The following is a 144,179-nucleotide window of genomic DNA, read 5'->3' as shown; positions in this document are numbered from 1 at the left end:
AGGAAATACTCAGCAATGGTGTTGACTTATGAATTTACACATGATGTGTCTTAAAGCGTATTAAAAACACCACATAGACATAAACAACATTAAAAACTTGATTTTTACCACAGGGGGACTGTAAAAATGGGGGAAAATGTAAAAATCTTAATAGCTGAATCCAAAATCGCCCCCTATACCCTCAAATGGGGTATTATCTAAGGGGACAGCCATTTGTAGTGATGTCCAAAATCATAGTGGACGTTATTGAGTACACTCATTCAATCCCATATTGCACCGCAATAACGAGTGAATAGCCGATGTACGTTCAACGGCTGTCCAAATTCGCTCACTTGTTTTCATTCACTCCTTCAAGTGAACTGTATTAGTGGACTTGCGTAGGGAATAGTGGGGGGCTATTATTGAATAGGGGGCAATTTCAGATTCAGCCATTGTATTTGTAGTATGTCTTCCACATCTCGTCTTTAATCATGTCTCTCCGTGTCTCTGTAGCAGGCGTAGCGCCCCCTGGAGGTGGGGATCAGTGATATCAAACATGCTCCACCATGGCCATCATCACAGGTGTCGAGCCATCGTGGAGGAGCCAGAGAACGATAGAGAGGAGAGGATTCTGGCAATCCTGGGGATTATCGGCACCGTGCTCAACCTGCTGGTAGTCATCTTCGTCTACATCTACACCACCTTTTAAGATCTCAAGCTACAGGATGCCCTCATTCGACGGAACGGCAATAACGCGAAGAAGAACAGAGGCAGGAAAAGACTGGCATCTTTTTTCTTCACCAAAAACCATCAAGCAGTGCCTGACCTATTCAATCAGTCTCGAACATCCAAGCATTAAGTTCAAAGCTACACCGAGACCTTTTATTTTCAGTTAGTGTGAGAGATAGCTTACACGTCTTTAAGTATTTGTATATCTGTTCATTATTCATTTTGTATAGTCTTGATTATAATTGCATGTTCTCTGATTTCTTGCGTACACTAAGTATTATATACGCTATTCCAGATGTGTGTGACTTTCACAGAGCAGATTATGAGGCGCTAAAATCAGTTTTTGAACATGCAGAGATAAGATAAAGGTTATTGTATGAGTTGTTTTATCTTGAATTGTCTCTATATAAAGGACAAAGGAGCAGAATGCCACAACAATGTCTTGTTCTCAGGTGTTCAGCAGGGTGAGTGGGAATGTTTACTTGAAAAGTGAAGGCAGTCGGTCTCGATGTTGAATATGAGACTGATCTCAACGAACACTTTCTATGTGCTTTTTGCAACCAAAAACTTCAACCTGACGAAAACAGTGTTGTAATAGTTTTGTACAGTGGTTTGAGTCGGAGTAAATGATATAATAGAAAGATGGGGCTGGAAACATGCTTTTAAAACATCATAAAAAATGGTTTTGACTGTTGAAATGGGCTTTTAGCTTCTTCCGCAATGTTTTGAAAGAAAATATTAAACTTTAATAAACCTAAAAAGAAGATGCATCCAATGTTTTTTATAATTAAAGGGACAGTTCACCCAGAAATGACAAAACTGTCATCATATATGACTTTCTTTCTTCCTTGGAGCTCAAAATGAGATGTTAGGCAGAATGACAGACTCACTCACTTTTTACTCTTATTGTATATATAAAAGATGCAACAGAAATGAATGGTGACTGACTTCTATTTCACTTAACATCTACTTTTGTCTTCCACTGAAGAAAGAAAGTCAAACAACATTAAGGTTGAAGGATGACAGAATTTTCACTTTGGGGAGAATCTTTCCTTTAAAATGACCATGAAATTAAAATGAACAATTCCATTTTTGGAATTCCATGGAATATTGCAGTATTTATCATAAATTATTTATTTAGTATCACTGAGATACTATTATAGTTTTTATTAATATGTTGAGTCAGTTTTTATTTTTATGTTTTCCCATTTCAATTTCATTTAATTTCAGTTTTAGTTCTTTTGTTGTGTTTTTTTTTGAAGTTTTTAATATAGTTTTTGTTAATTTTTATTTTCGTTTTAGTTAGTACAAGTAAAACTACATTCAAATGAGAAATGTTGCTACTTTATATATAATTTATTTTATTTCAGTTAACTGTATTCCAGCTAGCCTATACTATATATTTTATTTCTGAGCAAGTAACAACTTTTTTTCCTTTAGTTATAGTTTAAGTCCCCCTGTAGTAAATAAATGAATCCCTTAAAACCCATATTTGATCACTAAAATTACATATTTAAAAGGTTTTTTCCTCTTCTTGCCTTAAAATAGCTTGAATGTAACTCCACACCCTTGCCTCATTTAGTATGTGCGCTTCTATGAATATGCAAATGAGCCCCGCCTCCACTCACTCAGCTCAGAGATCCACTGGTTGACGATCACACGTTGATCTGATTGGTTACAAGGTAGTTTGTGACGTCAGAAACACCAGCGATTTCAAAGCGTGTTTTTGAGAGTGTCTTTGGTTCACTGCAGTTTTAAGGAGGAAATACTCAGCAATGCTGTCGACTTATGAATTTACACATGATGTGTCTTAAAGCGTATTAAAAACACCATAGACATGTAAACACCATTAAAAGCTTGTTAACCACAGGGGAACTTTAACTATAATGTAGCCACAACTACACATGTAGCAAAGAAAAGATTATCAGAACTTCTGTTTCGCATGGCTTTAGTGATTTATTTCAACAGTACAAACTCCATCTGAACCAACAGTGTTTATTATAAGGGAATTCCTAGAAATTTCAGCTGTTTTCAGCAGTAACAAAAGCTCTTAATTAAGACCCCTGGCATATTCTGCTGCTCTCTGATACCACAGTAAAAATCATACTAATACATCGCCAAAATGATGGCATAAAAAAGAGATTCCCTGTTTCCCTATTTGCTCATTTGGATGGGAAGATGATGGAGAGAAACAGTACAATAAGTGGAGGTGGAGAGCGAGTGAGTGGCACCACTGGGAGCTGAACGCCTGCAGTGAAACACATGCCATCTGCTCTCTTCATGGACAGGCAGTGGCGTTTGCCTACGCATGTCATCTTATAGTGCGTGTAGGAGGCTGGAGCCACACTCATCTTATATCCGGGCAGTGCCTCCTCAAGGAAATAACCCACATAACAACAAATATATCAACGCAAATATTACAAAACGGGACAAAGTGTTTACATTTTTTCACATCAGTTGATATTACTTTTAAATATTATTTCGACATTTCAGTTCAAGATTCTTATGTTTTTGAGCACAAATAAATGAAATAGAAATTAGTTAACTATCAATTAATCAATCAATCAATCAATCAGTCAGTTTGTCTGTCAATCTATCTTTTGTAATCTATTTGTGGAAAGTGTGTGCTTTATTCACTTTATTTTTTCAGTTTTGAGTTTTACTGAAATAGGCTGTGGATGTTTAAGGGTTCGAAATGAATATTCTCATATTCTTTTAAAGCTGTTGAACATCTGTCAGCTACAGATCTAAATCTTTAAAGTATAAAGGCATGTATAAATATTTCAGCATGGCCTTTGTCATTTCGAGACAGAATGTTGGCTGTCCTTTCCACGAACTCTCAAGAAAACCAAAGGGGTTTGTACTGTAGTAAGAGTGGATCCATGGGACGAGAGGGGACTCGTGTTTATCTGTTTTTAATGGAGCGTCTTGCTGCTGTATCAGCCCAAACCACAGCAGACACAGTGTTGTAGACGTGTGTACCAGCGCAGGTACAGCAGGGCACAGAGAAGCTCCTCACAGCGACGGTGTGACGATCCTGTTGTGTTTACAGGGCTCTCGCTCCTGAATTATTGATACTCCTTTCAGTTTGGATCTTTTTAAAGGAATTGTATGTATGGATACGGCTATAGAAACACATAACAGCTTTAGAGAGGACCTATTATGCCCTTTTTTCAAAGTCTTGATTTTGTTTTTGGGCTCCACGAGTTTTTCATGCTTAAATGTTGATTATTTTCCTCATATTTTCCATTGTTGCGGCTCCTCTCTTCCCAGTCTGTCAGTAACGCTCTGTTTACTTCCTGTCTCTATGAAGCCCCTCCTGATGAAAAGCACACTGTGCTCTGATTGGTCGGCTGGATCAGTGTGTTGTGATTGGTCGAGCGCTTCGAGTGTGTTTGGGAAATGTCCCGTCCCTTACCAGAACCGCCAGTTTAACACACTACTAACTCCCCGCCCCTTTATTCTGCACATTAATTATTTAAATGAGGAATATTGTGATGTGTTTGTTCCTGGAAGAAACTCAAGACTACAATGGAGGCGTTTCAGGAGTTCAGAAACACTGACACTGATATAGAGAAGAACTCCCGCTGGAGGGACTTTGCTCAAACAGCAACATTACACAATAAAGAAAGATGAACATGGGGAAAAAAGTAGAATAGGTGCTCTTTAAGTTTTCAAAATACACAAGAGTAAAAAAATCTGTTCTCTCCAAAAAAAAAAAAATCTAGAATGAATCTTTTATACTGATGTGAGACACAAGCACAACAGAAAATCTTTACTTTGACAAGGAGCAAACTATTAGTATTGCTTTTTTTAAAGCTGCAGTCCGTAGTTTTTCCTCTTTTCTCAAATTGTTAATGTTAACAACATCAGCATTGCGTGACTATATTTAATATGAAGGTAAAAGAGTAGCAAAACTCGAGAGCACGTAGATGTGAATTAAATGCAAATATATATTACAAGTTTGTGTCTGTCATTGTATTTCTGTGAATGATATTTTACACATTTGTGTCTACTTGTCTGCAGCTTGAAATTCAGAATACAGGTTTGTGACTATTGTCTGCAAGTGCAAATTTCAACATTCAGATTTTTATTTTATAGGTTTTCACATTGGAGCTGTGAGTAAATGTTCACGTACAAGTACGAATATTTATTGTACAAGTTCTCAAATTCACATCTACGTTCTCTCGAGGTTTGCTACTCTTTTATTTTCATAATTGAATGCCCTTCCGATATTATCCTTGTTTTCGCATGCGGCCGGTTGCAGTCTCTTTTGTTCTGTAGCCGATCCGAAGTCCGAAGTCTTTCGCGTTTTACAGCGGGTGAATCTCCAGCTGGTGATTGTCGTTTGAACCTTTCTGGATCTGCCATCAAATTGATAAGTTTAATTATATCAAGTGCTGTGAGAAAAGGCTATAAATCTCCAGCATCCTCACACTCATCGCCGACTAGCCGAGACTCTTCTTTATGTGGACAGATGTGACGTAATGACGCAAAGACATGCTCGAATTTCCCGCGGAAATCCACCAGTACCACTGGAATTAAAAACATTATTACAAGCTAAGGCAACACTGGCTGGTTATGCATTTGCTCAAAAATGAATTTTGGATAATTTTTGACCTAAAAAAGTAACGAACTGCGGCTTTAAATAAAATAACCCTGATGTCACACTAAGGATATCGTTTTTGTACATTTGTCACTTTCTCTTATATTCTCTCTAAAACAGCCTATGATTTCCACATCCTTAACTAATGACATGACAACCCTTTACAACACAAGGGCACCCTAACAACACTAGGGTTGCAAAGGGGCGGAAAATTTCCAGAAAATTTCCGGAAAGTTTCCGGTAAATTTCCTTGGGAAGTTAAGCTGGGGAATTTTGGAAATATTCATTACCACGGCAACCGCTTACGCGTCCACTCTGAAAGTAACTGTACACATAAGAGACGGATAGATACATTATTTAAGGTTATTTCTATTCGTTAGAATATTGATATATGAACTTGTTGTCATGTAAGCCCCGTTGCAAGCATGTGCGTCTCTCTAAACTTTCAGTGTGCTGCACTGCTCTAGTTGACTTCTGCGCCTTCCCCCCCGAAAATATCACGTTCATTTTGAAAACGTAATTCCTTTTGTGGATCCTCTTGGTCATTCTTCATGTTTCCTCGACAAATATCAGTGTCTCAGTCTCACGCACGCTGCACGTGAGTTAACCACGCCTACTTATTTACATGTCGCGGTATACACGGAATAAAAAAATCTGTTACGGTTGACATTTTCTTCCGCGGTAACAGTATATACCGTCATACCGCCCAGCCCTACTTATGTGGTAAATAAAGTTATGCTAGCTTATTTAGCATCTAACTTATCAGCTTGCTATCTACTAGATCAGAGGTCGGGAACCTATGGCTCGCGAGCCACATCTGGCTCTTTGGCAAAAATCATGTGGCTCGCGAGGTCTCTAACCCTTTACCAATAAACCATCGATGAAAAACAATTAAAACACATCAACAGAGATCGGCTCTCTGCAGAAAAAGCAACCAATTACAATTCCCTTGTTGTAGTACAGCCTACTGAAGTTAATGAAAAGTTTATGATAATAATAATATTAAAGTTGTACCGGCAAAAGTGCGTGTTCAGTGCTGTTCGCGAGTGTCACGAGTCACCACAGCAATCAACTAACCGCTTACGTTTCTGTGGTAACCTACAGCTCCTGCACTGGGATTCAAGCTGGCGAAAACCATTCTAGAACAGCAGCAAAAATGTAAAAGTAGACTTTATAAACTTTAATATAACATTTTATTGAAACGGGTGCTTTGCTGCGCATAGAGACATTTCACCCGCTGGTAGGCTACTTTCACTTTTGCCGCAGAGACCCTTTATGTAAATGTGTCGTATTTTTGATAATCCGCGCAGATTTCAGTTGACGAATCTGTTTAAAGTTATTAAAAACAAAACATGAATGAATGAGAAAGAAAAGAACAGGATGTGCTTTATATTGAAAAGAAATATTAAAAGCGCGATAAGTCGCGAAAGAGAACTGACAGGATACTGTGCGCGCGCTCCGAGCGCAACACGGACAAGCAGCCTTTGTCTTGGGTTGCGCGCCTAAACGGCCAAATAAACACAGAAATATATCAAAATGCTAAGTCGAGTATTCACGTAAACACAGCAGATAGTATTGTGTGCATTCATTCTCTCTCACACGCACACAAAATGGTATATGCTCATCACTTGGTACTCAACCTCACAGTGAAAGCCCTGCAGAATTAATTCCATATTCCAACTTATTTATTGTTTGCTGAATATTTGTTAATAATATTAATAATTAAATAATATTAATAATAATTACTACGGTTGAATTTTTTATTGAAAAAAGCACGTCTTTAATATTAACTTTAATAATATATATATATATATATAGGCAATTTTTTTTCCTACTGTGGCTCTTTTGGAAAAATGCATTATCCAAAAATGAAAACATGGCTCTTTGGTCAAAAAAGGTTCCTGTTGTGTTCTCTCAATGGGGTTTAATAATGCATTGAGTTAGTGTTCAGTAATGCATAGAGTTCGATTGTGCTGAATCATTCTGTTATGCCTGACGAATGTATGCGTTCATTTACTTGGGTCTGAAAAGACAATGAGATGGTAGTAAAAGTTATGATAAGTTGATGCTACTCCCTGTGTCCGTGTGATCCTTACCCAAACATAACATTGGCGACGAGGATGGCTGATATCGCACTACCACCTCCTGCTCCTTTCCTCGCTCTACCTGGCGAGCCTCCAATTCCCTGGACTCGCTGGTTACAGTCCTTCGAAACTTTCATCTTGGCAGTGGGGCTGACTGACGTGAGCACAGCCCGCAAAAAGGCGCTGTTACTGCATTGCTTGGGAGCCGAGGGTCAGCGGGTGCTGGGAACACTTGAGTCAGGTGCCACAAGCGATTATGACACAGCCGTGGAACTACTGACCGCGCACTTTGCGGCCCCACAGAGTGCGCTCTTGCGCCGGTTTCTGTTCCGCCAAAGACAACAGCTGCCCGGTGAGTCAGTGCAACAGTACGTAGCCAACTTGCGTGGATTGGCCAGCACATGCAAGTTCGGTGCGTTGCAGGACGAAATGATTCGCGACCAGTTAATTGAACATACCAACAACGCGAAAGTACGTGAAACTCTGCTATTAGAACCGGATGATCTATCACTATCCCGAGCAATCACGATTGCATTACAAATAGAGAGTGCAGCTGCATGTGCGTCGGCGCTGACTAAACAGCAAACAATCACGGATTACCCAGCCCCTTCCCCCGTGCCTCCATCAATATTACAGCCCGGCCAGAACGACACATTGGCGGCAGCAGACTCCTCTGCAGTTATGCTACTGAGACGCCCGCTGCCGCAGCGGTCTCGGCCACGCCCACAAACACTAGCGTCACGGCCCTGTGATAACTGTGGATCTTCATCTCATCCGTCTAGAGCACAGAACTGCCCAGCCCGTGGCCAAACATGTCGCAATTGTGGCAAACGCAACCATTTTGCTTCAGTCTGTCGCTCGGCTCCAGCTGAGTCACCCACTATAATTCACAATGTCTACTCTGGACCAGTCTCATTTAAAGCATGCTCAGTGCGCCTAAATGATGTGTGCATCCCACTGCTTTTGGACACAGGTGCCAGTGTGTCTCTCTTGAACATGCACACATACAGATTTTTTTTCAGGTCGCTGCCACTTTCGCCACCCTCTGCTTCACTCTGTGGCTATGGCGACTCAAAAATTGACCTAGTGGGTGCCCTGCAAGTAACTGTTGGGTATGGCAACAAATTGGTACCCAACTTTACCTTCCATGTTGCCCGTCACGGGGCCAATTTGATGGGTCTGGATTTGTTCTCGGCTCTGGGATTCTCCCTAGTGGACACAAAGGGAGCCGCGATCTTGACAGTCTCCACGCCTTGGCAGCAAAAATGGCCGTCCCTGTTTGAAGGCTTGGGTTGCCTCACTGCTTTTGCCCACCAACCTCTCCTGAACCCCGCCATTAAACCAGTCATTCAACCACTTCGCCGCATTCCTCTGGCTTTCCGTGATGGTGTCTCAGCTGAACTTAAGCAGCTGCTGGACGCTGGCATTATCGAACCAGTGGATGCATCGCCCTGGGTTTCAAACCTGGTGGTAGCTCAGAAGAAATCAGGGGCCCTACGGGTGTGTGTCGACCTGCGAGCAGTGAATAAGGCAGTGATCCCGGACAGGTTCCCACTGCCTACCTCTGAAGAGCTCACTGCTCAGTTCCATGGCTCAACTGTGTTCTCTAAACTGGATCTCAGACAGGGCTACCTACAAGTGCCGCTTCACCCCAGCAGCAGAAACCTCACAGCCTTTGTGACCCATGCAGGTGTGTTTCGTTATACACGCATGCCGTTTGGGCTTAGCTCCGCCCCCAGCTGCTTTCAAAAAATCATGGTGTCGGTGTTGGCTGGTATACCGGGGGTGGCCATTTACCTGGATGATGTGGTTATCCATGGGCCTTCCCCTGCGAGTCATGATGAACGCCTCAGCAGAGTTTTTGCAGCCCTAGCTGAACACAAACTAACCGTCAATGCTGAAAAATGTGTTTTCTCTGCACCGACCATTGAGTATGTGGGTTTCCGACTGTCGGCGGATGGCATCACACCACTTCAGTCAAATGTAGATGCTATACTGGCAATTCCTGAACCCAGCTCGGCTGCACAGGTCGCCTCCTTCTTGGGCATGACGGGCTACTATCTGAAGTTCCTCCCACATTATTCTGCTACCACTGCCCCATTACGACGTCTGCTGCGTAAGGATGAGCCTTGGATATGGTCACAGGCATGCTCTGAGGCAGTGCGGGCACTCAAGGTGCAGCTAACCACAGCTCCAGTGTTGGCTCACTTCGATATCTCTAGCCCCACCTTGGTGACCTGCGATGCGTCGGCTACAGCCATAGGAGCAGTATTGTCACAGACTCAGCGGGGCGTGGAGAAGCCCATCGCCTTTGCGTCGAGGGCCCTCAATCAGACGGAGCAACGGTACTCGGTGGGGGAACGTGAAGCATTAGCCTGCATCTGGGCCTGCGAGAGGTGGCACTTGTATCTCTATGGCCGCTCCTTCACCCTGAGGACAGATCACCAGGCCCTGACCGCACTGCTTTCTACGTCTGGGACAGGCCACAGACCACTGCGGCTACACCGCTGGTCCGACCGTCTTCGCCAGTATAACTTTGACCTGAAGTTCACCCCTGGCAGGGACAACGTTGTGGCTGACCTACTGTCCCGCGCTACTCCACCCCACCCTGCCATACACACACACACCGACACGGACCAGGTGGAACGGGACATTGTCCAGATGTTACACACACCCCTACAGGCCGTCGTATCATTACAAGAACTGAAGGACGCATCTGAACAGGACCCAATTCTTTCTCAGCTCCGTGTCTATATTCTGAATGGCTGGCCTCAGGAGATATCGGAGGGGCTGGCAGCATTTTCCAGAATAAAGCAGGAGCTGTCCTGCTGGAACGACACCTGTGTGGCACGCGGCCTCTGCACAGTCATCCCCAGCACCCTACGTGCACGTGTCTTGGCAATGGCTCATGAGGGCCACCTGGGTATTGTGAAGTTGAAACAACGCTGCAGAGACCGGGTTTGGTGGCCAGGGATAGATAAAGACATTGAGGCCTTGGTGAAAGACTGTGCCGCCTGTCTCTTGAGCGGTAAGACGGGTCACCAGGCCCCCCCACCCTTACAACCTCTTGCTTGGCCATCACAGCCCTGGGATCACCTGCAGCTGGACATATGTGGTGAAATACAGGGAGTTCCTCATCACCAACGCTTCCTAGTGGTTGTCTATGACCTGCACTCGAAATGGCCCGAACTCATTGCCACCGGCTCTGTGACCTCTCTGGTCATAATCAACTTTCTGGACTCTCTGTTCTCCCGCTGGGGCCTCCCAAATACTATCACTACTGACAATGGCCCGCAGCTGATCTCAGCTGAGTTCACCTCATACCTCAAAAACAAGGGTATTCGCCACATCCGCACGGCATACTATCATCCCCAAGCTAACGGGGGCGTCGAACGCTTCCACCAGTCGCTGAAAAACAGTCTCAGAGCACACCTGTTCCAGGGATGGACCTTCTCAAAGGCCATCCGTCACACACTGCTGCACTACAGGGCCACCCAACACTCTACAACGGAGGTCTCTCCAGCTTTCCTTATGCTTGGCCGTGAGCTCCACCTTCCCCTTGACAGGCTCAGCCCAGCACTGCCTCAGGGACCACTACCAAGGGTCAAGGCCTCTGTTGAACGCCAGCAGAGGCGGATGAAGCAGAAATTCGATCTCTCAGCACACGCAAAGGACCCTGACATACAGGCCGCAGATTGGGTCAGGGTTCGCAGGCCCCACAGAGACCATAAACTTGCTTCGTATTGGTCTTCCCCTCTCCAAGTTAGTCATCAGCTGGGCCCAGCCACTTTCTTGCTCAGTGACGGCACGCGGTGGCATGCAAGCCGTCTCCGTAAAGTACCGGCCCCGGCACATACAACAGGTGTCACATCTCAAGCCACACCCTCAGCTTGGCAGGACAACACAGCGAGTCAGCCAACACCTCAGATAGTGCCTGCACAGGCTCCAGATATTCCTATCAACCTGCCAGCTGAGATGTGTGCTTGCCCATCACAGTCTGCCCAGCCTCATCCTAGTCTTTCACCGCGGCCTGTTCGCACTCGTTCCCGTCCGGGGCACTTACAGGACTTTGTGTCAACATTTCATGTTTGAAAACCCGTAGGAGGGGGGGAAATGTTGTGTTCTCTCAATGGGGTTTAATAATGCATTGAGTTAGTGTTCAGTAATGCATAGAGTTCGATTGTGCTGAATCATTCTGTTATGCCTGACGAATGTATGCGTTCATTTACTTGGGTCTGAAAAGACAATGAGATGGTAGTAAAAGTTATGATAAGTTGATGCTACTCCCTGTGTCCGTGTGATCCTTACCCAAACATAACAGTTCCCGACCCCTGTACTAGATGAATACATTTGTATGTGATATTTGCAATTTAAACATTTAATAAATATATTTCCCCATAATATCATCAAAACTTACTTCACTTTGTTTAGTCCACAGGCTCAAATGTGTGCCTTCAATAGTCTTGTGCTTTGGGCTTCTGTACATGTGATGGAGGCATGCACAGTGCCAGTAGGGGGTGTGGTCTCAATAGCCATGCAGTAAGCAGTGTGCTATGTGCATGTGATTGAGGAATGGCATGGATATTCAAGTGTATTTGAATGGCATCTGTTTGTTTTAGTCAAGATTATGCTAAAATATACTTTCCTCAACTATATTTAAGTTCCCTATGAAGAGCCAACCTTCAAATTTGAAAATTCCCAGTTTATTCCCGTTTATTCCCATAAATTCCTGCTAATTCCCTTAAATTCCCATTAATTCCCATGGAAAATTTCCATCTTTGAAAATTCCCAGAATTTTGCAACCCTAAACAACACACACACACACACACACACACACACACACACACACACACACACACACACACTATAGCACATGCATCTTTCACTGCCTAAAATAACTGCAAGTCCTTTTCCTTCATTACAGAAGCAAGAAATTCCCTGAAGCTAAATGTGAAAAGCACATTAAGGAAAATACGATTCCTGGATCTCTGAGTGTTTGTTTGAGCAAGCAACACACACATTTTCTGCATGAAATTGAAACTGTAATTTCCATAATGAGATTGTGCTGTTATGTAATTCAACAGTATAATGCACACGCATTATGTTTAATCCAATTTCACACACACACACACACACACACACACACACACACACACACACACACACACACACACACACACACACACACACACACACACATGTAACTAACCTCATGTCAGAAGTAGCAATGACTGCTTGGACAGTTTCTGACAACAAGGACACAGAATGATATTGCGTGTTCTGCTGTTGTGTATTCCATCTGAAGTTTTATTTATTATCTGAAATGTTACTTAATGTGATAATCAATATTAAATTAAATGTTACTCAATAGTAACTTGTTTATTGAACTTTCGTAAAAAAAAGCTGTCTCTGTGTTTCGTTCTTCAATGATTCAGTGTTAGAAACAAATTGGTAGAGCAAATAATTCAATGACTCGATATACAATGATATAAAATAACTAATCATATAAACTTGGAATTGTCCAATAATTGTCCTTTGTTGGTGAATGCAAATACAGTTATTTCAACTTATTATTGTGGTGCTCTGACTATTTTTACAGTAACAATTTCAGATTATCAATCTTCCTTTTTTTTTTTTTTTTGTAATTCAAGTTTTTATTATTTTCATCCAGTACATGACAATACATGTATCAATACTGCTTGCAAGGCCAGAATATTACAGTGGTTGAACTTAACAGAAGTAGATGTATTAAAAAATGGTCAAAGAAAATAAATATAATAATAATTATTGTTTCACATGTAAAGACAGCGTCACAAAGGACCAAAAATCTTCCCAAACTGGAATATCCACCGGGACCCCTGCTTTGTTCTTATTATGTATTTTGCAAAGCAAGCGTTCGTATGAGGCTGTCTTGGTCATTATGTTGACCCATTCTTTCAACTCTGGGGTTTCTGGAGTTTTCCAGTGTTTCAGGATGACTCTAGCCGTCACCGAGACCCCCACCATAATTACTGCAAACTCTCCCTTTGAAGTATTTGGCATCTGTTCCCTATCTCCTAATAGACACAACCTTGGTAATAACGGTATTGTTGTTCCAAGCCATTTGCTCAAAGTATTTAAGGTTTTTTGCCATAAAGGTTGAATAATTGGACATTCCCAGATACAATGAATAAAAGTACCTCTGTCCTTTTGACATTTCCAACAAACATCATTATCTGTCAGACCCATTCTATTGAGTCTAAAGGCCCTTTCACACTGGACGCGATTTTGACGCACGAATAATTCGCGCGATGGGTTTATTTTTTGATCAGCTGTTTGTGTAATGAGTGCTTTCACACCGAACGCGAATGTGCTGCGGCGAAAAAACGACTTTTATTTTTTTCGCTTCAATGTCGATTTTTTTTTTACTTTTGCGGCGACAGAATAGGCTTCAGCCAATCACACACTATAAGGACAACGATTTGAAAGACAATGTGTGGCGTAGCATTGCCAACCAACTCGGTTATCTTGACTGTGAGTATGTTGTGTGATAGTTTTAGTCGTTGTATAGTCCTGTGCAGTGTAGGCTAGCAGTCCAAACTACATTTTGGATAGAAAGCTAACACTATTATCGTCAAAGATATAGAGACAGAGACCGTGTTTACTTTGAACACGTAACAAAATGTAGTGAGACTATTTAGGGCTGCTTTTAGTATACTATTCTTTGTGTGATATCTACAGTTTCTAGTCGAATGATTTTTAACTTACTTACTTTGTGTGTTAAGTGTAATGTGTAGTTACATTACAAAACGCACTGTGTTTAGTTGAAGACGCAAAAAAACTGTGCACATAAGCATACTCCCCTTCAGACTCTCTGTTCTGTAAGATTGGGTGCACCCAAAACCTTCTTTTCTGTCTTTTAAATAAAATGAAAATTTAAACTCTGAACTCGTCTTCACTGCTATGACTATGACTGGATGATGATGATGATGATGATGATGAAGTGTGCATGTTTTCTCAGCTGTCGGCGCGATTCGCGCGAAAGTTTTGGAATGTTGAAGCTCTCTGAACGTCACAGACGTCGCAAATTCGCGTCGCGGCTGATGTGAATGGTTTTGATGCGAACTATTCGCACACGAACTATTCGCTTTTTCGTTTCGCTTTTTCGTTACGCATCCGGTGTGAAAGGGCCTTAAGAGGTGTCAAATAAAACCTATGTATGATTTTATACTGTGTAAATTGTCCTCTAGCCTCTCTTACATATTTGCCTGTGTTTGACACAATTCTTTTCCACTCTTCAGCCCCAATTACAATCCCAATGTCCTTTTCCCATATCGTCTTTAAATTAAAGCAGACATTGCTGAGCACCTGGTTGGTTGTTCTGTAAAATACGGAGGCTTTTTGTTGGGGATGAGGAAGTGTTAGGAAGTCCAAGATATGGTTTCCGTCTGTGTGCTGAATTTTCGTGGAAACACAATTCCTAATTTGTAGATATTTCCAGAAATGATCTTTCCCCTTTAAATTATACTTCTGTACAAGATTATTATAAGACATAAATACACCCTTTTCAAACAAATCTGACACAGTACACAAGCCGTTCATATGCCATTTCTTCCAATATATGGGTGATTTCCCAATACAAATAGTAGAATTATACCATAGGGAAGAGTATGGTTGTTTACATTGTGATAATTTAGACATCTTGTGAATCTTCGCCCAAACCTCTCTTGAGTGCTTCATGATAGGATTTGTAGTTGTATTTAAACACTGAGACAAGTGCTCTATAGGGCTGTATGGCCGTGACAAGGTTTTCTCAATAGTAACCCAGTCTAGTTGAGCATTATTGTTCCAATGCTTGGCCAATTTGGCCATTTCAAAAGATATCTGATAGAGCTGAGGATCTGGTAATCCCAACCCTCCCTTATCACGGGATGCAGATAGTTTGTTAAACTTTATCCTAGGCCTTTTCCCGTTCCATAGAAAACGTTTAACCATTATATCATATTGGTTAAAGATCAGCTGTGGTATTGAAAGCGGCAGCATCATCAGCACATAGTTAATTTGAGAAGAGACCATCATCTTAATTATATTTACTTTTCCCCATAAAGTTAGCTGAATTTTTCCCCATTTATCTAAGTTATTTTTTATGTTTTGTAGGAGTGGTGCCAGATTAAGGGTAGGAATCTCTTCCAACTCCCTACATATCTTTATACCCAAATATTTTATTCCTCTTGGGATCCATTTAAAGCCAAATTTATTTACCATATTTGCGTTGCATATTCCGGATATAGGCGTAGCTTCCGACTTTGACCAATTAATTTTATATCCAGACACTTTGGAATAGGATTGAACTGTTTCCATTAGGTGGGGTAAGGACTTATCTGGATCTTTTACCATGGCCAGAATGTCGTCGGCATATAAAAACAATTTGTGCTCTTTGTTGCCTCCCTGTACGCCTGAAATGTTTGCATTAGCCCTAACAGCAATTGCCAATGGTTCCAGTGTGATATTAAACAATAGTGGCGATAGCGGACACCCCTGCCTTGTCCCCCTAGTGAGGTCAAAAGATGGAGAAATTTTACTATTGGTGATCACGCATGCCTTAGGTGTCTTATATAATGTTTGAATCCACTTTATGAAGCAGGGTGCAAACCCAAAATTGGACAAAGTTGTAAATAGAAATTCCCACTGAACCCGATCGAACGCCTTCTCTGCGTCAAGTGAGAGGGCAACAATTGGGTCAGTCTTTTCTCTGTTTAACCAAATTAGATGGAGTAACCTTCTCATGTTATCCGTTGATGACCTGTTCATCATAAATCCAACTTGATCAGGGTTTATGATGTTGGATAATACCTTTTCTAAATGTGACGCAAGAATTTTGCTCAGAATCTTACAGTCTACATTAATCAAACTTCTTGGACGAAAATTTGAGGGTTCAGTTGGATCCCTATCTTTCTTAGGAATCACTGATATTAGAGCATCGTTAAAAGAAGAGGGAAGAAATCCAGTAGCATATGCCTCATTATATACTTCTGTTAAGGTGGGTGCAAGTAAGTCTATATACTGTTTATAATATTCAACCGGGAACCCATCTAGCCCTGCTGACTTTCCATTCCTCATAATAGATACAGCTTTTTTGACTTCAAGTTCTGTTATTGGGCCTTCTAGCATATTCATTTCTTCTGAGGACAATTTAGGCATTTTGAGTTTGGAGAAAAAACTATTCAATTCTTCTTGTTTAGGACTAATATCAGCTGTATATAAATCTTTGTAAAACTTCTGTAGAACATCATTTATCTCCTTAGTTGACGTTACTACTTTATTTCCTTTCTTAATAGCTGATATCAAATTACATGTATTTTTTTGCTTCAGCTGTCTAGCGAGCAATTTACCAGTTTTCTCCCCTTCCTCATTGAAAGTCGTTCCCAATCTAAATAAGGCATATTCCACCTTTTTATTATAAATTTCCTGGAGCTCAAATTTAAGTTTACAAATATCTTGATATAATTGATTTGAGAAACATTGGGATAATTGTTTTTCATGATTCTTAATTTTGTTGTCTAATTCCCGTATTCTGTCCCGATCCTCCCTTTTCCTTTTAGAAGCATAACCTATTATCTTCCCTCTACCATATGCCTTAGATGCTTCCCATTCAGTTGCTCTTCTATCAGTACTACCAGTGTTAATTTCGAAGAAAGACTGTAAATCTTCTTTTAACGATAAACTAAAGGCCTCATGAGACAACAGTGAGGTGTTTAATCTCCATCTGCCATTTCGCTCTTTGTCACAATTAATATCAATGCCTAATGTCACGGCAGCATGATCTGATAAGGCAATAGCATTTATTTTACAGTGTGTTACATGCTTTGTCATTGTATTTGAGATCAAGAACATATCAATTCTGGAGTGGGATTTATGACAATGTGAATAAAAGGTGTATTCCCTCTCGCGTGGATTCACAAGACGCCAAATATCCACTAATCCATTGTCCTCACTCATCATATGAATTGCTGTTCTGTCTTTAGGATGTGTTTGGTCACTACATTTACTTTTATCTATAAAAGCATCCCACACTTGATTAAAATCTCCAGCTAGTATTATTTGGCCATCCATTTCCCCTAAATTCTTATTTAATTCATAGAAAAAATGAGGATCCCCTATATTTGGAGCGTAAATGTTACATAACACCACAGCAGTACCATTTATCGTGTATACACACCATTCTCCCTTCACCATCCTTGACCTCACCAGTCAGAACAAAATTTAGCTTCTTATTCACTAGTATGGCAACCCCATTCCGCTTACTGGAAAAGGAGCTATGAAACACATGTCCAACCCACCCATACTTCAGTTTTAGAGCCTCCTCCCCTTTAAAGTGTGTTTCCTGAATAAATGCAATATCCACCTTATTATGTTTCAAATATGTCATAACTTTGCCTCTTTTTATAGGACTCCCACAGCCTTTTATGTTCCAAGACATACATATTATATGATTCCTCACCATAGTGCACTATGAAGTATTGACATCAGGAGAAAGGGTAAAGTAAAATAAAATAAAATAAATTCCGACCACAAAGGAACCCACTGTTGTATATTTATCGATCTTCCTGCCAAGCAAATACAATAAAACATTTTTAGTAGTAAACTTTGTCATGACCGAACCTTTTTTCATGGAAATTTTGAAAAAAACATAACGAACACCATTAAGTAACTTAAAATGCTCCCTTAAAACAGAACCTGGGAGCTCTGACCAGTCCCTGGTCTCTAAACCAAAGCCTGAAAACAAAAAAAAATAAAAAAAAGTTGCAAATATAACGCAACAACGAAAAATAACTCCTATTGGTCCGTGGGGTACTCTCCATGCAGCAGGGGCGGCTGGCCAATAGAGGGCGCTAGGGCGCCGCCCCCCCATGAGCCAGACCACAGTTTATGAGCCACACTCATTAAATAAATAAGTAAATATATACATAAATCATACATACAAATTGTCAGTATTTGTGTGTTTGAGATATTAAATACACCCAGTATATGTGAAAAATATGATAGAAATTCAAAATATCTGCTTTTTCAACACGTCTCCTCCACCTGCGTGCACGTCGATCAGCTCTGGGGCGCTGGAGAGAGGCGCCCCAGAGAGGCGGGTCTGTGGATCAGTTTAGCCAATTGCTGATTTAAGTTTGACATGTTTGACATAAACTGTAGCCAATCAGCGAGCTCAAATCTAGTCAGCTATGGGCGCTTCTGTTTAGCGCCCAAAGCTGAGCGAGCCCGAGCCGAGGCACGCCCATCTCTATCAGACAGCGGTCTATCGGGCTAGCTAGCTGGATGCGTCATGCTAATGCCTTGTTTTGCTTTCCGTGATTACTTTTTAAAACAACAGCGATAGATCCAGCATGGACAGTTACCGGAGCGAGGGACCTGTCTGAGAAAGTAACTACTGTTTTAATTAAATTTCAAATGCAAATGGAAAGTTTGAGCAATTTGTTTGTTTTTTTTGTGTAAGAATGCCTCAGCCTTGTAATATGGCATTAAATAATTACTGACTTTTTGACAGAGCACTGGTATCGTGCAGTTTGTGTTAATACTAATAATTATTTGTAATATTATTATTATTCGCTTTACAAAGATATGTAAAGGCAGTGGTTCTCAAACTGGGTTGTGGTGGTTCTCAAACCGTGAGGTGACAGAAGGTGGTGCGGGAACAAAATGCTGAATTTTGCCGTTCCTTTAATACTACCTCATCTTAAAATACGATTTAAACTGAGCATGCATTTCTCTCAGGTTAAATGCTGTAAATACATGACATCCGATCAAATTACCTCATCTTTTGCGGTCAAAACTGTCTGCATTTAAGCAGCGTGTAGTGGGCTGCTATATGACAGGTCTCGTGCAGATTACTGTCTCGGCAAATCGCGCTATATTGCCATTCTCGACCATGTGCGTTAGCGATTGCAAATGTCACATTGATTTTATACAACAGTTCAACAAACGAAATATTAATATTAAGTGATGTTCATTTTCAACACAGTTGTCATTATTTTTACAATAAAATAATAGCTCCAGAGCCACAGCAGAACTGCAGCACACAGCAGTGTTTGAGAACGAATCTGCGACTTTGAACGAATCATTAGAGTCAATGATTCAATGATTAATTCATAAATACTACCACTTGCTTCATTTCTGAATGACTCGATGACTCACCACCTACTGGCGGTTTTAATTTAATATTTAAAAGCATCACTTCGTTTTTACCATCATTGCATATTTATCTATTTAACTTTTTTTTAAAGCATTATTTATTTTATAAAGGTATGTGTAAAGGTAAAAATGCACTTGAAAAAATCGATTTAAGGGGGCAAATATTGTCCCTTGGTGTGACGAGTGTGGGTACGCAGAAGGACATTAAGCCTCTTGGGGTACAACTCTAAAAAGTTTGAGAACCACTGGGAGTGGGTTAAGGAATAGAACAAAATAAACATCAAACACAATACACATACCAAGGGCAGAAAGTAGGCCTAATAGCCTACTCCCATGGTTTGAATATGACACAGCCCCACCTAAGATATTTTTCACCAGCCGCCACTGCCATGCAGCTCATTATGTCACTGTCCAGCTGCACGTTGCTCGGGCAGCATACCGTAAAGCTCAAAACCCACTCGTGTTTAATTTCCACCCATGGTTGACTTTTATCTTCATCGTCCAAACGCACGACTGTCTTATAAGGGCGTACAGCGTAACGATACCTGTTTATGACTCATCATTGCGTAAGGTGCTGATGAAACGCTCCGCTTCCTCCGTGCTGGTGAAACTACGGTTTCTACCTTTCCAAGTAAATCTCAAGGTAGCAGGGAAAGCAAGCGTGTATCTCACGTTTAGCTGTTGAAGCGATTTCTTGGCAGGCAAAAAGGTCTTTCTTTTTTCAGCCAGCTCCTTCGTCATGTCGGGAAACACGGATAACTTAACATCCTCCCACTCGATTCCCCGGTGCTCCCGCGCGGCTCGAAGTACCTTTTCCCGCGCTGACTGCCTCAGAAACCTGATCAGCACCGGTCTCGGCGGTTGATCCTCACTCGGCATGGGAGCCAGTATTCGATGGGCTCTCTCAATTTCGAATTCGCCCTCCACGTCGATCCCCAGGCCTTCGCTCAAAACTTTCTTCACACATCTTTCCAAGGTGCCGTTCGTTCCGTACTTCTCTTTCAGCCCCACAAGTCTTACATTATTCCTCTTACTATGGTTTTCAAGCATTTGAACACGATCCCACAGAACGTTTATCTTCTTTTCTTTAGCATCTTTATCTGTCGCCAACCTCTCTGTCACATCCTCCATTTGTGAGATACGGCCCTCCGCTTCCTCCATTCGAACTTGCAGCCCGTTCACGGTATCTTTTAGCTCCGTCATCGTCTCTTTAATGGCGATTGTGTCCGCTGCCACTGACTGAAGGGTCTTACTCATTTTAGTAACTTAAAACTTTCTCTAGGCTCACTTTAGCGTCAGTCTGCTTTTCGGGGGGACTCGAAGCTGCCTTAGTGTCCGTTAAAGGTGGGGTATGCCTGGTCGCCATGCGGTTTGCTTCTTTGAAATATTTGGATGTTGTAGTCATCGTGATACAATCAAAAACGTGATTAAGTTCTTAGCATCCGGATCATAAACGTTTTCAAAGTTTTTTTTTAAACACAATGTCAACTACTTCGACATAAATTATCTAATTATTACCGAGTGGGTAGGAGCTTATCTAGATAGCCGCCATCTCGCTTGAGGTACACACGTGACTCCCAATCTTCCTTTTTTTAAAGGGACAGTGAACATTAATCAACAATCATGAATGCAAATGTACCCAAATTTAGACCTAAAAACTAGTGTGTGTGTATGTGTGTGTGTGTGTGTGTGTGTGTGTGTGTGTGTGTGTGTGTGTGTATTGGTTCTCTGGAAAAAATGCATTAAAAAAGGTGTAGTTGCAGCATTTGAGTTTAATTTTTCCTTATGGTCTACCTCCATCTGTCTTCGTCCTGTCCTCTACTGAACCCTGGGTTATATAACACTGACCTCTGACCTCTAATTACTTCCCAAGTGCTCATTAGGACCGTGTCCAGGTAAGTGCAAAGCGGCAACTCTACTGTAATTGCCCATTATAACATTTCAGACCTATTTGGCGCCTCGCTCCTTTTCTCCCCGGCTCTCTGAGGCGTTGTGCAATTATTTCTGTGTCAGGCTTTATCAGAGGAAAGTCTCCTGTGTTGAAGAACAGCCTGGTCTACAGGGCTCAAGCTTTCTGCACTGGAAGCAGGAATTAAACTCTCCTTCAGAAGTCCCGAAGGTCTGAGAGAGCAGATGGTGTAACGAGGGGTCTCGGGGCCAGAAAACACCCGGCCCTTGTGGAAATCAAGTGTGCTTAATTGTGCTGTATGTGCACTTGCAGTGAACTTCAAATCTGAACGGTTTATTAAAAAAAAAACGTTACTTGCTTAATTAATGAAATAAAAAGTGCACTTAAAGAGATACACTCTCATGATTATAATAGCACACTTAAGCACATTATGTAATAATGTAAAATCAAAAGTTTTAAAGTACATTTTAAAACATGTTATAATCTTCTTTTGTCGTGCTTTAAAGAAGTACACTTACTATTCTGATGTGTTGACTAACATACTAAAGCACATGTGAAGTACTTGAATATAATTTGAACTGCAGTGTGTTTTTGATTATATGATTTGTATTACAATTAAAGTTAATATATTGTAAATGTACTGAATTGCAACTTTATCATTACAAATATGTAATAACATTAGAAGTTTTAATAGAAATAATATTTAGTTTACCATAAATACTTATAGATAGACACTAAGTAACACTTGAGTATATTCTTCTAAAGTAAATATAAGTTGGAAAATGGACACTTAAAGGATTAGTTCACTTTCAAAAAAATGTTTGCTGATAATTTACTCACCCCGATGTCATCCAAGATATCCATGTCTTTCTTTCTTCAGTCGAAAAGAAATGAAGGTTTTTGAGGAAAACATTCCAGGATTTTTCTCCACAGAATGGACTTCAGTGGCAACCAACTATACCAATGTTCAAAGAAGGTTCAAATGTCCGTCTCAATGCAGCTTCAAAGTCTCGACACGATCCCAGTCCAGAAATAAGAGTCTTATCCAGCGAAACGATAGGTCATTTTCTAAAAAAAAAAAAAAAATATATATATATATATATATATATATATATATATATATCGTCACCTTCCTAAAATAATTGCCCAAGTCATTTTTTCAGGTTTCTCAGAAAACACAAAAAACTGAACCTAACTTCAGAGGCCGAGTAGATTTTCATTCTTCTTGATGCAACTGCCATCTTGAAAAGCATGTAAAATTGCCTAAGTCTCATTGTCTTTTGACTTTGGCAAAATAAAACAGCCTAAGTCACACTCTTGACATAGGCCATTATACTACAGGGGTAGAATTGCATGATGTTCAACTGAGGATGTGGGCGATTTTACCAGTGGTGGCCAGCATCTTGAGAAGATGACTTATGCAAAAAAATCATTTTTGTCAAAAAATGACTTAGGCAATTATTTTAGGAAGGTGACGATATACTTTTTAACCACAAATGCTCGTTGTGTACCATCTCTGAGGTGCGCAACGCATTACGTCATCACGTTGGAAAGGTCACGCGTCATGTCATCTATCTAAGTAATTTGTCTGTGTTCTCCGGTTCAGAAAGATAGGGAAGAGCGAAAAATGTCATCTCATTTTCTCCTCCAACTTCAAAATTGTTCGACATCTTTGTTTTAATTTATTATTAATTTATTATCTCAGAGATGGTACAAGACTTTGTGGTTAAAAAGTATTTTATTTTTATTTTATTTTTTTCAGGAAATGACCGATCGTTTCGCTGGATAAGACTTATTTCTGGACTGGGATCGTGTCGAGACTTTGAAGCTGCATTTGAACCTTCTTTGTACACTGTAAAAAGTTTAACTATTATTTACTCAATTTTATTGGTGAAACATTTTTACACTCAAAAAAATTGAGTAAATTTTAAAGCTGTGAAATCAATGAAATATACTGTATGAATTGAGTAAATGCAAGTAAAAAAATTAATTAAATCTGAGTAACTGCATCTGGTACATTAACAAATAAAATTGAGTAGAAATAATTTAACATTTAAACATTAAAAAACAATATTTATGAGTAATATTAACTGTTTTTATTAATGAGTAATATTAACGTTTTTATTTTCTCTAAACCTTTGTAAAATAGTACTCCAGACAACCACCATTATACATTACATTGACCTTTATTTTCAATGAGTACAGCAATACAGCACATTTTAGACTGTTTTTTCATGTATACAATATTGCCTGCATTTAAACTTATTTAACAAGTAAAAATGAAATATTTAAACATTCAGGTAGCCTAATTCAAGTGTAATCAACCACTCTGTTATCCAATATCCACCGAATCTGCGCTGGTCCTCGTGCCGGAGACAGACTCGCGCTCTGCGGGTGAACTTTGAACTTCATACCGCCGTCCTGCGTTTCACTCACAGTCACTGTCTGAAGCACAGCCGAAATATACTGCGAGCGACTGACATAACCTGCCAATAAACAAAAAGTGATAGTTCTGAGGACATTTTATCATCCAAATGATAATAAGTATATTCATTATCATTATGAAAGTCATGTGTTTATGCAAAGCGTTTCAATCACGCAAAAAGACAAACGCGGCTCTCGTCTCGTTTAGGTGTCGAATTACGCCTCTGTATGTTGTTTTGCATTAAATATGATTTAAAACACAGTAATGATTTTATAGATAAAATAAAACATACACCAACCTGAATTTCACAGTGAAAATGCACCAAATCTGCGACGCTGAGAAGAGAGCTGTTGTCCTGGAGACTGGAGAGTTCAAACAGCCACGCACTCCAACCGTCGAGTTTTCGTCACGTCAGAGGGTGGGGGAGGGGGGGGGGCATTGTTTTAATTGAGTAAACTTACTCAATTTTAAGAGCGTGTTAAATATATTAATAATATTGATTTGAATTAAGTAATTTTTTGTTTCTTGAAACAGATCAGTTTAATTAAACATTCTCAAATATTTTGATAGAAATTTCACATATTAAGTATATTATAAAGAAATAATTGGTTAGTCAAATACTAAATTATTTTATTGAAAAAAACTTAAATATATCTGTAAATTTTAGATAAAATTAACTGTTGGATTTTTACTCAATTATTTTGGTATGTTTAACTCAAACAATCAAGTAAACGATATACAGAGATTTTATTAAGTTAATAAAGTTAAAAATTTCTGTAATATTTACTAAGCCACAGAATTATTTTTTACAGTGTACATTGGTATAGTTGGTTGCCACTGAAGTCCATTCTGTGTAGAAAAATCCTGGAATGTTTTCCTCAAAAACCTTCATTTCTTTTCGACTGAAGAAAGAAAGACATGGATATCTTGGATGACATCAGGGTGAGTAAATTACCAGCAAACATTTTTTTGAAAGTGAACTAATCCTTTAACCCCCTGAGGTCGGCTGTCGCGCCGGCGCGATAGGCTCGTTTTTTTCGTATGAGTGCAAAAAAAAAAAAAAAAAAAATTAATTTTTATCTTATATGCTTGTGTTATACATCAATCGATCCTGTTTAGTGTGTATTTTTTTTGTGTATGCTCATAATAAAAACAAAGTGTTGTGCTTTTCGCCAAATAAAGAAAAATAAACATGATGCGAGTTCTGCCTACTCTCCGTCAGTGAAGTCAATTCTGAAACGCGTCCGAAAATGAACTGTAACTCAGCGAATACTCAGTCAAACAGGCATACAGTCACACAGGCATGAAGCTTGAATTCTCTTCTTTAAAATGAAGTATTTTTTATAAAAAACAAATATTCACAGTTTATGTAATATGTATGTAAAGAGAGAGATGTCAGTCGTTCTCATCTCAGCTCATTAAGTTTTAATGTGCTCCGCCCACGGAGAGCGCGCGCTATTCAAACGCAAATGTGAGGCGATCCAAACTATAAAGAATTGTTAAGCCCTTAGGGCTAATAAATACCCGGTGGCAACCACTGAAGATTGTCCGATCAGAACAATATATTATGTCCGTTTGTGAGGAGACAGATGCACACACCACTCATAGACCACTCATTTCAAGCATGAACAGAATTTACTTAAGTGTGGTTCTAGAAAGTGAAACAACAATGAAAAGTATAAATATACACAATAATAAACATCAATATGCAATAAATACAATCCGTATTTGCATAACATTAACACGGGAAATATGTCAATACAGCAATCGCATATGATTAACATACAGACACGTGCTACTGAATAGCCTATGTGATAATCAGTTATTTAGACACGATTTTACACACACTCAGTGAAAATACACGGTATACTGATGAAAGATTAACTTACTCTTTGATGCACGCACACATGTGATTACTCAAATCGCGGATGAACTGGCATTATCATCTCGTTTGGTCCGTTCGCGCTTGTAACAACAATAGCGCTCGCACTTCCACTGATATTCGTCAGCACACGGGTCCTACGCATTGTCGGGTCCTAACACTAGGTAAGTGACTGACTGCCTGACTAAAAACAGGAAATTAACTATGACACATATATAATGAACTGTATGGATATAATAATAAATGTAAACATTAATGACTACAAACAATTGACTGGCCCTCATTTTAGTACAGCCGCCCCCAAATGTGTTTGCAGATTTGTATCTCGGGCCAGTACTCCCAGTCATTCAGGAAGTGGAGGGAGCTTAATCAGTCTGACAACAGGTCTGAGGTAGGTTCTGTCTTTGACCTGAATTTCTGCAGCTCTTACTTTATTATCGGCTCCAGCAATGACAGCTTTCACAGTCCCGATAGGCCAGAGTGCTCTGGGGAGTTGTGGATCAGCAATCATGACTACTGTCCCTACAAGCAGATTTTCTTTATCTTGTTGCCACTTCTGGCGAGCCTGGAGTCCGGGCAGGTAGTTCCGCAAGTAACAGCTCCAGAACTGGTCTGCCAGTACTTGGCTGTGTCTCCATCGTTTGCGGCTGAGCAACTCTGATGCAGGGTAAACTACCTGCGGCAAGGCAGAGTCCAGCCGGCCCATTAAGAGTGAGTTGGGGGTTATTGGGTCCGGATCAGCTACATCCGAAGATGCATATCCCAACGGCTTTGAATTTAAGATTCCCTCAATTTCAATTAAGACAGTCCTCAGCACTTCCTCTGTGACAGTTTGAGCACCAATGGTGGTGTACAGTGCAGCTTTAACAGATCTGATTTCTCTTTCCCACGATCCTCCAAAATGTGGGGAGTTTGGTGGATTGTACTGAAAGATGATCTGTTGCTTGGCAAGTTCCTTTTGCAATTGAGGGTGAATATTGTTGAAGGCTTCTTTAAGCTCATGATCTCCACCTTTGAAATTTGTACCCTGATCAGAGCGCAACTCATGAGGTTTTCCCCTACGGGCGATGAATCGACGTAGAGACATGAGAAAAGAGTCCGTGTCGGCTTGAGAGAGAAGATCAATGTACACTGCCCTTGTGGTCAAACATTTATAAATGATACCCCAGCGTTTTTCATTTTGACGCCCGATTTTGATGGTAAATGGGCCGAAATAGTCCATGCGTGTTGAGTAAAAGGCTGGCTGGAAGAGTCTTAAACTAGAAGGGGGTAAGTCAGCCATTTTAGGGATATTGGGCTTGCCACGCCATCTTTGACATTCAGTACAATGATGCTGAATTGAACGAACAGCTTGACGACCTCTCAAGATCCAGAAGCGTCTTCTGATTTCAGCAAAGACCCTTTCAGTACCAGGGTGATGGAGTTGTGCATCATACTGCTGAATCAGTAGCTTAGTTACTGGATGGACTGGGTCTAGGACAATTGGGTGAATAATGTCAGGGCTCAGCAGGTGACATCTTCGGAGTCGTCCACCCACTCTAATCAACTGCATGTCAGAATCAAATTCAGGAGCTAAAGTCTTTAGACGACTGTTTGAGGAGATGAGTTTCCCTGCTTGAAGCTGAGCATATTCGTCAGGAAAACTCTCCATTTGAGACCGTTGGATGATTCTGAGCTCCGCTTTCTTGTATGTTTCATTCGTGACGGTGTCTGTAGGACTGGCCGCCCCGTGAAGGGATCTGGCTGTTGCGTCTATAAGCTCTTGGAAGTTGTCATATTGAGATGCATTGACTGCCTGATGGTCATCGTGAGTTATAAGAAGGTGGAAGGATATTGGTTTGCGCAGTTCAGAGGTGTCAGCTGGCTTTAGGTTGGGCAATTTAGGCCATGTTGATGGAGGTTTCTGCAGGAATTCTGGGCCGTTCTTCCAGCGGGTAGGTATGACTAGCTGAGTCAATGACAGGCCACGAGTAATGTCATCAGCAGGGTTGTCATGTGAGTAGACATAGGACCATGATTGTGAATCAGTTAACTCTTGAATCTCCGCAACTCTAGTTCCTACAAATACTTTGAAGTGACATGAATCTGATTGCAGCCAGTTAAGGACGGTTGTAGAATCGGTCCAGTATTTGAAACTGCTGATGTTTAGTGTGAGTTCCTTTTTCAGAACTGCTGCCAGTTGTGCTCCAGCTAGAGCAGCACATAACTCAAGTCGAGGAATTGTTTGTTGCTTTTTTGGAGCTACTCGTGATCGCGCTGCCAAGAATGACACCTCTATTTGTCCTTTGTTATTTTCAGTGCGGAGATAGGCTACAGCGCCGTACGCTCGCTCTGAGGCATCGCAGAATGTGTGCACACTTCTTGAGCTGTTCAAGGGATTTACCTTTGTAGTGTAGCATCTGGGCAGTGTGACACTGGAAAGTTGTGGAAGCTCGTCTTCCCATGTGAGCCATGCATTTCTGAGGTCTGCAGGCAGTTCAGGGTCATCCCATTCTCTTTTTTTGTCCCAGAGCCTCTGGACTATAATCTTAGCTCTTGTAGTATATGGGGTGATGAATCCCAATGGATCGTACTGGCTGGAAAGGATGCTGTATATGTATCGCATAGTGGGCTCAGTTTTTACGATACGGCCATGTTTATAACCAAGTGTGTCAGATCTGCACTGCCACCTAAGTCCTAACGTGCGCTCCTGAGGATCTGCTCTGTCTGAACTGAACCAAAGCTCATGGCTATCTGACCTGATTTGCTGCGGTAGGTGTTGCAGGAGTTGGGGAGTGTTACTAGCCCATTGCCGCAGATCAAATCCACCCTCAGCCAGGAGCTGGCGCATATCATCCACTAATTTCCTAGCAGTCTCAAGAGAGGGAACACTTTGCAACCAATTGTCAACATAGAAACAATGCTCTATTGATGCTCGTACCTCACTGTCTGGATGACTGTGATCAATGACATGTTTCTTAAGGGCGAAGGTTGCACAGCATGGGCTGCACGTAGTGCCAAAGGGTAACACTGACCATTGGTATACATCAGGTGGGTTAGATGTGTTCAGGTCTCGCCACAGGAATCGCAAGAATGCTTGGTCTTCTGACAGGAGGCGCACCTGATGAAACATCCCTCTTATGTCGCTGCTGATGGCTACTGGGTACTCACGGAAACGGAGAAGTACTCCCAGCAAGGTCGCACCCAGAGTTGGCCCAGGAAGGAGATATTCATTCAGGCTCAGCCCTTGAAATTTGAAGGAACAATTGAATACGATCCTGTCCTTCCCGTTGTGGTGGACCATGTGGTGTGGAATGTACCATCCTTGAGTCTGTACGGCTGTGGATTGAGGGATTTTTTTCACATAGCCTGCTTCTACCAGCTTGCTTATTTCAGACTTGTACACTTGGGATTTCTCAGAACTCTTTGCCAGCTGACTCTCAGTCCTTCGCAACTGAGGCAGTACTGCTTCCTTTGGAGCAGCTAGAGGTGGAGGTCTGGTTTTCCACAGGAGGGGGGTAGCGTATCTTTGCACACCTTCGATGTCAACCCTCATCGTTTTATCTTCAAGCATGCGCACAGCTTCTGCATCTTGCTTTGACCTTGTCACAAGCCGTTCATTTCGGTAGGGCAAGATGTCCATCTGCCACAACCTTTCAACTTGACTGAATAGATCATTAGACGGAAGGCTTACAGATGTGAACAGGCACTGTTGTGTGTGAGGGATGTATTCGAGGAACTTTGCCGGACCTTGGAGTGTCCATCCCAAACGAGTTTTCACAGCTGCTGGACCTCCTGGGGGTCCCAAACGAACTGGTTCAATGGGGGTGACTAATTGTGGGTAATCTGACCCAATGAGCAGTAACGGTCTTGCATGGTCGATTAACTGCAGTGGTAGGACTCTGAGATGGCGATATCTCTTTTGGAGCGTTTCAATTGGGTAAGAATGAGGTGCTAGTCCAAGCTCCACAGCTGTAAAGGCTTTGTTTATTGCAAAGATGCGGTCTGGTTGCGTGACAGGACTCACTGAGAAGGAGACGGTGGAACCATGAATACTGCGAATATCCTGACGCACTGTGCGAAGAGACAGGTCTTCAGGCTTACCACGAAGATGGAGTTGCTGAGCTGCCTCATGGAGAAGTATAGTTCGCTCCGAACCATCGTCTAGCAATGCATATGTATCGAGTGAAAAGTCTCCATTGCGTATGATGACTCTGCACAGTTTCAGTAGTACTCTACTGCCAGTTGGTCGATCAACGTACAGAGTTTCTATTGTAGTGCTGGTAGACTCTGTGATCTCTGCATTTTCTTTAGTAGCATTAGCACTCACTTCGTTATTGGCCTCGTGCAGAATCTCTAGATGCCTCCTGTGACACTTCTTGCATTTCGCCTTAAGAGTACACTGACTGGCTTGGTGATCACGTCCACATTTCCAACATCTACGATTGGACCTGATCCAGGTCACCATCTGCTCTTTGGTTAGCAGCTTGAAGTTTGAACACTGATTGAGATAGTGCTGAGTTGTATTACAAAAGGGACAGTATTTCTTTGGTTTTTCTTGTGATCTCACCTCAGAAACAGCATTTCTGTGAACCGATTCATCTTTGACAACTGACCTTTGCTCACTTCCGTGGAAGATGGCAGTGGGCTTGTGAAATACTTTGGGTACTCTTTGCTGGTCTTTGCGGAAACTCTGCCTCTCGCTGCCAGAATCAACACTGAATTGAGTACCGTCCTCTTGCACCCTCACCTCATACTCCAACCATTCTGCAAACTCAAACAAGGTAGGAATAGGTGTCTTGAGTGGATTGACATACCTCTTAAAGCTTGCGCGGAGATCGTGAGGTAATTTAGAGAGGAGTCGGGTAACGTGAGACCCACAAGTCAGTTCGGTATGTCCAGGTCTTCCCAACTGATCCAGCATTCCGACCAGGGCTCGTACCTTTAGTGCAAAAAGTCTGAATGCTCTGGTGTCACCACTTCTTATGCTGGGTCCATCCATCAGGACGGCTATGCGTTGAAGTGCAAGTTGATGGGGCTGCCCATAGAGTTCTGTTAAAGCCTCCATGGTATGACTGTAAGGGTACCTGCTGTTACTGTAAGAGTCAGCAATGAGCATGGCTTCCTCAAGCTTTAAGTGATCCATCAATATCTGGAACTTAAAGCGCTCTGTTGCGTCGGCGGGCAGGAGATTGTCAAGAGCTACCTTCAACCTGTTGAACTCACGTGGATCCTCTTTCGTGAAGTGAGGAATGGTAGGGGTTGGACCACGATAAGTGTTCTCTTGACTGGGTGGCGATAAGGGACGAAAAGACACGAATGGTCTCTCTGGCCTGACTGTAGGGGTGTAATAGTGCGTGGACGGCTGCCTTAAGGGTTGGTAGCGTTCATCTGCACGCTCATCTCCCTGGGTTCTTGATGCACGTTCTGGTGATGGAGAAGACGGTCTGGATAGTTTAGAACTTGCCTTCATCTTCTGCAGCTCAAGGATCATCTCATCGATTCTGTCCCGTTGACGTTCTGAGTACAACTTATCCTCATTGTGTCTAAATGACTCATTTCGTTCATAACGTTGATCTCTTTGATCTCTTGTGGACGTTACTCTCGAGGTTGACAGTGAGGTGGAGATTTGTTCCTCCTTATCGCACATTGAGTGTCTGGAGAGTTAGCTGCAGAGTGTTCTCTGAGGTCATGTCTGAGTTTGCGGTTCTCCTCTTCCAGATCCTTCAGCCGCTTATGCAGAACTTCAGGAGAGACATGTGAATTTCCCTCGTTGACTGGAACGTGATCAATGCTGGGAGTGGGATGTGGTAATGGACCTCCTGTAGCCCCTATTAGCTGTTCTCCCTCGCTGGAGTGGTCTGAGTGTGTGTGCGCTGATCGGTGCTCTGGCACATAATTCACCTCATAATCTTCGAGGTACTTTGGCATTTGCGTTTGGCGACGAGAGCGAACTGGAACATCACTATTCTCCTCACTAGGTATAGACATTATGTTATCTCAGAAGTTGCCCACTCCGGCTCGAAGGACCATATAAAGAATTGTTAAGCCCTTAGGGCTAATAAATACCCGGTGGCAACCACTGAAGATTGTCCGATCAGAACAATATATTATGTCCGTTTGTGAGGAGACAGATGCACACACCACTCATAGACCACTCATTTCAAGCATGAACAGAATTTACTTAAGTGTGGTTCTAGAAAGTGAAACAACAATGAAAAGTATAAATATACACAATAATAAACATCAATATGCAATAAATACAATCCGTATTTGCATAACATTAACACGGGAAATATGTCAATACAGCAATCGCATATGATTAACATACAGACACGTGCTACTGAATAGCCTATGTGATAATCAGTTATTTAGACACGATTTTACACACACTCAGTGAAAATACACGGTATACTGATGAAAGATTAACTTACTCTTTGATGCACGCACACATGTGATTACTCAAATCGCGGATGAACTGGCATTATCATCTCGTTTGGTCCGTTCGCGCTTGTAACAACAATAGCGCTCGCACTTCCACTGATATTCGTCAGCACACGGGTCCTACGCATTGTCGGGTCCTAACACTAGGTAAGTGACTGACTGCCTGACTAAAAACAGGAAATTAACTATGACACATATATAATGAACTGTATGGATATAATAATAAATGTAAACATTAATGACTACAAACAATTGACTGGCCCTCATTTTAGTACACAAACAAACCTGTGAAACGCCCACATCAGCTGGATAACACACACCGCGAGTTCACTTTCAGACTTATGTACTTTACGATGCTGTGAGGAATAATACTATCTTGATAATAATCCTGCAAAAATTTACCTCAGAAGTTCTGGAAGTATCATTTCGAGGAGCAAACGGATCCCGCTGAGGAATTAGGTCAGTTCTGTTTGCTTTGTTCTAATCTGAATGAATGAACGCAAAGATGCGTGCTGTTGTGGAGCTACTACAGCTGGCAAAAATACTGTTTAAATATTGATCGCTTTTCTGTGTATGAATGAATGACCGAACGAACGCACAGATGCGCGCTGTTGTGGAGCTACTACAGCTGGCAAAAATACTGTTTAAATATGAATCGCGTTTCTATGAATGAATGAAACAGTGCACAGATGCGCGCTGTTGTGGAGCTACTACAGCTGGCAAAAATACTGTTTTAATATGAATCGCAAATACAAAGAAAGATTACACTGGAAATATTGTTACAATTTTAAATGTTGTTGTAATTGTATAACCTTAAAAAAAAAAAAAAAAAAAAACATATATATATATATATATATATATAAGGATAGATGTAAACAAAATCTTAAAAGGTCATTATAAGCCTTCTCTTTAAATAATTGTATTATGCTTTATTAGTGACACATTTGGGAAGAGAATATATTCCAAATCTGAAAATACAGTATGAGAACAATTAACTGCACAATTTCTAGAAATGTTTACCTTGGACATTGTACAATTTGCAAGCAAATTGTCCTTGCATTCTTGTGGCTGAGTCACACACCTGAATGAAAGGCTCATTACGTATGCAGCCTCATTATGCGGGCCCCATTGACTCCACAGGTGTGAATCACGCCCACCCGCATATGGCCTTTCCAAACAAAAAGTGTTTTACAAGATTTAAATCAATGTATTGTGTTATGTGAATGATTAGGCAGGATGATTTTCACATAATTTTGAAGAAAAAATTCTAGGCAACGTCATCCATTAGTCAGAAGTCTTATTTACATATATTTAGAATATGTTTTATGGCCTTATTTCAGAAACTTTAGTTTTTTGTTTTTGAAAAAAACATGCATAAACATTATTCTATCAAAAATGCAAACATGTACATGCAAGTTGTTCACATATTATGGTAGCCCTGTTTGTGCTAAATAGAGTGAATTTACACCTTTACCATTAATATGTTTATAAGCAACTGAAAAAAGCACAAATGTCAGGGCATAAAATTAGATAGTTTTCTTCTAGAAAGACAAAAACGTTCAGGTGGAGAAAAAACTTTTTCTTTACCTTGACATGTTTCGACTGCACCTGCAGTCTTCCTCGTTTTTGTCTTTCTAGAAGAAAACTATCTAATTTTAATTACTAAGAAGACAATATGAAAATCTTTGAACTAATGTCAGGGCATGTCAGAACATCTCAAGGACCCCAATAACCCCTCAGACCCCAGAGGGTTAAAGGGGTCATATAATGCCATTTTTGTACAAGCTAATATGATTCTTTAGGGTCTAAATTAAAAGTTTGTAATATACTTTAATTAAAAATTCTCATTAGTATTGTAAGAAAACACTAATTTTACCTGGTCAAAAACAGCTCTGTTTTCAGCACGCCGTTTCAGTGCATGTGTCTTAAAATGATAATGAGCTTTGCTCACCCCACCCCTCTGTTCTGTGCGTACACCGTTTCTAACACAATAACCACGCATTGTTTATTATAAACGTGGGATTATGAATTATATTGAGAACGTCGTACATAGAAAACATGCCGTAATGTACCCTGAGTGTAAACCTTAGAGATGCATTCATCGTGAAGCCTGCAGCAAGGTTTGCAAATTTCGCAAAGATTAATATAAATACTAATATAAAGGTTAATAAAACATTACACTCACATCTTCTGGAGGTTCAGCAGGAACACGTTGGTACCGATCCGTTTTTTCTCGTTTGTAAAGCTGTCTGGTGTGAAATGATTCGGCAAACATGAAAGCATGGACGTTGATCGTGGGGAATCCCCGCGTCAATCCTTTGGGCATATCGCTTCAAAAACAAAACTCAGCCACTGCATCTTCAACGGCTCGGATTTAGGAACATCCAAATGACTGCTGTGTTCCTTATTACATCTAAGAACAGAACACCACAATCGCTTAGACGCCATTCTGCTCCAGCATATCAACAATGGCGGACTACTATGACGGCTGTCACAGCTCGCTCAGGGCGGGTCTTGTGTTGAAACACGGCTGTCAATCACAATAGCGGGAGGGGCGTTGGATATTATGACGTCACAATATCGAACGGCTTGATTTCAGAGAGGGTCAAACATATAAGGAGATTAAAACAAAACCACTGGATGGATTTTTATCATGATAGGATGGTTGTGTACAGGCACTGCCAACACACATTTCAGTGCAATCAACTTGTAAAAGTGCATGTACCATTATATGACCCCTTTAAGTTCACTTTTATAAAGTCCTTATGTGGGTCAATATGAATTTTAATATGAATGTAAACTATAATACATTTTTCATTTAATTCTAAATGACATGCAATTAAAAAACATTACATTCAGTTCACACTTTAAAGTATATAAAAAGTACACTTCTTTTTCACAAAGAAAGTCTTATAACTGTCATTATGAGCTCTTGAGGACAATTCAATGCTTTTCCAAAGGACAAGAATACAATCGCTCCATCAAACTCGTCCATCGTAATCCTTCTTGCTGTAATGAAGATAAATGACTTTTTCCTCCATCAATTTTCATGTCTGCATTGAGTGAGGAAAGCGTATGGGCCGTTCTGCTCTCTCAGACGGATCTCTCCAGTCCAAAACCAGATCGAGACCAGAGGATGAGTGTGACAGCCTCCATTATCTGAAGTGGGACACTGAGTGTGATCGGATCCTCTCTGAGAGGACTTTGTAAAGAAGAGACATGCAGTCGAGAGTCACTGAAGAAGAAACATGAATGAGACATGCAGTCGAGAGTCACTGAAGAGCGGAAAACACGAAAGAGTGAAACAGATAGGAGAACTATGGGGTCAGGAGGATGTGATTTAGGACAAATAATGTACGTGTGTGTGTGTGTGTCCACTACAAATTGGAGGATAACTCATCTCATCAGGAAACATTTATAACTATTTTATGATGTATTAGCATATTCTTTTACCTATGGATGGGACTGAATTCATTTGAATTCGCCATCAGTTCGTCAAAATGTAAATAGAATTGAGACTGCCATATATATGATTTAAATATATATAGTTTGATTAATGTAATATCAGTAGATTTAAGTCATGTGACAACAATAAAGGATAAGTTCTATTCCATTTTATTATTCTTTTATCATTTCTTTCTTTCTTTCTTTCTTTCTTTCTTTCTTTCTTTCTTTCTTTCTTTCTTTCTTTCTTTCTTTCTTTCTTTCTTTCTTTCTTTCTTTCTTTCTTTCTTTCTTTCTGTCCTGTTCTGTCTAGTGAAACATCTACTTTGATTGTTAGTGCCATCTAGTGAATATGAAGCACAACAGCACACACATAATTGGGGTCTCAAATGAAGAGCTGGAATATTTATCCCAAACATTTATGCACTAAACACAAAAATCTAAGTGTTTGCACGCTAAATTAAAGAATGAATTTATGAATTTTAACAAATATATTATGTAATAAATAAATTTACACTTTGTATATATATATATATATATATATATATATATATATATATATATATATATATATATATATATATATAAGATCCTTCACTCCACTAATTCAAGATAATATAAAACTATTGTTTTAAATGACACAATGAGGGAAAAAATACATTATTGGAGTTTTCAGAGCAGTCAATTCCAAAACTGAATGGAATATTAAATAGACGGATCATTTCATTCTATAATGCTTATGAAACTGAGTCAGAGTTATCTTTTAATAATAAAAGTTATTATTTTCCCTTTGAAAGTTCCATGAAGAACCTTTAAAATCCATGGAACCACTAAAGGTTCTTTAGACTAATCAAATGTTCTTCACACAAAAATGTTCTATTAAGAACTGTCGACTGAAAGGTTCTTTGGGGAACCAAAATGCTTCTTCTGTGGCATCACTGAAAAAACCTTTTATACCCTGTTGGGAAATCCATATGAAGACGGGAATATTTGCTCAGTCACAGGAACAGACGTTCATGAGGTCACAGAGTATATTCTGCATTATTGGGGTCTCTGCTCATCCTCAGTCTTCTAGTGGTGGTGTTGGTGTGTTTACACCCATGTGTGAAGAGAAGTGCATTACACACAACCACTAACTAACCTTCAGACATCTGGACGTCTGACTGCCCTGGACAGTGTGTTTGCTTCGGTGATGATCGTATTTCCCATGGCAGAGCTTTGTGTTTTATTTGCCTTTTTTTTATTAAAGTGTTTGGATGCATAGCTGTGACTGACAAAGTGAATGAAGTTTAGGCTGAGCATAGTGTTTTTGTTTTTTTCTTGGATAGAAATCATATCAGCTATAGATTCCTTTTATGCAAACATAGGAGTGTATTTTAATTTAACAAAGTGAACTTTATCTTCTCAAATTAAATCAGGAAATATTACAGTTGTTTCTTTTTTGTATTTCTTTGTTCCTGTTATTCTAAATAATAACAAGAACAATAACAATTCTAATAATGACATAATTGTCTAGGAAGTGACATCATTTTGGAGGGAAAACAGCACAAACTTGAATTCCGTGATGTAGCCTAAAAGTAGGCTATCTTTATTGTGGACAACCATATAAAGGAATTTATTTTACATAAGCTTTAGAGCATGCAGCATTTGTTCCAGTTTTGTTGTAGGCTAAATGTTTTTTTTTTTAATATATATATAATTGTAAATAAATAATTAAAAGCGTGTTCTAGGATCTTCAATCTATGGAAGCTTGTTTCCGCCACACAATAAAACATTTTAAAAGATAATTGCGACTTTTTATCTCACAATTGGCGAGTTTAGCCTACATCTCGCAATTCTGACTTTATTTCTCACAATTGCGAGATATAAAGTCAGAATTGCGTGAAATAAAGTCGCAATTGCGTGTTATAAAGTAAGAATTGCGAGATATAAAGTCAGTGTGTTCTCGCAATTGTGACTTTATATCACGCAATTCTGACTTTATAACACGCAATTGCGAGTTTATATCTCGCAATTCTGACATCTTTTCTCAGAATGTGAAATATAAGTCCAATTCTAAGGGAATTTTTTTTTTTTTTACCTCAGAATAGTTTATATCTCACAATTCTAATTTTATATCTCGCAATTGCGACTTTATTTCTCAGAATTGCGACTTTATTTCTCACAATTCTGAGAAAAAAAGTCACAATTCTGACTTGATATATCGCAATTGTGAGAAAAAAAGTCAGAATTGTGAGATAAAAATTCACAATTATTATTATTTATTTATTATTCAGTGGCGGAAACAAGCTTCCATATCAATCCCCCCTAAAAATGCCAGTAAGGAAATGTAACGCATGGTTTCTTTTTGACTCTTTTTTTTTTTTTTTTTTACGCATGGTTTGTAAGTGTTTATCTATCTGCACACTCCCGCACTGCTGCTTCAGTCTGAGCTCTGATTGGCTGTGTCTCCTGGCTGCAAGACAGACTTCACTCTGATTGGCCCAAAGTTTGTTCACGCATCTCTTTCATTGATGTGAGTCAGTGTGCGGTCAGCAGCGCGTCTGGATGGAGAGAATCAGTTCAGCTTCACAATGAATGAGGGCCATCAGCGCTGACGGAGCACTGTGCTGGAGTCATTTACTTCCTTTCAGAGCAAAACGAATCAGTTGCAACTCACTAGGTCGGAATAACGATGTCAGAACTATGGAGACTGTCATTTTGCATGTCATTTCTTTCCCTGGCGATCGCAAACTCCTCCTCGGTCAGTCATCAGATCATCAGGTCTCCTCAGATGTCTCATGATCTCATCCATCCTCCACAAAGCAGGAGCAAACCGCAGAGACACCGACATCAGAGCAACTCAACGAGAATACTGATAGATGTAAAAGGGTGAGTGTTTTAACTGAAGTCAACTCGAAAGTCTTGACATGACATGTTTGTGGTGATATTGTGGGTAAATGATTGAATGCATGTGAATATGTGACCTTAAACAACAGTGTGGAAACAAAATAGACCTCTATTAGCCTATAATTAGCATATATATATATATATATATATATATATATATATATATATATATATATATATATATATATATATATATTATTACTTTTAAATGTAAATTCACACTCTTCAAACTAAAGGTTCTTTTTTGGCATCTAATTATTCATTAATGAATAATTTTCAGTTTTGGGTGAACTCGTTAGTGCACCCAAAACTGAAAATTAAAGGGTTAGTTCACCCTAAACTGAAAATTATTCGTTAATTTACTCACCCTCAAGCCATAATGGGACCTAAACCTTTATAATGGGAGTGAATAGAGCCTGAGTTTTGGAAGCTCCATAAAAGCTCATCCATCCATCATAAAAGTAATCCATTAATAAAGTTAATAAAGGCCTTCTGAAGCGAAGCCTTGCATTTTTGCAAGAAAAACATCCATATTTATAACTTTATAAACTGGTAACAGCCATTCGCGAGTCAGAAGAGTGAACTCTGACCCGACGGCGTAAGCTCAGGTGAGAGTAGACGTCTCTCGCGGTTCAAACAAACAGGCAACAAACTCAAGCTCATCCCACATTTCTCTTTAAAAAATCTCGTTGTAGACTTCTAATTCATGACCAGTGTTTTGTTTTTCTCAATCTTTTGCGCCTCCGCGTTCGTCAATACGTCATGCGTCGGGTCAGAGGTCACTCTCCAGCCGGAACTAGACTCGCGTACGGCCGTTACTGGAAACCAGAGATTATAGTATATATAAGTTATAAATATGGATATTTTTCTTATAAAAACGCACCGCTTTGCTTCAGAAGGCTTGTATTATCCACTGGAGTTGTATGGATTACTTTTATGATGGATGGATGCACTTTTTTGGGCTTCAAAATCTAAGGTACCTGAAAGAGCCAGGATATTTTTTAGTATAACTCCGATTGTGTTTGGCTGAAAGAAGAAAGTCATATACACCTAGGAGGATGGCTTGAGGGTGAGTAAATCATGGGATAATTTTAAGTTTTAAGTTTTAAAAAGTTTGTATAGTGAAAAGATTTTTCTTTAAAAAAAGGTTAACCCATTATTTTTAAGAGAGTACAGGTTCAATTATGGTTCAAAGTTCCTATTTTTCGGTAACTGCTAGAATCTGATTCCAAAAGGATTCTTATTTGATCCCATTAGGATTATTTAGGATCGGTTGCAAATAATGATTGGATTTCCATGTCTTTGGTATTGTAAAGATGGGCCATAACTCCAAATAATAAAATACTAATGCACTTGGTATTCAAATAGTAATCAGTCTTTTAGATTGTATTTTCCTCTGTTATACTATTGCTTGTAAAGGAGTAACATGTTGTTTCCCTCACCTCACCCTCATCTTGACCTGGCACTGAGACCGTTGTGGTTTTCTCTATGCCCAGTTTACAGGCCCAGTGAGACACAGCAGAGCACTTTACTTCAATCAAAGCTCTTTATAGAACCAGAATGACATGAAAACACTGGCCTGTCTTTTGTTCACAGTTGTAACAGTCAGTCAGATGTTTCTCGAGACTCACTCCGGAAGTGTTGATCCTTCAAGCAATGAGAGGAATTCCTGATTATCCTGAAAAGTTGGAGACTTAGTGACTGGTCTTTGTAAGCCATAACAGAGCAGGAAATTACTTACCCTTCTATTCATATTCATTTTGAGGGAGCCAAAACGCCACTGAACCTTTGTAAGAGTTCACCAAGGATGCACCACTGCTCTTCTGTAACAATCCCACCTCCTCTGGACTTCATCGTGCTTTCAGGTCAGCCGAGGACATTGACTGTGCAAACACGTCCATCCCGGGGCAATGGGGTTTGGCGGAGGGCGAACATGGTAGCGTTTCTTTCACAGCCCCTGGAAGGAGAACCAGCAAGGAAGCAATAGCCGCCATTTCACCGTCTGGGTTAACTATTGACGCGATATAAGGGGCTTTCTCACCGGGTAGTTCCTCCTAAAGGAGTTCCTACTAGAACTAAAATCGTTCCTAGTTCCTGCGGTGCGAACACGCCAAAATCCAGGATCTTCCACCAATAGTTCTAGGAACTTTGAGAAGGTTAGGTTACCCACCTTTGAGTTACCCACTTCTAGCCAAAATAACCTTGAATTTGGTTACATGTTGTTCTTGTCAAAATAACTTGCGAGATGTGTGATATCCCATCATGTAAGCAAAGTCAACAGTGATTACAAGGCGTTTGGTTTCATTTCTATGACATGTTCAATGTGCGTCTATCCTTGTGCTATGGTTAGATGTCTGTTAAATTTTCAATGACAGCCCAAATTTTGCCTTGTTTTAGCCTATAGACATCAGGGCTGTGTTCGGATGGCTATTAGACGTCTTTTATATGTAAAATTGCTTGCTGGAGAAGGAGGGTGATGTTGTGGAGTAATGCTAACAGGCCGAATGCAGGTTCAACAGTTCAGAGCTCATGAAGGCCAAGCGCAGCAAATGGCTTCATTTCAGAGCGCATCAACAGAGCCTTTCACACCTCGAGATCTCAGAGGGAGACAAAAACATGATTATTTCCTCCTTTTTTGATGGAGGTGCCAAGCAAAGTGGGAGCTTTGTGACAGTCCTGCAGTTAACCCACATGTTTGACCTTGAGGACCGCTGTTGAGCTTTTATTGAAGCTTCTCCATGGCTCTCTGTTACGAGGTGCTGGAAAAAAGAGCCGGGGCCAAGAAGCAAACCATAAACTTTTTTTTTTTTTGTATTGCACAAAAGTAAATAACATTTTTGAAATATAAAAGGTTCATTTGTAATCTTTATTTTACGGCCTGCGCTCCCAGTAGTGTTGGAGGTGCAGAGGTTTGCTCGTTTGGAAGATGTAAAGTTTTGCTCACTGCCTTGTTTCTGACAGAGCTGATGGACGGCCTGTAGGCCGAGGGAATGAGACACATGTGGGTGTAAAGAACAGATGTTTTATTCTTTACATGATATCCAAAAGCCAGCCTAATCCTCCTTCAATATTACTTGATTTTACGTTTTCTCAAAAATGACAGTTCTGTCATCATTTACTCGCCCTCATGGCATTATAAACCTATAAGGCTTCAAGTATCCTATAATGCATTATAAGGATATTCATAATGCATATTATAATAATGCATTATATATTTTTGTATATAATTGTAAAATTAAAATGCATTATAATATTTGCAGATCTGAAATTGGTTGTTTGTCATGCGTTTGCATTATGTTATGTTCAATAAGTGTTATAATGTGGTTACAATTAATCATGAGATCATACAATGTACTGTATAAGGTGCATTATTAATATACTTTTATAATGCATTATATATAAAGGCTTTAAGTGAAGTGTTACCGACTTTTTTTCTACTGTGGAACACAAAAAGAGATATTTAGCAGAATGTCCAAGCTGCTCTTTTCCATACAATGAAAGTGAATGTTGATCACGGTTGTTTCTAGTTCCGATCGATCCACTTTCATTGTGTGCAAAAGAGCAGCTCTGGAACAACATAAGGCAGTAAATAATGACTCTTTTTGGGTGAACAATTCCTTTGACATGTCTAAATTGTTTTGTTTCTTTTTTTAAATATATTAAAAAGTTGTCCGCCGTAGCCATGTGAACAGAATAAACACAGACATCTTTGATCACTATCAGGTCTTGCTGTAATGGGATATTCTTAGCTCTGTAAACATCTCTCACGTCTCATTGGGAATGTGTCGTTTAGGTGTCGACTCCACATTAAAACCCAAACTGGGTACAGAAGTCGATGGCAGCTTTCCATTCGGTCAGTGCAGAAACTGCCCTATTTGGGTCTAATAGGGGCCCAAATGAAGGGTCGAGGCCTTTATTTAGAGATCAGACAGACAGACGGATGGTAAAAGGTCTCAGTGTTATGAGACATCTCAGCACAGCTTCAGTTTAAAGGGATAGTTCAGCCAAAAATCAAAACAGTGTCATCATTTACTCACGTCATGTTGCTCCAAACCAGTATAGCTTTCTCTTTTACAAAGAAGATTGTACTATTTACTCTTTTATACGCCAGAATGAGCACTAGCCTTCATGCGGTTCATTCAACTCGTATTCGTGAGTCATTGAGAATCAGTGAGTCAGTGAGTCGAATCAGTCGATTAATGAAAAAATCATTCTGAACTGAATCTATTGATTCATTGAAAAGATTTGACTCAAAATTATTTGGATGTTATTGCTTATTACATGAACACGCTAAAGACGGGTGGATTCAAGTTTTTAATTGAAAAACATCTTAAAATGTGGTCTGTTCAACACACAAAACTTGGAATACAGCGCTAAAGTCATATTGACTGATACCTATTATTTTTTGCTACTTTTGCATTCTTTTTGATGCTTCAGATCCCTTTCATTGTAAATGCATGCAAAAGCAAACAAACAAACAAACGCCATATGAGTTTTTAATCGACATGGGGCTAATTTTCAATTTTGCATGAACTATCCCTTTGCGGATGCATTTTTTCCTGTTGTCAAGAGAAAGAGAAGTTTTAAAATGTGCCATTTTGTATTTTTTCACAAATTAATTTTGGTATTTCATTCACAAGCAGTAAAAAAAAAAAAAAAAAGTTGCAGCATAATATCAGCAGAGAAGTTTAAAGCTCACATATTGGTCAAAATGGCTTTATTTAGTGATTGTAGTTAAATCTCAAAGTCTGTGTGCGCCGAGTTAGCTTTGATCCCTCTCCGAAGGTTAAAGGTCATCCTGACCTCCACGTATCCGGGATGGCCCATGCCAGCTCTGTCTCAATCGGCTTACGCTGCACATCATCCTGAGTTCCAACAGAAGCCACACAATAAAGGCACACACTGTAACTAATTAGCAAATCCCAGCCGACGCTAGAGAAGGGTCGTGTTTCTGCGCTTTTAAAGCAAGCGTTCAGGATGGGCTTGTGTTAGCGTGCTAATTGCCTTTTCTCGCAAACGCAGCTATATAAACAGATGCGGCCCAGGAGCCCGAAGAAGACTCCTAATCCAGCAAAGTTTACCCACCAGTCGGGACAGCCAACGCCACTGTGGGAAAAACAATATTTCTCATGTGTATGGGCACCGGGAGGACGGAGGCCCGACGAGGGGAGCGTCTATAACAAACTCGCTCCCCCCTTCATTTTTATTCATCGCCGCTATTTGTCCAAGCTGAATACAACACGGGGTGAAGGGTCAGCTTAAACCCAAGGCTATTCACTCAGTCCAATGCATCTTAAGGGGCCCAGGGCCACGGATTGTAAGTCTTTTAAAATCGCGCTTTCAGAAGTGGTTAAAATGTGATTATGCCGGACAGATTGATTTGGCATGGAGCCTGGAAAGGTGAAATGCAAGTGAAAACAATTTTCACTTGTATTTTAAAGACAAGCAGACTCTATGCTTGTGCACTGTGGCATGTGATGATCTTTACTTTTTTATTTTTGTTCTTGTCACTCGTAGAGCTTCACCCTTGATCTCTCCGTCTCTGACACTCTTGATCTCTGTCCGCTTTCCTCCAGGCCCAACGTCTGTGGCACCAGGTGCTGTTATTCATGGCTGGTCAACCCCAAGACCAAGCAGTGCACAAAACGTGAGTATCTTTTCAGGGCCATTCAGAAGCCTTTATACATTTCTATTATGTTCATAGAAAGAGACGCTTATACAGCTGCCAGTTCTGCATCTGGCTCAAATCCTCTTCATTTGTGTGATTCTGAGGCAGTGAACTGAAGTGTCAGCACAGCTGTGAGCCGAACAACTTCATGACCAGAAGCGGAAACATGTACTAAACCACTGATTCTCAAACCCCCCCCGCTGCGCAACACAATATTCATAGGCCCGATATAAAATATTAACACAACTATCTTTAGTTATATAATATATGAACTGTAATACATTACTAAATAAATAAATATCCAAATGTAATATATTATTAAGTTAATTAACCACAAATCTTTTTATGATTCCAGAAGTTTGAAAAACTTAAAAATAGTTATTGAGGGAATTTTTGTTCAGTCTACATCGTTTTTTATGATTTTAATAAAGTCAGATTGTATTAATATATATTTATTTTTAAAATGTACACTTGTAAATAATTACATGATCAATAAGCTGTGACAACATGTGTTTTTACATTGTTTTAACTCATCAAAATAAGTTAAGCAATTTAATTATAAGTTATACAAGGTTTAACTAAATATTTAAGCCAGTTTAAGGTAATTTAAATTGAAATGTTTTAATGATTGTACTATATATATATATATATATATATATATATATATATATATACTGTATATATATACATATATATACTGTATATATTATAAAAACATAAAAATATTATTGTGATAATTTTAACAGAAATATAATAAAACTTTAATACAAATAATGGCGCCATCCTGCGTCCAGACCCCCTGGTTGAGAATCAAAACGAATGAAGTCACAAAACAAAGCTTGCAGTAGATATAAGATTTAACATTGACATTTACAGTCAGCCAATTCTGATTCTGTATTGTTTTAATGGAATATGCTGTTATTATTACGTGTTTTATGTCATGTGTTCAGTCTTGAGCAGATGATTATTGATGAAGACCCCTCAGCGTGCGTTCCCATCTGACAGGCATTTCATGAAACAATTTTGTGTTACTTAATTGAGTCCATATTCAGTTTTCAATTAATGCTCATAAATTCAGGTCGGAGATTAAAATCTGTTCTGAATTTGCACTGTGCACAGTGTTCATCGTTCCAGTGTGTTATTTGAAAAACTGTTTGCGTCTTTCTATGTTTTATTGATCGATTTTATTAGGCTCATGTGGGTTATATAATATGTTAAAGATTTTTATGTATATTAAGTTCATGCATCTTACTTACAGCAGTAAAAATGTACTTTATGTCTGTTTATTTGGATGCCTGAACTTTATAACAATCCTTTCCTGTAAGTAGGCCAAACCTTTGAATGCCATGTTGAGCTCATACGCACAATTAATCCAGTCCCTCAGCTTTCAATTATAATCCACACCTTCCTAATCCTTATGTAGCTAGATTTACCAGCTAATAGCTCACCCCTTGACCCATGGGCCTTTAAAGGGCCAGTGCAACTCAAAATACTTGAACTGGATACGTGTTGTGCCCAAAAAAACAACAGATCCCCAAAGATTTGATCAGGAAAATAATATAGCTTTAAATGCTATGCAAAGTAGTGGAAAACCATTAATAGAATGGAAAAATAGTTTCTTTGTTGTTCTCCCACTAGCAAGATGTCATCCGCGCTGCCATAATAAAGCAGTCTGTCGCCGGGCGAACATCTGTCAGTGTCGTCCGGGCTTCCACGGCCATCGCTGTGAACACGCTAACGACAACCCGACCTCCAGCACCTGGTTTGAGGCACAGCCTGGTCCCATCGAACACTCGTACACCGCCACCACGGCAACAGTTACCATGGCAACGCCTGTATCCACCACCATCCACAGCAACATCTCCACATCTGCCTCCAGCCCAGATGCAAGAAAGACGCACTCATTACGCTGGCAGCCGCCCAGGTGAGTGAACTCTTCAGAAGTGATGTGCTGTACACTGAAGCGGCTTGTAAAGTGGCTATATTAGTCAAAAATTGGGATTTGCCTACAGGAGGCGCTCTAATACTGCAAATACACTGTATGCATGCAGATTGCCCAATTTGAATTTGTCATATTTTATTGAAGATATTTCTTATGCATAACTGGCTCTTCTTAAACAACTGGTGTAACAGTGTTATTGGAAGTTTTTTTCAACTCAGCTAGTCATGTCTGGAGTCTTTCATTTTAAACTTATCAAAATTACTAGGTGCACAATTTTTGTTAAATGGAAAAAATGACATAGTGCGCCTTTAAGTGTTTATAAAACAATCGTTTGAGATTTGCTGCCACAAAGTGGAAAAATTACAGTTAACCGGATGTGTTTTGACTAAAAATACGGATAAAGGTACTGCAATCAAATCACTTTTCCCCCATATCTTACTCAATGTTGAAAGCAAATTAAGTATGCCATTTAAAATATCAAGCACATAACTTATCAAACAGACAAAAAAAATAAAGCAAGAGAAGGATATAATATAGATAGCAAACAGTTGGTCTAAACAACATTTACATTGTAAATGTACTTTTAATTTAAAGAATGTTTTCAAGTGGATTTTTTATTCCGGTTTGTGGACATTCTTTTCACAAAAGAAACAAATTGTGTATGTTACTCGGATTTGCCCACAGGAGGCGCTCTCATACTCCAAATTCATATAGCCATCCGACTCTACTTCACTCACTGCCAGCACAAGACTGTGTGAAGTAACTACTATGAAAAGTAAGTGTAGTAAGTGGGAAGAATACTTCAGTACGTAAATCTTCTTGAAGGATTCTTCTTGTTTACTAAAGGATTGTAAATCCATCCATACGGTAAACAGCTGTTACGTCTTAGGTGTATGCTTTCTTTCTTTATACAGAGACCTTAAGTAACCCTTATCTTCTCACAGCTCGCTCTCCACCCTGAAATGAAAAATAACGCTATCTCTAATCTCACCTAATGTTTTTCCAAGGTGGATAATGTGGAGTAGAAGATGTACTGCTCACTCTCAAACTGACATATGTATTTTAACTGGCTGACCCATAGGCAGATGCTTCTTTTATATTGTATTCAGATGACAGAGGATGCAAAAGAACTAAAGGTTGTGAAGAAAAGTGTTATGATTGGAGAGCCACACCTCATCTGACCTCAGATTGATGGAGCAACGAATGCCATAAAGTTAAGAAGTCTTGCCCTTGTTGGAAGACTCTGATCAGAGCTTTGATATTCAAGATGGAATATATTTACTCACGAAAGTGTATGTGCGGTCATGGTTAAGAAATAGTTTATGACACACCAAGGTATCATCTTGCAACAACTTGATTTAGATGTTTTTATGGTGAATAAAAGACAAGAAAAGTGTTTGGCTTATTGTGTAATGCGAGAGTTTTCACAAGGAGATCCACAGAACAACAACAGTTTGTTGGTGAATTAGCCAAAGTAATAATAAACAAACACACAAAATGTGTTGAACTTTGTGAAGAACAAGTGTTTGAATTGTGTGGGAAATCTTGTGGCGACTTCAGTTTGCATGATAATATTGCCTGTCAGAGAATAATCTACACACCTTACTATTTTAAAACACTAGTTTTCCTCCAATACAGTTAAATTAGAACTTATTTAACTATATAATTACTAGTACCGGAACCTGGAATTTTTCAAGTCCCCCTGTAGTGAAAATCAAGTTTTTAATGTTGTTTATATGTCTACATAGTGTTTTTAATATGCTTAAACCATGTGTAAATTCATAAGTCGACACCATTGCTGAGTATTTTCTCCTTAAAACTGCAGTGAACCAAAGACAGTCTCAAAAACATGCTTTGAAATCGCTGGTGTTTCTGACGTCACAAACTACCTTGTAACCAATCAGATCAACCAGCGGATCTCTGAGCTGAGTGAGTGAGTGGAGGCGGGGCTCATTTGCATATTCAAAAATTTTATAAGGAAAAATATGTCATTTTGGTGATCAAAGATGAGTTTTAAGGGATAAAATTGGGCGATTGGTTGGGCGATGTCCCCTAAATTGGCAGTTGACGATGTTTACAGTAAAACATCGCGATGGACGATGATATCGTCGGGGGGGGGGGGGGGGCGGTGCTGACGATCACGAAGAGACAGGGATAGTGCACATTGTAGCTACTTACATCTACTGTGTTTACGCCACGGGAATACTCGACTTGGCATTTTGAAATATTTCTATGTTTATTTTTTTTATTTTCGCGCAACCGAAGACAAAGACTACTTGACCATGTTGCGCTCGGAGCGCGCGCGCACCATCCTGTCAGTAGAATTCAGTTCTCTTTCGCGACTTATCGTGCTTTTAATATTTCTTTTCAATAGCACATCCTGCTCTTTTCTTTCTCATTCATGTTTTGTTATGAATTTTACATAATCGTCAACTGAAATCTGTGCGGATTATCAACAATACGATACATTTATGACATAAAGGTCTCTGCGGCAAAAGTGAAAGTACCAGCGGCCAACGGGTGAAATGTTTCTCTTTGCACAGCAAAGCACCCGTTTCAATAAAAGGATATATTAAAGTTTATAAAGCCTACTTTTACATTTTCATTGCTGTTTTAAAATGAATTTCGCCATCACCTTAAACAAGCTGTTCTGCTTGAATCCCAGTGCAGGAGCTGTAACTGTTAGGTTACCACAGAAACGTAAGCGTTTGGTTGATTACTGTGGTGACTCGTGACACTCGCGAACAGCACTGAACACACACGTCTTCATTTTTTTTTATCGTTTGTTGGTAAAGGGTGAGAGACCTTGCGAGCCACACGAGCCATAGGTTCCCAACCACTGGTGTACACACGAAAACGAACTGCCGTGAGACTGGGCTGGTCTGACAGGATGGGGGGCGTGGCATCACGATGGTGGCTCTCCATCGTGATGTTGGTCAGCCATCACGGGCACAACCCTACTACAGAGGACTTTAACTTTGGGAAAATCCCTTAATATTATCGGTATCTAATACCATTGCCAATACCACAGGGAAAAAATTGCCACAACATTAAGGACAAAACATTTGAACAGTATCTAAATTCATTTATGTTTGACCATAATCTATTGTCTTAACTAAAACTCTGCTATCTGTGATTATTCAGACCTGATAGCTGAGTGGGATTATATAATAATACTAATAATAATCTCTAAAACAGGAATATATTACTATTGTAAAACAAACTCTGTAAAATAAAAAAAGGAAAATTATTTCAAAATAAGTATGTTAATTGTAAAAATTACTATGCTTTATTGTTTTTACTTTCACTTCAACCCTCAAATTTTTATTTATCAAAAAACCAAAATCTGTATTTTGGCAACATTAAACCAATACAGTTTGGTTTTGTGTCCTAGTTTGAGAGATTTACTGCCTTTTTTGAGGTCGATTAGACCCTCTCAGACTGTTGAGCAAGTCCTCTGGTGAACCTAAGCTTGGGAAGGAAGGGCCTGCCCTGTGGAAACAGTTCTCTCACAATAGACTATTGAAAGACTCCATTATGGGTCAGTTTCAATGATCTACCTGACGGGCCAATGTTGCATACACACTCTGTGCTGACAGCCCTGCAATTTCCCCACCTTTCAACAGTTTTTATATCACATTCAATGTGTGAACTAGATTTGTCAGATAAGTCCTCAGTGTTTGAAAGTCCCGAGGCCTGGCAACTAAACCCAGAACTGGTAAAGCAAGCAAGTTCTGCTTTTATATCCATGGCTTTTCAAGTAAGATATGAATGCTTACATTTGTCCGCTATGAAAGGAATGTGCTCTACATATGTATTTTAGAAACCTCTTTGTCTGAAATGTTGTCTGAAAGGTAGTAAATCATCACAATGGAGTTTATAGGAAATGTCCCAAGTTTGTTAACTGTTTAAGGGATTTTTTATAGCATAAAATAAATTAAAGAATGGAAATATTAGTGCACCACAAAAACAGAAATATGACGTGGTTCTTTTGTTGACAATCCAAAAAGAATATTGCACTTGGATGGATTGATTTCCTTTTTTGATTCAGAGACATTGTCTACATTTGAAAAATAAAGTATGTGACTGATTATCATTACGGTTCAGTTTGCTGGAGCTCAGTGCAAATCTAGGAGTACCACAGGGCTCTGTATTAGGACCTATCCAGTTGTTCTATATCATGGTTTTCTGTGAATGAGTCCTCTCTCAAATCGTCTCCTATGGTGCCAAGGGTGTTTATGCTGAGTGAGTGTGTGTATAACGCATGCAGAGTTGGGAAGGTTGCATGTAAAATGGAAATGGCCATATGCATGTTTTATTGGCTGTTTGCTGTTGACCTAAACTCACGTCAGCTTGTTTTCACTGTAAATTATCTCTGTTTGGGAAAATGAGCTCATGCTCAAAAGTCCATGCCAAAAAGGTTTTCCACATGTGCATCTGCTTGGGCACACAATTGTACAGGAAACCACAGCAAGAATAAATTTGGTAACGTCTCTCTGTTGGCTGTGGAGTTCTTTTCATTATTTTAGTGGACCATTAAGGTCAATTTGAATTCAAATCAGAATTGTCCGCCTACTTGAATGACTAGTTTAAAATGTCTTGAAGGACTTCTTGTGAATGTGAAAACGAAAAATATGAATCAGAATTCTTAAATAAAGTAAAATAGTTGACATTTATACAGCCATACTGTACAAGACACCTCAGTTTGTGAAGCTTGATTATGTTGTTCGCTGGAAATAATTTACATTTACATCAAAAATACATGCTTTGATCTTTAAAAAATATTGCAATATATCCATCTCCATCCATCTTCTTCCGCTTATCCGGGGCCGGGTCGCGGGGGCAGCAGTCTAAGCAGAGATACCCAGACTTCCCTCTCCCTAGACACTTCCTCCAGCTCTTCCAGAGGAATACCGAGGCGTTCCCAGGAAAGCGGGGAGACATAGTCTCTCCAGCGTGTCCTAGGTCTTCCCCAGGGTCTCCTTCCGGTGGGACATGCCCAGAACACCCTCCTGGGAAGGCGTCCAGGATGCATCCGGAATAGATTCCCGAGCCACCTCAACTGACCCCTCTCGATGTGGAGGAGCAGCGGCTCTACTCTGAGCTCCTCCCGAGTGACCAAGTTCCTCATCTGTAGAGGAGCGCCCAGTCACCCTGCGGAGAAAGCTCATTTCGGCCGCCTGTATCCGGGATCTTGTCCTTTCGGTCATGACCCACAGTTCATGACCATAGGTGAGAGTAGGAACGTAGATCGACCGGTAAATCGAGAGCTTCGCCCTGCAGCTCAGCGCCTTCTTCACCACGACAGACCGGTACATCGACTGCATTACTGCAGAAGCTGCACCGATCCGTCTGTCGATCTCCCGTTCCATCCTTCCCTCACTCGTGAACAAGACCCCAAGATACTTGAACTCCTCCACTTGAGGCAGGAACTCCCCACCAACCTGAAGCGGGCAAACCACCCTTTTCCGACTGAGAACCATGGCCTCGGACTTGGAGGTGCTGATTCTCATCCCAGCCGCTTCACACTTGGCTGCAAACCGTCCCAGCGCATGCTGGAGGTCCTGGTCTGATGGGGCCAGCATGACAACATCATCCGCAAAAAGCAGAGGCGAAATCGTGTGATCCCCAAACCGGACACCCTCCGGCCCCTGGCTGCGCCTAGAAATTCTGTCCATAAAAATTATGAACAGAACCGGTGACAAAGGGCAGCCCTGCCAGAGTCCAACATGCACCGGGAACAAGTCTGACTTACATCCGGCAATGCGAACCAAGCTCCTGCTCCGGTCGTACAGGGACCAGACAGCCCCTAACAGAGGGCCCCGGACCCCATACTCCCAGAGCACCCTCCACAATTGCAATATATTTCTTTAAAATATCGATAACTGTCTTTTCCTGGCAGGAACTGTAAAAAATTACAATCTTATTCTAGTTTGTGCAGAGAGTGTTTTACTAGTGTTGCTTTTATTTCTTCTGAACTTTTAACTGTGGATTTATTTTTGCATTTTAAAGGGGCTTTCTCAGCATCCATAGGTTTTGTTTTGCTTTGTGTTGCAGCTTAAAAGAGGCCGAGTCAGTCCTGTTGAAGAGAGCGCTGTCCAGTGGCACTGGTGGAGAGAAGATCACGAGTGCTATACTGAAGCACATTGAATCAGAGCGAAGCAGACTGGAGTCTTCATCCTCTTCTGGAGAAACCAAACTCTCCAGCACCAAAACCTTCCAGACTCAACGTGGCCAGTACACACTCCTTTACACAGCAGGTCAGTCCAAGCCGGGGAGAAATCGAGAAAAATCGAATGTTTTAGGAAAACATACACCTCATATCCTTCGCTGTAGGAATGAACATTTCAAATGAGATCCTGTTAATACTTAAATGGTTTCTTAGACAGCAATGAGATTAAATGAAGAGCAAATTAGATCTCAAAAATGTGTCTGAAATCAAACGTCAGAAATTTCATTATGATATCAAACACAAAGACCAAACAATCTGATATGTTTCACATTTCGTTTTTACAGTATATCAACAATTTATTTATTAGTGTTTATTTTCTTTATTTGTATTCAGATTTTTATTTTAGGAAAAGCATCTGAGATAAAGTTGAGCCTCAAATGAAGCATAAGTGAACTCCTTTTTGTCTCCTGGGTTATGAAAGCGCAATCATTGAGCAATGCAATTTTCCTCTGGCTGACAAGCATCTTTTAGCTTTTTGAAACGTAACAAAACTGTTAAAGAAGAAATCTGCGTATGGATGTCTCATACATAGAGTACCGGTAACTGATAGATTTGTGAAGGCTTGAAGGGAAAAGCAATTTTCTACTTCTAGTAATATTAGTATAACCTACTGAAAACCATTCCAATTGCACTTTTTAAGACACTAGTTGTCAACCAGCACACTTCCAAGGGGGCTTCAAGATTATATTTCTTATTTAAATGTTCTTATTTAAATCCACTCCCTCAACAACAGATTCAACCTGGGTTCCCATGGTTTGGAAAAACCTGGATATATGAGGTTGCTTGCTTTTAATATTGTGGTTTATAGACCTGGAAAGATCATGTAAATGAATGGAATCTCCTTGAGCATTTTTATTATGAATATACATATTTATAGTTATGCCAAGATCTAAAATGTTTGGTAACACTTTACAATAAGGTCTCATTAGCTGACTATCATTAACTAACAATGAACAGTTGTATTTTTATTAACTACCGTTAAGGTAACAAATGGAACTTTATTGTAAAGTGTTACCAAGTATTTTATCAGGTACAAATTGAGAGCAAAATATATTTAGGAAAATCCTTATCTGTCATCTTTGTCCAGTAAATCACGAACAATTGGAAAAGTCACGGGGCTTGAGAATGTTGTTGTGGACTTTTGAAGGTTTGAAGGTTTCTGTGCCAACATGTTAACCTTTTATTTGCCAGAAGCAGCACTGGCTTCAAAGCCGCAGGCCTGAGTAGAGAATATCTTGTTTTAATAATTTGGCCTGTTTCCTGGTTTTAAAACTTTTGTGCCTTGATAAGGTTTATCTGCCTGTAGATGTGGGCTAGTTTGCATGGAGGCCGTCCTCGATACGCCATTGTTGCATATTCCTGCCATTGTTTAGTTTGGCCCAGAGGTGACGCTGCAGTAATCACTCAGGAGATGGATGTGCTGTTTTGCTAATGGGAACCCCTGTGTCTCCATGACCTCATAACACATTTGTTGCTTATCTCTAGATTTATAGTCTTTAAGCCCTTGAATATGAAGCTGTAGCTGATAAGTAAAGCTCTGTGGAGATGAAACTTTAAATGGCATGTTACAGCAATTCATGGAATTCACTTCAAATCAATCATGATGTCGTTATTTAAGTAGGGTTATTATCATTAACTAAAACTACATTTTTTTATGACTTTAAATAAAATAAACATTAACTGAAATAAAATAAAATGTAAATAAAAACTTAAAATCTAAAACACTTTTTATTTCAGTTAGTTACCAAGGGAACATTTCAATTTTTTTTTGTTTTGATGTACTAAAATAAGCTTAAGCTTAGTTTTTTTTTTAAAAAAGTCTTTATATTTTTTTTATTAGGTTTTAGTTTAAATACTTAAAAACTGTATAGACACATTTAATAAAAAAATAATAAAAATTACAAAAACACAACAGTTACTAAAACTTTAACTAAAATTAAAATGAAAACAGAAAATATCAAAATAAAATCTAATTAAAAAAAATTCACAAAAACTATAATAGTAGTCTATATCAATGATAAAAATTAACCATAAAAAAGTTTAAATTACTTGAGATAAAATAAACATTAACTGAAATAAAAACTTAAACTTGTTTTTAGTCAGACTTTTCCAACATTTCAAATTTTTTTAGTTTGTTGAAGTACTAAACAATTTTTTTAAAAAACATGTCTATATATTATAAGATTTACACAGATTTATAAAATATTTGAAAAAATAAAAATATCAAAATGACTAAAAGTTTGACTAAAACTATAATGAAAGCAGAACATATCAAAGTTAAATTCAAAATATTGACAAAAACTATAATAGTACTAGTCTGTATCATTGATAACAACTAAAATAAAATTAACTTGAAATAAAAATAAACATTAACTAAAATAATATAAAATATGTTAAAAAAAATAATACATGAAGTACTAAAATATTTTTTTAAACATGTCTATATATTGTTTTGCACACATTTATACAATTTATGAAACAAAATGACAAAAACTTTGACTGAAATTAAAATGAAAACTAAATTCTAATTCCATAGACCCTAAAGACCCTAAAATACCACTGTTATGAAGAAGTTGCAGCTGAAGAATATCTGAGCTGTGGTTATTTTGGGTTTCCTGAGCTTGTCTTTTCAGTTTCTCTGTAGCTGAGTGTGGTGTTATGTAATGAAGTGTGTTCTGTAGCCCACAAATGTTCCCAAAAGGCCCTTCCTAACACCAGTCCGGGCCTTTAAATCCAGATCCAGCATGTAAACACCCCTGGACTGCCGTAACCTCGGGGCTTCCCTGTCCTCTCCGTCCGACGGCACGTTAACTCGAAGCGCTAGTAAATACACCTTCTCCGGCCACATATCGTCAACGTTTATTGCCTGTCGCAGTGGAAAAAACTCGATTGAGGAATGAGGGATGTCGTCTCTCACATGGAAAAGACAAGAGTCGCTGCCAAACGCCAGATCTCTGGAAATCCAACACTCAATGCCGGCTGTAAAGGCCGAATCCAAGTTTCCACGCTGAGAGAGTTTGTAATGTAGAGAGGGAGTGACAGAAGCTCGGCATTCCAGCGGATGAGGAAACGACTTTTCTTTAATGACTTATTTTTGTGACGATGAGTGAAACGGCCCACTTTATAAACATTTACATGTTTAGAGTGTCACGAGTCAATAAGACGAGAGCAGAATGGAGTTGGATAAGTCGTGGGCGTCAGGAGTGTTACACAATAGTTTGACCCTCAAGCTCTTTATCAAGATTTTATTGTCCAGTTTGTTTTGCCAAATATGAATGCTTGTGTGAGAGATTGTTGATAGTGGATTTTGGTAAGCTTATGATTCATGCTGTATTTTTCCTTGTGTCTGTGCACTGATGTGAACTGTTCCTCTGGAGTTTCTATTTTAGATTCAGAGGCCATAATTGTGGCACAAATCAAATGACAATATCAGAGTTAAGCTGCACGTTATTGAAAGGTTGTTTATTACGTGCTGATGAAGTGCGTTCTGTAGCATACTAATCAAAAAGTCTGTCTGAAAGAGGTATGCTTTTTCCCTTGTTCATCTGTCTTTAGTGTGTAATGTTGCAGTGTGAGCATGAAGAAGCTCCAGTTCTTCTCTATATCAGTGTCAGTGTTTCTGAACCCCTGAAACGCCTCCATTGTAGTCTTGAGTTTCTTCCGGGAATGAACACGTCACAATATTCCTCATTTAAATAATTCATACTCAGAATAAAGGGGCGGGGCCTGGTTGAGTTAGTTAGTAGTGTGTTAAACTGGCGGTTATGGTAAGGGGCGGGACATTTCACAAACACACTCGAAGCGCTCGACCAATCACAACACACTGCTCCAGCCGACCAATCAGAGCACAGTGTGCTTTTCAGAAGGAGGGGCTTCATAGAGACAGGAACTAAACAGAGCGTTACTGACAGACTGGGAAGAGAGGAGCCGCAACAATGGAGAATATGAGGAGAATAATCAACATTCAAGCAGGAAAACCTGTTCTAGCAGAGCCCAAAATCAAGACTTTGTAAAAGGGCATAATAGGTCCCTCTTAATACCAGTCATGGGCCTTTAAATAAAGAGCAGGAGTACATTAATATTGTACACTTCAGTGTCCTATTACTTTTTTAATCAAGCATTGTTTTGTTTGTTATGAGAACTATCAGATAAACTATTATCTAGCATGAGGTAAGCCTAGCATGACCAAGTAATATCTCTCTCTTAAAGTTAGGAATGGACTGATATTAAAATGATATGAAACTCTTGAATGAATGAGGAAAAAAATGATAGTATGTAAATGATAATTTAAGTTATGTAAATGATAATTAACTGATAATTATTCATGCTATGACCAATAACAGGTAAACTGAAGAAGATAAAATGACATGCTGTTGTGCATATCTAAATATAGAAGACTAAAAATTTTAATTTACTACATAAATAAATAAATGCAAAGATTATGCCTTTATATATTTTACGTTCATTCAATGTTAAGTTTAAAAAAACTGCATAAAAAAGATTTTTAAACTATGTTTAGATGTCTTAGATTTTGCAAATTTTGAAATGCAAATTAATAGAAAATAAATAGCTCATAATAGTAAGTTTGGCATCCTGAAGGTGGCGTTTAACATTTGATGAAGGTCTGGCACCTTCTTTCACAAGATATTTGTTTAATCCTTTTTGAGGCCTGTTTTGTGCCCTACTTATTTTACAGAAAGTGCCAGTACATGTTTTTAGAGTAACCTACCCAACACTGCTGCTTTTGTACATGCTTTCATGGAAATGCATCAGGACACATTTTAGTAAAGAACAGATGACAGAGCAAAACCTGCCTGAACAAAGCAATAATACATAGAGGCTCATTATATTGTGTGTGTGTGTGTGTGTGTGTGTGTGTGTGTGTGTGTGTGTGTGTGTGTTTCTGATCCAGTTCCACATGATGACATAATTTACAACAATAAGGTTACAAACTTAATTTTCCAAACAACATGAGAAACAAGACTGGTTGCTATAGTAAAGCATGTTTTACTGCCTCATTAATATGTAAAACATTGACATCATGACACAGTTGAACAGCTCCTCCCAAATGATTGATGGAGTCATATTTAAGTAGATCAAGAAGGGGAAAATGACAGTAGATGTTGTTTACTTCCTATAAGAGATATATGTATATAAATGTTTGTATAAGATGTCATTGCAGGGCCAGGGCAGTCGGTCAGTCTGGGTAAAATGATCCATTGGTCATCCGTACTGGGGTGTGTTTCCCAAACGCATCGTTAGCCAACTATGGTCGCAAGTTCATTTGTAATCAGCAGTTCAATGAGTCTGTTTCCCGAAACCATCGTTCCAATGAACATTCGCAAACAGAATCGCAGAGTTGTGTGTTTGGAGCGACAAATCTCGACTTGTGGTTAGAAGAAGAGTTTCTAGTTTGCATGACATGTAGACTCAATAAATCCTTATCTTGAGCAAAATAAGCAAACTGACATTCAGTACAATCTGTATATTTTATTTAAAATTCATATAAATGTAATTTACTTTTAGTTTGTCAAGAGATTTAAAGTGTCGTTATTGAAGAGTGCGTGTGTGTGAACGAGCTCTAGTGTAAGAACGAGTCTATGAGTGAATCTGGAAATAAAGCAAAATAACTGAGAAAAATGAGAAATAGTCCTCAGATGCCATGTCTGTAATTTACAGCAAAATAAATCTAGTATTAATTCGATCTCAAATGAATCATTAAAAGAAGTTATTACTCCACTAAGTTCGCGACATCATTGACCAACGTGGTTGAACGAAAACTTTGCGACAGTACGGTTTCAGGAAACAGTCGAGACTCGCTAGTTGATTTCTTCATTGATGCATGGGACTGCGGTAGTGAACTGACTTTGCTGTACGGTAAAAGCTCACCCCTGAGGAGTAATGTTCTGCGATGTGTCAGTGCAGTGAGCGTACAGGTGTGGGGAGATATGTGTTCGTCTCCCGCACAGAAAACAGCCCCATTTGTTCTGGATTCTGAAAGTGTGTCGAGTCAAGCTGAGTTACAGTCAGTTTCACCTCATTTCTGCACATTTAACCCGCTGTGTGCTTCTTCCTAGAGGAAAACCTTACTGTTCTGATGTTGCTTTTACAAAGTTTTGATTTGTTTCTACTAGAACAGTTGTTCATGCTTTAATGTTATTTTCCTCATATTCTCTATTGTTGCTAGCCTGGATGCCAGCCGAAATTAGCCCCGCCCACAACATTTGAGGTCGGGAAGTTCAGTCTGGACTTGATCCGTTGTGAAGCAACTATGCTCGAACCAGACCTGTTCGGACCAATCAAATGGTCAGGGCGGGCTTTATACGATGATGGACAGATGATCAACAGTCACGTAATCATCCACGTCACCAAAGAGCGCTTGGGTTGAATTCGTTTACAACAAAGATGGCTGCCACTGGAGAAGTGAGATGTGTAGATTCCGCCATCGCGTCTGTTATAGAAGATATCGACAGCGCATTCATTTTAAAAGAGGAACAGAGAACCGCGATCAAGGCATTTGTCGATCGGAAAGATGAATGAAGAACATACGTCACTTACTCCGTTGCTCTGATTGGTTGTAGGTCTATCCAATTGAGTGCAGAGGCATTTTCTTTCCTGGTTCGGCTGAAACACGCCCCATAATCACAGCCCAATGGAGCAGATCAGACTCACATTCTGACTAGAATCTGAGTATGACTACGTCAGGCTATATTGTTGCGGCTCCTCTCTTCCCAGTCTGTCAGTAAAGCTCTGTTTAGTTCCTGCCTCTATGAAGCCCCTCCTTCTGAAAAGCACACTGTGCTCTGATTGGTTGGTGTTGTGATTGGTCGAGCTCTTCGAGCGTGTTTGGGAAATGTCTTCTAACTAACTCAACCAGGCCCCGCCCCTTTATTCTGCGTATGAATTATTTAAATGAGGAATATTGTGACGTGTTCATTCCCGGAAGAAACTCAAGACTACAATGGAGGCGTTTCAGGCCGGTTTCACAAAGCTAGTTTAGACCGGTCTATAGTGTTAGACAAGTCTAAAATGTGCTCATAGACTAGTCTAATGCAAGTTAGACTGTTTCACAAAAATAAAGACTGACTTAATTTAGACCAAAAAAATTAGACACTTTACCCCCAGGCTAACTTAGGTCTAAGACTCTATGTTACCTTGGCAACCAGTAGTAACAATCAGTTACATTACAAACAGCCAAAAGAAAAGGGAAAATGGCTCATAATTTAAACATTTCTTCTTGTTATTACATTCTCCGCTAAATTTGCCAAGTAAAATGTCCTTGTAACTGTTATACTCCTCCAACAAACTCATATTTTCCGCTGGGGTAAACTGCACTGAGCGGTTGAATGCGCTTACTCGATCCGCCATGTTATTTGTTTTGAAAAGTGTCTTATTTTACCCAGAATGCATTGCAGTGTAGTCCTACTTAAGATAGTCAGAGTCTTAAGTGCTTTGTGCAACGTTCTGATTTAGATGTCTATCTGAAGTCTGACTATCTACTATATCTAAGCCATAGTCAAAGTCTATCTTTGTGCAACCGGCCCCAGGAGTTCAGAAACACTGACACTGATATAGAGAAGAACTCCCGCTGGAGGGACTTTGCTCAAACAGCAACATTACACACTAAAGAAAGATGAATGTGAAAAAGCATAATAAGTCCTCTTTAAGTATAAACTTGTTTTAGATGTTTCTCCTAAACTTCCTCAGGAGAAATTTAATTAGTCAATAGTTAGAAATTAATTTTGACAGCATATGATTGAGGAAGAAGGTGATTAGAAATGAGTTCATATTGAGATCTCATACGTTTGATGGAAGTCTTGGCAAATCTGAGCAAAGTTTGAGAGAATACTAGGGCCTAAATAAAGAACTGAGAAGCACAGAGATTATAATTTGCTCTTTCATTGCTGTCTAAGATTTTATTCACACCAGATTTTGACAAAAAATATCATCTGTGAAGACTGTAGCATCATCTTTTATGAGACTGTTTGTTCTTTGCTTTGTAGAGTTGTTGACTCTGTGTGGATCCAGATACGTATTTGGTCAAAAGCCTGTTTTAGATTAGGTTTATCCTCAGTTTTAAATGAAAAGTTCACACAAAAAGAAAATACCCATCATTTGTTCACCCAAACCTGAACGACCTGCTTTTCCATGGAACACGAAGAAAATATTTGTAAATATATCTCGGCAGCTCTTTTCCATATAATGAATTAATAGTCTGTAAGCTAACATGAACAAAACAATGAACAATTGTGTTTTTAACCAGCATTCATGAAGCTTGTTAAATTATATTGCTCATAGTTAGTTCATGTTAACTAATGCATTAACTAAAGTAAAAAACGAGACCTTATTTTAAAGTATTAACAATATTTTTCATTTTTAACTCAAACTGTCTCCCTGATAAAATATTTTAGAGATTGGCAATATTATAAAACTGCATATTTATTATGAAAGATTTATTAATTTTCATGACTTTTAAACTTTTAAATAAGGCTACCTCATATACAGTGGGGAGAACAAGTATTTGATACACTGCCGATTTTGCAGGTTTTCCCACTTACAAAGCATGTAGAGGTCTGTAATTTTTATCATAGGTATTCTTCAACTGTGAGAGACGGAATCTAAAACAAAAATCCAGAAAATCACATTGTATGATATTTAAGTAATTCATTTGCATTTTATTGCATGACATAAGTATTTGATACATCAGAAAAGCAGAACTTAATATTTGGTACAGAAACCTTTGTTTGCAGTTACAGAGATCATACGTTTCCTGTAGTTCTTGACCAGGTTTGCAATACAGACTTTCAGCTCCCTCCAAAGATTCTCTATTGGGTTCAGGTCTGGAGACTGGCTAGGCCACTCCAGGACCTTGAGATGCTTCTTACGGAGCCACTCCTTAGTTGCCCTGGCTGTGTGTTTCGGGTCGTTGTCATGCTGGAGCCACTCATCCTTCTTCTTCCTCCAAACACGGCGAGTGGAGTTTAGACCAAAAAGCTCTATTTTTGTCTCATCATTTGACTACTTGACCTTCTCCCATTCCTCTATTGGATCATCCAGATGGTCATTGGCAAAGTTCAGACGGGCCTGGACATGTGCTGGCTTGAGCAGGGGGACCTTGCGTGCGCTGCAGGATTTTAATCCACGACGGCGTAGTGTGTTACTAATGGTTTTCTTTGAGACTGTGGTCCCAGCTCTCTTCAGGTCATTGACCAGGTCCTGCCGTGTAGTTCTGGGCTGATCCCTCACCTTCCTCATGATCATTGATGCCCCACGAGGTGAGGTCTTGCATGGTGCCCCAGACCGAGGGAGATTGACCGTCATCTTGAACTTCTTCCATTTTCTAATAATTGCGCCAACAGTTCTTGCCTTCTCACCAAGCTGCTTGCCTATTGTTCTGTAGCCCATCCCAGCCTTGATGTCCTTACACAGCTCTCTTGTCTTGGCCATTGTGGAGAGGTTGGAGTCGGTTTGATTGAGTGTATGGACAGGTATATTTTATACAGGTAACGAGTTCAAACAGGTGCAGTTAATACAGGTAATGAGTGGAGAACAGGAGGGCTTCTTAAAGAAAAACTAACAGGTCTGTGAGAGCCGGAATTCTTACTGGTTGGTAGGTGATCAAATACTTATGTCATGCAATAAAATGCAAATTAATTATTTAAAAATCATACAATGTGATTTTCTGGATTTTTGTTTTAGATTCCGTCACTCACAGTTGAAGAGTACCTATGATAAAAATTACAGACTTCTACATGCTTTGTAAGTAGGAAAACCTGCAAAATCAAATACTTGTTCTCCTCACTGTATCACGATTTTACAAGACCAAGTGAAAAAAAAGGAACTGTTAAAATATACTATTTCAGACTTTCATGTTTAATTCAATGGCGTTTCTTTGTAATTATATGTGAAATTGTTAAAGATTACATCATTTCTGAGTGATAATTGTTTCAAAGTATCTATCGTATGACTTCAGATGTCTTGGGATATACAGTAAAGCCCTATGAACATCATATATGATACTTTATGGTTCTTTATGGATACTTAAAATTGTCATTTTGTCCACTTCAGGGTTTTTATAGTTTACTGAAACTAAAACTGTAACCACAAAAAATATTTTTGTTGCTTTAAATACAATAAATGTTAACTGAATTAAAAATGAATATAAAATATATACTGTAAAAAAAAAACTACCTCAAATGACAAAATATGCAATGAAATAACTAAAACATTAACTAAAATTATAATGAAAAGGTAAAATATAAAAATAAAACCTAATTCAAAATATTAATAAAAACTATCTGAATGATACTAAAATAACACCGATTGGCATTCAACTTCTGTAAAAGAGCAGCGTGAGCATTCTTCAAAATGACTCCTTTTGGTTCCCCAGATGAAGTAAAGTCATGAAGGTGACTAAATGATTCATTCTCGCTGAGCGTTTCCTCAGTGTCCAGAGCACTCTGCAGGGGAACAGTTAAAGCTTGCCAAATGACAGTGTTGAAAATGCAGAGTGAAAGAAAAATACACCCCTCCCTTCATCTACAAGCCCCCGGTACACACACACACACACATACAAATTAAACGGCGCTGACCTCACCCCCGTGTGCAAAGCCAGAGACTCAAAGTCTCCCCCCCCCCCCCACTAGTTTTCTCTCTTTCGCCGCCCACTCCGGTCTCTCCTGCTCATGTGACAGAGAAAGTTCTGCACATTGGGAAGCCTGTCAGTGTGTGTGTGTGTGTGTGTGTGAGCGCAGAGCAGAACGAGAGCTAGATGGACCCGAGAGTTTGCTTGCAACAGCACCTTCAAACATCAGGACAGCTCTCAACTCCTTAACAAACGGCTTTCTGAGCACATACACAAACACACACACACACACACAGGTGTGTTTGGCAGACCCGATATCTGGGCAAAAACATCATTTTGGTGCACTAGTTGGGATATTTGCTGGGACAATCCAAGAAAAAGACTCCTGTGTCATGTGTGCGTGATGTGAACAGGATTCGCCATGGGTCCTCACAGACTGACTGTCCTGCTCTTCTCTGGCTTTGCCCTGTGTCTCTGTCTAGCCGTCGCTCAGCGCTCCTCATCCTCGTTCGCACACGGGGGTCCCGAGCGGATTAAAGTGCTCTTCACCCCCACCGTCTGCCGGCTGCGCTGCACACAGGGACGCTGCACCAACTACTGTGAGCGCGGGAACATCACCACCATCTACAACAGCGAGCAGGGAGGACAGACGCCACCTGGGTCCGGATTCAGAGTGTGTGAGTACACGCACAAACACACACACACACACACACACACACTAGTGGCATCCTGGAAGATATGGACCAAAGTGGACCAAAAACTTAAAAAACAATGTGTTAGACTAGCACAGTGTGATTTCAGTTTAGTGTGAAAGGTTTCAAATCCTCATCTAACTATATATTTTTCTTGAAATATTTAAAAATAAAAATAATAACATTTAAATAAAATAGAGACTTTATTTATTTATTTTAAAAACATTGTTTTAATATAGTAGGTTGGGATTTGATCCCCTGCATGCTAAATTTATAATAATATAAATAAAAATATTATTTTATTTATATAAAATCATTTCAATATTAAAAATATGTTTTTTAGAAAATGTATAATATTACTTAATTTTTAGAAAATATTTATAATGTTAATACATTGTTATTATTATTAATTATTTTAATTATATATGTATGTATATATATATATATATATATATATATATATATATATATATATATATATATATATATATATATATGGTATATAATCACATATATATTATAAATTAATAAAACAATAAGCTTCATCCTCATGGGGACAAAAAAAAAATGGTCAAAGTTTACTGGTATTACTATTGTTGTGGGGACATTTGGTCCCCATGATGTAGGGAATACCAGGATCACACACACACACACACACACACACATACAGCCCAAATGTACATGCACAGACCTGCAGGTGTGTGAGACATCCATCTGAAAGTATTTACGAGCGGTGTGTGTGTGTGTGTTGAGGCATCTGTTGTGTCTGCTGCTCTTCAGGAGCTCATCCCTGACTCCTCACGGAGAGATGGAGAGCATGACCCGAGCTCCTCTTCTTCTCTCTGCTGGCGTCTGTTTATTTTCCTCTTTTCTCATGTATGTGTTACAGTGGTCCAAAAGATCTCATTGAAAATCTGGTGTTCAAAATCTAATTTTAATTGATCATAAAACTATTCAAGATTCTCCACTACTTCTAGGTCACTAATCAAATATGAAAATTAGTAATATTTCATTTATTTTAATTCGAATTCACAAAGGTTCATTACATAAGAAAAATAAGCATTTTTCATGTGGAGTTTGTTTTTGATATTTTTCAATGTTCAATGTCATTTTCTGATCTATACCATAGTACTGATCACATACTGATATACCATGGTATTTAAAAGTAAAAATACCAGTAGTACTGTGGTATTACCAAAGCATTTTAATGCTAGTGTCCAAATATTCATGCAAATGTGAAAAAAAAAATAAAAAATCCATGATATTTTCATGGTATTGTCTTGATATTTTTCAAACAGTGATCTATCAATTCTAAATTCGGTTACACTTTATTTTAAGGTGTCATTGTTACAGTGTAATTATATAATTAATTACTGAGTAATATTAATTAACTACATGTACTTACTATAGGGTTAGGGTAGGATTAGGGTTTGGTTGAGGGTTAGTTGCATGTAATTATGCATAATTTACTGTTATTACTATGGTAAGTACATGTAACATGTAACAAGGACACTGTAAAATAAAGTGTTACCCTAAATTTATTAACAACTACAACATCAACAACAACAACATGGTATTTTTAAGTACTTTGGAGTGCAATGTAAATACCATGACATAATTATTCATTGACATGTTATATTAAAGTAAGATGGTATTATTATGCTGGTTCATCTGCAAGACCGGAACCAAACCATCTCTAACCATCATAAACCAGCCTTGGATTCTGCATTCTGAGCGCAAGGCAAGGCAAACGTGTGTGGTGAATCCCAGCTTGTACCATGGTACGTTTACGTAAGGCTTGTACACTCCTCTTGACTTCAGTTTCCACCCGGGACCTGTTTCCTATTCGACTCTTGCTTCGTGTCCAAGAGAAAATCAGCTCCAACAATCCAGTAACATCGTGACCTATTTATACAAGCACTGCCTGTAATCTCCATCAAGAGAAACTCATTATGAACTTATCACACAGCAAAGCTTCCTCTGATAAATGTTATACATTTGTGTTTTAGTCTGGTAAACACGCTTCTTCTTACATAAAAGCTGGAGATGATTTATACACATTCTCCAGCGTCCAGCTCAAGCTGTTCGGCGATAAACGGGCATAAACACGCATGCCGTGTTTGTGGCATCGAAGGAATGGCGTTGGCTTCAAGTTCTGAGAAATATGCAACTCATTTATCAGTCTTGGAAACCTCCGCCCATGCTGTCAAAGCCTCTTTTTAGTTGAGCGAATGGATGGTGGAGGTTACGTCTTTTTCAGTGACTTCACGGTCAGTCTGGCACTGGCACCAGGCCAGAGCGCTGGTTGTAATTTCGCTCTTTGAGTCATTTGACAGCTGAATTATGACAACGAGAAAGATGCGAATCTTTCTCGGTAGTGATTGTGAACGCATAGTGAAAGTTGGACCGCTGTGGGGGAGCTGAAACAATGATTCAGAGCTCTTTATATAACTATTTATATAAATATGCATTCATCTCAGTGGATTAGATTCTGATTAGACACATTTGTCTCCGCTATTCTGTTGCTCCCAGTCACTTTCTGCGGATCCATGTGGGATTGTTAGTTGTGTTTTTTCTGGATTTTGCTTCCTTTGGCCTGGAAGCATTTCATCTACACCTAATTGATGTCATGTGGTGGAGATTTCAGAGCTCAAGACTGTGACTAATATGGTCACACACACACACACACACACACACACACACACAGTGGCAATAATTGAAAATGAACTGAAATGAACACTAGAGGCAGTAAAACACTAACTACTTTAATTCAAATTATGATTACATGGACAGATTATTCATTAATGAAGATATACTGACTTGAATGTCCTTTCACAATATTATGTTATGACCTCAACATACTTTAATCATAGTGTGTAATTTGTAAACACATACATTTTGATGTTTGCATCACATAAGCAGCTCATATGTGTCTTTTCTGATGCTCTGAAGCTCACCTGTAATAAAGCTGTGTGTGAATTTAAAAGGTCAAAGTGCAGATTAAATGGAGTTTTTGTCTCCCAAAAGAAAGAAGTGATTCTGCACTGCTTGAAACGAGTCGTCAGTAATTCCAGTCTCACTCCCTGTTACAGTGTAACAATGTAACACATTTGCATAATGCCAGCCTGTGGTCTTGATTGGCTGAGCAGCTGTCTTAGCTCCGCCCTCAAACACTGTAGTTTATCTGAGACTGGAAGAGTTTGGTTCGTGTTGTTCATGTCGAGAAAACGATGTTTTCTGAGATTGATACGGTAAAACCCATCGTTACTGTTCGTATCACTGTGAGCTGAGATTCAGATATGATAATGAGCGTTTGCTTTCTGACCAATCACAGCAGACTGGACCATCTGACCAATCAGAGCAGAGCAGCTCTCAGAGAGGCGGGGTTTAGAGAGACTGAATCCTTGATCGAAGTGTTTCATGACTCTGTTAGAAAAGAGGTGTAGGAGACTGCTAAAACAAAATTAGGAACCTTTAAAATACCATAATATGGGCACTTACATCTTGGAAAAAAAACTAGTCATAGTCTCTATATTAAAATATACCTCCATCGCAACACAAGTGAGAAGCTCAATGAACTGAAGCACTTCTGAACAACTCTCAACCGTAAATTAGTAACTAAGAAGTCATCTGGCTCTTAAATATTTCTTTATTTTTTAGTCTGGGTGCCTGGGTTTTAGAAAGAAGATGAGTTGATGTATGGATGAATACAGATGCACTCAGCATCTGCAAGCGATCTGAGGCACGTGTGTGTAGGGCTGGTGGTAAGTCTCCTCCAATAGCAGGCTGTGGCTCTGGATGAACAGAGAGGCGAACACGTGGTGCCAAATAAAAGCATGCAGTCCTTCATCGGCTTCAGCTAAAATCAGTGCAGAAAGGGTGAAGCGGAAGAAAAATCAAGCAGCTATTTCTTCTCACTCTGCTCATATATGTGTGCCGTATCTCTGAGGGTTAATTATTTTACCTGCAATGGACCTCAGGGCCCTGAAACATCTGGACGATGGCAGAGAGCCAGAGCCTATCGGGGGCGTTCACAACATGTGTGTTATCGTGCATTTACTCTACATATGTGTGGATGTTTCATAAAAGATTCAGCTTTCGGTTCTTCTGTCGTCCTAGTTGTCACGATATGGAAAACTTCTTCCATGCAATCACGCTTTGACATTAGGTGAAGTATATTCATGTGTGTTAATGGGTTACAGAGAGATTTGTAATTCTGTACAGCAAACTTTTGAACCCTGGTGTGTATAGCTTTATATGCTTTTGTCATGACTTTTGCAGGACTCCACAAAGGCATGTAATCACTAAAGCAGGTTTCCCAAAAAAGCTGGTGGGGGGTTGCTGTGGGGTCTACTGCCTTTAATTTATGCCGTTTTTCAGATCATTATTACATTAGTTTTTACTATGATGCATAGTAATAATATGATAATAATAATATAATTTTTTTGAAAGAAATTAATACTTTTATAAACACATTTAGAAATATATGCAGTTCTTTTGAAATTTCTATTCATCAAAGAATCCTGAAAAAAAAAAATGTCACTGTTTCCACAAAAATATGAAGAAGTGCATCTGTTTTTAACATTGATATTAATAAATAATAATATATACATATATATATATATATATATATACCTAAGAGAAACAAGGGAGACATTTTCAATTGAATTCACTTTTATTTGTGCAGCCCTTTTCAACAGAATTATTTTCAATAAATAGTAGCTTTCCAAAACTGCTAAAATCTGTAGAATAATTGTTAAACATTAGTTTCCCGTAATCAATAATCGTATCCCTTAAACTCATCTTTGATCACCAAAATGACATATATAAACAATTAAAAAAAATTCTTCATGCCTTAAAATATCTTGAATGTAACTCGTCACCCATGCCTCATTTAGTATGCGCAGTTCTATGAATATGCAAATGAGCCCCGCCTCCACTCACTCACTCAGCTCAGAGATCCACTCGCTGACAATCACACGTTGATCTGATTGGTTACAAGGTAGTTTGTGACGTCAGAATCACCAGCGATTTCAACCCGTGTTTTTGAGACTGTCTTTACAGAGAAAATACTCAGCACTGGTGTGACTTTGCACATGGTTTGTCTTAAAGCATATTAACACACCACATAGACATATAAACAACATTAAAATCTTGATTTTAACCACATGAAACCAGACTTTAAGGTAAATATTTTTAAGTTGAAAATGTCTGTCTTGTGTCTCTTAGTTTTCAGAAAATATATTTGATTCACCTTTATATAAAAGCCTGTAATTCTGTCAATAACATGTTGTCTTAATAATGTTTATAGTTTGTCTCACACAGTGCAAGAGAGTCTTTATACAATGGCAGTATATAGCCTCAATATATATTCTCATTGGTCAGCGAATCCCTCCGTCAGCATGTTTCAGATGGTGACACACTTTCTGCATTGAAATGAATTGATTCGCAGCTTTCTCTAGTCCAGTCCAGAGCATCATGTGTCTTTAATTTACATCTAAATACTTCTGCCTTTGACTTGAGTGTTAATACAGTCAGCTTTGAAGTTCATATGTGTATATGTGTTGATATAATCCTCTCTTGAGACTCTTATTCCAAACTAGTTTTTTATGAAAGCATTCATATGTCTAATTTGAGACTTTCCAGTTTTAAACACAACCCTTAAACTGATCCGCCCATGACTAGCAGGATCTCTTCATTTACGCTGAAGATTGCAGATTCTCTGAATGAATCTTTGAAGTGCAAATGAGGGCTTGGACCGTCTCCAATGAAAATGGCTTTTTCTTCCATTCATGTCCTGTCACGAGTTTTATCATCGTGTTGTTTCAGTCGAGCAGTGTATTCCTGGCCTTTCATCATTTCAAAAGAATTTCATTTACATATTTCCCCCCTCACTGAAAGCGTAGATATTTCTTCCTGTTATCTGGACGGAGCCAGTATTTATCCGAACCCTCGTTAGTTTCAAAACAACAGAATGTCTGTGGTCCAGAAATGAAGGTGGAAAGCTAGAAAATGAAAAGGTACTGGAGATTCCCAGCTTTAATGTAATGAAGTGCGAGTGTGTTTCCAGCTGTTGGTGTTTAGGCGGATGAGCTGAAGATCAAGCTCTCGTCCAAACACGCCACAGCTCAGTCATCTGCTAACCTACAAACCTCTCCCCATCATCTCTAAACAACGCCCGATCTCACACACCCCTCGCTTTCTCATTTACATCCATAGTGGTCTGTGTTACTATACAGTTTAATATGTATAAAGTACAATGTAATGGTTAGTATACAGCTCATGAGATCATCTCCATAATTATCTTGTGCGTTTGTGCATTAGACACTAATTGAATCTGCTTTTAGATAGTTTGTTACCGGTCATATATATTATGCTATGCTATACTATACTATCTATCTATCTATCTATCTATCTATCTATATATATATATATATATATATATAAAATTACAATTAGTTGAACTTAAAGGGTAACTCTCGCCTAAATGCAACCTAGGGTCTTTTTGTTAATCTACCCGAGGCGAACTTTTGTTAAAAGCATAAGCATAAGCACTTCTATCTCCGAATGTGAATGAACTGACTCTGAATTTTAGTATTGCTTCTTATATGAGCATCCTTTTTCAAATCCAAGGTCAATATTGAATTTTCACTAACGACAAAACAACAAATTATCCGTGAATTTATATGGATCTAAGCTTTAGGAGCTTTCCATCTTTACTCTCCTCCCTGTTATGTTGCATTCGGAGATCGACTATTTTTGACTGTCATAATGCCGGCGGACACAACTACAATGAGTTGTTCAAAACCTTTCTTTTTAGTAAACTCTGTGTTTACAAACAATGTTCTCAATGCTGGAGTTCATGTGTAGAGCCCCTGGTGATACTTCCAGCACAGTTTCATGTTGTGTCGAGCCTTCTTAGTGTTTTAAAAATAGCGATTTTTGATCATAGTCGTGGCCCATTCACTCCCATTCAAAAGGCAATTTGACCAAAAACGAAAATACGGTCAAACTTAAAAGTGGTGTTTCCATTCTAATTATGCTTTTACGCGAAAGTTTGCCTCGGGTAGATTAAAAGACCCTTGGTTGCATTTTGGCGAGAGTTACACTTTAAGAGTGTTTTTTTTACCCACTTAAGTAGGACTTCTTTAGTCTTTATATGTAATTTTATATTTACTTATATTGTATTTGAAATATGGCTAAAATATATGGTCAAAATAAGTGTACTTCTTTAAAGCACAATAAAATATTAAAACATAATTTAAAATGCACTTTTAAAGTAAAATGTTAAATTTGACACTATTACAAAGCAGGCCCGGCACCAAGAGTCCAGTTCTGGATGGGCCAGACCAATTGTGGATGGGCCTTAAATTAAAAACGTTATCAAATCACTGTTTAACCTAATAAAAATGCCTAATTTTTTGCCTAACAGACTAATATACTGTTATATTATCTGTGCTTACATAATAGAGATTTTAATAGCTTGATGCTCTTTAAATATTTTGAATTTGAATATTTATATATTTTTTAATATTTAAATATTTTAAATATTATATTTTATTTATTTTTAATATTTATTTTAGTTTTCAACAATACAGATCAACAACACTGCCCGACAGTTTCAATCAAATCCGGTCATAAGTGGCAATAGACCTGTTTGACGATTTCATACAACATTAATTTCTTTCGATTTCATTAACAACAAACTGAGCTTGGCTTATTATACAGAGAAGATGCATTAACATGTAGCCTATAGGCTACTACGAGATAACAACTAATACAATAGGCTACCGCCAATTCACGGTCATCCACGAAGATTAACAGCGGCATCCGATCCCGAACCTCACTGTCTGCTGAACTTGCGCAGAAACATCAAAATAGACATAACCAGCTTTTTAAAATGGTTTTGAAAACTCGACTGGTGCTTGATGACGTCACCTCGCCCCAAAGGATCCACAACGAGCCGTAATTAGAGCTTGATTAAATAAATGCTTCGTTTATACTAGGGAGGACGTCTTTAGCTGTGAAACTTTAAAAAAATTTGCACAAATTTTTAGCTTATTTGACGATTTTTAATAATTCTTGGCAAAATTAAAATATATTAAAAGTTAAAAAATGTTTTTAAGGAAACTTATAGGTGGGCCTGTTGAAAAGTGGGTGGTCCCAGACCCGTCCAGCCCACCCATAACGCAGTGCCTTTCTTGATTTTTCTACACAGAATGGACTTCAATGGCAAACAACTTTCCCAATGTTCAAAGAAGGTTCAAATGTCCGTCTCAATGCAGCTTCAAAGTCTCGACACGATCCCAGTCGAGAAATAAGAGTCTTATCCAGCGAAACGATCGGTCATTTTCTAAAAATGAATAAATATATATATATATACTTTTTAACCACAAATGCCGTCTTGTACCATCTCTGAGATGCGTCACGTATTGCGTCATCACGTTGGAAAGGTCACAAAAAAAAGTACAAAATAAAATAAAAATAAATTAAAACAAAGATGTTTAAATCGGACGATTTTGAAGTTGGAGGAGAAAATGAGATATTTTTCACTCTTCCCTATCTTTCTGAACCGGAGAACACAGACAATTTACTTAGATAGATGACGTGACGCGTGTCCTATCCAACGTGATGACGCAATGCGTGGCACATCTCAGAGATGGTACACACGGGCATTTGTGGTTAAAAAGTATTATTATTTTTTTTAGAAAATGACAGATCGTTTCGCGAGATAAGACTCTTATTTCTGGACTGGGATCGTGTCGAGACTTTGAAGCTGCATTGAGACATTTGAACCTTCTGTGAACATTGGTATAGTTGGTTGCCATTGAAGTCCATTCTGTGGAGAAAAATCCTGGAATGTTTTCCTCAAAAACCTTAATTTCTTTTCGACTGAAAAAAGAAAGACATGGATATCTTGGATGACATCGGGGTGAGTAAATTATCAACAACATTTTTTTGAAAGTGAACTAATCCTTTAAGATTCGAAGTACAAGTGCACATCCAATATGATTAAGCACGCTTCTTTCTCATCACGGTCATGCACGGTATTTCACTTATTAGTTCTTTGATTGTTAGTTAACCTTTATTATCTCCCTTAGGAGAAATCTGTGTAATGAGAAATGTGATTATGCTTAATGTGCCGACAACATTTGACAAATACCAGATTCTGTGATGAGAATGGATTTACTCTGATACAGAGCTGGAAACTAAGAAGTCCTGTTGGTCTAAAATCTCTAAACAATTCACTGGTTTATTGACGACATCCAAAAACCAGATCCTCCAAGAAACATCCTTCAAACCGCAGATCATTCTGATGCTTTAGATTTATTTTCCTGTGTGAAGAATGTGGCTTTACCGGCCTGAAGTCACAGAGCAACAGCTCATTTATGATCGCAGTAGATGCTCAAATGCTCTTCAGCAGAAGATCTAGTGAAGTGTTTTTCCGCAGGGATTCAAACAGTTTGGAAAAAAGTCCATCCATTCCATGTTCGGTGAACTCCAGTCCAGTTCACAGGATTGTGTGATTGTGCCCGTTCCAAAAGCCTTTTACTTTGCTATAATCAATGGCAGACGTTGACATAGTCTCCATAGGGTCCGCCTCCCATTTAGGATTTGCATACTTATTTGTATATGTATGTCAATCATGTTGGATATATCATTTGATGTTTAGCTGTTTTCTAGCAATAATATAATACGACCACAAAAGTGTTTTAAAGTAATGTGGCTTTAACGAATCCTTTAACCGTTAAAGTTTAACGAATTTGACCCTGCCGTAAACATGATGGATCTGTGTGGACTCTGGATGCTGTTCAGCTTCCGCTAAACCCTGGCTAATAGATGTGTGTGTGTGTGTGTGTGTGTGTGTGTGTGTGTGTGTGTGTGTGTGTGTGTGTGTGACCTCAGCATCCCAAAGTCCCAAAACTAAGCTGCACAGATTTCTCACATCACACACCCATAAACTCTTGTCACCGACAGCTGGGGAAACGGGTCAGCCAACGACGGCAGATCTCAACCGTCTCCTCTCTGTTTGTGTGTGTTTACTCTAAAGAAATAAAGATAATATATTGTTTGTCATATTCTCAGTGCGCTTCATTCCTGCTAAAAGTCCCAAACAGTGTGTTGTTTTTCATGCATTATTTTAGTTAAGAACTAAAATAACTAAAGGGAAGTACTTTACGTACTTGTTAAAGTTGTTTCATAATGGTGGCTGCACCGCCTCTGTGTCTGGGACATTAGATATGATTTTTATCAGCAGAAATAAATTCTGCTCTGAAGTAATTAAATTATGTGGATTACAAAACTGAATTTCATGTCAACTTTAAATAAGAGAAGAATTTTGATAGGAATAATCTGACATATGGTTGGATCTGAAAGTGAGTGAGACTGCTAGTGAAAAACACTGTATTTTACACCATTTGTTTTACTTTTTTTCAGGATTAAATTTGATTTTGAATCCCAGATTTTCAATGTGGTCACAGGACAACACTGTATTTAAAATAATACAAATATATAGTGCAGGCTTTGATTTTATCAGGAATTGCTTAGACGTGAAAACTGTTCTTTATTACGTTATTGAAGTGGAAGGGGTGGAAAATAACATTAGAAATGTGATTAGATTTGATGTTGAATAACAGTTTTCAGTCTGGAGGCTTGTTTTCTTTCCTTCTCTCTCTCTCTCTCTCTCTCTCTCTCTCTCTCTCTCTTTCTTTGTTTGCTGTTGTTTTAGCAGCTCTTCTTCTGCATTCTGTTTGTTTGACAGATGTGTTTGGATCTAGAGATTACTTGAGCGATTGCAGATGAATACTGCAAAAAGATCAACTCTCTCTCTATTTCTCTCTCACATGGTACATTTATTTTCGTCTTTTTTTTTCTTTTTTTTTTTTAGGCATGAGCCTGGTCTAAGCTTTCCAAATATATAAATTACAGTACAGACATATGATATGGAAGGCATGCTGAGGTCACTAATGAAATAAAATTTGTGCTTTTTTTATAGAAACTCTCCATTTTGAGAGACTCATAACTAGGTTGTGTTAACAACATCCATTTAAAGACACACTATTGCAATGCTGTCTGTTATGTGCCTTCCATGAAAACATTATTGAGCTGTTGTGGTTTTTAGAACAATAATAGCGTAATTTCTTTCTCATGTTGATGAGTGATGGATGAAGACATTGAAGACTCTCTCTCTCTCTCTCTCTCTCTCTCTCTCTCTCTCTCTCTCTCTCTCTCTCTCTCTCTCTCTCTCTCTCTCTCTCTCTCTCTCTCTCTCTCTCTCTCTCTCTGTCTCTGTCAGTCTTGTGTCCGCTGTTGTGTAAGAACGGAGGAGTGTGTGTACAGAAGGATCAATGTCTCTGCCCGCCGAACTTCACCGGGAAGTTCTGCCACATCCCCGTCCACTCCTCCTCCTTCACCAATCACATTGAGAAACCAGCGGGAAGCGCTGTGGATTCAGCCAATCAGCCGATGACGTCCGAGTACATCTTGCCTCTACAGACGCCAGAGCTGATCAACACCAATGGTGAGAGGCCTGGTTCATTTCAGTGTAAATAACATGCAATTAAACGACTGAATTAAATTCCACTGTAAAAAGTGTTCAGTTTACTTGCTTAAAAAAGTAAATAAACTTTATGCTTAATCAAAAAAATGAAGTAATGTGGAATTGTCAAGTTCACATAACTTTTTTTTTTTCAATTAAGCATTGTTTATTTAATAATTTTAAGGCAACGGGTTTACTCATTTTTTTTTAAGTGAACTGAACACTTTTTACTTTTTTTTTGCCAAATTATGTATAAATAGTCCATCTTTCATCAAACCTTTTACAACATTATCATTTGCACATGTTGAACTTTATCTTCATAGACAATGTAATGCATTACAAAGTCAAGACTTACCGAATGACAACATAAAATGAGCTTTTCAGATTGTCATGGAGGGTAATATGTGTTCTGGCACTATAGTCTGTTGTGTAACTCATGGCCACATATGGAGCCAGACTGTTGTGATGGTGAAAAATGACTGTGTCACAGACTGGCGACATTTATTTTCTGTTTTCATTTGGCTGCAGCTCTCAGTTTGGATGCCATCCATAAATGGCAGCACCAGGCTTTTCGTATATAGAGTCCTGTGATGAATTAAAGCAGAAACGCATCTGATGCATCCCGCAGATGTCAGTTACACCTGGAATATCTGAGCATGGCTCTTGAGTAGATGATGTGTCACCAGTTTTGTGTGGGTTTGTTGCACTGGGAGGCCGAATGACATCAAGGAAATCACCATGTGCACAAAGTTTTACCCTGAAAGGTGCTCTGGGCCTTTACTAAGACATGATGGCATTTTGATATATGTGCTTTGGCATTTTGCCTCTTTATTAGCCAGAGGTAATGGAGAGTGACAGGAAAAAGAGGAGGGAGTGGGATGAGGAGAGAGGCCAGAAATGATCCTGTAGTTACTTTCTTACAGGTAGATCATCTAAGTGAAAATTTGAGGACGACAGACATTTTTCAGAGTACTTCTTACTGTATCTCTTAGCAGTTTTGTTGTAGAGTAACTAAACTAAACTAATAACACATAATAATTGTTTTGGGTTGAGTTGAGCCTGTTGTTTAGTGAGAGTGTTGTGCTGAGCTGCGTTTTCATCGACTTCTGCATTGCAATGACTGACGAGCCGCATTTGAGCCACGACCCTTATGAAAAAAAGGTGCTTAATTGTATTGAATGTTCACTTGTTGTGGACTTCAAATCTTGAAAGTGTATATTTTTGTAACTGTATTTGCAGATCATTTCAAATAATGGAATTAAAGACCACTTAAGTGCACTTTCATGTCTATTTACTACATACTGAATGCTTTTACTTTAACTTTTAAATGTACTAAATTGCAACAACAAATATATTTAAATATATGACACAAGTTTTGATAGAAATTATATTAAAGGGCACCTATTATGCCCCTTTTTAGAAGATGTAATATTGGTCTTGGGTGTCCCCAGAATGCATTTGTGAAGTTTCAGCACAAAATACCCCACAGTTTATTTATTATAACCATTTGAAAATGTAATTTTTGGGGCCTGTTTTAAAAAGAGCTGTTTTGGCGTCTACCACTTTAAATGTAAATGAGCTGCATATCCCCGCCCTGCTGCTGGACCTAGATGATAAAGACAGAGACTCCGGCACAGAATAAACACGAATGAGAATGGACTAAACGTCTCGGAATGGTCATTTGATACATTTATGTACTTACAAAGTTTTAATCGCGTCCCCTTTGCCATTATGGATGTGCAACACACACACACACACACACACACACACACACAAACGAACTGTGATAACGTTCGCGCAATTTTTTGAAACTACACACACACACACACACAAACACACACTACTGTGATAACGTTTGCTAAGTACAAACGATTTATTTATTTATTTCTTAAGGGGAGGGAGATAGACGTTTATATACTGTCTATGGAGATAGAGCAGACCTTAATTTATTTACATTTGTAAATGCTGCAAAAAAAAAAATGCCTACGTGACATAAAACTGTCTGACGTTGTTTGTTGAGACATCCTATGACGACGACAATAAATAGCTTTAGACGCATTTGTTGTTGAACTGGCTGACATCGATTGAAATGACTATTTGCTCAAAAATCATAAAATACACTTAGCTACTTCTGGAGGTGACGTTGGATCGCGAACAGTAGGCAACGATCCACACTTGAGGATTAACTTTGACCCTCGTTCACTAAATAGTCAGTCAGAAAATGAATCTCGTATTTAGGAAGTTTAAGTGGCGCCTTTTCTTCATAAATAAAATGTCAGTGAAGACTAGTATGTCCATTCTTACATCCCACAACAGAACACCTACACTTCTTAGGAGACATTACCGGCTGTCGTTGAAACAATGGAGGATGCAGATCACCGAGGGCGGGGTCTATGCCAAAACCAGATGTCAATCAAATCACGTCGGTGGGGCTTAGCTCAATTCTACGTCACAGTGAGGGAAATCTAGAACAGGGTGTTCTGAGACAGTGCTTATGATTTATTGAGATAGTAAAAAAACTACTGGGTGGATTTTTATCATTCTAGGGTGGTTTTGCTCACACACTGCCAACACACATTTATGTTCAAACACCATGTAAAAGTGAATTTTGCATAATAGGTGCCCTTTAAATTATATTTTAGTTTACCATACATACAAATCTACATGCTTTCACCCTATTTCAAAGACAATAGAAGTAATTATGAAAGTACATATAAACATGTACTTAAGTCCTACTTAAGTTTTAAGAGGTATTTAATATACAAATTTTAATGTATTTTTGTGTAATTGCAGTTAACATGGAATTAAGTGTCTGAAAACATTACATTGAGTTTGTACTTTCTTTTAAAGTGAATTATTTCTGTAGTGAGTACATGCAGTTTTTTTTTAATTTTTTTATTATGCTTTTCACCAAACCTTAGTGGAAAAAAAACATATAGCAAAATGTATATAAAATGCATTTATTTCATACTAAGTATACTACGAATCATCCATTACCATATTTACTGACATATCGCTTGAGACTTACTGATATAAATAATATAATTAAACTTTATTGCACAATGCACATTTCTTAATATTAAGCCTACAAATGTGTTTTAATATCTCTATTAGTAAGGATGATCTCAGTATAATATCAGTCTTTAAATGCAAGATATTTAAAGTATATCTGAAGTGTACTTGCAATTGTTCCACTTTAGCACAATTAAATGTACTTAAATATTAAAATTTAGTTGGACTAGCACTATTTCTGGATAACTAAAATGCATTAAGTACAAAATTAGTTGTTACAATTTAGCAGACTTTAACTATATCAATTTAGTATTACAATTGCGGGTAATTTATATCACATAAATATGTAAATGTATTTTTGTTATACTTAGCATAAAAGAGTATTTGCATATGATAAAATAGCACATACTAGTTCCATATATTTTTTTTACTCCACTGAACTGTGGTATTTCCCATAATAATCACAATCTGACAGCTGTCACTCAGTGACACTCCACAGGCTCTGCTGATGTAACACTGCGTGTTTACTTTTTCATTTTGGTTTATTTAATCAGGCAGTAATGATAAATGAGTTTCCATCTGTCATTTAATGGGGGAGTGTCAGGTGAGGTCATTTTTATTTTTTGGCAGGGAGAATAATGAACAAGCACCACATCTGTAGCCCTCCAGAACCTTCTGCACAGGCTTCTGCACACGACGCTGATAAGACATGATGCAAGACAAATCTAAAGTGACCCTAAAATGCCAATTTGTTTTGCCGGTCATTTACAATAGATTTACATGCATGCAAGGTAAAAAAAAAAACACTTTAATTTCCTCATAATATCCATCACAGCATCAGCTCTTTTCTCACAGTGTCTGAAACGGTTAATTCGAAGATTCAGTCTCTCTAAACCCCGCCTCTCTGAGAGCTGCTCTTCCCTGATTGGTCAGATGGTCACGTCTGCTGTGATTGGTCATTATAATATCTGAATCTCAGCTCACAGTGATACAAACAGTAACGATGGTGTTTTACCATATCAATCTCAGAAAACAGCGTTTTCTCGACATGAACAACACGAACCAAACTCTTCCAGTCTCAGATAAACTGCAGTGTTTGAGGGCGGAGCTAAGAGACGCTGTTCAGCCAATGGGCTGGCATTATGCAAATTAGTTACAAACCTACGTCGGTTCAGCAGGGAGTGAGACTGAATTACTGACGACTCGTTTCAGGCAGTTCAGAACCGATTCTTTCTTTTAGGAGACAAAAACTGTGTTTTGTAAAAATGCTGTAAATTATTAACACTGATAATAAAACAATGTGTGTTTAGTTCTGAATTGATGCTCATAACAGAAAATAACATGGCCAGAAACTACAATTACAACCACAATTGCATTTAGGGTGCAGTGTGGAAAAATGAGTGCTATAATACTAATGCAACTCTTCAAATCTAAAAACTCTTTAAATTTCAGCATGATGTAAAAATGCCGTAATATCTGAAACCTTTTTATGGTGAATGCTATGCTATTTTTACTCTGTGATTTCTAGTGCAATGTTCCAGTAAGCTGTACAGCAGTGCCAGAGAGAACTAAAAACACTCTTATTGTGCAAGCGCCGGTCACTTGGATTCGGCTTGTGAGCGCTAAAGACTGTTGTGTAACTTTCTAAATCCCAAATTGAACCTGATGTTCCCAGATGGGGCTGGAGGGAGATGTGCGTCCAAACAAACAAGGCCCATGTTTGCTTTCTCTCTGTTCTGCACTTTTTATCACAGAGCCGTTTTCGTATCATCTTCAGAACTCAAATGATCTCTTATGAAACGCAGAGCACTGGACAGCGTCAGCATTGCGTTCGCCAGCTGTTCGGCGGGGAAAGGGTTCACTGGACGAGCGTTTTGCCAAGTTTAATCTCCGAAAGGCAGGAGGTAATGGTGACTCAGAGCTAGAACATGTTTCAGGAGAATGAGTCTTCTGTTTTCAGAGATCCTGACTTGGATGCTCTCTATGCCTTTCTCTTTCTCCCTCTGTTGTTTCTGGAGCATCACTCTGTTTATGCGAGTAAACGCATTAATCACACAACTTTATTTTGTGTCATTTCCAGGACTAAAGACATGATCTGTGTCCGGATATTCATTAGTGTCTGTTAGGAATGATTATAAAGGCTCTTCACAATGTTTACATGGGGTTTTTAACCATGCCTTCATCATTTATATTCATATATATTTGCTTTTCAAATGCCCAGGGCACTAACTCACAAGTTTTTGTTTTTATGCCAGAGTCTAATTTCTCTGAAGCTGATTTTGATGGACTGTGATGTGTTTTTACTCCTCTAGCACTCTTTACTTTTCGATTGATTCTTTTAAAATGATTTTTAATGAAGTGTTTGAAGTGTTGGCCAGATTTAGTGTTTGATTGCTTGAATGAAATATGAGATGCATGATGTGTGAAGAAAGAAATAATATCACTTACAGTAGTTCTGAACAGTTTTTATTATTATTATTATTGAGCGTCCTTTCCTAGAAAGTCAAAAAGTGCACTGTAAAAAAAAAAGAAATATATATATATATATATTAAGTTGTGAAAAAAACAAAGATTATTGGAGTATGTTTTACAAGAAAATACTATTTTGAATCTTTCTATTTATTAAGTTTATGTTTAATTCAATGTATAACTTGCCATTTCTTTGTATTTATTCACAGACAATTTCTGAGTGAAAACTGTTTCAAAGTAAATTTTACAAGTTTAAGTGTTTTTTCTTTTTTTTTTCTCCCAGTGTGTATAAATGATTATGGTTGTTTTTTTTAAATGTATTTAGGATGCATGAAATGAAATTTGCTTCAGCAAGAAAAATGAGTTTGCAATTTTATTCCAAAACTGTTCAATTTGCCATTTTCATCACCAAATGCTAATAAACAATCCATAATTTATTTAACTTTAAATCAAATATCATTTGAGATGTGGTAGAAATTACACTGTTGTGGGAATTTTCATAATAACCACACTAATAATATTTAGAACCTTTACTCACTTTATGCCAGAAAGGTTCTATATAAGAAGAAATGTCTGAAATGATTGCATAATAGTCTACTTTCAAGTTTAACAGGTTATTTCCTATGTGTCCTAGTTATAAAGCCGTTTAATTAATCAAATTTAAAAATAGATTGAAACAAAACCACTTAAAGTAAGTGTGGGTGTATGTGTGTTGTTAGACAGTGCACAAATGGAACTAGTGAGAGTGAGAAACGTGTGTTTTATCTCCTGAAGGTCCACCGGGTCCTGACCATCTTTATCACTGTATGATGACATATGAATCTCTGACTGCGTGTGTGTGTCCCTCAGCGTCCCCCATGGTGAAGGTCCGAGTCCAGCACCCCCCCGAGGCCAGTGTGAAGATCCACCAGGTGCTGAAGGTGGGCTACGGGCCCACGGGACACGAGCGCTCGGAAACCGTCACCTGGTCCGCGGGGCTCTCGGGAGCTCATCCGAGACACCTTCACCTTCCCGGAGAGAGAGCGGAGGCGCCGCCGCCACAGATACAAGCCCAGACCCTCCGCGGGGACTCAGTCTACACCGAGGCGTCCGGCTTCAAATACTGCTTCAGAGAAGTGCAAAACGGACAGGTTAGCTTGAAGATCTGCTGTTTTCATTCGTTATAACAATAGAGCATCTGTCTTAGTTCTAGTCGGAACAGGAATAAGCCTCGTCTAAGCCTGGAATATGTTGGAATAATTGAGAATGACTTGTTTATGGTAAAACATGTTGAATGTCATGTGATCACGCTGAGCTGCATTGCAGTGTACCGAAAACAACTTCCGCCCCTCCCACCGTATCAGTTTGTTGAAGTGTGTTTATTCAAGATTGTTTACCAGATTGTTTATCCAAAGCAACTTGCAGGGACAAGTTGTTTATTACAGGGACAATTCCCCTGGAGAAACTGAAGAAATTCTTCCCTATAAAAAAATGCTAATTCATTAATTACTCACCCGTGTGTTGTTGGAAACATGCATTACCATGAAACACAAAACTAGTCATCTAAAAGAATGCAAAAGTGGATGGGGACCTGAAGATATCTATCTATCTATCTATCTATCTATCTATCTATCTATCTATCTATCTATCTATCTATCTATCTATCTATCTATCTATCTATCTATCTATCTATCTATCTATCTATCTATCTATCTATCTATCTATCTATCTATCTATCTATCTATCTATCTATCTATCTATCTATCTATCTATCTATCTATCTATCTATCTATCTATCTATCTATCTATCTATCTATCTATCTATCTATCTGTCTGTCTGTCTATCTGTCTATCTATCCATAACATCCATCCAGCCATCCATCCATCCATAACATCCATCCATCCATAACATCCATCCATAACATCCATCCATCCATCCATCCATCCATCCATCCATCCATCCATACATCCATCCATCCATACATCCATCCATCCATACATACATACATACATAACATCTATCCATAACATCCATCCATACATCTATCCATAACATCCATTCATAACATCCATCCATCCATACATCCATCCATACATCTATCCATCATGGTAAACTAAAATATACTTTAATGTTATTTATATTAAAACTTCTGTGTCCAATATTAAAATATATTTATAATAATCACACATTTGTAATGATAAAGTTGCAATTTAGTACGTTTAAAATATATTAACTTTAAATGTAATATCAAATAGCATGCTATAGTTAAAATTATAATTAAGTACTTCATATGTGCTTTAGTATGTTAGTATGTTAAAGCACAAAATGTTCTGTAAAGTCACATGTCACATGTTTGCCGGGAGCCAGAGCGCCTGACATCAAAACAAATTTAAAAGTGCTGGCTAATGCTAATCGTAAATTCTCTAAGATGATTATTCACGTCGGCACAAATGATGTTCGACTCCGCCAGTCGGAGATCACCAAAATTAATATTAAAGAGTTGTGTGAACTTGCAAATACGATGTCAGGCACAGTAATTTGCTCTGGCCCCCTTCCTGTTCGCAGGAGTGATGAGATAGTCAGTAGATCGTGTTCACTCAATGGCTGGCTGTCTCGGTGGTGTCCGCTTAATAATATAGAATTCATAGACAATTGGAAAAGTTTTTGGGGCAGACCTGACCTGTTGAAAAGAGATGGTATTCATCCCTCCTGGGATGGTGCTGCTCTCCTGTCTAGTAATATGGCACATAGTCTTAGAGCTCAAACATGACAATCTGGGGCTCAGGTCAGGAAGCAGACAGACTGGCTTAACCGACCGTCTGCTAGCGGCCTCGCGTCACCAAGGTCAGATAAATCCCATCACATAGAGCCTCTTTCACCTAGCTATCATCATATAGAGACTGTGTCTGTTCCCCGAATTTGGAAATCCAAAAAACGTTTAAACCCAACTAAGGTTAAAAATTTAATTGATGTTCAACAAATAAAAAACAGCTATAATACAGATGAGCAAATGCTAAAGCTTGGGTTGCTGAATATTCGATCCCTTACTTCAAAAGCACTCATTGTTAATGATATGATTACAGACTATAATCTAGATGTGCTGTGTTTGACAGAAACCTGGCTAAAACCAAACGATTACATTACTTTAAATGAGTCCACCCCGCAAGATTACTGTTATAAACATGAACCTCGTCTGAAACGCAAAGGGGGAGGAGTTGCTATAATTTATAGTAATATTTTCAAAACCACTAAGAAATCAAGTTTTAAATATACTTCTTTTGAAGCATTGGTGCTTAATGTACAAATATATAGTGCAAACGATAAATCACGTTTGAGATTTGTGTTGGCTACTGTATACAGGCCACCAGGGCACCATACAGACTTTATCAAAGAATTTGCTGACTTTCAGAGTTATTATTGACTGCAGATAAAGTACTAATTGTTGGTGATTTTAATATACACATCGATAATGAAAAAGATGCATCGGGATTGGCATTTAAAGACATTGTAAACTCTATTGGAGTTAGACAACACGTGTCAGGGCCTACTCACTGTCGTAATCATACTCTAGATCTAATATTATCACATGGAATAGATGTTGATGTCGCAAATAGGGCTGTCACTTTACGTTCGAAAATCAATTGCACAATCGATCGGACCAACCAACACAAGTTTCGAAAATTAAAATAAGGAATCGATTTTAACAGTCTTTTCTCTGAGCGCGTCCAGCTCGTCACGATACGCCTGCAGTGAACACGCGTCACACAGCAACTGTGAATAACTTCACGAGAATAAATCATCAGGAATATTTGCTGACTTGTGCAACCGATTCAATGAACACTTGTGTCTCAAAAATCGAACAGGATTTCTTCACAAAAGTGACAGCCCTAGCCGCAAATAACAACATGCATGCTTTCGGCATCATGAGCGTGAGTCAACTATGAGAGTTTTCCTTTGCAAGTGAATTAACCAACAACCCTCAGATTAGCAGGCCTGTCACACCTCTCAGTTGTTTAAGTGAATAATGTGTGTGTTCTGTCCCGTCCCACAGTGCAGTTCTCCTGTACCCGGCCTGCGGAGTCAGGAGATGTGTTGCAGGGGTGTTGGGAAGGCCTGGGGCATCAGCGAGTGCACACTCTGCCCAGCGCTCTCAGGTGAGTCCGTGTCCTCGTGATGTGCTCTCAGGTCCATGTCCATGAACACGGCCTGGAGCGTTCACAGAAACACTCACACTGTTTATAGCAGCACAGTTTGTACTTTGAGCACAAAGAGGGAACAAAACACTCAGTTTGTTCCTTTTTAACTCGTAAACTCCAACACACACACACACACACACACACACACACACTGATATCAGTTCAGCTGGCTAGAAAAACACGTCTACTTGTAAAACAGAAAATAGAGCAGTCGCCGCATGACTTCATGATATAAATATAGCTTAGAGAGTTGTTTGGCCGACGGCTCATTTAAGTCCTGCTACTATATTATTATTATTATTATTGCAACAGTCAAGGTGTCGCCATCAGCACTCGATCAGCCGGCTGGCTAAACATTACAGCATACTCACATTCCTCGTCGTCTTGATGAATGCTACAGCCTTTGCTTTCATGTCTTTAATAGAAGATGACTTCAGCATCACTATCATTCATTAAATATAGTGACATAAAATGACATAATACACTATTATTGAGATATTAATGCATATTCAAACTGTGGCCTCAATAACAGGGCATATTATAACTATATGGGGTAAGTTGTCACAATGTGCTCCAATAATGTAATTATCATCACTTAATTAAGGACTTAATCGCAAGATGTAAGTAAGTAAGATAAGCAAAATCTTTTCAATCCCGTTTACATGCAGTTTTCATTATTCGGACTATTCTGTAATTGTGTTTATTTTTACTGCCACTGTTCACATGCACAGCACTGATGATGAACACACATATACGGTAGTGTTTCTGACAACCCTAAAAAAGTCACCATTTCAATGTTTTCGAGCATCAGTGCACTGCATTATATTCATGTCTTATCAACATGAACTCAGTTTCTTCAACAGCAAAAGAAATATGCACATGCACACTTTGGTCAGAGTAGAATAGATGCCATTAAAGTGTTTAAATGCCTGTTTATTGTGATTAAAATCGGCGTACGGCATGTTTTACTACGGTTATGTCTGCTACGATTATGAGCATTTAATCTACGTATTACATGAGTTAAACTTGAATTGCAATATTGCCTAAATCTCATTATAATTACATTATAATGGTACGTGTAAACAGTAAAGGAAAGACTAGTACTGTATGCATAGCAAAATTAGCATAACAAAAATTCTACATTTTATTCCAATGAAATGAATGTGCTTTATTTTAGTTAGATTTTTTTTTTAAGGGATTTTATGGTACTACATTTTACATAAATATAAATAAATATTTAAATATACAATGACATATGGTACATCAATATTTATGGAATAGTTATGATCCATATATTACCTATTAATCACTTTTTGAGCATAGACCTGAAAAGGAAATTTCCAACTTAAATTGTGGTAAATCTTGAATGCTTTGGAGCACAGACTTCAGTTTGGTCTCTTTTTAAAGAAAACACTTGAAAGATTATTGCTTTTTTAATGAAAAATGCACCAAAAAAAACTATTTAAAAAATGTATATGAAATATGTATTTTCCAAAACATGTTTTACTCAAACTGTGAGAAAATCAAAACCATAAATCTAATCAAGTTTTGTTCCAAATTTGAGCCTGATATCTCGAAAAAGTAACTTTCAGGAAGATTTTGTTTGCACAAAACGTCTCTCAATCATTTCTAATGCGCTCATTTTTTAGGACCATTTAACCTTTTCGAATCATGTCCATGATTTTTACTTTTTTTGTGTGTTCATATAACAAGTTTCGTAGCATTCAGATGAAGTAAAAAATTCGAAGAAAACCAAAACGTAAAATTTGAACTTTTGTTTGGAAGACATAATTCGTAATTGCTGTGTTGTTTTTAACAGGGTTTTTGGGCTTTGCTGTCGTTCTTTGTACTGAGAAACATTTGCCAAGGATATATTTTCATAACTTCTTGACGACCCTGAGTGGTTGATAATGTTGAGCACACGGTTACATAATCATTTACTCAGTGCAGAATAATGACTGGAACAATAGAGCCATCCGTGGGGATCGTCGGCTCCCCTATAGAGCCACAAATATTAAACCTCACAGGGACAAATAGTTGTTTTCCTCTCTGTGAAGAACTGTGGAAAGTATTCTTGAACTGCTGGAAGGCTTTGTTGTGAAAGACATAAAATAAAATAAAACACTGATTAGGGAACATGCCTTCCCTTGTGGAAAAACATCTATCTATCTATTTGAAAAGTTACAATAGAAATGGCAATAAAGCATATTTTAGTTTAGCATAAATGCTTCAGAAATACATTTTAAATACACAATAGAATTTATTTTAAACTTGCATTTAAAGATACTACTTAATTGGGTCAAAATAGTTCAACTAATTGCATTAACTATCAATTTAACGTAAATAACACGCATTAAGTGTCAGAAAACATTACATTAAGTTCACACTCAAGTATATACCATATATTTTTCTTCATAGTATATTATTTCCGTAGTAAATACTCTTTTTAAAAGTATGTTAAAGTGTACTTCTTTTTCGCAAGATTTTGCCTTAAATGGATGAATCACTCAAATGGTGGAATGTTAAGTGCTGTGCGTTAAGATATGTATAATTTAACGCAATATATATATGCATAAACAGTAAGCTAAATATTGTCACATATAAGAACACAGACACTGTGGCATAATGAAATACCGTTTCAGGATGTTTTGTGTTCTTGTATTTGTTTCAGTTTTGATGATGAATCACTTGTTAATTGTCTACATGCATTTCTCACTGTGATTCTAGTTTTCGTTGCATGCATTATTGACTGCAGTTTGACAGATGTTGTCAGGCTAGAGATCAGTGTGTTGTTTTCTCCTCAGGAAACACAGTGAATGGACAGGGCATCTGCCCGAAAGGCTTCGAGCGGCTCAACGGGACTCAGTGTGTGGGTAAGAGTTCTAGATCCATCCTAGCGTTCACCGTTATCTTAAACACGTTTTAGGATTATGCAAACACACACTTTACTCTGCCTTCCTTCATCCAGAGGTCAGCCGAACACACCCGGCACTAAAGATGTTCTGACGGTTGCTGTGTTCATGTCTAGCTTTGTCTAAATACTGAAACTGAAGCAGATCCGCTTCTCACTCTTGCTCGTTTTGTTGACTGATTTACAGACATTTATCCGATCCTTTTACCCAGACTGACTAACAGAGAACATGGAGGGAAGGTTAAAGTCAACATGAAACGCCATTTACAACCCTGTCTCGTCTTTTCTGAGTGAAATCTATCTACAGTATCTATCTATCCATCCATCTATCCATCTATCTATCTATCTATCTATCTATCTATCTATCTATCTATCTATCTATCTATCTATCTATCTATCTATCTATCTATCTATCTATCTATCTATCTATCTATCTATCTATCTATCTATCTATCTATCTATCTATCTATCTATCTATCTATCTATCTATCTATCTATCTATCTATCTATCTATCTATCTATCTGAATTACTTGCGTACTCTAAATAATCTCACATGCTAGTAATTACGATGGAATGAAACTTTCACCATTTGTCGATATCTGTGAGATCCAGAGACCAGCGTCCCCCGAGGAGAAGCTACGGCATTGTTTTCCAATCTTTTTCCTGACCGTAACGGCACTCCAGATGGTTTGATAAACACACTGTGAAATCAATTTATCAAGACATAGCTGGAGGTGGTCACAGGGTCAATGATGACAACTCCAGATTTGTTACGTATCTCTCTTTCTCTACATCTCCTCTCCTGCTTCTTCAAACCACAGATTACGTTACATTAATGGTTGCTGTATTTCAAACATTGAACAACACAATACAAGGTATCCTAACAAAAAGTTTATTTTTTCAGTGTTAAAGTGGATGAATCATGAGGAAAAACATATTTCTTGATCTTTTCAGATAAGAATTCAATGACAATACACTGTAACTTTCAGGAAAATACCTTTTATTGAAACTAAGCTGCACTTTTACACGTCAGCAACCCATCGAAACTTGTCCAGTCTGCCTGTTTGTCTGGACATTTGGTGCTTCTTCAGTAAAAATACATGTCTTTTATCCCTACACCAACCAGATATTGATCAAATAAGAGCCGCTGGTCAATGGCTAACATGGTCTGACAAACAACCCTTGTGGAAAACAAGTACACTTTAACATACATTTACATTTACGTAAATAATACACTTTAAAAGAATATACTCAAGTGTGAACTGAATGTAATGTTTTCATACACTTAAATGCATGTTATTTTCATTTATTACAGTTTAAATTTATAGTAAATCCAGTTAGTTGCAGTTGGCTATTTTAACCCACTTAAGTAGAATTTTTATTTGTAATTTCATAATTACTTCTATTGTCTTTAAACTGTATTGCCAAATGTACAAACTGAGTGCGAACTGAATTTAATGTTTTTGGATAATTTTTGGACTCTTAATTGCATGTATTTACAATTAGATGAAAATATATTAAAGTTTAAATGTATATTTAATGGTATTAGTAGTGCTTAAGGCATCTTTTTTTGACCCGCTTAAGTAGGACTTGTAATTTTGTAATTACATATTTACAATGATGAAGTTGCAATTTAGAACATTTAAAAAAAGTACTAACTTTACATTTACTATGAAATAACACACTAAAAAATTTTGATTAATCAAGTATTTTACCTGTGCTTTAGTGTGTTTGTCAACACATCAAAATTAGTGTACTTCTTTAAAGCACGACAAAAGATTATTAAAACATAATGATTTAAAATATACTTTAAAATAAAACTTTGTTGTCATTATTACAAAGTGCACTATGTGAGTTAAAATCATATTAATGAAAGTGTGCTCTCTTTAAGTGCACTTAAGTGGCCTTTTATTTTTTAATAAATGTACTTTTAAGACTTGGGGCCCTATCTCGCACCCAGTGCAATTGACTTTGTAGACCGACGCATGTATCATTCCTATTTTGCACCCCCGCACAGCGGACTTTTCCCTCCACAGACGCACGTCGGTAAATTAGGGAATGAACTTGCGCTCCCGGGGGCGGTTCAAGGAAAAGAGGAGGCGTGTTCCGGCGCAAACGTTCCCTGGTGCTATTTTGCAGTTTCAGAAAACAATTCCGTCACTGACCAGGAAAAACCTCGTCTAAAGTCAGTGACGCGCTGCGCATGTTATTCATATGCTATTTTAAGGGCGCATGCTTGGCCATAATCAATGTAGCGTGTGCACAACGCGCATACACTTTGCTTATCTCATCTACACACTGACGCAGCAGTTCTCATTTTTAGAAAACCTTTATTACAAGGAAAAATATTAACACACGAGGGAAATCATAGTTGTGTCCATGAAGATGTGAAAAAATAGGCATAAATCTAGCTTACACATTTACCCAAATTATCATACGCCTGTTTAACCGAAGCTAATCTGGGTGTGTTATTCTCCATCCCCAATGTCACTTCTCTGTGTTTTACGGCCCTGACGAGAACGCCGGTCTCCTCGGCTGTGAACCGCTCCTGGCAAATCCGCCGTTATAATAGCAATCCGCCATGGAACAAGCGCGCCTGCTCTTAAAGGGAATGTGAGATGATGCTCTGATTGGTTTATTTCACGTTACGCCCAAACCACACCTATGAATAATGAAGCTACTTCAGTCCAACACATTTTAGATTTGCGTCGGGCGCAAGAGTCATTTATCCCGCCGAGACCCGCCCACAAAGTTACTTGCGTTTCGTGCTTGATACTTGCGTTTCAGATCGTTAAAATAGGGCCCTTGAAGTAACTACAAGTTCACATTCAGTGCACTTCTTTTTCACAAGGGTATTGACACACAACCACACACACCAACACATCAGGTTATGACAGTCATGTTTCCTCCTCTGGTGTAGATATTAACGAGTGTTTGCAGCCGGGTTTCTGTGAAAACGGGAACTGTGTAAACACCCGAGGGAGCTACAGTTGTGTCTGCAAAGAGGGCTACTTACTGGACGCCTCTCATGGGATCTGCATCTGTAAGTACGGGACAGTCGGACACGAGAGGAGGACAGCCATGCCACACACAGCTACAGCCCTCAGTCATACACAGGCCAATACTAACACATCATGAGTTTCAAATCCACACTACAATGTAAATGCACATGAGTGAAGGCTTTGGCTGTGTGTGGCTGTGGTTCTGTCTATTCCAGCAGGATTACTTGGCACTGCTTGAGAGATGTCGGCTCCATGCATATGCATCCTTAAATCGAGGCCTATCCTGACTGATCGCTCCGTGTTTTCTGGTATTTTCCCATCGACTGGGAGCTGCCTCTTTCTGCCTGAGTTTTTGCATCTGGGAAATTCTGTGACTCCATTTTAATCAAGTTTTCTTCTTGTCTGAATCTTGTCAAGCCTTCTTGAGATTCTGAGCATGTTTGTCTGTCAGGTAAGTGTACCAATGCCTGCTGTGTACGTTATATGTACTACATTGTGCAGTGATTTGCTCAAGCTGATCTGTGTGTCATTTCCAGTGGCTCTGTGGCTGATTATTGTATGCCTGGCTCTACTTTAAACTTTGTTTGTGCTGCTGAACCAATCAAAGCGCCAAAAGTGTAAAGAATGATGTCAATGTAGAATGAGTAGCAGAAATATTTATTTCCTTGGGGCTGTTGTGTTAAGCTATTTGCGTAAGTATGACGTCCATGACAAACCCAACCAACTTGAACGAATAGTTCCCAAAAGAATCATTTGCTCACATCATTCCAACACCGTACGACCTTCCTTTCTTCCGTGGAACACAAAAGGAGATGTTTTGCAGAACGTCCGAGCTGCTCTTTTCCCATTCAATGAAAGTACAGTGATTAACACTTTAAGTTGTGCACTAAATTCTAAGCCATACAATAACTTTCTGTGATGAGCAGGCAAAAAAACAATTTACAATAAAAATGTTGGCATTGATTTTTTTGTTTTGTTTTTTTGGTTTAGAAGCAAGATTTCAGTGAATTATGTCTTAAATTCTAAAATGTTGCTCACACTATATAACACTTTCGTGACTGTTTCTTAAAGGATAACTGTCGCCAAAATGCAACCTAGGGTCTTTTTGTTAATCTACCCGAGGCAAACTTTCGTGTAAAAGCATAATTAGAATGGAAACGCCAATTTTAAGTTTGACCGTATTTTCGTTTTAGGTCAAATTGCCTTTTGAATGGGAGTGAATGGGCCACGACTATGATAGCATCAGAAATCGCTATTTTTAAAACACTAAGAAGGCTCGACACAACATGAAACTGTGCTGGAAGTATCACCAGGGGCTCTACACATGAACTCCAGCATTGAGAACATTGTTTGTGCACACAGAGTTTACTAAAAAGAAAGATTTTGAACAACTCACTGTAAATGTGTCCGCCGGCATTATGACAGTCAAAAATAGTCGATCTCCGAATGCAACGTAACATGAGGAGAGTAAAGATGGTAAGCTCCTAAAGCTTAGTTCCATATAAATTCACGGATAATTTGTTGTTCTGTCGTTAGTGAAAATCAAAATTGACATTGTATTTGAAAAAGGATGCTCATATAAGAAGCAATACTAAAATTCAGAGTCAGTTCATTCATATTCGGAGATCGACTATTTTTGACTGCCAGAATGCCGGCGGACACAGATAAAGTGAGTTGTTCAAAATCTTTCTTTTTAGTAAACTCTGTGTGCACAAAAAATGTTCTCAATGCTGGAGTTCATGTGTAGAGCCCCTGGTGATACTTCCAGCAAAGTTTCATGTTGTGTCGAGCCTTCTTAGTGTTTTAAAAATAGTGATTTTTGATGCTATTATAGTTGTGGCCCATTCACTCCCATTCACAAGGCAATTTGACCGAAAATGAAAATACGGTCAAACTTAAAAATGGCGTTTCCATTCTAATTATGTTTTTAAACAAAAGTTTTCCTCGGGCAGATTAGCAAAAAGACCCTAGGTTGCATTTTGGCGACAGATACCCTTTAACACACTTAAGTACACTTTTAAAAAGTGCAGTTAGTAATAATGTCACATTAAAAGTTTTCATTTTAAGTGCTTTTTAAGGTGTAACAATAAAAATGCAGTAAAGTACACTTATTTAATTATGAATTAATTAAGTAATTATGAAGTCACGTATAAAGATGTATTGAAGTTCTACTTAAGTGGGCCAAAAAAGCACTCTTAATTAATAATAATGCAAGAGAAACTTATAATTACTCTTTTCAAAAATGTGCTCAAGTGAACTTTTTCACAAGGGTATGGCTTCAGATGTACAGTACGAGTCATATATATAGACAGATTTTTTAAATCTTTATGCTTTCATTGTATGGAAAAGAGCAGCGTGAACATTCCTCTAAACTCCTGCTTTTGTGCTCCACAGAAAAAAACAAAGTCATACAGGTTTGGAACGACATGAGGGTGAGTAATTAATGACAGAATGTTCATTGTTGGGCGAACTAACCCTTTAAAAGACCACTTAAATCACTTCAAAAAGCATTTATGATTATAAATGAATGCATTAATATCTGCATGTACGATCTGTTGCATGTTTAGATTCCTATCCCTACCTGTGTCCCTACGTAATTATATTCTGCTCTGTTTTTCCCCTCATAGCGCAGAAGGTGATCTCGGAGGAGAAGGACCAGTGTTTCCGGATCCTGAACCAGGGCTCCTGTTCTCTTCCCATCCTGAGGAACATCACCAAACAGATCTGCTGCTGCAGTCGGGTGGGAAAGGCCTGGGGGAAGAAGTGTCAGTTATGCCCTTTCTTCGGCTCAGGTAAGAGACTTTCCAGGCATTCAAAGAATGCACTTGTCTTTTCAAACAACTACATTAGAATGAACATCTTTAATGCATAAGTTTGAGCAAAGAGTAGGAAGAAGGATGGAGGACAGCACTGAGAACATTATGTGTTAGTACAGAATATTGAAACAACATGATTTGGTTTTAACACGAAGAGTCCAAATGTTCCTCAAGGACCCTGTCCCACCCACACCACCAGCAATATTTCTCTGAAAATGACTGGAGGAATATCAAAGGAGATGAAATTTACAGTGTAATTTGTCTGTCTTCGTTTAAATACCACAAGTTGCGGTTCTAGCGTTGTCCCGGTTGACCCTTCCTGTTCCTGGCTCGATGGAATGGATTAGTTCAGAATTTAAATTTCCTGATAATTTACTCTCCCCCACGCCATCCAAGATATTCATATCTTTCTTTCTTCAGTCGAAAAGTTTTTGATTTTGAGGAAAACATTCCAGGATTTTTCTCCATATGATGGATTTCAATGATTATCAACGGGTTGAAGGTCCAATGAGTTTCAGTGCAGCTTCAAAGTCTCGACACGATCCCAGCCGAGGAATAAGAGTCTTATCTAGCCAAACCATCAGTCATTTTCTAAAAAAACTTTTTAACCACAAATGCTCGTCTTGCACGTCCACGACTTCACGCATTATGTAATCATGTTGGAAAGGTCAGGCGTAACCTGACATGGGCGGTAAATGTAGAGTAGGGTGAATAACTCCATCTCATTTTCTCCTCCAACTTCAAAATCATCCAACATTGGTGTTTTACCTTTTATTTTATTTATTTTTTTTATTGTAAAGGGCGTTTGATTTAGTCTTTGCATGTTGGCTTTGTAAACACTAGGTCTGAACTTCCGCCTACGTCAACTGTGACCTTTCAACGTGATTACGTAATGGTTGGCGCATCACAGCTAGTGCAAGATGAGCATTTGCGGTTTATTTTTATTTATTTTTTAATGGCCGATGGTTTGTCTAGATGAGACTCTTATTCCTCGGCTGGGATCGTGTCGAGACTTCTAAAGCTGCACTGAAACTCACATTTGGACCTTCAACCCGTTGATAACCATTAAAGTCACTAAATGGAGAAAAATCCTGGAATGTTTTCCTCAAAAACCTTCATTTATTTTCGACTGAAGAAAGAAAGACATGAACATCTTGGATTACGTGGGGGAGAGTAAATTATCAGGACATTTTAATTCTGAAGTGAACTAATCCTTTAAGAAACAAAAAAATGTAACTGCATTAGTTTTTTACAGGTTTTCAGCACATAACCTTGTGTTCACAGCTGCCTTCAAAGAGATCTGTCCTGCTGGACCGGGCTACCATTATTCGGCTTCGGCAGTCAAGTTTAACCAAAGACTAGCCGAGGTGCTCGACACCGGCGGGCCGCCCTTGGTCTCTGAAAATGCTCGTACATCCACACATGTCGTAGTATCCCAACCTGAAATCTCCAGGACGCACTCAACAAGCTCACTGTCAACCAGAATCCAACAATCGACCAACACGCAAACCATCAGAGTCCAACAACCTTCCATCTCTCAGTCTACGAGACCACAGAAACCTAACGCTGGTCCACAGACCGGTTCTGTTATCACTATAACTCAACCGAATCCAAACCTGTCAACTGGTGGCGTCTCTCAAACCACAAACGCCAGACCTCAGCCTTCCAGTGTTCGTCCTGGGAACGCCGCCTCTATCAACCAGCCGGCCAGAGTGAACACGTGTGAGTGACAGCGTTTCTCATAAAGTTATTTATTAACGCACAGTTGTGGAGGTGTGTTTAATTCAATCGAATTGTTTACAGCTGTTGTCCGTACGCAAACCAGCCGGCCCTCGGTTAACAGACAGCCAGTTTCTCCAGTTAGACCTCCTGTGCCGACTACATCCCGGCCACTGCCGCCTCGACAAGGTAAGCCATCGCTGAGGCTTCAGGAAGAGAAGTGCACTTCAGCATACTTTAATAAAAGAGCACTTAATACGGAAATAATATACTTTAAGAATATACTTTAGTGTAATGTTTTCAAACACTTAATTGCATGTTATTAAATGAAACTTTTATTAAATGCAATACATGTATATTAAATGCAATTTTTGACCCACTTAAGTAGGACTTAAGTACATCTATTTATTTAAAGTGCCCCTATTATGGATTTTTGAAAATGACCTTTCATGTAGTGTGCAACATAGCTCTGAGTGAATGAAAACATCCTGCAAAGTTTTAAATCTGAAAGTGCACCGTATATAAAGTTATTGTCTTTCAAATGTAAGAGTCGACTCTGAGTCGATGAAATGATTCGTATTTCAAACGAGTCATAAGCCGTTTCGTTGTGACGTCAGATGAAACATTTAAAATGTAAAATGTACAAGTAAAGGGATTTAGAGAGATTGATTCATCTGACGAGTCGTTTGAGAATCATTGAAAATGTGGTGATGTGCAAATGTATATTATGAGGAAATTAAACAGTTTTTTTACCTTTGATGCATGTAAACCTGTTGTAGGAGACTCCACAACAACATTAGGAAACTTTAAAGTAGCATAATGGGGCACTTTAATTTCATAATTATGGTTAAAGTGTACTGCTGAATGTACTGACAAGCTTTTATAGTAAACAAACTTTAAAGTCCCTCTGTTGTGAAAATGAAATTTAAAAAAAAAATTGTGGTGTTTTTAATGTGTTTTAAGACAAACCATGTGTAAATTCATAAGTTGACACCATTGCTGAGTATTTTCTCTGTAAACTGCAGTGATTCTTGTAACCAATCAGTTCAACGTGTGATTGTCAACGAGTGAATCTCTGAGCGTGTGTGAGTGAGTGGGGGCGGGGCTAATTAGCATATTCATAGAACCACATATACTAAATGAGGAAATGAGGAAAGGGTTTAAAGTTACATTCAAGCTATTCAAAGGCATGACGAAATTTATTTTCAAGGAAAAAAACATTTAAATAAGTAATTTTGGTGATCAAAGATTAGTTTTACGGGATAAAATTATTGACTACAGGGGGACTTTAAATAAATGTGTTATTACACATTTCCAATGAGGAAGTTGCAATTTATTACATTTAAAATATATTAACGTTAAACGTAATATCGAATTACACATTACAGTTAAAATTATAATTAAGTTTGCTTTAGTATGTTAGTCAACACAAAAGATTATTAAAACAATGACTTAAAAAGTATTTTGCAATTTTTTGACATTATTACAAGGTGCATTTCTTTAAAAATGTACTTAAGTGTATTCAAAATCATCACTCTTTAAGTGCACTTAAGTGGCATTAATTATTTCATTAATCTATTATCTGTGGGTAGCCTACAGTTTTTTTTTAAATATACTTTTAAGATTTGAAGTACACTACAAGTGCACATTCAATGCAATTAAGCACACTTCTTAGGCTTAGGCTTGTGACTTGAAGGCCCTGTCCCAAAAGGAACCCTAATCCTTCACGAAACCTCCTCTGAGTCTACACTTTCTTGGCGCTTTGACTGTCTGTTGCGGAGCTCGAATCATTGTGGGCTTGGCAAAAGTGTGCATATATCGCCCGCGAACATCCTTCTGAAACATAAAATGGGAAGGACACCCTACAGTCTTGTGGACTTAACAGGTGCGCACAAGACCACAAGTGCACATGATGTGCGCCATTTGGGACAAGGCCCATGAGACTTTTGGACGTCCCAGTTGTCATTTATGATTCAGAAGTGTACTCACGAGTTCCTCCTTGTAGTGCTTTATGACCTAACAGTAAGTGTAGGCTGAGAGCAGGATTTGGGACAGGTACTATTGCATATGTTGTTTGTACAGCTGTTAAAACTGTTAAAGTTAAAAAGGTAATGGTCTGTTTATGTCCTCAACTACATGACTTTGAGGGCACTGCTGTTCTTAATCTGTTCTTTTTTGTAAAGCCACTAATAGTAGCTGTTGGGTGTTGGTTTTTCTCAGAAGTGCACAGAAAAAAATTCATTGGCCTGCTCATAAAAATGACCGACATCTTTGATTTCCAGAGTTGAAGTGACGCCAAATTCATCTCAACCTTGAAAAATGCAGAGCTGAATTCCGCACTGTAATTTTCTCATCATTTGCATCCAGTTTGATTGTTCGATGATGTTGGTTTGGAGAGGAATGAATAAATGTCCATCAAGTTATGATCACGGCATACCTCTGAGATTGACTTGGGCTAATCTGGGGTTGTTTCCCGTACAACGCCGTAACTCGCTGCTTCACTACCGTAGTGCGATGCATCAATGAAGAAATCAACTAGCTAGTCACGAGTGTTTCCCGAAACCGTATTGTCGCAAAGTTGTCGTTCAACCACGTTGGTTAATGACGTCATGAACTTAGTGGAGTAATAACTTCTTTTAATGATTCGTTTGAGATCGAATTAACGCTAGATGTTCTGCTATAAATTACAGCCATGACATCTGAGGACTATTTCTCATTTTTCTCAGTTATTTTGCTTTATTTCCAGATTCACTCATAGACTCGTTCTTAAACTAGAGCTCGTTCACACATGCGCACTCTTCAGAAACGACACTTTAAATCTCTTGACAAACTAAAAGACGTAAATTACATTTGTATGTATTCTACATAAAATATACAGATTGTCCTGAATGTCAGTTTGCTTATTTTGCTCAAGATCAGGATTTATTGAGTCCACATGTCATGGAAACAAGAAACTCTGCTTCTGACCACAGGTCGAGATCTGTCGTTCCAAACACACAACTTTGCGATGCTGTTTGCGAATGTTCTTTAGAAATATGGTTTCGGGAAACACAGACTCGTTGAACTATGCTGATAACGAATGAACTTGCAACCATAGTTGGCTAACGATACTTTTAAATGCGCACCCCTGATTAGATAACCACAAACTGATCTGATATTGAATCAGTGTGTGTTTCCCCCAGATGCCCGAGTGTGTGAATCGCGACCTCAGGTGTGCGGGTCGGGACGCTGTATTGACCTGCCAGGCGGCAGACACACGTGTGTGTGTAACACTGGATATATACTCAATCCTCAGCAAGGCCACTGCCAAGGTATGAACCTGGGAGTTAATGCATGACTAAGGAATAAGAAATAAGCAAGACTTACACTCTAAAGAAGATAAATATGTACAGTATGTACCTTCTAAAATGGGTTTTAAATCACAGTGAGATTAAATGTTCCTTCCACTGCCATTATTTTAGATAATTTAGATAATTCAATGACTCACAAATATTTGGCATTATAGAAGGATTCCTCTTTTTCTCATTGGTGTCTTCCAAGGCTTTTAAAGGTAAAAGGTCATTGTGACATTGCCAGCCAGCTCATATATTTGTCATGTTTGTCTCCATCTGAACATGCTTTAACTGTGTGGATTTCTGTGTACATGTGCATTACATTATTGTAACACACTGAAAGCCTCTTGCAATTAAGGAAAAGCACGAGTAATGTATCATACAGGAGCCAGCTATATTAGCAGTAGCATAATAACCAAGCGATGATCGAAGCATCTCTCTCTCTCTCTCTCTCTCTCTCTCTCTCTCTCTCTCTCTCTCTCTCTCTCTCTCTCTCTCTCTCTCTCTCTCTCTCTCTCTCTCTCTCTCTCTCTCTCTCTCTCTCTCTCTCTCTCTCTCTCTCTCTCTCTCTCTCTCTCTCTCTCTCTCTCTCTCTCTCTCTCTCTCTCTCTCTCTCTCTCTCTCTCTCTCTCTCTCTCTCTCTCTCTCTCTCTCTCTCTCTCTCTCTCTCTCTCTCTCTCTCTCTCTCTCTCTCTCTCTCTCTCTCTCTCTCTCTCTCTCTCTCTCTCTCCAGACAGAAACGAGTGTCTGTTGACGCCCAGGCCGTGCTCTGTGGGACAGTGTGAGAATACGGCGGGCAGCTTCCGTTGTGTTTGTCCAACGGGATACCAGACCAACTCCCAGCAGACCATGTGTGTCGGTTAGAGATGTTTCATTCTTTCGGCTGACCACGTCCTCTATCTTTAATTTACCGTTCATGTCAATGGTGCTTTATAGAATGTTTTTAGAATATTGTGCATTTAATAATTTATGAGACCAGTTAAAGGTATAGCGGAGGATTTTCTTTTTCCGGGTGGGTAGTGTAAACTATTGGTCCACCTAAGTGTCAATCATTCTGGTGATATGTTTACGTAAGGCCGTCGTACGTGCTCGTCCCTGGCTCGTCCCTTAGTTTTCGCTTTCTGCGCATGCGCACTTTCAGGTGTTTATGTGTGGTGAGCTAGAGCTAAGCCATTCATTGAAGCTCGCCGTTTCACCGGGTCCTTTGAAAATGTCTGAGGGTCGCAAGAGAAAAAGTTTGTACGAACTGTATGAGAAGAAGAGAAAGGCCTCAGAAGAGAGAAACAAGATCAGAGTGTTTTTGGGAGATTGTTTCACACGATGGCGTGCGCTGATAACACAGGTTGGGCTTCCCACTGATGCCTCAGTCGCGAAGTTTCTACTCGACAGGTAAAGTTTGGCATGCTATTTGGAGAAAAAGTGCAAATCTTCTTTTGGAAAGTAATCTTGTATGAGCGATGCCGACAGCAACTTGTAAACAGAGCGTGCACGAGGAGAACCTCGCACACGTTAATAGGCGTTCCCTCTCGGGAGCAGGTAGAGTGTTGCGCATGTGCATTTTTTCAAAAAGTGGAGAGGGCGGTTCTTATCTAAAATTCGGAAAGATCCTCCGCTATACCTTTAAATCATTGATGGATTCCACAGATTTTGATGAGTGCCGTCAGGTTCCCAATCCCTGTATTAATGGCCGCTGTGAAAACACACTGGGCAGCTTCAGGTGTGTGTGCAGAGCTGGATACAGGCTTCAGGAGAACAGCTGCATAGGTAATTCACATCATTTTACTCATAATGGGGTTCTCAAACCTTTTGGGGGGCCAGAGAACACAATAATTATAACAGTGATTAGGCATATGCTTGCTACAGTTTGTACAGTTTGTAATTTATCAATGGTTTATTAAAAAGACCATATGAAATCCATCTTATTTTTTCCCACCCCCCAATTTAATGGTTGAATTCAATTTTAAATAATCATGAATCATGTCTAATCAATTGAATTCAAAATACTTCAACAACATTGTTTAAATGTTTGCAATAACAGGGCCCTATGAAATGTTGCATTTTTTTATGTTTTAATACAAATTTATTATCAAAAAAGGTGGTAATGAAATGTAATCAAAATAAAATGTCAAAGTTTCTTAAATTTTTTTTAGCAAAGTGCTGCACAACAGAACAATTTTGTGACTATTCCTTAAATAAATTAGTTTTAATAATTTGTATTAATATTACTATGCTACTGTACAAGAGTAATATTTTTCTGTTATAAGTTCAAGTTAAACCAAACTTTTATTTTGATGCATTGTCGTGAAGAGTTTCTGTGTGCATTTTTGATATGGCGCTAGTTTTCTCAAATTAAATGCTGTTGAAGTCACTTTTAGCATCTCGCGTGTGAGTGTGTGTAGTAGACAAAACTTCCTATCCTGGTGTATACAGGATAAGGATATTAAAATGTATTGCATAATAGGAATGAGTCTCCGAAAAAGAACTCAAATATACTTGATGTGGTGTTTTATTATCCTCAGACATAGATGAGTGTGTTGACCCGCTCCGGTGTTCGGGTCAGGAGTGTGTGAACTCTCAGGGCTCATATAGGTGTGTTTCCTGTAAGCCTGGCTTTGATCTGCTCAATGGACAATGCTCAGGTAACACACGACACAGAAATATCACTATGTATTATTCCTTTTGCAGACTAATCTTGTGTTATCTTGTGAAAAATAAGCTAACTTTAGCATACTTTTACATTTAAGTACTTACTATGGAAATAATTGTCTGGGTTGTGTTTAGTTTGTTCATGCGTTTAGGTTTCTTGTACTCCTTTCAGTGTAGCGCTCATTTATTATCATTAGTTAATGATTATGTTCACCTGTTCCTTGTTCAGTTTCCTTGTTAAACCTGTGTTTATATGCTCCCCGTTCTGTTCAGTTCTCGTAATTCTTTCTTTTATTCAGATATTAATGAATGTCGCCGGACCCCGTCCCCATGTCCCGACGGCCGCTGTGAAAACACACCGGGCAGCTACAGATGCGTGTGTCGAGACGGATACAGATTGCAGGTCAACACCTGTGTGGGTAAGAAAATGCTTTTAAGTTTAAATAATATACATTTATACATTATTGTGTTCATGTGTGCATGGATTGATGTGTACGTTACAGATGTGAATGAGTGTGAGGACCCATTGCAGTGTCCTGGACAGGAGTGTGTGAACTCTCAGGGAGCATATAGGTGTGTGTCGTGCAGACCTGGATTTAGCTTTAAAAATGGAGCATGCTCAGGTAACGACTCGTTTCAACCTGCAAGTCATAACGTGTGAAATATGTACAGACCCTGAATGTGGGATGGTGTTATCTGTCCAGATATCGACGAATGCCGTCAGACGCCTTCTCTTTGCTCGAACGGACTATGTGAAAACACACTTGGCAGCTTCAGGTGTGTGTGCAGAACTGGCTTCAGACTGCAGGGCGGCACCTGCACAGGTATGATTCTTCATACAAAACCAATCATGAAAAACCGGGTTTGAAAAAAATCCTGTAAGTCATATGTGTGTGCATGTGGACGCAGATGTGAATGAGTGTGAAGATCCATTCCAGTGTCCTGGACAGGAGTGTGTGAACTCTCAGGGATCGTATTGGTGTGTTTCCTGCAGGCCTGGATTTAGTCTTAAAAATGGATCATGCTCAGGTAAAAACCATGAATGGACCGTTATATAATTGTATAATTGCATTATAATTGTAACCTAACAATACTTAGGTTCAACTTAAAAAAATACTGTTGCTAATAGCTATCACAATTTTACATTTTGCGTTAGAATAACTTTCCTGGATTTAACTTGAGATAACTCAAATATAATATAACTTAAAATTGTAATGCAGCGCAAACACTTACTTTTTAAAGTTACTTTTACAGTGCAATTCGTTTTTCTCAAATTAAATTTATGGTTTGGTTCAAACCTTTAAATTTTGATTTAATTTTAATCAAAAAATATTATTTTCCTAAAGACAAAAACATTAACTCAAAGTAAAAAGATCGGTCACACATTAGTGTAGGGTCCAATTCTCACTATTAAAGATTTTGGCTGGTTACTTTTTACTTATTAATAGTTAGTAAGGTAGTTTAGGTATTGGGTAGGATTGAGGATGTACTGTAGACTGTGGTCATGCAGAATAAGGCATTAATATGTGCTTTATAAGTACTAATAAACAGCCAATATCCTAGTAATATGCATGATAATAAGCAACTAGTTAATAGTGAGAATTGGTCCCTGTTTTATAAAGACCAGCATAATTAATCTATATGTTCTGAAGACATAAGATCAGTAATTGTCAGGTTTATATTCTGTTCTATTGACTCTTATTGTAACATTCTGTCTTGTTTCCGTTCCGCTCTGTTTAGTTTCACCTGTCTAGTTTAGTGTCCTTAGTTCTAGCCCTGAGTTTCCAGCAGAGAAAGCATGAAGCTCACTGTATAATGACCAAGTTGTTTATTTGTGCCAGATATCGACGAGTGCCGCCAGACTCCTGAGCTGTGTGTTAACGGCCGCTGTGAGAACAACATGGGGAGTTACAGCTGTTTGTGTCGGCCTGGATTCAGACTGGAGGGAAACATCTGCAAAGGTTTGAGCTTCATGACAGAACTAAACTGTTTTACTGGAATAAACCTTCTCAAGCTCAACATGTGAAAAAGTAGTGCACTTTAGCATACTTTTAAAAAGAGGACCTATGATGGAAATAAGTATGAATTGAATGTAATGTTTTCGGACACTTAATTGCATGTCAAGTGTGTGAAAAGGAGGAAAGTGATGGGAAATGAAAAGCAGAGGATCTGTGACACCTCTATTGTCTTCTAAAATATAGTTAAAGTTACTGCTGAATGTACTGACAAGCATTTATGATAAACTCAAATATACTTTAATGTAATTTCTATTGAAACTAGTGTGTCATGTATTTGCAGTGATGAAGTCGCATTTTAGTAGCCTACATTTAAAATATATTAACCTCATGTAATATTGAATAACACATTACAGTTAAAATTGGATCCAAGTACTTCACATGTGCTTTAGTATGTGAGTCAACACATCAACATAAGTGTAATTCTTTAAAGCATGTTAGTTTAGTTTAGTAAAACATAATGATTTAAAATTTTACATTACATTACAAACTTTACATTACTAAGTGCACTTTTTAAAAGTGTACTTAAATGTACTTAAGTGTGTTTAAAAAAGTCATGAAAGTGTATCTCTTTAAGTGCACTTAAGTGGCCTTTTATTTAATTAAAATTATATTATCTGCAAGTACAGTTTTTTTTTATATATATATATACTTTTAATACTACTATTTTGAAGTACACTTCAAGTGCAGATTCGGTACAATTAAGCACACTTGTTTTTTCACAAGGGATCATTACAGATTTCATCCTCAAAGTTGTTCCATTCATAAAATGAGTGTTTCTTACTTCGTTCCAGATGTGAACGAGTGTGAAAATGAGCTTCAGTGCCCAGGAAAAGAGTGTGTGAACTCGGTCGGTTCCTTCAAGTGTGTCTCCTGTCAGACGGGCTTTGAGCTTCTTGACGGACACTGCCAAGGTATCACTTCATGTGGATCTCCACAGATAACATTGATTTAATTAGCTTACAAAAATGAAAAATAAAGGGGAAGTGTTTTTTTTTTTAAGTCTCCATGCAATTATGAGTCACAATTATCAATCAATCAACTTTTATTTCTATAGCACATTTAAAAAATTTCACAAGCTGACCAAACTGCTTTGCACTACCAAAATGGCCAAACAGACTTATTGTGAGATATAGAGTCACAATTACCTCTTTATGTTTTATTGCCAATGCTACAATTGTCTATGTCATAATCATTCATTTCTTAACAAACATGTATCCATTACATCAATGAGCTCATTGATTCTGCCTTAAATTATTACATTGTTTAAAATGAAAAAAAAAAATGTGCTAACTGTAAAGCTGCTTTGAAACGATGTGTATTGTGAAAAGCGATATAGACATAAATGTGAATTGAACTGAATTGAATTGAATTCTGAGGTGGAAACGGCCCTCTCTCCAAAAGTCAAGTCACATTTATTTGTATCGCGCTTTTCACAATACAGAATAGATTATTTTAAAGCAGCTTTACAGAATATGCATGTTTGAATGTTACAGTGTGATAATGTCTTAAAGTTTAAATGTTCTATGTTCTATAAATGTTCTATAAATGTTCTATAAATGTCAAAAATGTTCTAATTGGCTGAATGACTCCCTTTACACTTTTTATTTGTATTGTCACTGAGTCTAGTTCTGTCACAGATCTCAGTTCAATCATATGCTGTATGTCACTTAGTAGGGGCATTTTATGTGTTTGTTAAAATATGTATTCTGTACCATTTCTTGTATGATGGTTAAGATTTTAATCGGGTTATTATCGGTACTCAAAACTAAAACCAAAAAAAAAAAAAATCATTACTTGAAATAAAATTAAATGTATATATAAAAATATTTTAGCTAGTTGTCAACATTTTAACTAAAAACTTTAACTAAAATTTAAATGACAACCGAAAATATAAAAATGAAATCTAATGCAAAATATTAACAAACACTATAATATGGTGCGTTCAAGTTCTCCTGGGAAATTCGTTTTTACGACTTGGAATTTTACAATACTATCGTTTTTTTGTACATGCAACTAATGTTAATAATAATAATCTAATTAATTTCAACAAATGCACCATCAATACAGACGCTGCATTCATTGCATGCTTCATGTTTTCTTATTGACACATGTGCATAAAACCATCTTTCTGACTTGATCACACCACTAGACGTCAGATTAGACCGCATATTGAATTTAACGTGGATGAAAATAAGGCCAGTTCAAGACCAAGAAAGATAACTATAACAATATTGCCCACACCAGCGGATGATATCGTTCTGTTAAATAAAAAAAAAAAAAAAAAAAATTAACTTCTGTTAAAGTTTTTCTTCACTGAAAGTTTTCTCAGAAAGACAATCAAATTGTTGTTAAACTCCGGTACTGTATTTCTATCCCTCAAAGTCTCGTTTTCATTCCTGTCAAACATTAAATATGTGTTAGTGCTACTAATGTTACTAAGATAAGTCTGATTTGAATGCCTATTTTAATACATTTGTGTGTGTTCAGACACAGATGAATGTAGTCTCAACCCGACGCGCTGCACTAATGGCGAGTGTAGAAACACTCCCGGCAGCTTCAGATGTGTGTGTGCCGTGGGCTTCCAGCTACAGGACAGCGCTTGCACAGGTACGAGAACACACAGGGCTGTCATTTCATCCTTTTACTGCACTTCATCCAGTAGCATTTACATAAGCTCTACATGTCTTCCTTCATTAGACATTGACGAGTGTCTGGACGCGCTGCAGTGTCCCGGCCAGCAGTGCCTGAACTCTCCGGGCTCGTATAAGTGTGTTCCCTGCAGAGACGGGCACAGCATGCAGAACGGACGCTGCACAGGTTAGACGAGCTTAACCTCCAACCACAGGCGTTTCCGACATCTGACTCGCCATGTCGGGTTTAATCTTCATTAATACTTGTTGTGCATACTTTCAAGTAGGCTTGCAGTTCCCTGAGTGCAAACAGCTGCTTCTCACTACACAAGTCAAGTCAAGTCAGCTTCATTTATACAGCGCTTTTAACAATACAGATTGTTTCAAAGCAGCTTTACAGTGATAATAGGAAATTACAGTAACAGAGATTGTTTTGGCTTTACAGCAGCTCTAGAATAGTTATTTTCCGGCTAAAGTTAGTTTTGATTGATTCACTTCTGTTGCAAAGATCATTAGTTATTAACCTGGGGTCGCTAACACGACACCGTTCTAACAGAAAACCCTTAATGCGCTCCGGCCGTTCATATGCACAAAATAGTGCCTGGTGGCTCGAGAAAGCAAACCATGAAATAGGATCCAAGGTACAAGCCTTGAAAAAATTATAATACAGAATTTTTTTATCACTTCCGCATAGCCACGCGAACTGGAATTATCCTGACAACGTTTTATATGTACTGAGGTAAAGGGAAGGGAAGGAAGCCTTCACAGGGGAGAGACTAGTGGACACTTCAGGACTGCGTTGTCGTCATGTTCAGGCGCAGGTCCTTCATCAGATCTGGATATGGCCTGGATCCGGCAGACTGCGGTAAACCTCGGGATAAACAAAGACTAATATTAGCGTAGACGCCATTCTTCTTATGATGTAACGAGTACATCAGGATTTATGGGAAGTGTTCCCGGTTCCGGCTGACCTGATCTATGCAGCCTAACATTGAATTATAGAAGTCTATAATGTGTTATGTGTATGCTAGGTCAAAGAGATGTGTCTTTAATCTTGCTTTGAACTGACAGAGTGTGTCTGCTTCCCGGACAGTGTTAGGAAGATTGTTCCAAAGTTTTGGTGCTAAATAGGAAAAGGATTGTGGTAGATTTTTCCCTAAACCTAACTATCTGGGGCGTCTCCAAATCGACACCAATATATTGGGGCGTCTTCTAATCGACACACAATTCCTTTATACTCTAGCTCTTGCGTCTTCAGTCGACAACTGGCCGAGTTTTACTCTAACTAACTTGCTTCCCTAAACTATCTTACTTCCTGCGCAGGAATAATCGACAAACAGACTCAAGCAAATGTCCTTTAAATGCTTTAATCACGGCCAGGAGATCTTCCCGAGCAGTTCTCAGGGAATCTCTCCCAAGAAGCAAGTCCGGAGGATCTCAGACAAATTCCATTGAGAATCCCACCAGAAAACACAGATACAACAGTTTTTTTAGAATCGAGAAAACAAATAAGACTAACATGTCACCTTCAATATGATTGGTTCAATTGGTTCAAAAGCCCCAACCTTTTCTCTCTGTCACTGGCACAAGCTAACTCTGATTTTGTGATTACTTTGAGAACTAGTCATTTGTCTAGTTTCACTTCCCCTTTCTGTTATTTATACACACACATACTCAAAGTCACAAGTTTTCCCCAAAGAGTTTGGACACATTAAAAGCATATGAATGTTATTCCTGCAAGAAAAACAAATGTTAGTTGATTGATTAAAGTTGATTAATTAAAATCCATCACAGGATCTACCGCCAGCAGTCGATTTTGATATTCTAGGTATTATCAACTGGCCGGAATTTTGAGATCGCAATAGACGTGACGGACTATAATGCGTTAAGAGCTCGCTCAAGTACTGCGGAGATAAACCATTTAGTGCTTTGTAAGTAATCAGCAATATTTTAAAATGTATATGATGTTTAATAGGCAGCCAATGCAGTGTTGACAGAACCAGGCTAATATGGTCATACTTCCTGGTTCTGGTAAGAACTCGAGATGCTGCGTTTTGAACTAGCTTTAGTTTGTTTCTTAAGTTGTTTAACAAGTAAAGGATGCCGTGCAGAAAGTTGGCTTTGGCAAATAACGGCATCATGTGTGTGAGAGCTTCATTCCTCCTTCATGGTCTATCTCTCTCTTCCTTCATCTCTCTCTGCGGTGTGAGAGGAGGCATGTGGCCTACAGATGGCAGGACTCAGATCTCAGCCACGTGTTCTGGCACAATTATCTACATCCGCCTCGATTGTGTGTTTGAATCATGTGGAGAGAGAGATAAAAAGTGGCCAGGTCGAGGGAGGGTTGATTCAACACATCTGTCTCTCAAAACCCTCCACCTTCAAAACTATATTTATAATATTATATAGATACAAATTATATATAGACTAGAGCACACTAGCATAGAAAAATGAAATATTAGTAATTAAGTAAAACAATAAAAAAATGTCAATACAATTTATAAATATATTTTCAATAAATAAAATATGTTAATTAATAATTTAAACATGAAATGTTTCAGTAAATAAATAAATAATAAAACATGATAAATATCCTGTTTTGACATTTACAGTATTTATAAAATTTCATTTGATTTGACATTCATTTTTATTGACAGATTTCATCATTTATTTATTTTTAAACATTTATTTCTGGTTACTGACATTGCATGATTTTTTTAAAAACATATATGTATTTTTTTATTGACACATTTCATGATTTTTTTTTTTTTTTTACATATTTATTTTATTGACACATTTCATGATTTATTTAAAACATTTTTTTTATTGGCATTTAAATATTTATTTATTTTTAAACATACTGTATATTTATTTATTTTATTGACATTTCATGATTTATTAATTTTTTAAACATTTATTTTATTCACACATTTAATCATTTATTAATTTTTTAAACATATTTATTCATTTTATTGACACCTTTCATGATTTATTTATTTTTTAAAACATTTATTTTATTGACACATTTCATGATTTATGAGATGATAGTAGAGAGATGGGTTAAAATGGTCATTAAAACAAAATTATGACTATAATCTTGCAAAAAGCTTGATTGACATTAAAAAGGGACTGCAAGGAAGAAGAAAGTATGATTTGATGATATGATGCTTAGCGTGGCAGACTCAAACACATTAATACAGGCACAGCTTTTATGATTCTGCATTGTCACAAGCTGTGTGTTTCCCCTTCAGACATTGATGAGTGTGCGAGTCCTCGCATGTGTGGGCCGGAGAGTGTGTGTGTGAACACGGACGGCTCGTATCGCTGCGACTGCTTGCCGGGGTACAGGACAGCTGGTCCACGGCGCCAGTGTCGAGGTCAGACACGATTCAAAGAAAACACTACGTTCAATTCTCATTCAATTCAAAGAAAAAAAACACACACTTTCATGCTCTCTCTCTCTGCTTAGAATATGCTTTTCTCAAATATGAGTTTGTTTTTAACTCATTTCTCCCACTATGGCACGCTGTCATCCGCTGGCTCAGACATTAACGAGTGTCTGGAAGGAGACTTCTGCTTCCCGAGCGGAGAGTGTGTGAACACAGACGGCTCGTTTAGGTGTGTTTGTGCGCGCGGCTACAAGAGTGCCGTTAACGGGACGTCCTGCCAAGGTATGACACCAGTCCTCATATATATATATAACCAACATCAAGCTGCCATTTTACATATAACGTGTCGGGAAATATAAAAGCCATAGCGTGACGAATGTTTTTCTTCCCGACCTTGGATTTGGATTGTTTTTCTGAATTCTTCAGTTGTCATTAGGGAGTTGTTTTAAAAGAAAATCTCTAAAGTGTGAAAAGTTACTTAACTCTTGGATGAATTGATTCTCATAACTGCATTACTCAAAAGCCTGAAGTAAACATTTCTCCTTTCGACACGTCCACCACACGCTCTATTAGATAAAATCAAGATGCAGGATAATTACTCAGCATGTGATAGAGGAAAACATCTGCTCTCCGACTCAAATCCTGTAGTCAACCTGATTATATATCAGTTATTGTATGTATTGAATCATTGAAATGTATATTGTAAGTGCGTATAGTTTTAATTGGCCCTATTATGTTATTTTAAAGGTCCATAATTTTGTTTCCCAAACAGATTTATGTGCATCCAACGTCAAAAACACTTTAATTTCCTCATAAGATGCATCACAGCATCAGCTGTTTTCTCTCAGTGTCTGAAACGGTTCGATCAAGGATTCAGTCTCTCTAAACCCCGCCTCTCTGAGAGCTGCTCTGCTCTGATTGGTCAGATGGTCCAGTCTGCTGTGATTGGTCAGAAAGCAAACGCTCATTAGCATATCTGAATCTCAGCTCTTGATCACAGTCATACGAACAGTAACGATGGCGTGGGTTTTACCGTATCATCTCAGAAAACAGCGTCTTCTGGACATGAACAACACGAACCAAACTCTTCCAGTCTCAGATAAACTAGTGTTTGAGGGCGGAGCTAAGAGATGCTGCTCAGCCAATCAAGATCATATATGGCTGGCATTATGCAAATTAGTTACAAACCTACACAGGTTCAGTGGGAAGAGAGACTGGAGTCACTGACGACTCGTTTCAGGCAGTTCAGAATCTTTGCAGAGCTTTACATTCACAAACAGCTTTTTTACACACTGAATCTCAGCACATTGACAGGAGTACTGATGTTTTGAGCCTGAGCATTACTGATGACGATGATGTCATGCTGGTGTGTGTGCATGTGTGTGTCCAGATGTGGACGAGTGCAGTCAAGAGGGAGTTTGCCAGGACGGCCGCTGCGCCAACACTGAGGGATCGTTCCTGTGCCACTGCCAGACCGGCTTCACCACCAACCCAGAGAGAACCGCCTGCCTGGGTAAAACACACACACACACACACACACACACACACACACCGACACACACACCACCAACCCAGAGAGAACCGCCTGCCTGGGTAAAACACACACACACACACACACACACACACACACACCGACACACACACCACCAACCCAGAGAGAACCGCCTGCCTGGGTAAAACACATACACACACACACACACACACACACACACACCACCAACCCAGAGAGAACCGCCTGCCTGGGTAAAACACACACACACACACACACACACACACACACACACACACACACACACACACACACACACACACACACACACACACACCACCAACCCAGAGAGAACCGCCTGCCTGGGTAAAACACATACACACACACACACACACACACACACCACCAACCCAGAGAGAACCGCCTGCCTGGGTAAAACACACACACACACACACACACACACACACACACACACACACACACACACGCATCACCGACCCAGAGAGAACCGCCTGCCTGGGTAAAACACACACACACACACACACACACACACACACACACACACACACATGTGCCCATACATACACACACACACACACACACATTAAATTAAATTATTGAGATGGTCATATACAATACTAGAATTTATAACTCACCATTGCGAGTTTATATCTTGCAATTCTTAGGAAAAAGTCACAAATTACCTTTTAGATTTTTTTATTCAGTGGCGGAAACAAGCGTCCATAGACATTCATTACAGAGAAAGACATTGAAAAGTGTTTATGATGACACTTTACAATAAGGTTCATTAGTTAACATTAATGTATTAACTAACATGAACTAACAATGAGCAATACATTTGTTACAGTATTTATTAATATTTGTTAATGTAAGTTAATAAAAATACAGCTGTTTATTGTTAGTTGGCTTTTTCATATCTAAGCCATGAAAGAATAAAGGCTTTTTGTATTTTTCTAAAAACTAATTACTCGAGTGCCTTGGATTGTTTTTTCTTATAAGTGAAACCATCCCTACACCCAAAGAGCTCGAGATACTGAAGTTACACCCCGTGAAGCACTTCTTGCATTTATTGTATTTATTAATTGTTTTTAGATCGTTTAAAGCTTTATTTGTGGATAAAATGTGAGGTTAACAGGAAAAGCACCCATACGGAGAGCACAAAAAAGGCGAAGGGCTGACTCTGTCACAAGCGAGGACATCACGCATGGACGAGTGTGTGTGTGTGTGTGTAGGGCAGATCTCAGCTGAAGCGTTTCCTCCTGCAGATGTGAACGAGTGTATGGACTCAGAGAGGGGTGTGTGTGGATCTCAGCGCTGCGAGAACACCATCGGCTCTTTCCACTGTGTGGCGTCCTGCGACCCTGGATACCACATCACTGCCACAGGAGAGTGTGTGGGTGAGTCTGACACAGATCACACACACTTAAAGGGATAGTTCACACAAAAATGAAAATTAGCCCATGATTTACTCACCTCAATCATCCTAGGTGTATATGACATTCTTCTTTCAGCCGAATACAATCAGAGTTATATTGAAAAATGTCCTGGCTCTTCCAAGCTTTATAATGGCAGTGAATGATGGTTTATGTTTTGAAGTCCATAAAAGTGCATCTATCCATCATAAGAGTGCATCTATCCATCATAAAAGTGCATCTATCCATCATAAGAGTGCATCTATCCATCATAAAAGTGCATCTACCCATCATAAAAGTGCATCTATCCATCATAAGAGTGCATCTATCCATCATAAAAGTGCATCTACCCATCATAAAAGTGCATCTATCCATCATAAAAGTGCATCTATCCATCATAAGAGTGCATCTATCCGTCATAAAAGTGCATCTATCCATCATAAAAGTGCATCTATCCGTCATAAGAGTGCATCTATCCATCATAAAAGTGCATCTACCCATCATAAAAGTGCATCTATCCATCATAAGAGTGCATCTATCCATCATAAAAGTGCATCTATCCATCATAAGAGTGCATCTATCCATCATAAAAGTGCATCTACCCATCATAAAAGTGCATCTATCCATCATAAAAGTGCATCTATCCATCATAAGAGTGCATCTATCCGTCATAAAAGTGCATCTATCCATCATAAGAGTGCATCTATCCGTCATAAAAGTGCATCTATCCATCATAAAAGTGCATCTATCCTGCAAGTGTAGATGTAAGTGCACTTTTATCATGAATAGATGCACTTTTATCATGAATAGATGCACTTTTATGATGGACAGATGCACTTTTATGATGGATCGATGCACTCTTATGATGGATAGATGCACTTTTATGATGGATAGATGCACTTTTATGATGGATAGATGCACTTTTATGATGGACAGATGCACTTGTATGATGGATAGATGCACTTTTATGATGGACAGATGCACTTTTATGATGGATCGATGCACTCTTATGATGGATAGATGCACTTTTATGATGGATAGATGCACTTTTACTAGATGCACTTTTATGATGGATGGATGCACTTTTATGATGGATAGATGCACTTTTATGATGAATAGATGCACTTTTATGATGGATAGATGCACTTTTATGATGGATAGATGCACTTTTATGATGGATAGATGCACTTTTACTAGATGCACTTTTATGATGGATGGATGCACTTTTATGATGGATAGATGCACTTTTATGATGAATAGATGCACTTTTATGATGGATGGATGCACTTTTATGATGAATAGATGCACTTTTATGATGGATAGATGCACTTTTATCATGGATTGATGCACTTTTATGATGAATAGATGCACTTTTATGATGGATAGATGCACTTTTATGATGGATAGATGCACTTTTATGATGGATGGATGCACTTTTATGATGGATAGATGCACTTTTATGATGGATCGATGCACTCTTATGATGGATAGATGCACTTTTATGATGGACAGATGCACTTTTATGATGGATAGATGCACTTTTATGATGGATCGATGCACTTTTATGATGGATAGATGCACTTTTATGGACTTCAATTCAATTCAATTCAATTCAAATTTATTTGTATAGCACTTTTCACAATACATATTGTTTCAAAGCAGCTTTACAGAAAGTGCATTTCAGAAATGTACATAGAAAAATACAGTTAGTTAAACATGCATTAATTTAGGGCATAAATGTACATAGAAAAATACATAGAAATGTACATAGAAAAATACAGTTAGTTAAACATGCATTAATTTAGGGCATAAACATATCGCCAGCGTCGAGTCGTCTCTTATCAGGCGTCGAGTCGTCTCTTCACATGCTTCTAGTCGTCTCTGCACGGGTGTTGGGGCATCTGTAGTTTCCATGGGAGCCTGGATACAAACTTGAGCTGACAATCTGTATTTACCTCAGGACTAGCATCCCGAGATAACAACAGAAAAACAGATGGGAAATAATTAGCGTAGCTGCTGTTCATAACAATAATGCATTCAATCTGATTCAACTGTAGTATAAAAGGTAAGTATTATGTGAATGCTTGGCTAAAGAAATGCGTCTTTAATCTAGTCTTAAACTGGGACAGCGAGTCTGAGCCTCGAACAATATCAGGAAGGCCATTCCACAGTTTAGGAGCTAAATGTGAAAAATCCCTACATCCTTTAGTGGACTTAGATATCCTAGGAATGACCAGAAGCCTCGAATTTAGTGATCTTAAAGAGCGCGATGGATTGTAGGGCGATAGAAGATCCGTTAAATACCCAGGAGCTAAACCATTTAGGGCTTTATAGGTCAGTAGTAATACTTTGTAATTGATACAGAACTTTATAGGTAACCAATGTAGTGATGATAGAATTGGTGTTATGATCATATTTTCTTGATCTAGTAAGAACTCTAGCGGCGGCATTTTGGACTAACTGTAGCTTGTTTAATGAGGATGCAGGACAACCAGCTAATAACGCATTACAGTAATCTAGTCTCGAGGTCATGAATGCATGAACTAACTTTTCTGCATCAGAAACTGATAGCATATTACGTAGCTTAGCAATGTTTCTAAGGTGGAAAAAGGCTGTTCTTGTAACATATGAAATATGATTTTCGAAAGACAAGTTGCGGTCTAATATAACACCCAGGTCTTTTACTGTAGTGGATAAAGTAAAACTAAAGATAAAGTAAGACTTCAAAACATAAACAACCATTCACTGCCATTATAAATCTTGGAAGAGCCAGGACATTTTTCAATATAACTCTGATTGTATTCGTCTGAATTCGTCATATACACCTAGGATGGCTTCAGCGTGAGTAAATCATGGGCTAATTTTAATTTTTGGGTGAACTATCCCTTTAACGAGACCCAGCAGTGAGTGACAGTGAGTTTCTCTCGCAGACATCAACGAGTGCACCAATGAGACGGTGTGTGGACTCCACGCTTTCTGCCAGAATCTGATCGGCACATATCAGTGTCTGTGTGACCAGGGCTACGAGTCCACCGGCGATGGACAGATGTGTGTGGGTGAGTTCAGCACAGAAGAGCTCTTTATTATGGAAATAATATACTTAACTGGGAGACAATTCATTTCATGTTATTTACATGTTATTAAGTTCAAATTGTAGTTTCAGTTTATATTAAATGCAATTAGTTGAACTTATTAGTGACTTAAGTTGGACTTCAGTACATCTATATATATATAATTTAATAATTAAAGTGTGTAATAATTATTGTCTTTGAAAAATGGTTAAAGTGCACCGGCGAAAACTGACAAGCATTTATGATGAACTAAAATAGACTTTAATGCCATTTCTATTGTCATGTATTTAAATATATTTGTAATTACTAGTGCTGTCAAATCGATTAATCACATCTAACATAAAAGTTTGTTTCTATAGTATGTATTATATTCATACATATACATATATATTTGTGTACACACATATATATTATATAAACACAAACTTGTATGTTAGATGCGATTAATCGATTTGACATCACTAGTAATTGGACATTTGTAATAAAAAAGTTGCCATTTAGAACATTTTAAATATATTAATTTTAAATGTGATATCAAATAACACACTGCAGTTCAAATTATAATCAAGTACTTCACATGTGCTTTAGTATGTGAGTCAACACATCAACATAAGTGTACTTCTTTAAAGCACAACGTTAGATTATTAAGACTTAATGATTTAAAATGTACTTTAAAAGTAAAAGTTTTAATTTGGCCTTACAAAGTGCACTTAAGTGTGTTAAGAAACATTCATAAAAATACACTTAATTGTACTTAACGAGAGTACATTAATATCATAATATCAGTTACAGTACCTGTACGATACATTCAGTACAGTTAAGCGCACTTCTTGTTCGTGTTTTTACACTCCGCGTGTGTGTTTCTGCGCAGACATAAACGAGTGTGAGACGATGCAGGGCGTCTGCGGATCTGCACACTGCTGGAATGTGGAGGGATCGTTCACGTGTGAGTGTGAGAACGGACAGGAGGAATTCGACCCGCTCGCGAGGCAGTGTGTGAGCAGAGAGAGCGCAGGTAACACACACACTCACACACACACACACACAACATCATAACTCTGTTTCAGTGCTGCCCTCTACTGACAGTCCTACAATAACTGATAATAACAATAACAACTAGAATGTACATTGAAGAAAATGTGAGTGGTGCTTGCAGTGGCAAAATTCGGCATGGTTGCTAGGGTGTTTCTAGTGGGTTGCTAAGGTGTTCTGGGTGGTTGCTAGGTGGTTACTAGGGTATGCAAGAGAATATAACAACAAACACAATGCCTCTGTTCCAATAACTGGTCCGCTTCTTCACATTCTGATGCCTACTATAGGAAGCAACCGTGTTGAGTTTAACACTCAGTGTTAAATATAGCATAGGCGGCGATTCTGTGTTGAACTAATAATGATTCTCATGTAAAGAGATCCACATGCAAATAATCTACTTTTAGTTGGATTGAACTTTAGCGATACCTTTTGTTATTAAAAGAATATTATCCCAAGTGAAAACTAAGGACACTTTAACACACTTTTTTTATTCTTTTTGGTAACACTTTATTTTACAGTATCGTTGTTACATGTAATTATTGTAGTAACTATAAATTATGCATAATTACATGCAATTAACCCTAAACCAAACCCTCATCCTAATCCTAACCCTATAGTAAGTACATGTAGTTAATTAATATTACTCAGTACTTAAATATACAATTACACTGTAACAATGACACCTTAAAATAAAGTGTAACCTACTTTTTATACTTTTATTTAATTGATATTATAGTATCAGCAAGTACAGTTATTTTTACTAAATGCTTTTAAGATTTGAAGTACACTACAAGTGCACATTCAATACAATTAAGTGCACTAATTATTCATAAGGGATTTTTAAAATGGTGATTTCTCTTGCTTTATCCTCCATCTCTGATGGCTTCTAGTTTTTCACTGCTTTCTTGAGTTCTGAAAGTTTAATGATATTTGTGTGTGTGTGTGTGTGTGTGTGTGTGTGTGTGTGTGTGTGTGTGTGTGTGTGTGTGTGTGTGTGTGTGTCCTGCAGCTCGTCTGAGGCCGCCTGGTGGAGCCTCCTCGTCCTCGTCGTCGGGTCGTGGTTCGGGTGGCTTCTCCGGGTCCGTGTCTGGCTCTCTTCCACAGACTCGACCCGGAGAAATGAAGGAGTGTTACTACGGCGTATCCGAGCCGTACTCCTGCAAGATATTGTCTCGAAACACGACCCTGCAGGAGTGCTGCTGTACGGCGGGCCAGGGCTGGGGCCTCCTGTGCCAATACGACATCTGTCCTGAAGCTGGAACAGGTGAACACACACACACACACACACACACACACACACACACACACATACTTGTTTTTGTGGTATAGAAGGACACTGATGCCCAAACAAGTTTGGTGGTGGTATATGGGGACACCCCTTTCCCAATGCCCTACAGTGATGATACAAATATCAAAAATTTTGTTTTAATCTGCAGATCGCAAATCTGACTTCAAATGTTCTATACACACAACAGAACAGAAAATATTACCATATGATATTTTGGTGGTACACAAGGACATTCCCGCCCATCCTAAAATGTTCCCGCCTATGACATAATTGTGATTTTTGGGGCCCGACTTGATTATGAGGACACTCTTTTTACAATACACTAAATATGTCATTTCAGTGGATTACAGGGACCAATGTGTTTTACTGGTACATGACCACACACACACACAAACCTGACAACACAGTGTATTACCAAGACTAAGGTGATTTAAGAGGACTGGATCTTAAACACAATACACAACTGCATAATCCAACATTATAAGGACGAGTGTGTTTAATGGTACATGCCCACACACACACACAAACCTGACAACACGGTGTATTACCAAGACTAAGGTGATTTAAGAGTACCGGATCTCAAATACAATACACAAAACAACTTGCAACATTACAGGGACAGAGGTGTTTTAGAAGTGCTTTAATTATGACTTCAATAATATCATCATAAACATTGAGTTTTTTCAGTTTTACCATGTAATACAATCATGACATACCATTTTAAGGGGAAAGTGACATCCACAAACTTAAAAACATGGTCAATAAAACTTGCACAACTGTGTGATCTTTCAGAAAGCATACAGTATCATTACTGTTTTGACATATTAAAATGACAAGCAGATGAACCATTCAAAACTTCGAAAAGATTGACAAAACAGCCCTTGGAAACAGGCACAATTTAAAGACGTCATTAAACAGGCTTTGAAATGTATAAAATGAACTCACTCAACATGCAATAAATGCTGCAACATGTAGAGAAACCGACTTACAAGGGACGGTTTACCTAAAGACAATTCTGTTATTTCCAGAAAATGTAAACAGAATTGTCAAGTTTCAAAGCAGAATTACAGAGATAACAGGAAAAGTATTCAACAAAGTTAGTTTGGGCTGTACATCAGCTCTAGAAGAGTATAGTGTCATTAGAATACAACTATCATTGTAAGTACAAAAGCTCTCATGTGTTTAGAGATTACTAAAGCATGTATTATTCTGTACAGAGAATGAGAGTGAGGCAGAAATTGAAAACCCACGGAAAGGATCCTCAGCGGTCTTACACTGCTGGCATTCAGTCAGTGTGGCCAGTTTTCCTTTGGTTATACACTCACCTAAAGGATTATTAGGAACACCTGTTCAATTTCTCATTAATGCAATTATCTAATCAACCAATCACATGGCAGCTGCTTCAATGCATTTAGGGGTGTGGTCCTGGTCAAGACAATCTCCTGAACTCCAAACTGAATGTCAGAATGGGAAAGAAAGGTGATTTAAGCAATTTTGAGCGTGGCATGGTTGTTGGTGCTAGACGGGCCGGTCTGAGTATTTCACAATCTGCTCAGTTACTGGGATTTTCACGCACAACCATTTCTAGGGTTTACAAAGAATGGTGTGAAAAGGGAAAAGCATCCAGTATGCGGCAGTCCCGTGGGCGAAAATGCCTTGTTGATGCTAGAGGTCAGAGGAGAATGGGCCGACTGATTCAAGCTGATAGAAGAGCAACTTTGACTGAAATAACCACTCGTTACAACCGAAGTATGCAGCAAAGCATTTGTGAAGCCAGAACACGCACAACCTTGAGGCGGATGGGCTACAACAGCAGAAGACCCCACCGGGTACCACTCATCTCCACTACAAATAGGAAAAAGAGGCTACAATTTGCACGAGCTCACCAAAATTGGACAGTTGAAGACTGGAAAAATGTTGCCTGGTCTGATGAGTCTTGATTTCTGTTGAGACATTCAGATGGTAGAGTCAGAATTTGGCGTAAACAGAATGAGAACATGGATCCATCATGCCTTGTTACCACTGTGCAGGCTGGTGGTGGTGGTGTAATGGTGTGGGGGGTGTTTTCTTGGCACACTTTAGGCCCCTTAGTGCCAATTGGGCATCGTTTAAATGCCACGGCCTACCTGAGCATTGTTTCTGACCATGTCCATCCCTTTATGACCACCATGTACCCATCCTCTGATGGCTACTTCCAGCAGGATAATGCACCATGTCACAAAGCTCGAATCATTTTAAATTGGTTTCTTGAACATGACAATGAGTTCACTGTACTAAAATGGCCCCCACAGTCACCAGATCTCAACCCAATAGAGCATCTTTGGGATGTGGTGGAACGGGAGCTTCGTGCCCTGGATGTGCATCCCAGAAATCTCCATCAACTGCAAGATGCTATCCTATCAATATGGGCCAACATTTCTAAAGAATGCTTTCAGCACCTTGTTGAATCAATGCCACGTAGAATTAAGGCAGTTCTGAAGGCGAAAGGGGGTCAAACACAGTATTACTATGGTGTTCCTAATAATCCTTTAGGTGAGTGTATGTGCCTTAAAATGTTCAATTACAGTTGTAACTTCAGCATTTGACCAGCACACTTTTTGTCCTTTCCACAAGGTTTTCAATTCCTGCCTCATGTTCATTCTCTGTACAGAAGAATACATGCTTTAGTAAACTCTAACTATATGAGAGCTCATGTACTTACAATGGTAGTCATATTCAGATTTAAACCTCAGGTACCTTGAGGAACTTCAGTGGTTTCTCGATAGGCATCTTCTGAACACCTGTAGGAAATCAGTTATAGACAGATCAGAAACTCAGATGTAACTCAAACCTGCATCTAGAACTTAAAACTGGTTATACATCTGATCTCTAAAAATTACATTTCAAATGACATTCAAAACATTATTCTGGAGATGGAATGTTGTGTTAAACATCTCCTTTTCAAAGTTTTTGACCAACATGAACATGATAAACTTATTGGTTTGGTACTGATTCCATTCATTTTGTTCTAGAAAAATTGTTATTTATAATAATATCTGATTATTGATAACTGATTTTTACAATTAATGGCAAAAGGAATGTTTAGAAATGTAATTTGATATTATCTACTGGCACACTATAGTATGATATATATATACATACACTATGAACAATTCTAAACGCTTTTGTTTTTGCCCCCATTTTTCATGAGCTGAACTAAAAGTTCTAAGACTTTTTCTATGTACACAAAAGGCCTATTTCTCTCAAATATTGTTCACAAATCTGTCTAAATCTGTGTTAGTGAGCACTTCTCCTTTGCCGAGATAATCCATCCACCTCACAGGTGTGGCATATCAAGATACTGATTAGACAGCATGATGATTGCACAGGTGTGCCTTAGGCTGGCCACAATAAAAGGCCACTCTAAAATGTGCAGTTTTGTGTGGTCTCAGGGGGTCTGGAAACAAGTCATTATCTGGTGTGACCATCATTTGCCTCACGCAGTGCAACACATCTCCTTCGCATAGAGTTGATCAGGTTGTTGATTGTGGCCTGTGGAATGTTGGTCCACTCCTCTTCAATGGCTGTGTTGGATATTGGCAGGACCTGGAACACGCTGTCGTATACGCCGATTCAGAGCATCCCAAACATGCTCAATGGGTGACATGTCCGGTGAGTATGCTGGCCCTGCAAGAACTGGGATGTTTTCAGCTTCCAGGAATTGTGTACAGATCTTTGCAGAATAGGGCCGTGCATTATCATGCTGCAACATGAGGTGATGGTTGTGGATGAATGGCACAACAATGGGCCTTAGGATCTCATCACGGTATCTCTGTGCATTCAAAGTGCCATCAATAAAATGCACCTGCGTTGGTTGTCTATAACATACGCCTGCACATACCATAACCCCACCATGGGCCACTCGATTCCCAACGTTGACATCAGCAAACCGCTCACCCACATGACGCCATACACGCTGTCTACCATCTGCCCTGTACAGTGAAAACCGGTATTCATCCGTGAAGAGAACACCTCTCCAAAGTGCCAGACGCCATCGAATGTGAGCATTTGCCCACGCAGGTCGTTTACAACGACCAACTGCAGGTCGAGACCCCGATGAGGACGATGAGCATGCAGATGAGCTTCCCTGAGACGGTTTTTGACAGTTTGTGCAGAAATTCTTTGGTTATGCAAACCGATTGTTGCAGCAGCTGTCCGGGTGGCTGGCCTCAACGGTGTTGGAGGTGAAGATGCTGGATATGGAAGTCCTGGGCTGGTGTGGTTACACACGGTCTGCGGTTGTGAGGCCGGTTGGATGTACTGCCAAATTCTCTGAAAAGCCTTTGGAGACGGCTATGGTAGAGAAATGAACATTCAATTCACGGGCAACAGCAGGTGGACATTCCTGCTGTCAGCATGCCAATTGCACGCTCCCTCAAAACTTGCAACATCTGTGGCATTGTGCTGTGTGATAAAACTGCACATTTTAGAGTGGCCTTTTATTGTGGACAGCCTAAGGCACACCTGTGCAATAATCATGCTGTCTAATCAGTATCTTGATATGCCACACCTGTGAGATGGATGGATTAACTCGGCAAAGGAGAAGTGCTCACTAACACAGATTTAGACAGATTTGTGAACAATATTTGAGAGAAACAGGCCTTTTGGGTAAATAGAAAAAGTCTTAGAACTTAGATCTATAATTTTGTTCAGTGAATATAACTGGCTTAAAACCATTTTTCTTTGGTGAAAATACTAACGTAAAATTGCACTACAATATATATTGGTTTAAAATAATAATAAACATGTTCATAAACACAAACTTGTTATGCTGGGTACACACCAAAAGATAATCAGGCTGATTTTGGGCTGATTTCCCCCTTCTGAAAATCCTAGCTGTGTCCCGATTATCTTGATGGTTATAGATTATCTTATCAGATTTTCCCTTGGTGTGAGGTGTGTTAAGAGTGTCCGAACCTGATCGGAAGAACGTCAGAGCCGACCTGATCGCGAATCGCAAATATTCAACATGTGGAATATTTACGATCAGAAATCCTGAAATGTGGGGGGAAGCCCGAGGACAAACACGCGCATGCTCTGGAGATTATCACGTGAAAGGAAACCATATCCAATCAGAAAGCGAGATGAAGGAAGACGGAAGCATAAGAAACGCAGTCATGGCGCAGCACAAACTGAAATTGATGTGGACAGCAGAGATGGAGGATCAGCTTGTTGATTTGTGGCGCAAATGTTTACACAACGTGTTGTGTAAAACATTTCCAAACACTATCATCGCAATTGCTTCCTGCATATCGTCCGCCATGCTTATTCTGAGGTCTCTAGAGTGTTAACAGTCGAGACTCTGGTTGCATGGTCTTTAGGGTTGGGTATCTAGAACCGGTTCCAAAATGCCAAAAACCGGGGATTCGATAAGTCGCGCACACTTCGATTCCGCTTATCGATTCCTTACTTTGGTGATGCTCACATGCGCGAGGTGAATGGCAGTGAGCATTTGTTTACAGTTGTATTGATCTGCCAGGACCTGCCTGCCGCACATGCGCTGTACGTTATATTTACGATGGCGGAGCGCAGCAGACTTTCGAAAGTTTGGTTAAGCTTTTCAAAAAAAGATGAAAATACAGCGAATTGTATCACATGCAAGAAAGACAAACTAGAGCCGCATAATTCTGGATAAAATGAGAACCAGTTTTGTTTAAAATAGAGATCATGAATAAATACATCAGACAATTAATACGAGTCGAGTCTATAATTCCTTAAAGTGTTATATATATATATATATATATATATAGTATATTGTAAATTAAGATGCATTGTCACAGTTTTACTGGTAATAGCCTAAATGTAACAAGAATAAAAGGTAGAAAAAAGTATTTGCTCTCTTTTTTCTCTCCAATAAATATTGGAATCGAAACCAAGAATCGTTAAGAACCGGATTCGATAAGCAGAATCGGAATCGTTAAAATTTAAACGATACCCAACCCTAACGGTCTTTTCACATCATGGCACACCACACACTATATGAGCAAAACGGTTAAATCTAGGATTTTTTGTCCTCATGTTTGTGGTCCATCACATTTTGAAAATCTTATAAGATGTAAAATCTTTTGGTGTGTACCCATCATTAGTTGACACATACCAACATTACTGGAGACGCCTGCAGCTCCAGCAGGAACATCACCTTCAGAACCGCTTTCATCAGGATCACTGGCATCAGAGTCCGTCATACTGATCTCATCTTAAAGAAAAAGAGACATTTAAAACAAGAACATCTTCAGTTTAACCTGTATTGAGAAGTCATTTATGAAACATGACAAATGGCACCGTTTAATAATAATAATCATATTAATAACAACTATAATACTTCACTAAGATCACTATTATTAGAATTATCGCCTAGACAGTGATATACTAATACTGTCAATGAAAAATTAATATTTTATAATGAGTATATTATTTTACAATAAGAGGTTATAATACTTTCTTATTTTCTTCACTTAAGCTGTTATACTGGCAGAAACCTGCAGTTTAAGTGAAAACAGGTTTATAAACGCATCTTATTGAAAAATTGTATTACTACAAAAAATGTGGATATAATGCGAATGTGAAAATAGAGAGTAACTGGTGCTGGTTGCGTTCCCAAATGCATGTTAAACTTATGGCACATGCAGAGATGGAGTTCACTGCATTCATTCCCTGTGAAACGAGGCATGGAAAAAGCCAGATCATGAGCTGATCGAGCGAGCAAAGTGTGCTCTTCAGTTTGAAACACGCAGCACAACAGACTACAGACTTACTTTCTTATCGTCTTTTGCGATTTGATAAGGGCATTGAGCCATATTGTGCTTTTGATTTTAGTATGTTTGAGAGATGCTTTACCAAAGCAATTGCGCAAAACACAAAGACAATTTATGTTATTATGAGGCGTAAAAATATTTTCGGTTCTTTTGGTTCAAACTGTGGAGGGACAGATTAGACTGTGGTCGGTCACTAGAGTAAAGGTAATTAATGGTAACACTATGAATTTTACTCCTCCCAAAAATGCCAAATAATAAACAGGTGAGAGCGTATTTTAGGCTATATGACACGTTATAGTGAGATATGACAGCGCTTCTGCAACACGCATCACTGCAGATGAGTAGCTGAGGATCTCTTCAGCATGCTGATGCACAAAATACAAACTAAAAATAAATTAAAGTAAGTCGCAGATGCTCAACACACAGTCATCTTCATTAAAAGTAGTGAGAATAAATGATTTTACCAGTGCTGATGCTACTCTCTCTCCTATTGATCTTAAAATTAGCTGATGATACAAAAAATGCTGCTCATAGCGGTAGCTTTCGATGACGTGAACACCGTTAAATCTGATATAGCGCGGGAATTGAAGATCGGATTTATGTCCGTTTTGTGAAGACACATTTATGTGGCCAAGTGTAAATGGAATTGTTTTGACAATGAAATGACCAGGTGTAAAACAGCCCCAAAGATGATGTGAAAAAGTTCTTTCTAGACTAGCATTTCCTAAAATGATGCAATGCTCTTTTTATTACCATCTCAACACAGTCTTGATCCTCCAATGATGATTGTTCCTTCTCAGGGCTCACCTGAAAGCAAGGCAAAGAAAGAAAAAATAAACATCTATTAGAGACAAAGGATTCAGAGATTCTCCAAATGAAGCAGCACAGATACTTGACTCCATTAACACTGACTGATCACTGTCATAAAACATAAAATTAAAACATTACATTATCAATGATATACTTGAGCAAAAGAAGGCTGATGACGCCAAACTAATTCAGGTATGATGGGACATTTCAAACCACTCAGTATTAATACTGATCAAATTAATGAGATGAATAGTGACTTAAGATTTAAAACACTGTGACATAAGTTGTAATCAAGTATAAAGTTAAAACCCTATAAATATATGGTCATAACCAATCAGGGATGCATGAAAATAAATGCTCATTGATGTTATCGTTGTCAATCCGATAAGAAAATTAGGCCGCTATATTAACACTAATAAATAATGGATTTCTTCCTTCAGCTTCAGATGTGCGCTGTTCACCGTGATGGTTTTGAAATGTTTGAATCACAAATCTGTGAAATCAGCGCATTGTTACAGGGAGAGTTCGCTTGTGGAATTGTAAGTTGTAATATTTTTTATTTTTGTTATATATCTGATTTATCTCATATAGGATGCATTTGGCTGAGTTAATGAGTGCTACAGTAAACACTTCACTGTAGGCCACACCGGTGGTCAGCAAAACATTAATTATGATTGGGACTGTCATATATACATAACACTATAATGAGCAAACTATTGCATTAAAAACGTCGTGAATTCTTTGGGTTTAGTTGCTGTGTTTCAGCGTGTTGTCCTGGGAGGAGCGCATCCACAACAGGAGTTTCACTATGTAATAGTTGATTACTATTAATAATAGCTCAAGTTAATCTGTGCATGATTTTGTGCAAGTATAAGTTGTAATATTGTGTTTATTTTGTATAAATATCTAATTTATCATATATAGGTTGTGTTCCGTTGAGCTAAAACCATCTAACAAAGCCTCAGGTTTAGGGGTGTTCCTTCAGCTCTTTAGGCCATTTCATTTTAAGTTTAATGTTGTCTAATAACATTTTAATTTCATTTGATTTATTATTATTATTATTATTATTAAGGCAATAGATGTTTTGGTAAAACTTCACAATACATATGTTATTGCATTAACTAACATGAACTAACAGAGAAAAACTTTTGTTAATGTGAGTTAATAAAATATGTGAGTTCATGTTAGTTCACAGTGCATTAAATTAACAGATACAACACTGGATCCTAAAATGTCTTGGAAAATGTTGAGATTAACGTTAAGTAAGATAAACATGAAGTAAATCATGTAGAAGTATTGTTCATTCATTGTTAGTTCATGTTAACTAATACTAACAAGATGAAACCTTTTTATAAAGTATTGCCATTTTTTTATAAAGAAAGTTGGAAATATGAATGTAAAATTTATTTTAGAAGCTAAGAAACCTTACACTGGTTCAAACTAGGCCACTACTGTATATGTTTGATTTATGTTGAAGTGTTTGGGACATTGGCTTTAAAGTCGGCATGAAATGGAAGTTGAGATTGTCATTTTTTCCTTGTTGTGATGTATATCCGAGTGAAACTGCTTCTGAAATTAGAAAAAAATGTAGGGCGGGGCTTGATTTCGTCCTTCGGGAATTGATTGGATCGTTGGAGGTTGGGCGTTGCAAACAAAATGGAGGCAGATTTGAATGCCAGTTTACATTCAGTTGTGGAGGATTTCTCTCCAGCGGACTCCCCCACCGTTACCCTCACATGAAGGATTTTTCTATTGAGGAGCCCAGCGACGAGAACAAGGACAAGCAGCTAAATTTTCAGGCAGGAATCAGACCATATTTATATGAGCCTCCCGCGAAACGAGACAAACACCGATAGCCGCACCCTCATGGGCTCTGGCCGCACCCTTTCGCCATGGCACATGACCAAAAGAGAAGAGAGGTCGTTTTCAAGGGGGGAGGGAAGGGTAATGTATTTGATTAAAGATTATAAGGGTACATGAATTTTGAAAAAATAATGAAGTGCACAGATAAATCATTTATAATAAACACTACAATATTACATATAAAAAGAAGATTTGTCAAATTTGATTTCATGCCGACTTTAAATGATGTGCGTTTCGTTTTTGTAATCAGGCTTTCAAAGTATATCAAATTTTGGATTTAGATTCATCGGCTAATATATCAGATATCGGCTTTCGAATATAAAGAATGATCAGTTATCGGCCCAAATGTTCATATCGCTGTATCCCTAATTTGACTTCCAAAAACAAAAAACAAAACAATACCTTCTGTACATCTCTGGCCTCTGACTGGGACGGGGACGGACTCTTCATTTCGAGAGTGGAGGGTTCAACCTCACTGAGAGTCTACAAAACATAACATTAGACATGAAACAGTGGTGTAAATGTGTGAACACTAGATCTCACAGATGTCTCTGCTTCGTTTGCTCGTTCTCTTCCAGCACAACTCTCACTTACCTCGTCTAGTCCCACAGTCAGAGCAGCACAATCACTGCCTGATGACCACTGGCTCTTATGGCTCATCTGAAAATATGAAATTAAGCGTTACATACAGAAACACTTCACCTAAGAGTTTAAAAAAAGCATTATAAATGGAATATATAAAGGATAATGTACAGTCAGTCAGTAATTAATACAAAATAAACTGACAGGATAATAAGGGTCCTGATACACAGCTACCTATCAATAAATATTTGCACATGAAATACTGATTTGAGATAATATACAAGATTACAAAATAGTTAAAGTTTTCAAATCAATATTTAAATGCTACCACAAGGTAATGTTCACGGCTTTTATGCATCACATTACATGTGTTTTCATTACAGTGTGTCAGGTTGTGTGTAGCTTTACACCAGTTTTATGAGGACACCCTTTTATGAGGACATCATAAGAGCATGTTACTGATGTTTGACTTGACAGAAGAATCTCAGTGTGTTGTGTAAGTTTGACAGAATCCTGGTCTATGAGGACACAGTTTTATGAGGACATCATAAGAAAATGATCCTGATGTTTGACTTTGACTGAGTGTGTTGTGTAAGTTTGACAGAATACTGGTCTATGAGGACACTAGATTTACTGGGACACTGGTAACTAGATACATTTGGACGGCACTGAGTTCAAGTGTGTGTATGTATGAGAGTGATACGAGACATTGCGCCTGTGCTAGATGTACAGTAAGTGATCGTGACTCACTTCTTACACACACAATCATAATTCAGTGACTGATAACTGTGGCAAATAATCTGTTTCTGAGGAAACAGAGTTATTACATTAACTTATTGGATACCTTTAGAGTTGCTGTATCTTGTTCAGGTTTCATCTGATTCTTCAGAGTTATCATCTGAAAAAAAAAGTAGTAAAAATATATAAAAAAGACAAATAAATAATAATTTTAGTATCACTTATTGAAAGCCAAACAGAGGTTGCTATTTTTTACCAACTTCTTCAATGATTATATTTAATCTGACAAGCACAAATAGTTTTCGCTATTGGTATTAGCCACAATGAGCTGTGAATTATGGGTTATCAGTATCGATCCTAATATTCCATGTGTGTCCCGGTAAATCTAGTGTCCTCATAGACCAGGATTCTGTCAAACTTACACAACACACTGAGATTCTCCAGTCAAGTCAAACATCAGGACATTGCTCTTATGATGTCCTCATAAAAGGGTGTCCTCATAAAACAGGTGTAAGACACACACACACTTGACACACTGTAATGAACATGCATGTAATGTGATGCATTAAAGTCATGAACATTAACTTGTAGGGCTGCACAATGTATTGCTTTATCATTCATACCCATCTGTGGTAGTGACATTGCAGTACAGGCCTCTGTGAAGTCAGGCTATGTAAAGACTCTGCCGTGTTATTTTACAGTTGATTACTCAAGTTCTGTACCTAAATGCTGTTAGACTTACCTGGAATATATGAGGCATTGTTTATTTCACATCTTTGTTCATTTTTTTTATCTCTGCTTGCAATTTATTATTTTCTATGCAGATGCAAACCCCTACAAAATCACACCAATCATTCTAGAATGATTAATTATTTCCAAATAGAGCTATTCAAGACATCTGGTGAAATTGCTTTTCATATTGAAAAACTTTTGTTAATGTGAGTTAATAAAATATGTGAGTTCATGTTCGTTCACAGTGCATTAAATTAACAGATACAACACTGGATCCTAAAATGTCTTGGAAAATGTTGAGATTAACGTTAAGATAAACGTTAAGTAAATCCTGTAGAAGTATTGTTCATTCATTGTTAGTACATGTTAACTAATACTAACAAGATGAAACCTTTTTGTAAAGTGTTGTCATTTTTTTATAAAGAAAGTTGGAAATATGAATGTAAAATTCATTTTAAAAGTTAAGGAATCTTACATTAGGCCACTGTACTATTATGTTTGATTTATGTTGAAGTGTTTGGGACATTGGCTTTAAATGATGTGCGTTTCGTTTTTGTAATCAGGCTTTCAAAGTATATCAAATTTTGGATTTAGATTCATCGGCTAATATATCAGATATCGGCTTTCGAATATAAAGAATGATCAGTTATCGGCCCAAATGTTCATATCGCTGTATCCCTAATTTAATTTCCAAAAAAACAATACCTTCTGTACATCTCTGGCCTCTGACTGGGACGGGGACGGACTCTTCATTTCGAGAGTGGAGGGTTCAACCTCACTGAGAGTCTACAAAACATAACATTAGACATGAAACAGTGGTGTAAATGTGTGAACACTAGATCTCACAGATGTCTCTGCTTCGTTTGCTCGTTCTCTTCCAGCACAACTCTCACTTACCTCGTCTAGTCCCACAGTCAGAGCAGCACAATCACTGCCTGATGACCACTGGCTCTTATGGCTCATCTGAAAATATGAAATTAAGCGTTACATACAGAAACACTTCACCTAAGAGTTTAAAAAAAGCATTATAAATGGAATATATAAAGGATAATGTACAGTCAGTCAGTAATTAATACAAAATAAACTGACAGGATAATAAGGGTCCTGATACACAGCTACCTATCAATAAATATTTGCACATGAAATACTGATTTGAGATAATATACAAGATTACAAAGTTAAAGTTTTCAAATCAATATTTCAATATTTAAATGCTACCACAAGGTAATGTTCACGGCTTTTATGCATCACATTACATGTGTTTTCATTACAGTGTGTCAGGTTGTGTGTAGCTTTACACCAGTTTTATGAGGACACCCTTTTATGAGGACATCATAAGAGCATGTTACTGATGTTTGACTTGACAGAAGAATCTCAGTGTGTTGTGTAAGTTTGACAGAATCCTGGTCTATGAGGACACAGTTTTATGAGGACATCATAAGAGCATGTTACTGATGTTTGACTTGACAGGAGAATCTCAGTGTGTTGTGTAAGTTTGACAGAATCCTGGTCTATGAGGACACAGTTTTATGAGGACATCATAAGAGCATGTTCCTGATGTTTGACTTTGACTGAGTGTGTTGTGTAAGTTTGACAGAATACTGGTCTATGAGGACACTAGATTTACTGGGACACTGGTAACTAGATACATTTGGACGGCACTGAGTTCAAGTGTGTGTATGTATGAGAGTGATACGAGACATTGTGCCTGTGCTAGATGTACAGTAAGTGATCGTGACTCACTTCTTACACACACAATCATAATTCAGGGACTGATAACTGTGGCAAATAATCTGTTTCTGAGGAGCACTGGTCGCATGGCACTGCTTATGCATGGAAACCCTGAACTCACCTTTATAATGATTGCTGAATCTGCCCTGGAGCTCATCTGTGTCTGTAAACGGCATGTCCTCTTCCAGATCTTGATCTTCTCCTTCACTGACTCACTTCAGCCATCATCCCATGTGTCTGCGCGCATAGAAAAAGACTCTCACGACCATTGCATTTCATTTGACATATTATTCAAAAAGCTTGTTTTAAATAAATTGATCAATTATGGTAAACAGCATTCAAGTTATTTTAATACTTTATTATATGATATTTAAGGAATATGTTAATTGATAATAACTATTCATTCATAGATTTCATTCACAATTAATATTATAGGCAATAATAGTGACAGTATTAATAAGACTGAATCAAACAGAGTTCTAATAATATTCAGAGTAGCCTATATTTTATTATAGTCAGGAGTAATAAGAGCACATATTTGTGTCTTAATGTGTTTAAAGCAAGCATAACTGTAGTAATATTAACAGTAGCATATCAGGATACTGTACTGGGTGAAATAGCCTCCCCTTCACATACTGAAACGTTAGTCATGCCAACGCGTTATTATGATGGCTAGACTATTTTATGAGATCAGAAAAGGTAGCAGTTACAAATATAGTGCAATCGAAAACGAGTTTAAAATGACAAGCATCGCTGATTCCCTCATGTCAGTCTGTAAACAGAATCACTAACTTATAGGTCCGCTAGCACGGTTAGCATCACGCGCTAGCTGCTTTCTAACTGTAAAACGAGCAGCGAAGAGCATACAGAACATGCACAAACAAGCCAACCGGACCCACGTGCTATTAGAGAAGCAATTAAACAACATTATAACTTACCTTTTGGATAACAGTTGCCTTCATCAGGTCCACAGATGTCTTCTCAGGTGCAGAGTTTGTCCAGTCCAAACAGGAAATGACGTGACGACGAATGACTACACCTCTGATTACGTTGTACTTATCATAATATAAACGGGATTTTATTTATTTATTTATCATATATTTAATGCACAATTAATAAATTACAGGCAAAAATACTTAAATAATTAGTATTTTGCATTAGTTGCTACACATTTTAAAGCTGATTGAAGCTCCGCCCACTGGCGCCATCTTGTTTTCGCGATCTCCCGCCTACCGGTACCGATCTGACCAATCACTAAAGCTGATTGAAGCTCCGCCCATTGGCGCCATCTTGTTTTCGCGATTTCCCGCCTAGCGGTATCGATCTGACCAATCACAGGCCCCAAATAATACACTTGTGTGAAAGATGCAAATTTTTGATGACGCGGGTGTAATACCAGGACCTGGCTACAGGGGCGCACTCTCGAAATCAGGGATACACTGTGTATGGTAAAATTTCAGGGTTTTGTGGTATGTAAGGACATGGCGCCAAACTTTGAGAGGGAGCGTCTGGAACGTAGTAAATGACATCTACGCTGTCGGATTTATGAGGACATGGCCTCTGTCCTCATAAACCCAAATGTCCCCATAGTGCTGGTGCGTATTCAGGTCAAAAGTCCTCGTAAACCACAAAAACAAACACACACACACACACACACACACACACACACACACACACACACACACACACCAGCACTGAAGACATGCTGCATCTAATGAAGTTTGCTCCTACACACACACTCTCTCACACACACACACACACACACACACACACACACACACACACACCAGCACTGAAGACATGCTGTGTCTAATGAGTTTACTCCTGTGAAAAACAAGTGTACTTATGCATACTTTTAACTCTTTCTCCACCAGTGTTTTTAAAAAAAGCCCCAGAATATTTAGTTGTATCAATATCTAAACATGTAATATATGTAATATATATACGTCCGATTCAATGATCTATGCTAAGCTATGCTAAAAGTGGTACCGCCAGACCCGGAGATCGGCTGAATGGATAAAACTCAACTGTTTAACTCTGGGGAGTGGAGTATCCCTTTAAATGGCATTTTTATTTCATTAATATTATAGTTTTTATACATATAAGTACAGTTTTTAAACATACTTTTAAGATTTGAAGTATACACTGCAATTGCACATTCAACACAATTAAGAACACTTCTTTTCCCCTCCATCATCAATAACTCTCCATCTAGCCGAATTCCAATCGCTGTGTCCCAGCGGAAAAGGGTACGTCACCATGGAAACGGGAGCATTCAGCTACAAGGGTAAAACAAAAAAAATGCCACACAACAACAACAAAAAAAAAGTCCCATAAGTCTCTCAGTGTGTGTTGTTTCTAATCTGAGTGTGGTTGGTCTGGACAGATGTGGACGAGTGTAAGCTGTTCGATACGGAGGTGTGTAAAGGCGGTGTGTGTGTGAACAACATTCCCGGCTACGCCTGTTACTGTTCCAACGGATACTACTACGACATGGAGCTGCTGGAGTGCATCGGTCAGGACACACACTCATGCAGTGACGCTCGATGAGTAGAGCGTGATGTTGTGACACTGTCTCTGTGTGTCTGTAGATAATGATGAATGCCAGAGTGAGGACACCTGCGCTGGCGGTGTGTGTGTGAACACACTGGGATCGTTTTACTGTACGTGTGAGTCGCCGCTAGTGCTGGATGACACGCGGCGCAAGTGTGTCAACGCAAGCGGCCTCGCGGAGTGTAAGAGATGCAAAAACACACACACAACTTTTCAAAGAGCATTTATTACCCAGACAGTAACATAGTGTCGGCCCGGATCCGGCGCACATCCGGAACAGGCGCGGTTCTAAGGTCAGTGGAAATTCGGGGCTTTAGCCCAAACTTTAAAATAATTAATTAATTATAAAAGCGATTTAAGGGAATAAAGAAAAAGAAAGGTTTATTGTTTTAGTGAAATAATTGTAACTATTTGCAAATAATATTTGGTTACACTTTATTTTAAGGTGTCATTGTTACAGTGTAATTATATATTTAAGTACTGAGTAATATTAAGCAACTACATGTACTTACTATAGGGTTAGGGTAGGATTAGGGTTTGGTTGAGGGTTAGTTGCATGTAATTAGTAATGCATAATTTAGTGTTATTACTATGGTAATTACATGTAAGGACACTGTAAAATAAAGTGTTACCTAATATTTTATTATTAATTATGCATGCATTCTCTCTAAATGAATCAAGGAAATTATAGCATATTTTCAATTCAAAAAGGCAAAATTTAATAAATAAATTAAAAAGTTGAGTGATTTGCGTCACCGGATACTGTCGGTAGTTGAACATTTCTATTGTAAAACAGTCTAATATTAAATGTTTATCTGCTTACATTTTACTAGGCATTCGTTCACTTCTTTAATCACTCTGACATTGATGAGCGAGACCGCTGAAGTTTTAGTCTTCCTAACCACAAACAGAGCGGTGCGTAGTGGAGCGATCAGAGCAGCATCAGGAATATCAAATATATTGCAATTGCAGTGAATCTCTTATTTGCATCTTAAGTTTATTGCCAATAATAATGACAGGTTTGCGAAAGTGTCGCGCAAAACACATCTTCAGCACAGCGACTCATTTAAACGCCTCTGATTGGCCGATGCGTTCAACAGACATGTCTGTGATTGGCTACAATGCTCAACGCTGCGAAAGCACAATGTAAGTACCTTTAATGCAAAGGGAAAAATATAAATAAAACTGTAATATGCACTTTTCATGATTAGGTAATCGTAGCTGCTGTAATCTTATTCACATTTGTTCTGATTCTGATTCTGATTAATTGTTTTGCTCTATGAGAAAGACAAGGTTACAAAACATTCGGGGATTAAGCCCCCTTAGCCCAGCCCTAGCGCCGCCCCTGATCTGGAACATGTGAACGCGGATCTGGGCCGAACTCTTTTTATTTTAATATATATTTTTGTCCTTTTGATAAGGGAATTATATTTTATTTTACTACTGTATATGTTTAAATAAATTATAGCCTATGTTAAGCTTCATTTTAAAGGGATTGTGGACTGTGTACAGCTCACTCAGGGGAGGAGCTAAGATAAAAGGGCGGAGTCCTCCAGCAGTCGTGGGCGGGGCTTGTGTAATGTGACATCACACATCACTCTTGTTCTGAGACACTGCTTATGATTTATGGGGATTAAAACAGAGGAGTGGGTGGATGTTTACTAGTATACGTGGTTGTGTACACACACTGCAGACACACATTTATGTTCAAACACCAGGTAAAAGTGAATTTTGCATATTAGGTCCCCTTTAAGAAATGTGCATAAAGTTTAATTATAATATTTTTATCAGCAAGTCTAAAGCGATATGTCAGTAAATATGTTAATGGATTTGTAGTATACTCTGTATGTATTTTAAATACATTTTGCATTATATGTTAATACATTATATGTTTTTGTTTTTTTTTTCACTATGGATGTCATTCCAAACACATGATAATTTTATTAATCTTCGAAAAACACAAATGAAGATATTGTGAATGAATCCTGAGAGATTTCTGGCCCTCCATTAAAAGTCTATTAAACCAAAACTCTTACAGTAAAAAAAAAACAAAAAAAATACACATTGAATAGGTAATCCATATGAATTGAGCTGTTTAATCCGTCTGTTATGAAGAAACACAATCGATTTACTTTTTTTTTTTTTTTTTTTTAGGCTTTTATTCACCCATAATCATTGATCAACACATATATAGATATAGCACTTGAGATATGTTGTTCAATGGAAGCTCAAGCATACTTGGGGTTTTAAAGACTATTAATATTCAGTAGTATTATCATTTAGATGCACTGGCACTATTGGGTGAGAACAGAATTTGAACTGAATTGAGCTGAAATTGAATTTGTTTCATAATTTTATAACATTACCATTATTTTTCTGTTTATTAATGTAAAGCTGCTTTGACCTGCGACAACAAACCTCATTAGTTCTTGCGGAAGCATAAACATGATTGTGTCGTGCAAATTTAAGCTTCAGTTTCATTAAAAATATCTTCATATACAGTATGTATTAATAAATGAACTAAAGTCTTATCGGTTTGGAACGACATGAGGGTGAGTAAATGATGACAGAATGTTCATTTTTGGATGATCTATCCCTTTTAGTAGATGTGTTAAATGACCACTTTTAATGTGTGTCTGCCGTCTTTCTTTCTATGCTTTTCTCAGACGAGAACTTAAACTTCTGTTGGCGTCACGTCACAGCTAGTCTGGAGTGTCAGAGCCCTATGATAGGATCTCAGCTGACCTTTACGGAGTGCTGTTGTTTGTTTGGTGAGGCTTGGGGTATCCAGTGTGCCCTCTGCCCCCGCAGAGATGAAGGTACACACACACACACACACGTGCCCAACCGTGATGCACACATTCAGCTTCACAGTTTAACTCCGTCATATGTGTTTTTGCCTCCTGATTAGAGGCGTACGAGGCTCTGTGTAATGAGCTGGGTCCTCCTCCTTACTCCCCGCGATATTATGAGCGCTTCGGCCCGGGAGGAGGAGGAGGAGGAGGAGGAGGGTACCTGCCACCGTACGTGTACCCCGAAGCCCAGCCGGGACGCCCCGACTACATGCCCACTGATTACGAGGACTACAGCCCAGATGGAAGGAGGTCCGGGCTGAGAGAAAGACCCCCCGGTTCATACGGGCTCCCAGACGCCCCCTACAGGCCCGCCGGGTGAGGCTCTTCAACAATACTCTACTGACAGCACTGCAACTTTATGTTAAAGACAATAGAAATTACAAATAATGATGTATTGAAGTCCTACTTAGGCTCAACTAATTGAATTGAATTTAATATATTTTTAATATATAATATAATACAATTTAATTCGGTAGCCATGCAATTAAGTGTCTGGAAACATTGCGTTCGGTTCACACTTATAGTCCCCCTGCAGTCAATAATTGTATCCCTTAAAACTCATCTTTGATCACCAAAATTACATATTTAAAAGAAATTTCGTCATGCGTTAAAATATCTTGAATCTAACTCGACACCCTTGCCTCATTTCATATTCGAGGTTCTATGAATATGCAAATGAGCCCCGCCTCCACTCTACTCACTCAGCTCAGAGATCCACTGGTTGACGATCACACGTTGATCTGATTGGTTACAAGGTAGTTTGTGACGTCAGAAACACCAGCGATTTCAAAGCGTGTTTTTGAGACTGTCTTTCGTTCACTGCAGTTTTAAGGAGGAAATACTCAGCAATGCTGTCGACTTTACACATGGTTAAAACTTAAAGCATAGTAAAAACACCATATACACAAATAAACATTAAAAGCTGGATTCTCACCACAGGGGGACTTAAAGTATGTTCTTTTATTTCCGTAGTAAGTACTCTTTTTAAAAGTATGCTACTTGTTTTTCACAAATTGTGTGTAATTCTCCTCAACTCGTTTCCAGTGGAAGTCGTTACTATGAGGAGGATGATTATGAAAGCGCTCCCGGCCCTCCCTTCGGCCTCCCGGATCCTCGCGGCGAGCGAACGTTTGATGCCCGACCCCTGCCGCCCCGTCCTGACGGGCTTCCACTGAGTCTGGCTCCTCTTCCCGAAAACTCCCGGTACCGCGAGAGCGAGGGGGAGGAGTCATGGAGAGCCCCGCCCCCTTTCCCAATGTTTCCTGACAGGCGGGAGGGGCCACGAAGAGTCTATGAGCGTGAGTCTGAGTGATTGAAACTGAATGTAACTCTGCTGAAAAACACATCTGATCTGTTGGCTGATTTTAGGAGGGTTTTTGGCCACTTAGATCATCTTAATCCTTGAAAATGAAGAAAAAAAAAAATAGCACTTGATATACTTTAAAAGAATACACTTTTAAAAAACTGAATGTAATGTTTTCAGAAACTTCACTGCATCTTATTTACAATTACATGAAAATATAATATTTTAAAATGTATACTAAATGCATTTACCTGATGTTAAGTATGTTTTTGACTCACTTTAAGTACATATTTATGTGTAATTTAATAATTACTAAGTATTTATGATGAACTAAAATATACTTACAAGTTTCAATAGAAATGGCATTTATTTAAATATATTTGCATTTACACATTAGTAATAATGAAGCTGCAATTTAGTACATTTAAAATACAATAACTTTAAATGTAATATCAAATTACACACTACAGTTAAAATTATAATCAAGTGCTTTACATGTGCTTTAGTATGTGAGTCAACACATCAAAATGAGTGTACTCCTTTAAATCATGACAAAAGATTATTAAAACAATTTTTTTGACATTTTTACAGTGTAACTTAAGTGTGTTGAAAACAGTCATGAACGTGCTTTTTATTTTATTATTCATAATATATCAAATCACATTATATGCAAGTACAGTTTTAAATATACCTACAGCTTTTAAGATTTGAAGTGCACTACAGGTACACATTCAGTACAATTAAGCGCACTTCTTTTTCACAAGGAAAGCATCTTGTAGCAAAGCAGAACCTGCGGCTCTTGTGTGTTTCAGGGAGATATGATTCATACGGCAGTCTGAGTTCAGAGGAGTGTGGGATCGTCCAGGGCTGTGAGAACGGGCGCTGTATTCGAGTCGAGGAAGGGTACACCTGCGACTGTTACGACGGATACCAGCTCGACATCACCAGCATGACATGCATAGGTATCGCTCCCTCCTTATTCCCATGTTTTTCTCTTTCTTAAAGGGTTGGTTGATTATGATTATGAACATCTGCAAAGTTACAACGCTCAAAGTTCAAAGCAAAGGGAGAGATTTGTTTTTAAAGAAATCGCTTTTTAAGGACTACAACAAACGGCTGGTAGGGACTACACAACATTCTCCCCGGGGTTAGTGACATCACCAACCCTAACATTTACATAAGCCCCGCCCCCGGAACACGATTTATAGATTATCAAGACAGAATATGCTAATCAATGACTAGAAGATAACTACACATAAACTATCTAAATTCATTAAATAACCATTCAGAAACGTCCTGTTGCTTCTACATGTTGTCACTTCTTCTCGAGTCTCTCCATCATTGTCTGACTCCGGTTTGAACGTAAAAGGCTAAAAGTTTTTGAAATTTTCAGTGCATGTGTGTGTGTGAGTGCAAACTCTTGAAGCTCCGCCCCCTGTGCCGGGAGCAGCAGCTCATTTGCATTTAAGAAACAGACACAAAACGGTGCGTTTTTGCTCACTCTCAAACATGTACAATTTTAACATGCTATATAAAAATATCTGTGGGGTATTTTGAGCTAAAACTTCACACACACACTCTGGGGACATCAGAGACTTATTTTACATCTTGTGAAAATGGCATTATACCACCCCTTTTAAAGATTAGTTCACTTCAGAATTAGAATTTCCTGATAATTTACTCTCCCTCACGTAATCCAAGATGTCCATGTCTTTCTTTCTTCAGTCGAAAAGAAATGAAGGTTTTTGAGGAAAACATTCCAGGATTTTTCTCCATATAGTGACTTCAATGGGGTCCAACTGCTTCAATGCAGCTTCAAAGTCTCAACACGATCCCAGCCGAGGATTCGAGGAATTAAGAGTCTTATCTAGACAAACCATCGGCCATTTTCTAAAAATAATATACACATAAACATAAAATAAACATTTATATACTTTTGAACCACAAATGCTCGTCCTACACATCTACGACTTCGTGCATTACGTAATCACGTAGAAAGGTCACGCGTGGCGTAAGCGGAAGTACAGATCTAGGGCCCTATTTTAACGATCTGAAACGCAAGTGTCAAAGCGCAAAGCGCAAGTAACTTTGTGGGCGGGTTTTGGCGCTGTTGCTATTTTCCCGGCGGGATAAATGACTCTTGCGCCAGGCGCAAATCTAAAATGGGTTGGTCTGAAGTAGCTTCATTATTCATAGGTGTGGTTTGGGCGTAACGTGAAATAAACCAATCAGAGCGTCATCTCACATTCCCTTTAAGAGCAGACGCGTTTGTTCTAAAGCGGATTCCTATTATAACGGCGGATTTGCCAGGCGCGCGCCAGGAGCGGTTCACAGCCGAGGAGAGCAACGCTCTCGTCAGGGACGTTGGGGATGGAGAAACCCACCCAAATTAACTTAAAAAGGTTAAAAAGGCGTATGATAATTTGGGTAAATGTGTAAGCTAGATGTATGCTTTTATAATAAATTGTCTATCTATCTATCTATCATCTATCTATCTATCTATCTATCTATCTATCTATCTATCTATCTATCGTAATAATGTATGATTTGCAAAAAATGAAAACTGCTGCTTCTGTGTAGATGAGAGAATCAAAGTGTATGCGCGTTGTGCACACGCTACATTGATAATGTCCAAGCATGCGCCCCCTTAAAATAGAATATGAATAACATGCGCAACGCGCCACTGACTTTAAACAATTTTTTCCTGGTTAGTGGCGCAATTGTTTTCTAAACCTGCAAAATAGCATGAAGGAACGTTTGCGCTGGAACACGCCTCCTCTTTGCGCTGAACCGCCCCGGGGAGCGCAAGTGTATTTCTTAGTTAACCGATGTGCGTCTGTGGAGGGAAAAGCGCGCTTTGCGGGGGTGCAAAATAGGAATGATACATGCGTCGGTGTACAAAGTCAATTGCGCTGGGTGCAAGATAGGGCCCCTAGTGTTTATAAAGCGAACGTGCAAGTCAAACGCCCTTTACAAGAAAATTAAATAAAAATAAAAGGTGAAACAAAGATGTCAGACGATTTTGAAGTTAGAGGACAAAATGAAATTTTCGCCCTACTCTACATTTACCGCGTAACATTTCCAACGTGATTACGTAATGTGTGGCACATCAGAGTTAGTGCAAGACGAGCATTTGAGGTTAAAAAGTATATAAATATTTATTTTTCTAAAAAAATTAGTGATGGTTTGTCTAGATAAGACTCTTATTCGTCGGCTGGGATCGTGTTGAGACTTTGAAGCTGCACTGAAACTCACATTTGGACCTTCAACCCGTTGATAACCATTGAAGTCCCTACTGTATATTTAGAAAAGTCCTGGAATGTTTTCCTCAAAAACCTTCATTTCTTTTCCACTGAAGAGAGAAAGACCTTGAACATCTTGGATTACGTGGGGGAGAGTAAATCATCAGGAAATGTTTATTCTGAAGTGAACTAATCCTTTATTAACCAATCACATGTGCTGTTGTATTAAAAAACAGAGCTGTTTAATTTTCCACACAAGCGATTAAAGATGCAGCTGTGTGTGTGTTTGCCTGTAGATGTGGATGAGTGTGAGGAGGAAGACACACTCGACTGCATTAACGCTCGCTGCGTGAACACCGAGGGCTCGTACAGGTGTGTGTGTCTCAGGGGTTTCATCATGTCCCGAAGACCCAACCACTGCATCCACGCTTGATCTCCATCGGTTCAGAGACTGAGAGACTTTTCCCGCCACATTGCTGTAAATTGTTGATTTTATGACTTTATTGACAATACCTGTGTGTATATCCAAAAGTCTAATACTGAAGCTTTACATGCTACACACACAAGACTCAATAATGTTGTGCTAAAACGAAAAACGATATGCTAAATGTACATGACCTGGTGTTTGTCATTGTTTGGCTTCGAACGCAGGCCAGATGAGCTCGAATGTCCGTCACGATCCACATAAACTAGTGCTTTACTTTTATTTTTTTAAATCTTCATATTTATACATCCATATCAATGAAGGCAACTCCATGTATACTATATATGAATATATTTACATGAATAATTTTTTTGTCATATAACTGTCAGAGAATCTCACCATGTTACTATTTGATACTGTAAAATCTCTTTTACACTGCCGTTTGTTTTCTTCTGTCTGTCACGTAACAAAATGCACTGTATCTGTGGGGGAAATGCGGTCCTGTGGGGTTTACACAACTGCTATTGTACAGTTTTAAGACATCTCGGATGTTTGTTACATATTTGTATGTGTACGTTTTTGATATCTTCTCTGACGAAGCTGTTTGAAAATATATTTGCACACATTCCATTTTAAGTGTTTCTTTGTTGCTGAGCTTCCTGAAAACCAATCAGGCTTGTACTTCATTTGATTTTAAAGAGGATCTATTATGCTTTTTCCCATGTTTATCTTTCTTTAGTGTGTAATGTTCTTCTCTACATCAGTGTCAGTGTTTCTGAACTCCTGAAACGCCTCCATTGTAGTCTTGAGTTTCTTCCGGGAACGAACACGTCACAATATTCCTCATTTAAAGGGATACTTCACCTCTGGAAAGATGAATGTGTATTTAAAATTGGTCATTTATGTAGAAGAAATGTGAAATTATTTTTGAATTTGGAGCCTTCTAGACTGAGAAAAGCCAGAAAATGTATTTTTGGCTCATGTGGATGAAAGACAACAACTCCCAGAATGCACTTGCTTCGCTGCTCTACAAGGCCACTCCCAAGCCACGCCTACCGGTTAGAGAGCGCAGTTGAAAACAACAAGGCTAGGCTACTAGTGAGTCTCCGTGGTGACGAGTCTGCCCGGGATTTTGAGATCGCCCAAAATGTCCGGGATTCGACTTTTGCGTTCTACAGTCGCCATTAATCATGTTTACTGTGGCGAGCAGGACGAGGCTAGGCTAAAACGGCGCGAGGCCGGTGGCGTGATTACTGAGACACACCGGTCTCGTATCTCTCACGGAGGAGCGGGAATTTTCTTAGCAATGTTAAAATGCTCATCAACCGATCACTTGTTTAGCGTTCATGTAAACACTACATTCAGATTCACCAATCGGAATGAATTCAGTTAGACTGAAACAAAAGGTGTGCATGTAAACAATGAATGGCAACTGCAGAAAGCAAAAGCCGAATCCCGGACATTTTGGGCGATCTCGACGGCCGGACATGTCCGGGAAAAAGAGGATGGCAACCCCTACTACTCAGCTTTCTCCACAGAACAAGAGCCTGCTAGCTTAGCTTCCAAAGAAAGACGGCTGACACTATGTGTACATTCTGTGAGTGAGATCTATGGGCGGGTTGAAAACATGCGGAACAGCGCCATCTACTGGCTGTAGTCTTTAGCCTCTGGCCAGAAAATCCTACGATGACGCAAAATGACGATTTTTGCATCATTGGAGGATTTTTTCCAGACAAAAAATACATAAATCTCTCCTCTCAGGGGGATATGAGGGGGGAAAGCACGGTAATTCGAAAATACTACAGGTTTCCTACTAATACAAAGCTTAATGCTAAATCCTGAAGTATCCCTTTAAATAATTCATACGCAGAATAAAGGGGCGGAGCCTGGTTGAGTTAGTTAGTAGTGTGTTAAACTGGTGGTTATGGTAAGAGGCGGGACATTTCACAAACACACTCGAAGCACTCGACCAATCACAACACACTGCTCCAGCCAACCAATCAGAGCACAGTGTGCTTTTCAGAAGGAGGGGCTTCATAGAGACAGGAAGTAAACAGAGCGTTACTGACAGACTGGGAAGAGAGGAGCCGCAACAATGGAGAATATGAGGAGAATAATCAACATTTAAGCATGAAAAGATTTAGTAGAAGGACATAATATGGCCTCTTTAATTTCCAGCTGGAGGAAGATCAGTTTTCCTTGTCCAAGATTGAACTCTAAATATGTCTGACCCATTGTTGTAATTTCTCAGGCAGTTTCTCTCTGTCTCCTCACGTGCTTTGTTTGAGTAGGTTTGTAACCAGCTTATCTCTGTGTGGTCCTAATATGCCTAGTGTTTATATGAATCCAGCTCATAAGTCCTTTTATAGGCCAATCCGCCCACATCACACACCCAAGCCGATTAAAAGGGTTCACTTCGCTCCTAATGTACTTCGGTGGATTGCACTGACCAGCGGAATATCAGCTTTCACTTCTCAGTGGCTCATGTTACAGCCAACAGTGTAGTGGAGGACTGCAGTTTTCCCCGTAAACTTCCTCTGATCCTCCTTTGTTGATAGTACTCCACTGTGTTCACTTTAAACACAGCCTGAACTGGACTGACATGAGTGCAAATCACTCACACACACACACACACACACACACACAGATGCCAAATCTGAATTGGCTGCCGAATGTTTATGGTGGAATTTTAGGTCAAAGTTCTTGGATTCAGTTAAGTTTCCACTTACGTCACCAAGTTGTGACACAACCATCGATTTACAAGCTGTGTTTTACTGTGATGGATAAATCTGATACGGGAGAATATTTAAGAAATGTCTGGGTCATAAGTAATAATAAAATAAAACACAAACAGTGCTATGCATAAGTTTAGACACCCATACTAAAGTTGACTAAAAAGAGGAATAAAAAATC

At 38.6% G+C, this 144,179-nt stretch overlaps 2 protein-coding genes across 9 annotated transcripts; one reads left to right on the top strand and one right to left on the bottom strand.

The window, feature by feature from the left end:
• The first annotated feature begins 63,081 nt into the window (after positions 1 to 63,081).
• On the top strand, positions 63,082 to 141,896 carry ltbp4 (latent transforming growth factor beta binding protein 4). 4 transcript variants are annotated; one of them, XM_081372476.1, is made up of 36 exons: positions 63,082 to 63,651; positions 74,963 to 75,187; positions 81,536 to 81,816; positions 84,718 to 84,820; positions 87,667 to 87,735; positions 90,695 to 90,817; positions 93,404 to 93,568; positions 94,877 to 95,314; positions 95,396 to 95,500; positions 98,494 to 98,622; positions 99,377 to 99,502; positions 100,288 to 100,407; positions 101,163 to 101,282; positions 101,589 to 101,708; positions 101,793 to 101,912; positions 101,994 to 102,113; positions 102,199 to 102,318; positions 103,131 to 103,250; positions 104,099 to 104,218; positions 105,795 to 105,914; positions 106,005 to 106,124; positions 109,189 to 109,314; positions 109,483 to 109,608; positions 110,717 to 110,839; positions 112,102 to 112,233; positions 115,179 to 115,304; positions 116,191 to 116,334; positions 117,361 to 117,615; positions 133,105 to 133,176; positions 133,276 to 133,404; positions 133,481 to 133,624; positions 136,109 to 136,261; positions 136,354 to 136,612; positions 137,342 to 137,595; positions 138,413 to 138,562; positions 141,139 to 141,896. In XM_081372476.1, exons 1-36 carry the CDS (start codon positions 63,396 to 63,398, stop codon positions 141,273 to 141,275), a joined length of 5,550 nt encoding a protein of 1,849 aa, XP_081228602.1. In that variant the 5' UTR covers positions 63,082 to 63,395; the 3' UTR covers positions 141,276 to 141,896. The 4 variants fall into 4 exon arrangements, with proteins under 4 accessions (XP_081228602.1, XP_081228604.1, XP_081228603.1 ...); XM_081372478.1 differs by lacking the exon at positions 90,695 to 90,817; XM_081372477.1 differs by lacking the exon at positions 102,199 to 102,318.
• LOC308694772 (uncharacterized protein) lies at positions 118,271 to 131,908 on the bottom strand. Of its 5 annotated transcripts, none has more exons than XM_081372483.1 (11): positions 131,828 to 131,908; positions 131,011 to 131,126; positions 130,056 to 130,121; positions 129,864 to 129,944; positions 128,533 to 128,586; positions 127,701 to 127,766; positions 127,509 to 127,589; positions 125,187 to 125,240; positions 123,776 to 123,874; positions 120,341 to 120,419; positions 118,271 to 119,582 (listed from the first exon to the last, which is right to left on the bottom strand). In XM_081372483.1, the coding sequence occupies exons 2-9, from the start codon at positions 131,044 to 131,046 to the stop codon at positions 123,860 to 123,862; spliced, it is 453 nt and encodes a 150-aa protein (XP_081228609.1). In that variant the 5' UTR covers positions 131,047 to 131,126; positions 131,828 to 131,908; the 3' UTR covers positions 118,271 to 119,582; positions 120,341 to 120,419; positions 123,776 to 123,859. The 5 variants fall into 5 exon arrangements, with proteins under 5 accessions (XP_081228609.1, XP_081228611.1, XP_081228610.1 ...); XM_081372484.1 differs by having other exon boundaries at positions 119,570 to 119,582; positions 120,376 to 120,419; XM_081372485.1 differs by lacking the exon at positions 128,533 to 128,586 and having other exon boundaries at positions 118,271 to 120,419.
• Positions 141,897 to 144,179: the final 2,283 nt, after the last annotated feature.

Source organism: Scardinius erythrophthalmus, assembly GCF_964197995.2.
Source record: "Scardinius erythrophthalmus genome assembly, chromosome: 8".
NCBI lineage: Eukaryota > Metazoa > Chordata > Actinopteri > Cypriniformes > Leuciscidae > Scardinius > Scardinius erythrophthalmus.
Note: the sequence above shows the minus strand (reverse complement) of the source record. Positions and strands in the feature narration are given on the sequence as shown.

Excerpts from the sequence above, each read along its gene's own strand:
- LOC308694772 (XM_081372481.1), bottom strand. The coding sequence starts at position 131,046 with ATGAGCTCCAGGGCAGATTCAGCAATCATTATAAAG. Across the intron at positions 130,122-131,010 it reads ATTCAGCAATCATTATAAAG|ATGAGCCATAAGAGCCAGTG; the intron begins GTGAGTTCAGGG and ends TCATATTTTCAG. Across the intron at positions 128,587-129,863 it reads AGGCCAGAGATGTACAGAAG|ATGATAACTCTGAAGAATCA; the intron begins GTATTGTTTTTT and ends TTTTTTTTTCAG.
- ltbp4 (XM_081372476.1), top strand. The coding sequence starts at position 63,396 with ATGGGTCCTCACAGACTGACTGTCCTGCTCTTCTCTGGCTTTGCCCTG. Across the intron at positions 63,652-74,962 it reads TGGGTCCGGATTCAGAGTGT|TCTTGTGTCCGCTGTTGTGT; the intron begins GTGAGTACACGC and ends TGTCTCTGTCAG. Across the intron at positions 117,616-133,104 it reads CTGTCCTGAAGCTGGAACAG|CCGAATTCCAATCGCTGTGT; the intron begins GTGAACACACAC and ends CTCTCCATCTAG.